This window comes from Sinohyriopsis cumingii, chromosome 1, assembly GCF_028554795.1.
Source record: "Sinohyriopsis cumingii isolate HCF-2022 chromosome 1, ASM2855479v2, whole genome shotgun sequence".
In the NCBI taxonomy this organism is placed as follows: domain Eukaryota; kingdom Metazoa; phylum Mollusca; class Bivalvia; order Unionida; family Unionidae; genus Sinohyriopsis; species Sinohyriopsis cumingii.
In genome coordinates this window covers 71,858,431-72,002,609 of record NC_142961.1, presented here as the reverse complement: position 1 = coordinate 72,002,609, position 144,179 = coordinate 71,858,431, and the positions used below count along the sequence as shown (strand labels likewise).

Sequence of the window (144,179 nt, the reverse complement as noted above, 5' to 3'; positions counted from 1 at the left end):
AAAATAAGTTCTACAAAAATGGCAAGCAATACTTCATTCATGAAAAGGAAGCACCTTGTATTCTGGGTTATCAATCTGAGGTGGTTCCCATTCACCATCCATGTCATCATCCCAATCGTCTGGCTTCTTGGCATCTGGATCAGGAATGTGCTCTGGTTTATCCCAGTCCTCTGGCTTTTTGTCATTGACATCATCAATCTTCTCACGCTCATCCCAGTCATCAGGCTTCTTGGCATTGGGGTCCTGTAAACCAATTTCATTTTTTTTAAATAACCATAAAGCGCAAAAAACTGTACAAAGTTTTAAGTACAAGTTCACTTTCTGGCTTTTTAACATTGCATGTCAAACAGTTGCAAAACAAAATGCTCCACATACTTTTGTCTGATTTTTACAGTCTTTACCTACTAATAACACGATTTCACCCACACCTGGATTACTATCCAGCTTCTCACAATTAACTGGCTACCAGCTAAATTGTCATCTATTTTTCTAGCCGAGTCATCAACTTTTACAACAGATTTTGGCTTCAAAAGATTATGAAAATGTCAATTATCTAATACAAAGTCATAACAAGTTTATATTTCAAGCAATTTATGCAATTTAACGGCCACATTTTGAAAACAATTTTCATCAATGTTGACTAAAATGGTACATTAAATGTGGTGACCTATTTAGCACTTTCATCAGAACTGCTGACAGTTGGACAAAAACTAACCTTGATTTTCTTTGGTGGAAGGAAGTCCCAATCTTCATCCAGGTTGCCACCCTCTACTTTTTTGTTGTCAATCTTTACTTCGTATGTGTTGTCTGGCCTGACAATTAGGGTGTACAAATGTGTGAACACATCATCCTAGAAAAGAGAACAATGAAAATTTAATAAACTGAAAAGGTAAGATCATTTTTCAAGGGACAGCTGATAGTTTAATACTATCTCACAACAGCATCCATCCAGCTATCTATCCAGGCCAGACTGACACCTTGAAATCTGTTAATACATATGCATCAAGTCTCATCTTAAGAGTATAAATTATTGCACAATTTGTAAAGAATCTATTAATTTGCAGGTCCACTTTTTGGTTAACCTTGTGAAGTGTCGTTAAGCAGTCTTTAGAAGGAGGGTACAAAGTTGTAGTACCAATGAATTTTGATTCAAGTCAATCATTTATACACCAATGAATAATCTCTTTTCATCGCATTATCTCAGTGTAATCAAAAACATGTGTATTGGGTTATTTTGTGCAAAGGCAATTAATTACTGTAGCGGCATTAAATTGCCAAGGACAATATATGACCTGAGCATTCAAACCCAAACCCCTTTGGTTGCAAATCCAGCATGCTTACCACATTGCAAACAATCTTGCGTCTGTGCTCCTTAAAACCAAGGGTTAGTAGTAAATTATGATTTATAACCAAATTTGAAAACTTGAACAAACGAATACCTATGCATAAAGCCAAACTTCATACTTTACAGTTTGCTACAAGTTCTGTCAACCTTATCATGACTAACTATAAAGCTTACCTTGCACCTGATGTCTTTCTTGGTCAGTAAGTTCTTTCCTTTGTAGTTGAAAATGACATGTACCTTTTTAGTTCCTGGACCACAGATATCTGGACCTAAAAATCAAAGGTAAGTTAGTTGTTAACGAACTTGTGAGTAATCAGATAATCAAAATCCAACATGATTAATAAGATGATCCCTTTTGAAGCCAGTCAATTATGTTGCAATCATAACCTTTTCTAGGTCTTACTGTAATGTGGGGGTAAGGGTAGTAAATCTAGACTCTAAATTAGTGCTTGTCATACCCGCTACTGAATAGATTTAATCACATCTTACAAGTTTATTAAAATTTGCATTGAGACACTATTAATTGGAGCTTATCAGCATGTATACAAGCTTTAAGCAAATGCCACCCTACACTGTCCTCTTTTCGAGCTTGAATTGAGCAATTTGTGTTGTTTAGATTTAAGGGCCACTACTCAACATTATGAGCATTTATGATGTGGAATGCCCTAAATTCAACTCATTCAATACCAGCACTTTTCCATGTAAAGACTAAACTGAGAAATGCCAGAACTGGAGCAAAAATGAAACTTGAGTGACATGTAGTTCTAGGTCTATAAAACAATCTAAAATGCATAAACATTCAGATCTATGAAACACCAATGTTAAAACAATGTCAGAATATGGTGGATGGTTATTTTTAGCTATGCTATCTACAAGCAACAGCCAAGGAAATTGTATGAAGTCTACTAACATGGGCCATACACGTTAACAAAAATTGTGAGGAGGAGACAAAAACCCATAAAAAGCACATCAAGGTCTATGAGATGTTCTTACCAAACTCAGTTTTGATGTGAAGACAATTTATTTGACAAGGGGCACAACTATCCAAACTGAAGTTGACAAAACCAATAAAAGACCCATCTGTGTATCAGATGTAGGGCAGTACCAAATAAATTATATGGCCAAACATGAATAGAGATCCACAACTATATGGCTGAATACAAACAACTGAATGCTCCAAAGTAAAATGTTTCCAGCAGGTCTAATGAGATTTTAAGTAACTAACAATGAACATGTGAAGGTTCAAACAGATTAAGGCATTACCAAAATATCAGAGTGCTACAGTTAAACAGTCTGATAATGCTTTATATGTTAACTAATGAATAGCAAAGATTCAAATTTTCAAATGCAGTCCAACATTTACTGCTCAGCAATGTCTGCCAGTAGACATCTGTTACCTGACAACGTGTTGCCGGAAGCACTGAATATAAATTCGCTTCGATACTTGTTGGAGGTTCTGCTAGATAACATTGGACAAGAACAGCAAAGGAAACCTGTCAGCATTGGTCTGCCACCATGACGCTGGATCAATATCCCTCATGATACAAGGCTTATTCAGAAATTTGTTCAATTGGTTGTCGTTACGAATTGAGGTACTCTTTTCTGATTACAATGAGTCACCTGTTCAAGAATTTTTGACCTAACTATACTATTTGTATTTGGCTCCAACATACTTTTCAGAATACAAATACCTCATTAAATAAACTATTTGGGGACGAAGAGAATATTCGGTACAGTCCTACTCAGATGCACACACCAAATTTCATAAGGAAATGCGTAATGATTCTGGGCTATACTGGTTGCAAGGGTCTTCTCTGTGGAGATTTAAAATGGAAGAAGGACGGAGACCCCATAAAAAATGAACCCTAATAGATGTTTAAAATGTACGATAAATGGGAATGGACAAACAAAAGGTGACTAAAGAGATATTAACTTTCCTTTGGGAGAACTCTTGGGGAGCAAGTCTAGTAATGAACTTAAAGTTGACAATTTCCTTCACCAACAGTAAGTTTCAGTTTTAATCCCAATGTATACTAAAAAGTATCAAAAACATTCTGATGGTAGTTTTTCAAGTGAACTTAAATCCGTCTCCAGCTTGGTGATCCAGACATACCTGGCATAACTTGATGTGTCACAAGAGCTGAAGCCCATCAAACTAATCTTAAAACTCCTGGTTAATCAAATGATACAGCAGCAAGGGGAAGACATTTTTCCTATCCAATTCGTTAAAAAATATAACCTTCCAATCTGTTGAAAAATAGAACCTATGAAATCCAGTTTAATAGTCGAAATATCTTAAGGTTACAAAAATGCCTCATTTGAAAGACAATTCCTTGTCTGAAATACAATTCCCCCAAAATTACATGGTTGCTCCTTAAGTCTACCAATTAAGTTTTAAAGAGATTTTTGGGTCATTAGATATAGTCATTTATAATAAGCTTTACAAAACAAGCTCTCCAACAGTCTTCAAGGCCATTAAAGTCTTAAAGACAATTATATAATGGCAATTACAAAAGCTATACAAGATCTTTCCAAAAGGCTTAAGGACCATTGTCTAATGGCAATTACAAGCCTCAACTTTCCAAACAGCTTAAAAGTGCCATTATACACAACCAACTGCTGCTTAGAAAACAAATGAAATGGCATGCATCAGAAGCATGTACCTTTGGCTAATATCAACAAACTACATATGGAACAATTTTCCAATGATCTGCATATTGACACCTCCCTGGCTAACTGAACCATTGTAATATACAAGACAAATTCATTATTGCACTGGTGCAGCAATCTGCCACTTTTACTCAACAGAAGTACTTGCATGGATTTCAAGTGCATTTTCATTAATATAGCTGAAATACCTTCCAAAACTAATATACCCCATGCCTTTGTTTAAAGGGATAATTATTATGCATCTCGATACAACAGCTGTATTCAAATTCATGAGGAATTCTTAATTTCACATACAAAACATTACAAACAAATATGCAAATTAAAATCTAAACAGGCATCAAGACCAATTCAAATCTTGACCTACAGAAACAATCTTAGCTTGTGAGCTTTTAGTCTTGGCACAAGTACAATATGGATCACATATACCTACCAAACATGATGTAGTATGGCGAATCTCCATGAAGATTCTTTTGATCAACATCTTTTGGGTATACTTTGACGTAACCACCACCACAGTCAATATTCTGTTCATGTTTGACAGTGAACTGGATTACCAATGTTTTCCCCTCATTTGAAAAGGATTCAAATTTGGCAGATGCTCCATAAAATCTGGCATCCTGAGAGGTTCTTAAACCTGAAAAAGAATAGTAAACTTTCTGATGAAATCTAGGGAAGAAAAACTATGCTACTTATGTCCAAAAATTTTCTGTACTAATGCAATTTACTAATTTGTAAAATGCACTGGAAAATGAAAGGGGTCTAGATACCAAGATTAATCACATCTTTTCAGTCCAGTTAGAAATTAACAAATTTTGCACACAGTTTACAACATGCGAGACCCCTCTTGTAAGCGAGTTGCCTATTGGATCTGACAAAATTCTAAAGTATTGAGCAGTTTGCCAGAAGAAATCTAAAGCCCGCTAATGAAGGCTCTGTTTTTATTTTCAAGTTCTTAAAAGACATTGGTAAACTTAACACTAGGTTAACCAACAATCATCTGTTTAATTGTAAACAAATCTATCTCTGCATGAACAAATTAAAATAGTATGACTGAAATACAAATGAAGTGTACTATTTCTATTCTTTGTATTTCATTGGTTGCCTATCATTAGCATTTAATTAGAAAAGCTGTCCCTTGTCCACAATGACTTGGCAATGCATTGCCAGTTATCAGTATTAAGCAGTAGTTGATTGTACATATATATGAAGTTTTGTTTTTGTAATTGTAATATATCCACAGCACTATCATATCTAAGAATTAACTTGAAGCTACTGTTTTGACAATTTAGAATTAACCACCCGAGCATCCAGAAACTGAAATTGTTGAAGACTCAGCTTTGGACCCCTCATGAGCAGAAAGTGAACATTTATTGACCAATACCATCTCATAAGGAAATGATCATTTTCTGGAAAGGGGGAGTGTCAAAATAGTAAAAAGTATGGACTTTCTGTGCTGGTGAACTTCAAGTTTAAAAAAAAAAGATTTGCCCTTGGCCTGTGTCTTAAATATCTATCACTGAAGCAACTGAACAATGGTTGACATCAGGACAAGTGTTTCAAGTATTTTAACAGGCAAAAAAACAGTTTAATGATCTGGGTGTTTTTCATGCTTAAAATACTGTTTATGACACTATAAAAACCATAACCAAAAAGGTGGATCTTTTCTGAGACACAGAAATGGCAGTCGTGGCCTTAATATTGTTTTAAAGTAACTGACCCTGGGAAAGATATAAAAAAAATATGAGCACTGGCAAAGTAATGTATTCACTTGAACATTCTATATTGCAATACTGCAAAAACAATACCAATAATATATGGGTATGTAAGCAAATTCTGCAAGTTTAAAGTATTACCTTTATCCTTTTCAGCATCACCATAAAATTTTCCTGCAGAGATCTCAAATTTTCCCTGTTCATCTTTTTTAAATGTAGAGTCTACCCATCTGTCCCTCCATCCATCTGTAAACGATAATGAAAACAATTTCAACAATTAGAATACATTATTATTGCAGGATTTGATTAAGAAACTTGTTTCTCAAGACAAATAAATGGACACACAAATCTGGCTTTCTCAGTCCGATTTTCACTTTAAATACTCCCTTTCATCTAAGCAAGGAACCACTACTGCACTGTCACGACAACAGTCTGTCCTTTGGCAGCACAATTAACGGACAGAACGGATAATACTAGTCCTATAGGTAAGACCTTAAAGCTGATATTTATGTTTTGGGCGTCACAACAAAACCAACATGTGCTATGTCTTACATTGTAAGACTAGGATAATGCTAACAATTTTGGGATAATTTAAATGATCCACAACAACCTATCTGTACGGAAGATTTACCATAACGGGTGATTCCGACTGAAAAACAAGAGGAAGGGTAGCCCTACAAGTTGCTTTTTATGTCCGTTTATGACCTTTCAAAATTTAAGCTCGACTTAAGAGCAATGACTGTCCCCAACAAATTTTCTTTACACATAACGAGATACCCACCCTTCCATCCATGTTCACTCCCTCGACCCGCAGCTATTCCTTACTAGTATGTTATGGTTCGTCAAAACCAGGAAAATCTTTTTCTCTACATAGTCATACTAATTTTTTTTTAACTGTCCGTATGAAGAGTATGGAAAATGGATCAGAAAATCGTAGAAAATAAGTTACGGTCAATCATGCACAGTACCAGCTTCGGAGATCTTGACAGAAAAATGTCACGTTGCAAGGCACGGCTTAATACTTAAAACACAAGAATAAAATACTTACCACTAAAGTCTTCTTCAAAATATACTTTAGGGTCGGCCAAAGCACCCACTGTTAATGCTAAAATGCACAAAAGCATCTTCATGGTTTCGTCCCGAGTATCACAGTGAACTCGATGTTCTCTCAATCCACGAATATGCCGGTGTATGTGTACACGTGATGAGACAGATGGAGGCAGACGATTGGACAAAGTGGACCAATCAATGCACACCACGCGCTGAGGTTGGAAACACCGTCAGCTTGGGAAACCCCTACATCCGTTAACGTAATATTGCGCGCATGAGCACTCTTGTATTAGGTCCACGTGTATTACACCTCAGGGCAGACACGAGTTTTCAAAGCCTAATATTAGTGTCTTTTCCCATAATGCAGTTTGTAGGTTAAAGATATGCATCTCAGTCAAAACACACGAGTCTGGCGTTTTATCAATAAAGTACGGGGGAAATCTCTGACAACATGAAATCACCTTATCGGTAATATAAATGATTTCATGTTGTCAGAGATTTCGCCGTACTTTATTGATAAAACTTAAGACTTGTAGTCAAAATCAAATATATTCATTCAGTGTATATACAACAATGAAAAACAAAAGCATGTAATACTATCTCAAATACAAAGTAGACTACAGATTATTATACAGCTTTCTATCTAACGTGCAAACCCTTCTTAAAACAAGATCACACCTATCTACTTATGCTGACAATAAGTAAGGAAGTAAACACTAGTCTTTAAGTCTGTTCTTGTACTAGTAGAAATAGATGAGTTTTACGAGCACTCTTAAATGAGAGATTACCGTGTCCTTGCCCCTTGCGTCAAAGATCAATGGGCAATTCGTTCCATGCTACTGGATCGTGGAACGCAAAAGAACGTCGTTTTAATAGTGGTGTCAATAAAAACAAATAAAACTAAAAATTATAAAATAATAATAATAATAATAGTGTTGTAGGCGTAGTACAGCGCCTAATGTTTAGAATACCTAATCGTCTTACCACGGAAGCCCATTGGTACCAAATCGTGTCAGTAAAAATAAAAATATTCCGTATCTTACAGTATTAGACAATAAATAAAAACATATACAACGAAAAGATTGCAAAAACAAGCGCTATGAAATTAAAAAACAAAATGAAGAAGTTGGGTTTGCTTTAATGTCATGTATTAGTTGGGTTCTATTTATCTTACGTAGGTTTCTCTTAGTAGCAAACAGAGATGATGGGTTATGGGACTGGCATTTGACGCAGAAGTGATCTGATGCAAGTTCGTGAGACATGAATGAAGACGTTGGAATATTATCAGGTCAATGAAGAATCCAGTCTAAAATGTGGCCACGTTTATGGGTGGGTTAGCTAACTGACTGTTTACGGTTGCGAATGTGAATAGCGTATAGGAGTTTGCATGTGTATGGATTTCCAGAACAAAGTGAAGTTGAAATCTCTAAGAATAATCAGGCTGCCACCAATTCCAGGAGGTTAGGTAACTGCTTAAAAAGGTGAGATTCAGTCAGCTTGTTTTCATTTTTTCGACTAGGAGGATGGTGGTTGAGGCAGAAAAGTTATACTAAACTTGTTCCATTTGAGTGAAGTTTGGACAAGTTCAAACGATGTGTGGTCAAAACTGAAAGTTCTAAAAGCGTAGTTGCGACGGTGAATTATGGAGTTTTTTTCAATGACAGCAATTCCGCCTCCGCAGGAGTGGTGCAGAACCGACTTGACGGAGTAATCGGAGGGTGTTAGATTCACATACTTTGGCTCACCACCGCACGGTTCTTTTTCCACTACTGTTTATATTTAAGTAAAGATACACCTAGTCCCAGGTGGTTAAGTCTAGTGCACGATATAATATCCGGGGCCACGGAGTTGTTATTTAATGCAGTTAACGAGGGTCCATCGTTGCATAAACGGATCGAACAGCGAGTATAACGTAATTATACCATGTTCTAAACAAAAGACGGTTGTAGTATAATTAGGGCGAAAAGAATGAGAAAAAGTCTAACAGTACCTCCCCCCTCAAAAAAAAACCCACAAAAAAACCCACCAATGTAGATGAACAGTCAAGAAACACATATAACATCAGAAAAGGCACAACAATCCATATCAGCCGCCACAAGCCTGTTTAGCAATGGAGGCCGTTTTGAATGCGAGTGTCAGAAGAGGAGCGTAAGTTTCTATATGGCTTGTACACATGAGTGAGGCCAGATAGGTATATTTGAATGAAGCCAGTAAAAAAAATGTAGCATAATTAACAAATTTTGTGTTTGATAGAACGGGTAGCCAGCTGATGTTACAGAGCAGGGTGGGTAGGAGGTATGCTCAGTTCTTCCTACTCTATTATCCGAGCGGCTGTACTTTGAGCTTTTTGAAGTTTTTGTAATAGATACTAAGACGAACTAGACAGAAGTGATTTACAGTAGTCTAATCTTGAAAATATGAAACAACACACAAGTGTTTGGTGGTATAAACCGGAAGAAAATTGCTAACAGAGCTGACGCGTCTCAGCCCCAGATATGCAGCCTTGCGTATGTATGCACGTTGTTATTAATAACGTTTTGACAGTATTATACAAGTCAAACACCAAGAAAGCTTTACTTACTTTTAGGATTTATTACGTCTCGTCACTATTATAAATACTGCTAAAACATTCGAGTGAGTCGTTTGTTTGCCGAGCAATTCCATGTGCTTATATACACTGACTGGACAACTATTTCTTTAGGGGCTATTGGTATTGTATAATTCAGAACAGGTGGGTGGGGGACGGTACTCTGATTGTGAAGAAATCAGGGCAAGATGGGGAAGGGTTTCCAGGGTTTCCGAACCCACCCACCCGGTCTAAAAAGAAAACTTACATACACACAAACGTGCAGTTACGTGTCACTTGAAATTGGACTGTCGTTTAATTCTTGAGCACGTTTATTGGGTATTAGGCACACCTTGAGTAAATAGGCACAGATTTTTGCTTTAGTGCCCTTTCGAAGAATGTTAGGGACCTTTTGACATTTTGGAACACCCCCACCCTCAAAACCTGACCTAATCCGGCCCTCTAAAAAGGCTAAAAGTCATTGTAATAGTGATGCCCAGTTTCTTTCAGTTAAGTATCCTGCAAGATTTAGCAGTGAGTGCGTGAAAAAATTATAATTAGCAAATTCCATACCTTTCTTTTCTTAAGACTTTGATGCAGTGTGCAGCAATATGGAGTCTATTTGTGGTGAAAATGAACTGTCACTGACACTTATAAATAATCCATTTAGTGTCACTTAGAAGAGGATTTTGTATAAAACACGGAGAAATTAAACAGGAGCTTGTTTTCAGTTTTTCTGCGCCATCTGTTTTCAAATAATATGGATTCAAGTCATTCCTGAACAACCTGGACAGTAATTCATATTTTAAAAAAGCATATAATGGCCATAAACACCATTTTATGATAAAGAGAATTCGCCATGTATTTTGGTAATAATAATAATGACACAATATTTAGTCCCAAACATTATAATTATTCCCAAAATTAACAGTCTGAATATTTCCATATTCTCTGCTTACGTGTCTTTCTGTACGTACTTTTGTTTACATCTCTCTGTACTACCACTACTGGTAACTTAGTTTTCTGTATTTTATTAATTAATGAATCTTGAATTTTAACCTCAAACGATTTTCGTGGTATCCTAATAATGGGTTCAAGGAAAAATGTACAAAATGTAAGACTTTAGTAGAGTAGTCCTCCTTTATGTAAACCACAAGCTACATTAAACTGCTTTCTTTTTTCCTGCTTTTTGAAGCAACCCTTGTCTTTGCAATGACTATGCTGTAGATTTGTAGAACAAGAAAAACTAACTTACCCAGTGTTCCAAAATCACACACACACACACACACGTGTGTGTGTATATATATATATATATATATATATATATATATATATATATATATATATATATATATATATATATATATATACTGTACATGAATAGGTGTAAATTCTTTCCCTATGATTGGCCTATTCGACATACGGTAGAATCCACTGTAGAAAAGAACATTGATATATGCATGTATAAAAGTCATATCCACCGTTGCGATAAACTTACTTTAACATTCGCGATTAGTGACACTCTTACGATCCGACCAATCTGAACTAAGCACCTTCTTCTATAGTATGCAACTGCTCATGTATCTTACCTTATCAGTTTGTCATTTTGCTAAAAATGTCTCTTTTTCTTCATTTGAATCACGCTCTTACATTGCGGGAAATGGCTTCTCACACACACATTAGAGGTAATGCATACCACAAGTACCATAGTTCTCGTACTTAAAAGCAAAATCAATATATATTCCATTTTTGCATATACGGAAGATTTATTTAGGATAGGTGGCTAATGGGAAGCACTTTAATTATCTTTAGACAGGTATTGAGAACGAAGGACTTATTATACCTGAAGATATAAACGTTGACGGATTCATGTTTAGATAACTACATGCGGTGAAAGAATAGAGGAAGAGAAGTAAAATGTAAAGAAGCTAATAAATCATTTGAAAGTTTGTATTTTACGAAAATTTCGTAATTGTGTTATGTTATCAGTACCTACCAGAACTTTACTTTCAATACAGAAAGTTTGATAGTCATTGGTTACAGGTATGTGCGTAATATGACTGTCAGTCAAGGGACCGGGTCGACTGGAAAAAGACAAATATGGCAGCCCCCATTACATGGTATCATATTGTTTGTAACGTGCATTGTCATTGAAGTCAAGGCCCACTATATATTAATTGTTTTTAGTTAGTTGTATAAGTGTTTGTGACTGTATGTTGTATGTTGTATGTGTTATATAAATCTAAGTCCCACTCTTTATTCCCGATTGACGTCAGCCCGGTACACACCTGCATACGCGCTCTTTGCTCCCTATTGACGTCACCTCACATTGTTACCGATCTTCAGTACTGTGATGTCACCTCACCTGTTCCTAAATTGTTGCATCATTGTTACCAATCTCCCGTACCGTACCGTTAGACGCTATACAGACCCAACTTTCCCTTATCCGTAAACAGGCCCAATATACATAATATATAGATTCCATGTTAAATTCCCATTGTCCGTAATCGTGCCCAGGGTGATTTTTAAAACCTAGCCCGTAATCGTCCGTAATGTATTTTTCCATTGTCCGTAAGCAGCCCCCATTACTACTCACACCCACCCACCCTGTTAGGCCTTTGCTTTACCAATAGGCTTTAAGTCACGGGTGGGCAAAATAAGGCTCGCGGGCCGTCTGGCATTTTTATCCAGCCAAAAGAAAACACAAACGAAAAGGGTTTACAATATGAATTGCCTCATAAGATAAACTATGGATAAATGTGCATTCAGTTCATTTCTATTAAAGTTTATTTACTTTGTTGTGGAAAGTACACAATTGTGTCTTCGTACATTAGATTGTGAGGTAATTTTAATAATATATTAGACGACTTACCATATTCGTGGATTGGCTCCCAGCATTTCACATCTCATGTGACTTTCTGAAAGCCCTGAATGGACTGGAGATTTGAAAAAGATCTGTGAATGTTTAATAGAAATAAAAAAGCAAGTTCCGACATGAACAAAATATAAAAGAATACTTGCATACACGTGTTTCTCTAAAGGGAATGACAATGATATTAAAGTGGAACTAATGCTTTTTTGCGTATCTGAAAAAGTTATTGCATCCATGAAAAAAAATATACCAAATTATATATTTATTTTATTTTAAATTAAAACTGTCCATATCTAGATAACTGTCCGACTCACATCCATGTTTCTGAAAATGGTTTTATGTAGACATTTTCAGGATTTGAAACTAACTTTAGTCCGTTAGTCAGAGACAGTTTTCACTATAGACTAAAATATGTGCACAGGTGTTACTCCAGTGTGACTAGTACAATTCTGGAGTGTACAAATAGTTGTCATAATGGGTGGGGGGGCAATTTTTACTCAAATATTTTACTCCTATGTGATTTCTATGGGATTTAAGTAAAATTTTACATTCGACATAAAAAATGGGGGTGGGGAGGCTACTGCCTTTTGAGTCTGCGTGGATATTGATTGTTTTCTCACTATCTAGAGTTTATTTAAACTATACCTCGAGACATTATTGGATAGCTAAACTTGATATAAGTCTGGTTTGATAGCTATTTTTACAACTGTATATACGACTAAATTTGATTTAACAAATATTGTTAAAGCTTAAAAAAAATTTGGTTTAGAGGAAACGAAGATAAAAAAAAACATTCTCAACAAACTTTTATTATCTTTTAGTATAAAACATTTCGAACATATTTTTAATTTGTTTTGCTGTATGCTAGTCATAAATTAAATACGATGAAAGCGGTGAATGTCAAGATCGGATTAATTTGAAGTATGTTTCTTTCAATAAAAGAATAAAAATTTGCTAATATTGAAGAAAATGTTTGGATAGCTTCGTTTCGACCAAGATCGACCAAGATACTTCCCATCTACTCGACCGATTTTTGGCTTTCCCGGCTTCCATCGCATTCCAGACAAAGGTTAATGGAACTTGAAAACAAGTCGATTTGCTTCAATCAGAATTTGAAATTATTATCAAAAAAGACATCAGAGTAAGTATAAATTCCGACTAAAGCAATATGACTTTAATATGTGGAAAAGCGTCGATGTTGGCTATCATGTATGAGATATTCTTGAAAATTTGGCCTCTGTTCCACTGTCAGACGACCTGGAAAAACGCCATACACTTTATCCCTTCAACAACTGTTTCAGTCTTTTATCTAACAGTAATTTTTCTTTAACTTTTTAATCAATATTATTACTATCTTCTCTAAAGTTATTCTTTTTTAATTTGTTAAATGTCCAACTATTTGTCACCATTTATTTCCTTAACTTTGGCAATGTGTCTTGCAATTTAGCTTTGCTTTTGCATCCTTTACATTACTGATTACCTTTTATTCCTAAGTATCGCCCATTTCAAAATCTCTTTTTCTTTTATAAATTTTAAAACTCGAGGTTTGATTTTCCTTTCTAAACTTATTTAATTCGTTTGTGTCGCTTTCAGTTTCATCCGATTTTGTTTCAATAATTTGCCTTAATTTCCTATTTATAAATGTCGGCTCGATTGGTTCATTTGTTTTACATGTTTGTATTTCTATATTTTCAGCAATTTATTTACTTTGTCGATTCCAAATCATCCTTCTCTTGTCCAAACGGAAGGTTTTAGAAAATCGCTTCTGTCCCTTTTTGTACTTATTGAGTTTAGTCCTAATATTTAAAAAAAAAATAATATATAATCCGTTTAAAAAAAAATAATATATAATCCGTTTTAGAAAGGTGTAGTATATGTATATAAAACTCCATTTGTTACAACTTAAGTGGACAACTTGCTAGGAGTGACGATGTCACTCAGCAGGATGGCGTTTATTTGTAAGCAGGTTACATGTGATAACATCAATCAACATGGCGTTAATTTACAAGCAAAAATAAGCCACGTGCTTGTAATGATGACGCCATTCAAGATGGCGTTTGCTGACAAGTAAAATGATCGTTACACAACAATAGCATCAATTATATTCAAACAAAAGTCTTGAAGAGCCAAGTGATCAAAACCACTGAAAGTTAAAACTAAAGATGAATGATTGTATCAACCATATCTTAGAAAAGGAAATGCAAAATAAATCTATCAAAACCATCAGCTGTAGTAATTCAAGACCAATGATGTCACTCAAGACCAATGATGTCACATGTATCTTTCTTTTAAAAATGATGAAGGGATAAATTATCAAATCCATCGAAGTCTAGTAATTTAAGATCAATGATGTCAACAACTATATTTTAAAAACAAAATAAAGGTATGTGGCAAACTGTCATAAACTTCAAACGCTAGTAGCTGCAGACCAATGATGTTGATCTCATAATCTCAGTTATTACTATTGGAAATGAAGCAAACATAATCCTGGTAAAAATTATGTCAAACGATTTATAAGTGATGGGGATTGAACACTTTTTTTCTTCTGAGCTCTCTGTATCGGTTGAACATTGCTATAAGAATGCATAAATTTTTATTCTACTTTATATATGAGATACTTTAAGATACTTTCGTCTTTCAATGTTGTTGATACATTGAATGAAGATATTTGATTTTGATTGAGACGCATACGCTCTGACCAAATAATTGCCCTAGAAGAAAGGCACTAATGTTAAGATTCAAAAACTCGTGTACGATATATGTGTCCTGAGGTACAAATACACTTGGACTTTTACCCGAGCACCTGTGTGGTAATATTACGTTAACGAATAAAAGTGTTCCCAAGCAGATGGGATAACCAACCTCAGCGCGTGGTACGCATTGATTTGTCCACTTTGTCCAATCGTCTGCTTCCAAATGTCGCATCATGTGTACGGGAACAAAAGCAGATCCATTATTGTTCTGTAAGGATTCGGGTCAGAAATATTACTTCCAGTTTAGTTCAAATGCAGTCCCAGTCTATTGTGGTAGAGTTATGCATTCCTCGCATTGATTTGAAGGTATTTTATATAATGAGTTATGATTTATTATGATATGGGACACAGTGAAAAGTTAAGTACTGAGAAACAAATTTAGAGACTATATGGTATCACGGTACCAATTGTTTTTCCATATACCTCAATGCTAATGTTTTGTGAAATAAATATACTTTCTGTCCTACTTGGGCATGCATGTCACACACTGTCATATAGAACAATGCTAGATTGTCAATTTGACAATGACATAACCAGGTACTCCATTGCATTTAAGAGAGATAACTCTACTGGAACTAGACAGGGGTAAGAGTTATCTAGTCACAACAAGCACATTTTCAGCCATGTGTACCATATTTTAAAAAAATCATAAAAAATACAAAATATGATCTAGATAGAAATTAACACAAACTCACATGTTGCCAAGAGGCTCAACATTTTTTTAAGCCAAACAGAAAGTACAACTCTTACATAATGCACCAATCACAGCTAGTGTTGTTCTTTAATTCTGAATACAATGTTCCATACACCTTAAGCGCCGCCCACCTGGACTTGCGCAATTGGTACCGTTATACCATATAGGAAAAATAATGTGACCCGAGTCCTGTCGGTGGGACCGTTCCGGTGGCCTAAGTGGTTAGAGCATCTGCCTCAGATGCTGGCGGTCGCGGGTTTGAACGCAGGCCGAGTCGTAACAAAGACTTATACAGATGGTACAAACAGCTGCCTCGCTTGCTGCTCAGCATTAAGAGGTAAGTATTAGGACTGGTCAGCCTTGTGTCAGGATAATGTGACTGGGTGGGACATCATGCTAAATGTCTGCGGCATGATGACCCAGTTCAAGACATCACTATAAACTGCCACACAGCATACATCGTAGCGATATGACTGAAAAATTGTTAAAGCTACGTTAAAATCCAAATCACACACACACACACACACACACACACACACACACACACACACACCTTTCTGCCGGTGGTATACCCGGTGGTATGGCTTTCAGTAATGGTTTATAAACAAAGTTGTATGGTACTTACTGAGAGGATGAAAACTCTACAGCGGAGCCATTTCCGGTTGGCTACTAAGTCATATAAAACTGTCAGAGAATGCAAAATGTCAAAAATATTGGTGAAAGGGATAAAATGTACTTTCACGATTGGAAGTAAGACAACAGCAAAATGAAGTAAGTTAAAAAAATGTGCATTTCTTTTTATTATTCAGTTTTGGTTAAAACTGTGAGAAACTGCGGAATCGTGGCATAATAAACTGATATCCACTTCTACTGTATGTAGTATTAATTGATAATAATAATAATAATAAATGACTGATATCCCATTCTACTTTATGCATTATTAATTGTTAATAATAACTGTTGCCTGACAAAAACTGTTCAAAGGTATCTAAATGTAACCTTGTACAAGTGATCTTAACATGGATACATATCCCACATGAGCAAATATCCATATATTTTAGAATCTTTGGGATCAGAAGTTAACATTCACTACATCATATAGGATCTCACTGCACCTATTGTTGATCTGCAGGGCATATTTCTATGGCAATATATTTTAATGTAATATTTTGTTGGAATGCTTTATTGTAACATTAGCTGAAATCTCATTCAAATGAACCATTCAACTTAATAATTGTTAATAACACTCATATAAATACATTAGAAATGTTCAAACGGATCATTTGAATTATGTTGGCACTGTTGATTTTAATAGGTACATGGCAAATATTCCACTTATGCAAAGGTCCATCCTTGTTTACAAGTTTTGGGGATCAGATTTTCACAGTTGATGATTTAGGATCTATTGGTACCTATAGCTGATCTGTGATGCACATAATTTGCTGTATTCAGTTGCAATATCCAAAATTGTTATTTCTATGACGAATAAGCTTACTTATCTGTAAAATTTAGTACATTGTCACCTAACTTCCCTGTAATGCCTTAACTTTTTTGATAGCTAGTGTACCTTACTAGTTATTTCGCCTGTAAATGGCTAAATATACTGCTTGAAACCTCATGCATGTGTTTGATAAACTTGTCACTTCAATACATGCCCATTGCTTCACGTTACTGAGTGTCAGTATGTGAAGTTTAATATAAAAAATTCTGTGCTTGCATCCTTAATGACTTTATTAGACCTCTATATCTAGCACATTTAAATTTCATTTACATACATCGAAACATGTTATATCTTTTCAGGTCTAGCCTGGTATCTGGAACAAACTGGAAGAGTTGGATTAATTTGGAAGCTTCCCAGTAATCAGGTGGTGATACCAAAGTTTCATTGAGACATATACAATGCACCTGCTTATAAATAACCAGGATTAAGTCATATTACCACACTGATATATATATTACCTCAAAGGCATGGCTTAGGTCTTCAAGTTAGAGAGAGAGAGGGATCAGCACCATTGTTCAGTGAGGTAGACCCTCTCTGAAGCTATTACATGTTTGACTTTTGTGGTTATTTACACTGAAGCTATTACATGTTTGACTTTTGTGGTTATTTACATTGAAACGCCAAGCATTTTTGCTTTAAAACATGGTATCTGTCCAACAAAATGGGAAATTTGACTGCACTATTATTTATATAAGTGGTTCCCAAATTGGGCGGTGGGATTACCGAGGGGGCGCTAATGCTGAATAATGCTTCTTACGGGATGCTGAGGATAACCAAGCGGGCGGTCGCCCGAAAGAGTTTGGGAAACACTGATTTATACTGACAACTGGCTGAGTACCATTTTGACATTCCAGTAAATAAGCGGGATCCCCATTACTAGTATCAACGCGTTGCAAAATGAAGGACAGGGGAGGTACGTCATGTACCCCAAAGGCGATGAACTCCTTTTAGAGGAAAGGTGGAATGAGCTAAATGGGAAGAAAGTTTTGATAAAAAAATGCTCCTCCTATACAGGAGTGATCGATGCCAAAAAATGGAGATGGAGACCGAGGTCCTGAAGAACAAATGCAAAATGCCTACAAAGTAAAGGTCATACATCACAGACTAGCTACAATATAGGGGTTCCCACCAGTAAGGTCAGGGCTGAGGATATTGGTTCTTGAGCGAGAGTCAGCTCGGAAGGTGTCTGGTACAAAAGGATGCGAGTTAGGTAGGAAATGTAATCGATGCCAAAAATGAGCCATGCTCCCAGAGATTGCCCTAACCCCGTGGGCAAAACACCAGACCCCCAAAAGTAGGAGGAGCTACTGGAGCGGCGAAGGCAGGAACGAAGGGGATGAAAGGGATAATCAGATACATGCAAAATTGAAGCCCCAGAAATGGAGTGGGAAAACTTCAGAAGGGGAGGGCAGTTATTACATAAAGAAGAAAAAAGCCCGGAAAGGAATCCATAGAAAATAGGCTACCTAATCTGATAGAGAAAAGTCGATATTATTTACTGGATGCGATGTCTGAGGAAAATTCCTCGGAAGATGGTTTTGTGGGGGATGAGAAAGATGGGGAATCAGGTGATAACCAGGGAGGTACTGAGAACCAGTAAAAACCAAAATAACCTAAAACATCTAGACCCATGCCCATAAAAGAATATTCATACAGATGAAAGGATCCAAGATTTGAAAAAAAAAAGACCCCACACCCATCAGAAAGAACTCCGTTAACGGAGATTACTAGACAAAGAATTATCATTTATGAATCCAAGTCTAGAAGAAGACTGAATGTATCAGAGACGGAGACGGAGAAACCGAATACACAAAGAACAAAGACAGGACAGAAGAACAAGGACTCAAACATGAGACTGAGAAGAGGACAGAAGAAACAAGACAAGAGACTGAAGAAAAGGTCATGGGCGACGGTGATAGAAATGTGCGCGTGGACTACGACGAAGGGAGTATTGACGCTGAAAGTGAAAATGATACAACAAATGACAAAACAAAAGACATTCACGTTGTGGATACTGAACATTAGCATGAAAACGATGATACGTTTAAATGTTAATACCTTGGGTAGCTAATAAGAGAAACATAAGATTTTTTTAAGACAATAAATAGACATTTCGGATTAAAAGATTAAAATATACGCCATCATGGAGGCGAAAGAATAAACAAATAATTACGAAGAATATCCTAATGAATATTATAAACAATAATACGACAAGTGACGACATCAAACATAAACGTAGTAATGACATTGCGAATATACAAAACTATGGGGATAAAGATAAGGTCCGGCAAATTTTGGGGAATTGTATACAAGATCAAGGGGGCTGTATAAGAGGGAAGAGATAAGAAAGGGAGCGGAAAATATATTAATGAAATAAAAGTAAACAACATAATGTAGAAAGACAAAAAGGGTATATTAGAACAGACACAAATATATTGTAAGCAGTTATATACACCTCACAAAAATACCTAATAGGGAAAGTAATTACTATTTAGGGGGATGGATTTTAAACAAATATGTAAGGAAAGTAAAAATATGTGTGATGCAAGGATTAATAGGAAAGAAATAGAAGACGTTATTACAAATTTGAGGCTCGGGAAAGCGCCAGGATCGGATGGGATAACATCAGAATTTTACAAGACATTTAGTCAATTACTTGTACCGATCTTGGAATTATTATATAATAATAAAATACTGAAGGGAGAAATGTCGAGAACAATGAGGGAAGGGATTGTAACGTTGCCGTATAAAGGAAAAGGGGAGCAAACTGACCTTAAACATTGGATGCCAATTTCACTTTTGAATGTAGATTATAAAATACAAGTTATATACTAGCTTACTGTGGAGAAAAGGTACAAACATTCAGAGTATTTAGAGACAAGGGGAGATAACTGGGTTTTTGAGTTATTCGATCAAGAAAAAGCTTCTGGTACATCGGAAATTAACTATGAAGGAAAAGTGCTGGAAAAGTTTGGCTACGGACATGAATTTTATAATTGGGCAGAAATTGTATACAAGATAATATTCTCGAAAGTACAGATAAATGGAGCTATGACTAAAATATTTGATATAGAAAGATTGGTGAGGTGGCCATGCGTCGTCATATAATAAGAACTTCGCCTAATTACACTTTATGCAAGCGCGGAGAGTTTCCAAAAAACCATGTTATTTTAAAATGTGACAGCAATAGAGAAAAGAGGGAAAGTTTAAAATGGAAAATACAACGAGGAGGAAACTTCCACGATACGACTTTATTATATTTAGATAAATTAAAGGAAACAATATATATTTAGATAAATTAACTGATACAATCTAATCAATAACGTTGTTGACATTATAGTGAAAAATATGGTAAAATGTGGACAAGTCACCACTACTGAGCATAGAGTCAGAACAGAATATATTGTCCTGTGACGACATAATAGAATTAATTTATAGAATAAGGACAGATAAAGACATAGTTGAAAAGTTGACGTAAAATAATTGCTTTCTTAAAATTCACAATTCTTTATTAATAATGTCGACGATTCTGGAACGGCTTCTGGGAGTTGTTTTCTTTCTCAACACGCTGGGAACGGAAGCTAAAAAAATCAAAAAGAAGATAGACCAATAAGTTTTAAAAGTATTTTAAGTATGTCTTTAGAAAATTATTAAAAACATATCAGAAACCTTTATTGGCTACATGAAAGTAACAGAATATGGATAAAGACAAAGATTAAATAGTGTTATAAAATAATTGCTTTATTAAATATGGCGAATTTAATATCAGTAATTTCGACGATCAGGAAAAGCCCCTATGGAAGAAACTCTCTTTCTCTACATGCTTGGAGCGGGCAAGTGGACAGGTACTGAAACATAAAAAGAAAAATATATCAGTATGTTTGTTCTCCAAAAATATTTAACCATGTCGCTATAAGAAAGTATTTAGAATAGTTTACTATAATGCAGCGGAGTTTTCACCCCGGCAAAAAGACTAACGCTCTTTAATTGTAATATCACGGTAGGAACAAAACGAATTAATACCGGGACAGGGCTCCACATTTTGCGGGTTGGTCAATCTCGTGGGCTCCAAGCGAGGTAGACAGGTTTAAGAGGAATGCAACGAAAACCGCAGACGTGGAATCATGGACAAATAGAACTTAAACACAAGGGGAACATAAACACTCTATCTTCTGTCTGATAGGAAGATTAACTCCCTTTTCTTTTACCTTTCTATTTGACTCCTGATCCTTGACATAGTTTTCTCTTTGGTGATCTAAGCTATATGCAGCAGAGGCGCATTTGTATTAAACTGCAACACATGCAAAACAAAACACGAATATAATGTTGTATGTTACAAGTTATGTTTTGAATTTTTACACATACCCTAACAAATGCGGCCTATTTCTACATTAAAAATAATAGTCGGTGACCTGGCACAGAGAGAGAGAGAGAGAGAGAGAGAGGTTACCAGATATACATACTATTAAATAGAAATATATTTTTTAAGAAAAAAATAAACATAAAAAGTCGTACGGGAGACACTAATTTCCACGGAACACTGCTTTTCTTTCGTACCATAGCTTATATATATATATATATATATATATATATATATATATATATATATATATATATATATGCCAGTCTCAAAATTAAATTTTATTTTATTTATATGTTATGTACAATTATTTAAAATGTTGCGTACATGTACCTTGTTTCCAATGATTATGTTGCTTTGAGACGGTCCCTCGTTGAAAGTCGGCTTTGAATGAGATCGACCGTCACTCATTTCATCCATGCTGATGATTATTTCAACTCGTCATTATGTTTCTAGTAACTGTTAGATACTTAGGTATTACTAGATGACGAGACAGAGACAGAGCCAGCGACAGACAGAGAGAATTGTATGCCAGGGTGGCATAGTTTTTATTTTGCATGTAGATGATAATGCGTGTATAAACATGTTGTAGCATTAGAAGGATGTACATTGATATAAATAAACATCTGAACTTTTGAACTTTTGTTTTGACACGGAATCATACTACCGGACAGAAGTGCATTAAACCGATCTGGGCAGATAATAATAGAGTATACACTTATAATGTTGACAGTATAAATCTTACGTTTATATACAAATGTTTTTGTGCTGGCATGTTTATATAGGGGATTGACTTCTTCTGACTGAAGACACTTTTTAGACTGCAGTGTATATAGATATAGCCGAGAAACGATCATCGTTTACAATTATTTTAGCTTTCTAAAATTGTAGTCTAAAATTGTTATACTACAGAGGAACAACTCTTAAGGTAAAGCAAAATGATATATGTCTGTCTGTCTGTCTATCTATCCATCCATCCATATCTATCTATCTATCTATCTATCTATCAAAGTTTGGCCGTATAGTTCTGTATAGACTAGATGACTGGGTCATTATCTCAAATGAATAAGTTCATAATATTTATCACATAACAATTGCCAAGTCCAGATTGTTATCAAATTTGGTCGAGGATACACATTTGTTTTAGTCCCTGTTTCAATTTTCTCTGACCACGCCAGTATGAATCGCAAAGATGATGTGGTATCGGCCCCACACATCTGATCCATGCACAGGGGTGGGTCCAGGAATATTGTTTAAGGTGGCATAGACAAGAAGGAAAAGAGTACTATGGACGGAACCTCTGGTGGTCACTCGGATGGAGGGGGGGGGGGAGGGGGTGTTAGCCCCTTGAAGCTTGCATTTTAAGTGATTCCAGAAGGGATATTCCGGTTTAGTTTTGCGCCCCTGCTTTAAAAAAAATAATTTTTGAGGTTAGTGAGAGAGGTGGCTGATATAGTGAGGGAGGTGGCTGATAATTTCTTTACATCCGGTAAATTGTTTTCTTTCACCAACAGAAAATGATCTTTGCTTTCGAGTAATATGGTGGATATAAATAGTTCCTTTTTTCTTCTTCGATAAATCAGAGCAAGGATGTATTTTTTCCAGCTGTGCGTAGATTAGAAATTATTTTTAAAAACATTTGAGATCCTCTCCAGCGTGAAATGTTCGGTCACGTAGTCCTCCCTAGGCTTAACTGCATTCGAAAATTCGAGGGCATTCCTACAGATCACATTCGAACATTGATAGGCTATTTCCGTCGTCAGTTTTTGGAATACATATCTATTTTCCGTGTTGGTTGATTTCTCCTCATGCGGAGTGTAACACACACGTTACAACAGCAAAGGCCGAAAGTATTCCGATTGTGACTTTGTCTCCATTTGCCCCTTATTGTATAACGCTACCAATTTTAGAACCCCAGGTGGGCGGAGTTCATTCATCTTCGCTAGCCAAGGTTCCGATACGATAACACTATCTGCACCTTGGCGTATAGAGCAGATATTTCTGTGCTTCGGGTCCGTGAATTTCATTGGATGCGGCTGCAAACTACATCATCCAATGAAAATTACGTTATTCAAATTTGAACACTGTTCCTACATAAAATAGACGAGGGGAGCACACAACTTGAATGGATTGATAAAGAAGCAATTTTCCACTGTCTGTCCGTGTTTGTACAAGTACAATTCATTCAAATACACACCTGTAACGGCTTCCCTCTGGTATATAGTCATACTTTCGATATTAAACTTGCAAAGTATCCTTGTTAAGTCAATTGCCTCCACCATTTTTGGTCGATGTAATATGCACCACTGTTACATGCTGTTGGTTAGTTGGCATTACATACTATGGGAGGCAACTCATGAAATCCAACAGGTGTCATTAGGATAAAGCACTACAATATCTGTTCGATCCGCCAAGGTGGAGATAGGGATATCATATCGGCAGCTTGGCTAGCGAAGATGGAGTTCATTGTACTCAGAAAAGAAAAGAAAAAACTAGTTGTGATCGGTGCATTATGTAAGAGCTGTAGTTGCTGTCAGGCTTTGAAAAAAGTCGAGTCTCTTGGCAACATATGAGATGATGTTAATTTATAATTATATCATATTTTGTAATTATTTTTAATAAGTTTTAAAAATGTGACACACATCGTTGAAAATGCATTTTACCCCTGTCAAATTCCAGCAGAGTTATCTCTCTTAAATGCAATGGTTCTGTCCTTGTCAAAGTGTCTAACATTTTCTCTATGACAGCGTGAGTAGTGAATAGGGATAGTATAGGGTCTATGGGACTTATCATTAAAAACACCCCTGGGACAATATAGGGTCTATGTAAATTTAACATGGAGAAAAATCGTGGGACAATATAGGGTCTATGGGAATTAACATGGACAAAAACCCATGGGACTGTATAGGGTCTATGTAAATTTAACATGGCCAAAAACCCCTGGGACTGTATAGGGTCTATGTAAAATTGAAACAGGGAGGGTCTCTATTTTTTAAAAAAAATAAAAAACAAAATAAAAAAGGGGTAGGCAATGGAAAGGCTATCTCTTTTCGAGAAATATGGGGGCCCTGAAAAGGGCCTTTGGGTTTTCTTCTTCTTCTTCTAATTTCTTCTTTTTCTCCACCAAGTTCTTATTTTATCTCCTACACTCTTTTTCTTCTTTTTTCTCCTCCTCTTCTTTCTTCTCTTCCTCTTCTTTCTTCTCTTCCTCCTCCTCTTCTTTCTTCCTCTTCTCATTTTCTTCTTTTTCAATTTTTTCGTTCCATTTTGTGACGATCGTCGATAAATACCTATGTATCTATAATCAGCTGAAATTCCTATGAAGTCCCACTATCTATTTATAGCTCCAACTTGTGGGTTTTTCCTTTGGAAAATCCCACTATCTTTTTATAGCCTCAGCTTGAGTGATGTTCCTGTTTATGAATTCTAGTATATATGTATAGCTACAAAATGTGGAAATCCCCAAGTCGATATTTATAGTCTCGAAATTTCAAGCGTCAGTGACGTCACTGTACTGAACACTAGGGATAAAATATCAACAGTGTTGCAAGTGGCTGACCTGAATACGCGCTACTGTAGGTAGGTAGGTAGAGTGTATCTGATAGGGATAAAGTGAGTTTTATACGGACAAACAGAGACCAATAGACACACACAACGTACGCGCGCAGACACACACACACACACACACAAACACACAAACACACACACACACACAACGTACGCGCGCCGACATAATCACACACACACACATACTCACACACACACACACACACACACACACAACGTACGCGCGCAGACATACTCACACACACACACATAAACACACACACTATAAAATAGATAAAATTAGTAACTACTTACAATATCAACTTCTGTGACGATCGTCGATAAATACCTATGTATCTATAATCAGCTGAAATTCCTATGAAATCCCACTATCTATTTATAGCTCCAACTTGTGGGTTTTTCCTTTGGAAAATCCCACTATCTTTTTATGGCCTCAGCTTGAGTGACGTTCCTGTTTATGAATTCTAGTATATATGTATAGCTACAAAATGTGGATATCCCCAAGTCGATATTTATAGTCTCGAAATTTCCAGCGTCAGTGACGTCACTGTACTGAACACTAGGGATAAATATCAACAGTGTTGCAAGTAGCTGACCTGAATACGTGCTACTGTAGGTAGGTGGTAGAGTGTATCTGATAGGGATAAAGTGAGTTTTATACGGACAAACAGAGACCAATAGACACACACAACGTACGCGCGCAGACACACACACACACACACACACACAAACACACACACACACACACACACACAACGTACGCGCGCCGACATACTCACACACACAAACATACTCACACACACACACACACACACACAACGTACGCGCGCAGACATACTCACACACACACACATAAACACACACACTATAAAATAGATAAAATTAGTAACTACTTACAATATCAACTTCTGTGACGATCGTGGATAAATACCTATGTATCTATAATCAGCTGAAATTCCTATGAAATCCCACTATCTATTTATAGCTCCAACTTGTGGGTTTTTCCTTTGGAAAATCCCACTATCTTTTTATAGCCTCAGCTTGAGTGACGTTCCTGTTTATAAATTCTAGTATATATGTATAGCTACAAAATGTGGAAATCCCCAAGTCGATATTTATAGTCTCGAAATTTCCAGCGTCAGTGACGTCACTGTACTGAACACTAGGGATAAATATCAACAGTGTTGCAAGTGGCTGACCTGAATGCACGCTACTGCAGGTAGGTAGGTAGAGTGTATCTGATAGGGATAAAGTGAGTTTTATACGGACAAACAGAGACCAATACACACACCCACACAACGAACGCGCGCAGACACACACACACACACACACACACACACACACATACACACACACACACACATACAGAGGGAAGAGGAAAAAACAAACCCCAAATATACTATCAACACAGAAGGGAGATGATACAAACCCCAAATAAACTATCCACACAAACGTACGCGAACGCATACAAACCCCAAATATACTATCAACACAGAGTGAAGAAGTAAAAGTTTTTTGAAAGCACCTAAGCCCTCACCTGCAATGACCAACTCTGCCAAACACCTACACCCCACCCCACTCCACCACCCCCCACTCCCAACACTACAAAACCCATTTAACCCGTTATTTTATGGCATCAGTGTGTGATTTAGGAAACATCAAGACACAAAATAATGGAGGAATAGACTGACTATTGTTTACCGACTTGCATGCCTAAAGAGCGTGCGTGAAGGAAAACATCCTTCCATTTCAATTCTAACTAAAACATGATCCAGAGGGATAGAGATAGGTGAAAGGGCACAATTTCATAAAGTGTGAGTAGAAAACAAAACACGCCATCCTTATTATACAATGTCAAGACCAAGAGACACTTACGTGTTCTTTCTGGTCTATTCTCTTTTAGAAGGTAGTATGAAATTTCACATCAGGGCCAACGCATCGGCTCACATTGTCAATTTTTCCATTTCCATGTCTTTACTGGCACAAGTTCTTCATCATCTTCAATTTCTTCTTCTTCTGAATCCCTCTTCTCTGTTTCGTCTTGTTTTTGTTTATTCTCTTTTCTCGTAGGGCACTCTGAATTCCAGTGTCCTTTCTCCTGACAACGATATTAGGTATCTTGACTTTTGTCTCTCTTTCTTAGACGAAGCAGGTATTCTGGAGACAAATACCCATTTACTTTTGCAGATATAGCAAACTTCATTAGCACTTACACACTTTCGTATGACTCTCATCAAATCAACGACCAAAAGAGTAAGTTTTGTTGCCACTTTCGCATGTGAATTATGCTTTCGTATGACTTTTAGCAAATATTTGACCAGCAGGTCGATCTGTGCTGACTCTTCCATCTTTGATCGTTTGAGAGCGGAATGAATACTCTGACGCTAAGACACTCTCCTTATATACAGAGACCTGCTGCGTATGAAACCTAGTCAAATGTAATTTTGCAATGAGATGAAACGATTTCATTGAGGAAGTAAAAGGCAATGATGTACCGTATCGCCTCACACAAAACCTGAAGTGTTAGTTCAAATCCGTGTCAGCGATTTCGAAGACGACATAACTGGGCTTTAATCAATGCTCTCCATTTCTGCCACAAAACCACGAGTCCTGATTCACGCCAAAAGAAATTTCGTTCGGTCCATAAAAAATAGTATCACATCTGAGAAACGCAAAAACGAACTTCCAGAAAACTGAGAACGACGGCTTACACCTACAACGTAAATGTATGAGTTCAAGTAGTGCGTAAAACTTAGTCAAATTAAATTTTTATAGTCAAGACGAAACGATCTCTTTTCGAAGAAGAAAGCAGACACCAAACGACAATGGCGATCCGTGTCACACAACACTTTTCAAAATGTGTATGATCAGAGGTTTATTTAGCGATCTGCACGGTTAAATTAAATGTTGATGTATTTTGCAATAAGACGGACACAATTTCCATGGGATCGCCCATGGTACGATTGTTCGTGCATTAGTTTAATTTTTAAAAATATTTTTTTTATATAAATCGCCTATAGGATAGACCCAGTAAAGCATGGCCATTCTCGTCACTGTCTGAATAGCTACTCAAGTCAATTCGAAGCGAACGCGGTAAGAAAATAAGTATAGCCAATGAAATGGCTTACAACGGGTGATGCATTGTTTTGTTCTAGGACTGTGTGGCATAATAATCCCTATGTTCTTGCGTTGTTACCATTACAGTGCAGACACTGAAATGTGAACTTACAAGCCCTCTTTGTGTGTGTGTGTTGTACCATTTCCTCTTACCACATCAAAATACTGAGCGTCACAGTATTGGTTCGCGTTTTCAAGCTGACCATTTTTTTATATCTCACTTAAACATTTCGACATAAACACTCACACTCACATCGGTAGAATCAGAACAGACGTGTTACAGTATTGAGGGGCATGTTATCTTTTTTTTTCAAACCAATAAATTTGGGGTTTGTATGAAGTAAAGAACCGAAAGTACAGTGAAACTCAAGGATGATGACCCACTCTGTCTGTCTATTGATGCATGTATTTACTTAAGAAGAAATATGACCTCTAAAACACAAAGAGATACGGCAAGCATGATTAGATTAAACACAACGATGTTTTTCCTTCACGCCTGTGTAATTTAGAGTTTCAATCGTCTTTGAACACAAACTTGGTCTCCTTTTGTAGGGCTTGAAATAATAAAAAAAGCTGAAAAATCTTAAGCACTTTGCTATAGATAATTTCATCAACAGACTAAACAACATAAATACCGTTACAACAATAGAAAGCCTTAAATCTTCTATCAAAAAGAAATGCATGAAAAAAATTAAAGATTAACGATAACTAACCAATGAAACCGAATTTAACAAAGGCAATGACATGTGAAGAAATGCCTCTCACTTTGGAAAGGTAGGCGAATGTACTCTGTCATGCACCATCAACTTGAAAAAAATTATAAACAGAGAGAAACCTGAATTCAAAATTCAGTTGTTTTTTTTTTCTTCAAAATTATTTCGTTTCTTTTTTCTTTTTTTTGGAACAAATCTAAGCACTAATATAGAGTGGAAAAGGGAAAATGCACATACAAGCTTTGATATTTCTGAAAAAATGAGGGGATATTCCTAACGTTCATAACCACCTATATATGCTTGGACTTGTCTGTGACTTATCCACAAAACAAGATGTACATATTTCTGGTCAAGCTGCAAGTGTGTGCGTGTTTTTGAAAATGGTAAAAACTTGGATATACAATTTTCTCGTGACACTTATAAAGTGAAGAGTCTGTGCAAGTGTCAAAAGCCAAAGTCATATAAGTTTTGTATTTTGTACGGCTTGTAGTAAAGATTTCCACTTTAGGAAATGTGAAGTATCACAAGTTATTATCACAAACAGAAGTGGAACATAGGGGCTTGCAAGAAAGAAAATAACCCAGACAGTTGCTGTCATCAAGAGTGCTAGAGACGGTACCCGAACTTGCTTGCTTGCTTGCTTACTTGAATTAAAGTGATTTTCGCTCTAATGGAGCATGTATCACTGGTTTAATAACGCACCGCGTGATTTTTAATTACTCCTGGGGAAGGAAAGAGAGCCTCATCCCCCAGGCTTTTATGTACTCACAGACTATTTTTAAATTTAGCCACTCAGGTGTAGGACTAACTAGTCCTTAACAACCTGACTGAAAGGCTTTACACATGAGTGGGAATTGTCTCACCACACACTCATTTTTCTGTCCGAGCGTGGTAAAGGAGGAAAAAGGTGCTCAGCAAGACAGCCATGGATGTTAAGTACTCACCAAAACGCTAGCCCGTACTTATTTCAAATCAAGTCCTGTTTTTTGCTAATCGACAATAATAAGTACCAATAATGTGTTAACCACCTGTGCAATTAGTTCAAATCTAACGAGTCTGTTAAATTTCTTAACATATCTGTCTAATATTAGTTCTTAGTGTACATAAAAATAGCCATACTGATCTTATTTAAATTATTATGTCTAAGCGACATATACCAGTTTGGTCACTGTTAGGTTTAAAAAGTTAAGTTTGTTGCAGTGTTCCAATGGGTCAAGTTTGTTTCGAGAATAGTTTAGTCAAGGAGGGATACCAAGCCAAATATGGTTCCCTATTTAATAAAAAGCAATCTTTTGGAGCCCTAAAAAAGTCTGTTTTTTCTGTTAGAAGGTAACACGTCTCTCTTTTGCTTTCACGTTCTTTCCCGCACTCCTAGTCACATGATTCTTGATATCAGGAAATGCGTAGCCATGATGGGCGGTAATGTAAGCAGCGGCTTCTACCAGTTGACTGAGGGGGTATCCAGTGTAGGTTTGTCTGTAGAATTGGGGAAGAACTCTGACCCCTAATCCCATTGAGAAGGTCTTGGTTTAAAGGTGTCTAGAGATCTGTAGGCAACGTATTGTATGGCTCTAATAAACTGCCCTGCTATGTTGACGTCATACAATACTTGATCTAGCCCCATTTCGGTGTACTTTTCAACGAGGGTCAGCGTCCCCCTCCTCCTCCTCAACCGCCTCAATTTCTTTTTCTGGTTCTGATACTAATTCTTCAGATAGTTTCAAATCCGCCGCTATGGTGTCTGTCGCTGTTATTGTTGTTGTGGTTGTTATTTCAGCTGAGATTGCCTGTAGTATCGGAGTGAGAAAAGAACGTAGTGCCTCCGATAATTACATTTGAGTTTGCCATACCGTTTGTCTAAGATAATTGGACCTTTGTTTTGCCACCACTCTTTCCGGGACGGGTTGTTTGTTAGGTATAGTCGGCTGTTGACTAGATGTTATTTGTGTTCTCGAGGTGGGTGGAGTGCTAACTGGCAGAAACCGTAAAGTGGGCAAACGACGTCAAAGAAGTCAAAGTACGTTGGAAAGGATATCCGACCAGTTATCATTCTTGGATCGACGCTTCGCACGTCATCGACTATAAAAAGAAGTGACCATCATTCCCTTTCACACAGATTCAGCTACTGCGATCACTCCTTCACCCAATTCTTCTCTGCAAGATTTACAAAAACAACCCTTGTGGGTGTAGTGTGGAGAACGTGTGCCTAAAACGCAAATCGTCTTTTTCTGCCAAATCTTCGTGGTGTATTGTGTCATCGGGGCAGCCATCGCCAATTTGAGTTTGCAACAAGGAGACAAACAATTGTGGACCATTGTATTGAGCAGTTACATCGATTACCTGCTTCCCAATCCCTCCCTGAAATTCTCCTCGAACGGGAACCACGGGAACCTTGTGTCCAGTGTCAGTGCCAGCCACCACTCCAACAACAACTCCATTTTGGGCGGAGACACTCCTCTGACTTCCAGTATCGCCTCGGAGAGCCACAAAACTCTGGAATTATGAGCAATAACAGCCAATTTTACTTAACCTTACCCAGTGACAGTTCCATGGAGGTGTTTCCCAACAACACGTTGTGCTGTTACACGGTCAAATTACCTCAGACCATCCAGTTAGATCACGAAGCCCATTGGGAAGTGGCTTTAGTGGAAATCATTCACCCAACACAAATCAAAAACATCACCGAAAAGCAAAACACTTTCGAGGTGGAAATCCTGAATGCCCAATTGGAGGAAGAAATCAACAAAATCGGGTTTTTAGGGGACACAAGAGCAGCCAGCAATCCAGCCTTCATTATCTACACCTTGAAAATTCCTTCAGGTTATTATTTTAGTGGTGAACATTTGGTGGACACTATTGCGGACAGGTTCAACTTAGCCTTTGGCAAAGCACTGAACAGAGCCAAAAAAAGCGTGAAGATTGAGTACCATAAAGTGGCTCATCGTCTCGTGATCAAATTTCAAGATACGGACACATTGTCCCTCAGGTTCAATGGTAGTTTGTTTGAAATTTTGGGTGGACATGCAGAAATGGTCGCAAACAATATGAGCCCCAAGATCAAAAGTAATATGGATTTTTACAGAGCTTTTGGAAACCCGGTAGAACTGAACCAAGGACTTAATTTGATCTTTGTGTATTCCGATGTGGTGGAGTACAACGTGGTGGGACACACCTCTGTGCCGTTACTGCGTGTCATTCCTTTCAAAGTGGATAGTACCACAAACAATGACCAGGAAGGTGCAAACACCTATCACGTACACCGTGAATTTGTACATCCTCACTATTTACCCGTCAGTAAGTCGTATTTAGACACTGTCAACATTGCTATAAAAGGAGATCTGGGACAAAATATTCCCTTCTCCAAAGGGAAAGTTACAGTGAAACTCCATTTTCGAAAACGGTTCTCTAACGAATTGTAAGTCAAGACAGCGACGAGTGACATTTTCACCCTATAAAATCCGGCCAGATCCGTGTGGAATTTCAGTTTGCAGAAAATCTACGCGCAGATAATACGGTGAACGTCATCCTGTATGCTGAATTGGACAATACGATATAAGCCAACAGTTTGAGAGAAGTCATTCTACACTATTAGAAGTCATGGAAGACTTTTATCAATGTTTGTATAGTAGGGATTCTTTGGACATGGAATGTGAAGATCCTGAGGAAGGAGAACCCCAAGACAAAGACGAAGAAGTCATCATGATGAAGTCTAGATGGCCAGAACAAGAATCACATATAGTATCCTGTTATGCTATAGTCTTGACAGAAAAAAAATTAAGGAATTGATCAAGAAAGATTGCTATGGATGTCATAACGATCATCCCAGTCAAATTCAACACGATAAATGCTAATGCTGAGTCAAGAAGAAAAATTGGACGAATATCTGGACGAAGCTTGGAGTCTCATCTCGGAAGAAGACGTGTTACAACAGTGGTATAAAGGCTTGCGTGAACATTATTGTCCTCCATTAACAACTCAAGAGATCCATCGCATCGAAGCTCTGTTGGATCAGAGTTGGGAGACAAGGCGAAGAAAACGATTACTTGTCAGACATTTTCAAGCAGAAAGTCAGGATCGAATTGATGACTTAAGAAAAAAAACAAAAAATGGATACCTGAGAACTTTATTACCTTTTGAACCACAGTTCGTATACGGCTTCTTGGAATCCTGTCGTCTGTGCTAAAGATGAACTCCCTCATCGCAAACCTAAAGACCATCACGCTTACGTGATCAACACGGACGACAGTCATCTCCCAGGAACCCACTGGGTAGCTGTCTACTTTCCTCAAGAAGGATGTGTGGAATATTTCGATTCGTACGGATTGCCCCCTTTGGAAGACGATATCATCGACTTTATGAGAAGAAATGCTCAAACCACCCGATTCAATAATGTGAAATTACAAGGCACAAATTCCTTGGTGTGTGGACAGTACTGTGTGTATTTTCTGCATCATCGCAGCCTGGGCTATTCCTTAGAACATTTAGTGACTCATTTTGATCCTCGTTCTTCTGCTAGAAACGATGTGAAAGTAAATCGATGGTTTTGTGACCATTATGCTTATCTTTTGTCTCAAGCTAGGAAACGTAGTGTCCATCAATGGCCTAATGATTTCCAACAGTGGAAATCACAATTTCATTCACAACGTTGTCAGCCCTGTTTAAAGTAGAGTGTGAATTAAAAAAACGTTTGGTATTTGAAAAAAATGTTTGATGTTATAGTGTTAGATTATTGTTAAAAAATGTTAGAGTTGTTTGTTAGTATGAATAAAAAAATGTTGTGTTTTGAAGAAAAAAAAATGCCTTTGTGGTTTGTTTGGCTATAGGAATGTTGAATTGATGCTCTTTGACTTCTTTCTATCCCTCCCATAACACTATTTGAACGTTCCGGCTCGAAAACCGTGTAGCAATGTTTTCCTTCACGTCCGCGCTTTGACAATACAAACGGGGAAGTCTCCAGTCTGCCCATCCATTGTTAACTTATCTTCCTACGAAGATGTGCTCAAGATTAGCCAAGTTGAACGAAGCCTATGTGAATTTGCATAGGGTCATGACAAGTCTGATACCGAGACCTGAAGAGATAGACAATATCATAATGTTGAAAGTCACTGAAGACCTGAAAGAAGAGCTCTTCAAGGAGGAATTCAAGAAGGAGTAAGAAGAATGGATGGAGAAGTACAGACTTCATAAACGGCAGAGAGAGAGCAGCAACAGCAGCAGCATGAACCTGACAGAGGCTTTGTCGATTGTCGTATCGACACCAAAGAGTTCTTCTTCTCTTTTCCGAAGAAGCAGACCTTATCCTGTGAGAAAGCCTGTCGTCAGAGGAGGCCGCCATCTTATAACCTAAGCGATCGCCATAGCTTCAAGTTCCCAAAAAATTTCAGGGCTACCCCATACTCTCGAAAAGAAATAACATTCCATTGCCTATGATATGTTAGTCAGTTAGAAGAAATATACAGAAGTGAGTCTATCAGCACATGATTTCTTTATCTTGGTTAGAAAGTGTGACTCTAAGTTGTTCGTTTCCGTCGATTATCAAAATTTTAAAAATAGTAATATTCTGTAAAAAAGTGAGTGAATGTTTCTTTTAGGTCTGTGCGTTTTTTTTTTTGTTTTTTTTTTGTTGGTGATAATATGGATAATGTAAGTTCGGGTACAACGAAATTAAAATAATTAGGCCCAGAACTCGGTGTGGAGGGAAGAAATATACGCAACAGCAGCGGGAGCAAGAAATGCAGACCTAGCCAGTTAGCATTGAGGCATTCTGCGTTTGACAATGCCTTTGATGTCGTACACGTCGTCTTTTTTGGTGACACGACTTGATTTGAAATAAGTACGGGCTAGCGTTTTGGTGAGTACTTAACATCCATGGCTGTCTTGCTGAGCACCTTTTTCCTCCTTTACCACGCTCGGACAGAAAAATGAGTGTGTGGTGAGACAATTCCCACTCATGTGTAAAGCCTTTCAGTCAGGTTGTTAAGGACTAGTTAGTCCTACACCTGAGTGGCTAAATTTAAAAATAGTCTGTGAGTACATAAAAGCCTGGGGGATGAGGCTCTCTTTCCTTCCCCAGGAGTAATAAAAAATCACGCGGTGCGTTATTAAACCAGTGATACATGCTCCATTAGAGCGAAAATCACTTTAATTCAAGTAAGCAAGCAAGCAAGCAAGTTCGGGTACCGTCTCTAGCACTCTTGATGACAGCAACTGTCTGGGTTATTTTCTTTCTTGCAAGCCCCTATGTTCCACTTCTGTTTGTGATAATAACTTGTGATACTTCACATTTCCTAAAGTGGAAATCTTTACTACAAGCCGTACAAAATACAAAACTTATATGACTTTGGCTTTTGACACTTGCACAGACTCTTCACTTTATAAGTGTCACGAGAAAATTGTATATCCAAGTTTTTACCATTTTCAAAAACACGCACACACTTGCAGCTTGACCAGAAATATGTACATCTTGTTTTGTGGATAAGTCACAGACAAGTCCAAGCATATATAGGTGGTTATGAACGTTAGGAATATCCCCTCATTTTTTCAGAAATATCAAAGCTTGTATGTGCATTTTCCCTTTTCCACTCTATATTAGTGCTTAGATTTGTTCCAAAAAAAAGAAAAAAGAAACGAAATAATTTTGAAGAAAAAAAAAACAACTGAATTTTGAATTCAGGTTTCTCTCTGTTTATAATTTTTTTCAAGTTGATGGTGCATGACAGAGTACATTCGCCTACCTTTCCAAAGTGAGAGGCATTTCTTCACATGTCATTGCCTTTGTTAAATTCGGTTTCATTGGTTAGTTATCGTTAATCTTTAATTTTTTTCATGCATTTCTTTTTGATAGAAGATTTAAGGCTTTCTATTGTTGTAACGGTATTTATGTTGTTTAGTCTGTTGATGAAATTATCTATAGCAAAGTGCTTAAGATTTTTCAGCTTTTTTTATTATTTCAAGCCCTACAAAAGGAGACCAAGTTTGTGTTCAAAGACGATTGAAACTCTAAATTACACAGGCGTGAAGGAAAAACATCGTTGTGTTTAATCTAATCATGCTTGCCGTATCTCTTTGTGTTTTAGAGGTCATATTTCTTCTTAAGTAAATACATGCATCAATAGACAGACAGATTGGGTCATCATCCTTGAGTTTCACTGTACTTTCGGTTCTTTACTTCATACAAACCCCAAATTTATTGGTTTGAAAAAAAAAGATAACATGCCCCTCAATACTGTAACACGTCTGTTCTGATTCTACCGATGTGAGTGTGAGTGTTTATGTCGAAATGTTTAAGTGAGATATAAAAAAATGGTCAGCTTGAAAACGCGAACCAATACTGTGACGCTCAGTATTTTGATGTGGTAAGAGGAAATGGTACAACACACACACACAAAGAGGGCTTGTAAGTTCACATTTCAGTGTCTGCACTGTAATGGTAACAACGCAAGAACATAGGGATTATTATGCCACACAGTCCTAGAACAAAACAATGCATCACCCGTTGTAAGCCATTTCATTGGCTATACTTATTTTCTTACCGCGTTCGCTTCGAATTGACTTGAGTAGCTATTCAGACAGTGACGAGAATGGCCATGCTTTACTGGGTCTATCCTATAGGCGATTTATATAAAAAAAATATTTTTAAAAATTAAACTAATGCACGAACAATCGTACCATGGGCGATCCCATGGAAATTGTGTCCGTCTTATTGCAAAATACATCAACATTTAATTTAACCGTGCAGATCGCTAAATAAACCTCTGATCATACACATTTTGAAAAGTGTTGTGTGACACGGATCGCCATTGTCGTTTGGTGTCTGCTTTCTTCTTCGAAAAGAGATCGTTTCGTCTTGACTATAAAAATTTAATTTGACTAAGTTTTACGCACTACTTGAACTCATACATTTACGTTGTAGGTGTAAGCCGTCGTTCTCAGTTTTCTGGAAGTTCGTTTTTGCGTTTCTCAGATGTGATACTATTTTTTATGGACCGAACGAAATTTCTTTTGGCGTGAATCAGGACTCGTGGTTTTGTGGCAGAAATGGAGAGCATTGATTAAAGCCCAGTTATGTCGTCTTCGAAATCGCTGACACGGATTTGAACTAACACTTCAGGTTTTGTGTGAGGCGATACGGTACATCATTGCCTTTTACTTCCTCAATGAAATCGTTTCATCTTATTGCAAAATTACATTTGACTAGGTTTCATACGCAGCAGGTCTCTGTATATAAGGAGAGTGTCTTAGCGTCAGAGTATTCATTCCGCTCTCAAACGATCAAAGATGGAAGAGTCAGCACAGATCGACCTGCTGGTCAAATATTTGCTAAAAGTCATACGAAAGCATAATTCACATGCGAAAGTGGCAACAAAACTTACTCTTTTGGTCGTTGATTTGATGAGAGTCATACGAAAGTGTGTAAGTGCTAATGAAGTTTGCTATATCTGCAAAGGTAAATGGGTATTTGTCTCCAGAATACCTGCTTCGTCTAAAAAAGAGAGACAAAAGTCAAGATACCTAATATCGTTGTCAGGAGAAAGGACACTGGAATTCAGAGTGCCCTACGAGAAAAGAGAATAAACAAAAACAAGACGAAACAGAGAAGAGGGATTCAGAAGAAGAAGAAATTGAAGATGATGAAGAACTTGTGCCAGTAAAGACATGGAAATGGAAAAATTGACAATGTGAGCCGATGCGTTGGCCCTGATGTGAAATTTCATACTACCTTCTAAAAGAGAATAGACCAGAAAGAACACGTAAGTGTCTCTTGGTCTTGACATTGTATAATAAGGATGGCGTGTTTTGTTTTCTACTCACACTTTATGAAATTGTGCCCTTTCACCTATCTCTATCCCTCTGGATCATGTTTTAGTTAGAATTGAAATGGAAGGATGTTTTCCTTCACGCACGCTCTTTAGGCATGCAAGTCGGTAAACAATAGTCAGTCTATTCATCCATTATTTTGTGTCTTGATGTTTCCTAAATCACACACTGATGCCATAAAATAACGGGTTAAATGGGTTTTGTAGTGTTGGGAGTGGGGGGGGGGGTGCAGTGGGGGGGTGTGTAGGTGTTTGGCAGAGTTGGTCATTGCAGGTGAGGGCTTAGGTGCTTTCAAAAAACTTTTACTTCTTCACTCTGTGTTGATAGTATATTTGGGGTTTGTATGCGTTCGCGTACGTTTGTGTGGATAGTTTATTTGGGGTTTGTATCATCTCCCTTCTGTGTTGATAGTATATTTGGGGTTTGTTTTTTCCTCTTCCCTCTGTATGTGTGTGTGTGTGTGTGTATGTGTGTATGTGTGTGTGTGTGTGTGTGTGTGTCTGCGCGCGTTCGTTGTGTGGGTGTGTGTATTGGTCTCTGTTTGTCCGTATAAAACTCACTTTATCCCTATCAGATACACTCTACCTACCTACCTACAGTAGCGTGCATTCAGGTCAGCCACTTGCAACACTGTTGATATTTATCCCTAGTGTTCAGTACAGTGACGTCACTGACGCCGGAAATTTCGAGACTATAAATATCGACTTGGGGATTTCCACATTTTGTAGCTATACATATATACTAGAATTCATAAACAGGAACGTCACTCAAGCTGAGGCCATAAAAAGATAGTGGGATTTTCCAAAGGAAAAACCCACAAGTTGGAGCTATAAATAGATAGTGGGATTTCATAGGAATTTCAGCTGATTATAGATACATAGGTATTTATCCACGATCGTCACAGAAGTTGATATTGTAAGTAGTTACTAATTTTACCTATTTTATAGTGTGTGTGTTTATGTGTGTGTGTGTGAGTATGTCTGCGCGCGTACGTTGTGTGTGTGTGTGTGTGTGTGTGTGTGAGTATGTGTGTGTGTGAGTATGTCGGCGCGCGTACGTTGTGTGTGTGTGTGTCTGCGCGCGTACGTTGTGTTGTCTATTGGTCTCTGTTTGTCCGTATAAAACTCACTTTATCCCTATCAGATACACTCTACCTACCTACCTACAGTAGCGCGTATTCAGGTCAGCCACTTGCAACACTGTTGATATTTTATCCCTAGTGTTCAGTACAGTGACGTCACTGACGCTGGAAATTTCGAGACCATAAATATCGACTTGGGGATTTCCACATTTTGTAGCTATACATATATACTAGAATTCATAAACAGGAACGTCACTCAAGCTGAGGCTATAAAAAGATAGTGGGATTTTCCAAAGGAAAAACCCACAAGTTGGAGCTATAAATAGATAGTGGGATTTCATAGGAATTTCAGCTGATTATAGATACATAGATATTTATCGACGATCGTCACAAAATGGAACGAAAAAATTGAAAAAGAAGAAAATGAGAAGAGGAAGAAAGAAGAGGAGGAGGAAGAGAAGAAAGAAGAGGAAGAGAAGAAAGAAGAGGAGGAGAAAAAAAGAAGAAAAAGAGTGTAGGAGATAAAATAAGAACTTGGTGGAGAAAAAGAAGAAATTAGAAGAAGAATAAGAAAACCCAAAGGCCCTTTTCAGGGCCCCCATATTTCTCGAAAAGAGATAGCCTTTCCATTGCCTACCCCTTTTTTATTTTGTTTTTTATTTTTTTTTAAAAATAGAGACCCTCCCTGTTTCAATTTTACATAGACCCTATACAGTCCCAGGGGTTTTTGGCCATGTTAAATTTACATAGACCCTATACAGTCCCATGGGTTTTTGTCCATGTTAATTCCCATAGACCCTATATTGTCCCACGATTTTTCTCCATGTTAAATTTACATAGACCCTATATTGTCCCAGGGGTGTTTTTAATGATAAGTCCCATAGACCCTATACTATCCCTATTCACTACTAGCGTGAGACACGCATGCTGAAGTAGGATAAAAATTATATTTAGTTCATGAAACATTTATACTTTGGTCTATGGAATAACAATTGGTACCTTGATAATTTATTATTCTAAGTGAAAGAGGTAATTTAGAATATATCAATGGCGACAAATTACATCTGCGATTTCTCTCTTAACTTGACTGAAAGGCCAAGAATATTACGATCGACTTCGAAGATAAGCCGCACTCGGCACCAAAGACGCTTTGTATTAAGCACCTCTGTTATCTTGCGATTTACTATCCAATTTGGATATTATCCCTGCACCGACCAACTCTGAGGTTACGAACGAATATTAAGATAAAACAAATAGTTCCAAGGACTTGGCCCCCATTCCTTTATTATTTTTACTTGCTGAGATCATTGCAATATATCTATTGATTGTAATTTAAACATAATTTTAATTCTTCGCAACAATTTGTTTTCACAAGTGTTTTTTTTTTCAAAACATAAACTTGCCCAGGCTTATTGGAACATTTCCGTTGTCAGATCTTCATTTAAAGGAATGCATTTCGATATTGCACGATGTTAAGTTCTTTAATTTCGGAGGTAACTAAATCTTGTATGTAGTCGTCCTGTTTAAATACAAGTAATCAGTTTAGAAAAACTAGAAAAGAAAGAAAAAACACAGGAACTTGTGAAGTTTGGTAAGCTAGCTGTATTCTGACAACCTCGGATATTTGGGAATCAACTTGTGGTGTGACGGAATGCTATACTGCTACTGTGATAGGTAGGTATGGTTGGGGTGGGGCGCTATCAATATTTTTAAAAAATTATTATAGAAGTTCCACCCGGGATCGATTTGGGTTGGAAGTTAAATTAGTGAAAGATAGATGTAAAGCTCCGAGCCCCCAGTCAGCAATGCTGACGGTTAAATGATTGAATATACCAAAAAAGTGCAATTCAACGAATAACAATTTAATGACAATTCAATAGTCAAATGATTAAAATTTCCCAAGTACTCTCCTAACGCTCGACCCTGTCATAGCCTATTGCATCATTTGATTAGTAGTGTGAGATAGCTTTCCACCAGTCCTTGTATTCTATTCATCTGTGTATTCTTCTCTCCTATTCCTTCTCTTCTTCCTCCCGACTTTCTCCAGACTCCATCTCCTTCTCGACTTCTCTATACTACTCGTTCTCCACTTTCTCCTCATCGACTCCTTTTCCTCCTCCTCCTAGACTCTCTCCACCGACTAGACTTGACTCAACTGAACCAGAAGTTCTGTTCCCCAAAAAGCTTCCTGTGAAAACACAAAAATGGTACAAGATTTTCCTTAGCCCTCTTTTTTTCACACTACACACAGCCTACCATGATATAACGGCTATTAAATTTCTTCGGTCACACCTTCATTCCCATCGAAATACTCATACGTTCTTGTATCGTAAAACAACCTCGTAATAAAAGCACGGTATCAATTACTTTTCATACATACATCAATAAATTTCGTCACATCAGTAATATTCCTAATCCCATTATACTAAACAATATCACAGCAATCAGACGCATTTCTTTACATTACAACTCATACAAAGTGCACATATATTCACATATCCATGCTCTGATATATTCATACATCCAATATAAACCAATCTTACACACTTCAACCATTTTCATAATTCACAATTCAAGCATGTGTAAGTTCTAACATATCACGTGAATAAATGCGCTAGTTTATTACGAAGTAACCTATTAGCGAATGCAAAAATTAAATCTGACCACAAGCTAACAATATACATAATTCTCTAATAATACTCGAACTCATTTGTCAAATACCCATGTAAATTAAAGACGACAAAGGTAATTCTACGTACTAAACGATCCTAGTAATTAAGTATACATACTACACATCATTACAATTACAATGCGGTAATATTCTGCAAAAATCGAGCAAATAATTTAGTAACCTGTACGAAGCTTTGACTTTACTTAGAATCTCCTCTCTAAGTTTTACCGCCAAATTACGAGTAGCTTCCTCGGGGTAACCCTATATTGCTCAGCAATCTTCTTAAGCGAGACTAAATTTTCGCTTGCTAGTTAGAAGTTATAATTCGGATCGAAATTGTTATAAAAATTCCGACTGGGTGTCGCTTTGACCCGATCCAGTCAAACTTAGTGGACAATGTACTTCTCGCTGTCTGTCCACGTGGAGAAGGATTTAAAACACGCCTCGGTCCCTCGCGGGTTCCTCTGATCTTAGGACTAAGCTGTAACACATAGGTGGGAAGTCGCGCGATCCAACGCCTGTGTGGATTCATGATGTCGGGTCTTCTCTCTGGTCACGGTAAACTTGCGTAAGAAATTAACTCGTGCCTGCGGAAATCTTTAGCATCAAACCATGGCCTGTACTAATACCTTTGTTTATACACGACCTACGAACTGGGACCTGAGCAAACGTGACACCACTATTGACAAATAAGGTGTCACTACACGATGTGCATGTTGTAAATGTAACTTCACCTTAAATGTATCACTTGTTTTAGACGTACTTAAAATCTGCAGAGCGGAATTTATTCCAATCGTTGAAGAAGTTGACGATTGTGCAAATTGGTTAGTTTCTTTTTCTTTTTCTTTGTCTTGGCGGAGAAATTTATGGTGAACAAAATGTTTGATTAGTTTTCTGTAAATTACATTTTCTCCTATAGTTTCGTATTTTGCATAGATGTTTTGATTTTTAGAGAAAAATAATTTCTCTGGTTTTCTTCACTAGTTATACTAGATATTTAAAAGAAACTTGTATCATCTTAATGTTAAATTAATTTTTAATGCCCATACTTTTGTGTAGGAGTGATGGGTCATTGAGCATACACCGTGCCCTTACTTCAGATGTGCATCTATAAAAAGAACTGCCAGCTCCGCTTGGACATTGTCACTTCCTGGGTTTATGAGGTTTAAAAGCCCCCCGCCCCCTTTTTATATAAAAATATCTGATACATTTTGCATTACATTCATTACGTTTTCAGAGGGTGGTATTGTCTAAACCGGTACAATTCGTTTTCCCTATTTTAATAACTGATAAAGATAATGTAGTGTACTTTAGACTAATTCAGGCTGATTTTTGAGCACATGGAAGTAACATATAATGTTTGCATTCTCTCCATTCTTCATGCTGCAAAAGCAAACCATTTAACTTTACACCAATCACTTTCTCACAAGTTCAACCACTGGTGGCCTAAGTGGTCAGATCATACGAACGCTGGCTGAGTCATACCGAAGATTTTAAAAAAATCGTACAAAGCAACGGCCTAGTTAGGTGCTCAGCATTACGAGGTTAGTGTTACGACTGGTCGGCCTCGTGTCAGAATAATGCGACTGGATAGGATGCTTCATGTTTGCGGCATGATGTCCCAGTGCTAAACTGTCACACTGCAGACATCATTGTGATGTGATGGAGAAACAAAATCACCGTTCTGGTGGCCTATTGGTTTGAGCGTCCGCCTCGGATGCGGGAGGTCGTGGGTTCGATCCCCGGCCGAGTCATACCAGACTTACAAAAATGGTAATAACAGCTGCCTCGCTTGGCGCTTACCATTAATAAGTTTGTGTTAGGACTGGACGTCCTGGTGTCAGGATAATGTGACTGTATGGGGACATGGTGCCCCAGTGCTAGGCATCACTATAAACTGCCACACTGCAGACATCGTAGCGATATGACTTAAACGTTGTTGTTATTGTTGTTAAACGCCATTTATCAGCACAAGATAGGCTATACATGGCGGTCAGTATAAATGGTGGACAAATAACCCAGGAAAACACCGAAAAGAACAACCGACCCACGAGAAGCTACCGGCAAGCTTTCCCGCATAGCCCGAGACTCGAACACACGCAGACAGAGGTCAGACGGCAGTGATCCGTTACGGTGAGCGCTTTAGACCACTCGGCTACTCGGGGCCATTTGAAAAATTGTTAAAGCTATGTTAAAAATCCAAATCACACACACACACACACACACACACACGTTAAAAATCCAAATCACAAACACGCTCTCACAAGTTTATAATATTTGTTGAGCGTCTCCTATATCATTACAGTTTTCATACGAAAAGCTCATTTTTTGACGGCTGAAGTCAGATTGCGAGGGATGTTGTGGATATTAAAGTAGTAAATCCGGAAACAAGTCAGTATTTTATAGGGATATGAATTAAATTTAAGCGCTTTCATTATAAGTGTTAAAATTTGTAAGAAAAAATTATCGGTTAATGAAAGTTCGCTTTATAATTCAACTAGACCTGTGTTATAATATTTTTTAGTGCGATTGACCTTGGGCACATGTACTGATTTTTGATCGCTAGTCGCTACATACACTGGTAGATTAGAGTAGCCTCCCGTGTCAACTGTCAAAATTGAACGCCATCTTCGTAGAAGTCATGCTGTCGAGCAGTTGGTTACTATTTCATTTGTATGTTTCGCACAATAGTATTGCCTAGTTTTTTAATTTATTTTGTTTTAAGGACTAACATTTTTATGTACGATCACTCGCTGACTCGTAAATTGTTGATTAGTACAGCTAACTCAAATTCACTAGCGAAAGGTATAGTCCTACATGTAAGACCTCGACACAGATATTTATGTTTATGTAGCACTAAAACATAAATAACATGTGATTCGTCTTACATTGTAGGACTTGGGAAATGTACTGTTACGGTACTGCAGAATAACTGGAAGATATAGGGCAACATTCTTTGCTTAAACAACTCGCAGTGTATTTTAAAGATAGGTAACATACACACATAACCTCCTACTTGGGTTGACAGTATTTTAATTCCTTTTTAGTGCTCTGTTTGGTTTTGCTTTTTTCTCACTTTACATGGTGCTGTCTGCAGCAGACAGATTTTTGAAAATGATAAACTCTGAAATTGAGCTTGTAGAGAACAAACCCCACATTAATTAGCAATAATGAGCCAATTTTTAAATATACCACCATGTCGGTTAATTTTGCGCATCGGGTAATTCTGGGCAATGATACGACATTCCAGTAAATATTGGATCATGTGTTGTTTTTGGTTGAATATCCAGTTTGGATCGACAAAGAACGATCGTCCTTTTATTAAGGAAGTGGTATTCATGAAGTTTACAAACATATCCCACATTTCTACCCAAATTGAATATGAAAATGTGATTTCTAAATGTCAGCATGAAAGCCCACTACATGACCTTCTTGAACTTGTAACCCAGAAAATCCTATTTACTATGTATCTTTTAGAATCGTAAAATAAATACATTATATGAAAGATGGAAATGTATACCTTAAAACAATACTGCATTTTAATCCAAGTTTCCAATTTTGCAAGAAGTTGTCCCACATGTACAAAATCGTCTGCTATCCAAAATATGAACTTGTCACCCAAACAGGATGCTCAAGAAATTCCCTGGCATATAGTCTATTTCTCAGTTCTTCGGTAAAAAAAATTCTTCCATAAATGAGAATTTGTAAACACATTACATCCTATTCATTGTTGGTTTTCTTCAACATAATAGTTTATGCGAGCAGTTTAGTTTGCTTAATATCTCTTGTCATTTATTGGCATTGTTACACTGAATATTGTAAAACCATCTATAAACCTGACCTAATTACTCAAACAAAATGCTGACAGAGAAAGTCTAAAGACATGTATTTCATTTCCATAGTCTGATTAATAAACATGGGTGGTATCCAGTATGTCCAAAATTAATATTATTTTGAACAGAATATTTTGCTGACAATGGCCTCTTTGAAATGTTAAGCATTGCAGTATTTTATTTTCATCCATTGGTCAAATTTTGTATGTGTTTTGCTTCAGTATTGGTGACGGAAACCTCAGGTGTGCAGATATGCCTGACAGCATTGTAAATAAAGATGGAAAATATTGTATACCACTGAAAATGTCTGTTTAATACACAATCATGCAGGTTTCATATTAATAGCTTAAGCCATAAAAAGTTATTGGAGAATGAACATGCTTGCTATCTTTGAATCAGACTCAGAATTTGATATATGGTACCTATATTTGTCTCATTAATGGAAATCTAGAATTTTAAAGACAGCATAATCACCTCATTTGTCAAGTTATTAAGATTACAAAATTATGTATTGCTATGTCTGAAAGATAAATATTCCACTTACCAATGTTAAGCAGTTTTTAATCTTGCTTAATTTTGTCAGGTCATTTAAAGCAAATACTCCATGCTGGTACCATATGATTTCAACAAATTTATTGTTTTCATTTGAGAATCTACCTCACATCCTAACAAAAAATGTCCAGATACAGAATCCAAAAATGGGCTGGGTATGTTGAGAGCAGAAACTTATAGCAGGAACACAAGAAATGAGGATGATTCCAGAATCGAAATGAATCCACTCAGTTCCTTCCTTATATACACCTTCTGTTGTGACAAAATTTCACAATATACCCCCCCATGTCAGACCTAACTATTCGTTTTGTCTCAAATTTGCATATTCATGTGACCAAGCTGTGCCAGTGGGAATTTACTGAATTATTTTAGAAATGTCAGAACCCCATTAGCCAATGAGAAATTAATCCAAAGGCTGCATTAAGTCTTATTATTAAGATTGTTATTAATAATTGTCAACACATATGTAAACAGCTATTTATAGATCCTATGTAATTTTTGCTCTTAACAGACTTGGGTCATGTAGGCAAAATCGACTAAAGATAATCTGAACAATTTACAGCCATTTAAGATTAAAAAATTAGATAAAACCAAGTACCAGGAGTTGCATAAAATATAGATATATAGAAGAAATTGCTGGGGTTGCATATAGACCTCTAAGAAGTCATGCGTAGCTTTATTAGAAGCAGGTTGTGTGATAGTGGTTGTAAGAATGTTCTGTGTTAGCCACTCTTCTCTTATAATATGGATTTGGCAATAGACATGAATTGGTGATGTGCTAAAAAGAGATTGCATGGCTGTCTTGAGGAGGCTGTTGGATAAGTTTTAGAGGCTTGGTCACAGATTTGCATGGGGAAATCTTTCATGAAGGCAAGTTCCAAGTTTTCATGCTTATACACATTTGATTCCTGTGGGTAATATGCACAGTCAGGTATAACACATATGTCCATTCCATTAGCCTAAAAGCCATTCCTAATATTTTTATTGGTACACGATGCTGGCATAATGTACCATATACATTTATTTATTGTCAGATGTTGATTTTCTCTCAAGATTTCAGTGTAAGCATGTTTATATGCTTTATTGAAAGGATTGGGCACTGTCCAATCAAGAAGTAATTTTTTTTAAATTGTAGACAATGGTAGAGATAGAATGAGACAGTTTTCCTTTTTGGCCTCTTCTGGAAGACCAAAAACTTCATGATTGGCTATTGACAAACAGAAACTGTATCACATGGATTAAGAGATAATCCATGTTACCGGTCTTCCACCCACATCACAGTACAACCTGTAGTAATAACATGGGCAAGTGACATTTTCTCTGCTGTCTCATCTCAGACATTTTTTGTACCCTGATTGGCACCTAAAGATACTGGTTTATGTTCCATTTGTTTACCAATCTTATTGCATTTCCAAACACCATGCAGTTGTGCAGGTTGAGCATATAAATGATTTTGTCTAGATCTTCTAAGAGGTGCAAAGTTTTCAGGCTATTTTCTTTGTACCTCAGGGCCTCTTGATTTAACACCCATCCACAAGTCTTTCAGTTGAATACCGTTTTTGAAATGGGTGTTAATTAATTATGATTTGTGCAGTTTAGTAGTTGTCAAACAAGTTGAGTAATGCCAAAACCTATGGTGGAGTTATCTATGACTTTGTCAACAACAGATTTTTCCTTTGCCATTGCAGTTGACAGCATTTTGCTTCATATTGTTTATGCTTTTCTGCAAGAGATTTTGTCAGAGAAATGCTATGATTTGGGTGTGAGAGATGGAAACAACTAACAAAATGTGAGACCGTTTATTTAACAAATTTCAAAATTAAATCGTAATTCCAAGAAAGGACCTTCACAACAATTCATAAAATTTGTTGATATCTTTTTGCACTCTTTTGAAACCAGTATATCACATCTCAGAAGAGGCCCTGTTAATTTTTTTCAGGATTCTGCATCCGCTTTCACTTTTGTATATTGTTTGGTATAAGATTATGAGAGAAGTTATTGAATTTATGCAGTATATTTCCAGTGGAGTTGGTGGCACACTTACATTCTTTACTGTGGTATACACACATCATTTCTATCAAAAGGATTAGCTTCATCATTCTTCAAATAGTCAGTTACCAATCTCAGGTTGTCAGGAAAACCCTATGGTGCTTCCAACCACCTACAAGCACACAACTTAAACTTTCTCATATGTAAAACACGAGTTTTCAAAAATCATTTCAGACCAGATAGCTTTTCTGATTTTATGTTTTGACTTTGTTGTAGTGTTACAACTCAGTGGTCACAAACTTAAGTAACAGAAAAGAAGCAAACCAACACATTTTGTAAAACTTTACAGAAAGTTTAATTATGAAAGTAGTAAATAAAAAATGTGAAAGGAACTTAAGTATACTGAAGTGAATCCAATCTAGTCCTTATACAGGTCTATGAAAGTCCTAAATGAGTGGAAATTCCCTTATAAATTTCAATTCTGGAAATGTAATGGTCCTCCAAGAACTGTGAGTTTGTCAAGATTGCATTGTCCAGAATTCCTTCGAATAATTTATAACAGTTCCAGAGTAATATTGTCCAAATAATGAGCACTTTCTGTCGCCACAGAACAGTTCAAACAAATGTTTTTCCTCTCATAAAATATCTAAGTACAACATAAAACGTCTTCAGACTTATATTAGGAACATAAAAAGTTTGAAAGACTCCAGAAATCGGAATGACACTGAATGCTTAAATTTCTCCTCATATACATCATATATTGTGGCTGTAGTTTGCAGTAGACCCCATGTGACAACATACCTAAGACAAACTAAGTACAGTCACATGACTTCATGCAACCAATGGGAATCCACAGAATTCTTCTCAAAATTTTCATATCCCATCACTTACTGAGAAACTATGCCATAGCATTTTAAGTCTTATTATTAAGATTATTGTTAATAATTGTCAACACATATGTAAACATGTATTTATTGATCCTATTCAATTTGTGTTCTTAACAAATTCAAATTACATACACAATTTATAACAAAAAATGTACTATACAGTTTACAACCATGAATAAAAATTACAAAAATTAAATAAAATCATGTGCTAGGAGTTACAAAATATATAGATACATAACAGTAGATATATAGTTAAATGGCTAGCTGGATGAAGAGAATGAGATTGTTATATTTTAAGTGAGTTGGGACTCGCCAATTTTCCTGAAAGAAACCTTAAGCATGCCAATGAAATGCAGTATGTTCATTTTAAGCCCCATTTGTTGGTGTCTCCGCACATTTCAGAGTATCTGCTTAATTAGTTTCCTGTAATTAGCACTTTTGTCTTTCTTGGATAATAATGACTTGTCCTATGCTCACACTGACTGGTATATTGAGCAGTAATTATGCAGTTACTTGACAAGGTAAGCTTGCGGTTTGCGGCTTATAAAAACCTCCAATACTGTACAATGTTTTTCACCCTATGAAAGGAATAGAGATAGGTTTCTGCATTCTGGATTTAGGGTTTCTTCAGTTTGAACAGCAAATAAATTTGTGAGAAAAGTACAGAATAAATGTGATTGGGCCAGTGGTAAATGAGGGTCAGTTCTCATGTAAATTGTTTCATTCAATATTTAAACATAAGTCATGATTTTGAGATGTAATTCATTACCTTGTTTTGAGCATAATAAATTGACTTTTTGTTACAGTTTAAGAACATCTGATTAATTCTACAGTTTGCATAGTGGGAATGAGTGCAGTTTTACCCCATCCACAAATTTCAAGGTTTTGGCAGAGGAGTTTGTGATCTTCAACAGTGAAAGCCAGCTGAGATCTCAAGAAAATAATGTTATTGACATTCTCAACATGGATCTGTAACCAGACTAAAAAGGGTGTGAATGATTTAGCTTGGACTATGTATCACTGGTTCTTCAGAATTTGATTTCAGTCAGCTTGGTCAGTGGATAAGAAAGAAATTGGTCAGTAGTTTGTTGCAGTAAATTTAAATTCATTCTTATGTAAGTGTATAGCTTTAGCATTTTCAATATCTATGTAAATTTCAACACTCATTTATTAAGTCAGAGAAAACACTATGGCTGGTGCTTTAGCATCAAAGATTTTTGGTTCATTATTATCAAGATCTGTGGGAGAGACAATATCATCATTGGTACATGGAACGTTAGAATACTAAGGGCTGTGTGAAAGTTGAAAGAACTTACATATGAGTTGGAGAGGTACAACTGGAACATTATTGGTCTTTGTGAAGTGCGCTGGAATAACTTTGGCAAAATAACAACAGATGAAGGGCATAAACTCTACTCCAGCGGAAGAGGGGACAAACACAATCATGGCGTTGGATTTCTTGTCCACAAGAGCATTGTGAACAGCATTATGGGTTGCTGCCTAGTATCAAGCAGGCTCATTACCATCTGCCTGAGGGTGACTCCCTTCAACATCACAATCATACAGGCCTATGCATCCACATCTAACTATGACAACAAACTGGAGAATTTTTATAACCAACTGCAAGAGGAAGAATAACTGAGCAAATCTCACATTCAGAGTAGAATGTTCTATCCTCACAAAAGGGAGAAATATTGAATGCCTCACATGTTGAGTAGCTTGTCACACATTCCCATGAGGAGAGGATCTGCACTTTACCCATCACTTCTGGGGTAGTATGGCATTCTCCCCCCCCCCAAGTGGGAGGAACAGCCCTCTACCCTGACAAACAAGGATACAACATATCTGTGTTTCATTACTGACCAGTCACCAGTCAGTTATTCCAGGTTACTGATTGCTAGGCACCAGGCAGTATATCCTAGGGACCAGTCAGATCATACTGGTCACTGTTCACCAGTCACTGGTAATCTCGTGCTGATTGCCTATCACCATTTATCAGTCATCACTCAGATGCCTCACATTCTTGAGAAAGGGATCAGAGTTCCTCCCTGTCCTATGAGCTCCCTGTCAGGTGCTTCTGTGCCCACCCCCACCCCCATAGTGTGAGGCACAGACATTCCTCTACCGAGAGTACTAGGTGAAGATGCTCTATCCTCATTAAATCCAGTGAGTTCAGTGTGGAAGCAGTCACGTTGATGACTCCTATCACTCCCACTACCTCTCGGTTGAGAATGGGAAGATCCGGTTATTTGATAAGTTGGTAAACTTGTTTAACCCTTTACATGCAGACTTGTGTTAGAAACCATCAAATGCACAGTCCAATAAGATTTTACCAAGTTTGGAACAGATCTCAGTAACTCTATCCCAACCAGGACTCCTGTTTCTTCCTCATTCATCTATGATTGAAGAAATATTTTATGCAGGCTAAGACTATGCTCAGCGATGTAAAGGGTGGTCTGTTCCTCGCTCTACATTGAGATCTTTGCCTTGCACTAGCAGGTACGTTCTCCAGAATGGCCTTTTAACATCTCATATTGAATGCAGGGTCGTCTCGAGTAGATATTTCCACTGGAGCCTGGGCATGCCTTCCTATAAAAATGATTGAAGCTATTGAACAGAGAGCTTGTTTGTTAGTTACCTTATTTTCTCATGCCAACCTCATCTCAGCTACTGTGGCTAACACCTCGCAGCTGGTGCATTTTATTTCAGTGGCTTTATTTGTTAGATTTATGCTTGTCCACAATGATGTTGCATTGGATTCCTCACAGGTCTTCCTTAGCTGTAGTAAAGACCATCTCATGGCTTCTCCTTCTGGAAAGCAAAAAAATCTCTTTGGAGGACTTGTTACTACTGTGGTTTCTCAAGATCTGAATGGTCATCAGCCCAGATCCCATACAATTGCTCCTGGTCCATCAGAATCGGTCAGGAAGCATAGTAATGTAACATGCCAACAGAGGCACTCCCCCACCCCTTCAACCAGCAACCTCAATTTATAATTCAACCATCTGATTTGAGACATTGTCACTGAAGACCCAACAGTAACTCTGTTGGGTCTTTTACCCAGTTTAGAGAAGTAAGAGCTCGCATCATCTCAGGATTTCATTTATATGGGGATAAACTTCCTCATGAACCAGAATTTTGTCGAGGTCCCATGGGATAGAATGAATCCTGACATTTTTGGAGGCACTGTGAGCAAAGACATCATTGTATGCTCATCTTTACATCTCTGTTGGAAAGCTTGAATGCCACTGCAGATCTGGTTCCTTTGGGTCATCTCCATCTGCACACTCCCTAGTTTTTGCAAAGTATAAATAACTTATGTATATTTAATTTGCATTGTTTGATAGTTTGATTTCATTACATGCTATTATAATGTAACATTATATGTTGGACTTGTCCAGAATTGAGTTCGTTTTCTGCTGTACCTAATTGACTTTTCTATTTTATTCAGTAAACAACTAATACATATCTAAATCATTAACTGTGTGTATGGGTTTAAAGTAGAATTATTATTAATAGAAGTCAATATGTTTATTTGGGTCTAGGTCTAGGTTTTGGAATTTCACATAATCCAGGTTCTGGTTTCTAATAATAATTAACATTTTTAATTTTGTAAACATCAGGATCATTCTGGAGGTTATTTTTACTAGGTAATAGTTTTTTTTATTTAGAAAATCCTAATCGTGACCTTAGGTCAAGTGGAGATCTATGTAATCTGGTAACTGAGAGGATTTTTCATTCATGCTTTATGTTCTAGCACAGTCAAGTTGTATTATATGTTTTGTTCAGTATTATTTCAGCTGGAATCTATTTTCATAAAACAACTGAATTGAAGTGATTATTTTTTCTGGAAATACAAAAGTGCTCTGATAAAATTCTTGGACAGTGACATTCATTGGAATTTATAGTGAATTCAGACCTGGAATGGTATTACTGTGATTCAACAAAAGACTGTTGACACATTAACACCTTCAGCTTAGGATTTATTTTGGACTTCTACTGAATTTTATTCAGGACTTTAAATTATTAGGACTTCTGTCAGTAATTCTGGGATTATTTTGGGATTTAAATTCGAAATAACTTATTTTTTCTCATTTTTAACCTTGTATTCTAGGGAAGTAAATTATTTCTTGAATTTTACAAAGCTTGTTGCTTTTCACTCTTTTTTGTTTCTTATTTTTGAGAGCATAGACTCATAACACCACACACACATATTCTCTCAGCCTTGATTCCACCATGGCTAAAATTTCATCATCGTATGCATTGGCAGTAAATCAAGACAGATTCCAGAGGAAGCTGTTCATATTCAACAGCTTTTGAAGCAAATTGACACTGTGAATATTAGTTGGCTGTATAAATTCATAAACTGTCATGTTAGCTTGTTGACAAAGCTAGTTGCATATATGTATATATGGAACATGTCATATCAGTATACAAGAACCAATACCAGTAGGCTGGGTGCAGAGCATGATTGGAAACTGCAAGAGTTAAATTCATTTAAAATAATGAGCATTATATATTAGTGCAAGAAGAAGAATTATTATACCCAAATGTTAGTGGGGATTTTGTGATATTTCTATTAATCCATCCATCTGTCTCCCCTTTACCACACATCCTAAACTGTTGGTGGAAATTGTTTAAACTTTGAAACATTGTAGTTTTGTTACACATTGTTGAAGGGTTCAAGATAAGATAATAAAAAAATTAATTACTAAGATAATTTCAAATAATCTCCAATATATATATATACATGTATATATATATATATATATATATATATATATATATATATATATATATATATATATATAGTCAAAATTTGAAAGTATATCATTATGATACATGAGTTGCTGGTAGGAGTGGGGATGACTATTGAGGTGGGTTTGATGTTCATTTTTGTGGGGTTTAGTTCAGCACATTATAAGCTATGCATGGCAGCCAGTATATTTGGTGTAGAAAGACCCTTAGAAGAACCACCAAGCCATAGGAAGCTACAGATAAGCTTTCTCATGTGCCCACAGTGGTTAGTCCATAACTCAATCCCACATGGACAGAGATGTAAGGGCAAGTGACTTTGACCACTCGACCATCATGGAACCCATATTGGGGTGGAGGACAGACTATTATTTTGTCGTAAATAGGATGGAGATTTGCAGTGTCAAGTCATTTGGTTGCTTTGATATGTGTAAGTTGTGGAAAATGAGATGAAAAAATGATAGAAGCTAGTTACAAAGCATTTCCATTTTACTAATATTGATTATTGATGTGTGTTTGTCAGTATATGTATCTGCTGTCAATACTTTGGTTAGTGTCTGCATTTAGCTTCCTTTATTGGATATGTTTGCCTGCTGGGTACAGTAAATACTTGCTTAAAAGTCAAGTCAAACTGCAAAGAGCCATGGTCCTGATCTTCCATAGCATAATGCATTTGCAGACCAGGGTCTGTGTTGTTTCTTCTACTGATTGCTCCTAACAAACAACACAGACCCAGATCTGCCAGTGCATTATGCAGCAGTAGATCTGGGTCTGTGCAGTTTGTGCTTGGATTCATCTTATCAGTGAGTAAATATAGTAATGTAACTTGAACTGCATTATGAGTTGCAGAGTTCATTCTTGAATTCAGCCTGATGGAGCCATGGGCCCATTACAGTTTTCAAAAAGTGCCACCAAGAATTTGACATCAGCCACAACTTTTTCTTTATGACTCAAATGAAGATTAGTTAATAAATATACCCCAGAATTGTGTTTAAAATATTAATAATTCTTCCAGTATCAGAAATATAGAATAAGAATGAATCTAAGTTAAAAATGCTAGACTTCCATTTAAACAGTGATGTTCACTATAAACTGCCACACTGCAGACATCGTAGCGATATGACTGAAAGATTGTTAAAAGCTACGTTAAAAATCCTAATCACATGCACACACAAACAGTGATGTTAATCTTTACAGGCTGTAGAGTGTGTAATTGGTGTATCCAATGGAGTTCTCTATCTTTCCAATAAATTGTGCTAATAGTGAGCTCCGGATCCCATTTTATGATTTCTTTTATCTGAACAAACACAATCTATGGTGTGGTCAGGTAGGTTAAAGTGGATACTGGGGAATCCTTTTGAGTATGGATATCTCTAAAGCCTTTTTTATTCTCACTTGGAAATTCCCATTAGATTTGCCTACATATCATTTGTCACATAGATGGCAACTAAGTAGATGACATTTCATGTGGTATAATGTCCTCTTAATTTTGATTTATATTTGAGGTTAGTGAATGTACTTCTAAATATTTTAGATTTATCCATTTTTATGCAGAAGCAGCAATTAACGTCTCACAATCCACTACTTTGGGAATGTATTACTTGTCTGTCCTGGATGCTTGTTTGAGAACTTGGTTTTTATTAGTTGATTGATTAATTTAGAACCATTTCTCTGTGCAAGAATTTGTTGATTTTGAAATATCTCTGGAAGAATTAAATTGACAATTGGCCAGAGAAATCTAATTGCACATTGGAGAAGCTAAGTATCTTTGTCATATGTAAGGATACTAGTATCACACTGCTAGTTTGATATCCTTCTGAAATGGCTTCAGTTGTAATGAACACAATTATCCAGCTTGCTTTGGAACAAGCTTCTGTTAAGTCAGGTCTTTCATAGAAAAGGATGAGATTGGAGGCATATTTCTCAAAATCCTACTGTTTAGTTGATATTAGTCCAATGCATATTAGTTGAATATATGGATCTGACATTTTACACTGGTACGAATGGTAGGAAATATAATGTAAATAACAATGCTTCTCTATAGGTTTACAGTATATATCCAATGATATATTATTTTCATGAATAATTATAGTATCAAGGAATATGATTTTTTTCCTTTGAATATTCCATTGCAAACTTATAATGATATAGAAGCTGTTACAGAATTTGTTGATTTTATTTAATTCCAACTCAGAACCGGCCCATATCTTAAACATTTCATCTATAAACCGTAGAAAAATGAAAGGTTTCTATGATGCTGAATTAAGCATTTTCCATTCTAGATCACCCATAAAAAATATTGGAATAAAATGGTCTAGTTGGTTCCCATGATGGTTGTAACAATTAGCAGATAATAGGAGCCATCGAAGGTAAAATTATTACAATGTAATATGAATTTTAATAAAGCTAAAATACTCAGATTGGAGAGACAATACTTTGGTTTATTTAAAGCTAGAGTTCTGGCTATTGAAGTTAAACCTTCATGGCTAGGTATGTTAGTGTGGAGGGAATTGAAGTCCATTGTGACTAAAAAGAAATCATCAAATAAATTGTGGACAGCTTGAATTTTATTTATGAAATCTGTGATGTATGAAGATATAATTTTGACAACTGGTTTAATATGTTAGTCTATTAGACTACTGATTTTTTCACTGAATTGTTTCCGCTAGTAATTGGTCTTCCAGGAATTTTTCCCAGAGTATAGCTTTTATATATTTTTGAAAGCGAATATAATCTAGGAGTACAGATTTTGTCATTGATAAAGTTTAGAAAAGCCTTATCATCTAATTCTGCTTTGTCTTGAATTGGGGCCCCGAGTGGTCTAAAGCGCTCACCGTTACGGATCACTGCCATCTCACCTCTGTCTGCGTGGGTTCGAGTCTCCGATTTGGCCAATGTGGGTATGTGAGAAAGCTTGCCAGTAGCTTCTCGTGGGTCAGTGGTTCTTTCCGGGATTTTCACGGGTTCTTCCTCCACCATTAATACTGGCCGCCATGTATAGCCTATCGTGTGCTGAAAAATGGCGTTAAACCCTACAACAACAACAACAACTTTGTCTAAAATTTGTATTACACAATTTTTTTCCATATTGTGGATTATTTCCGAAAGGTCTTTCCTTACTTTGGTGTAATAATTCTTTTCATTTAATTGTCTTGGGGCTTTGTTGATGTAATCATCAGTGTTAATGATTACAATAGCGTACCCTTTATTGGCTTTTTAATAAATATATTTTTATTATTACATAGTTCTCTGAGGTCGTGGTTTTCATTTTTTTGTGATATATAGGCTGTATTTCCTTTTTTGTTGAAGTTCAATATTGATAATTTTACAGAAAGCTTCAATATATTCATGGAGGTTAGGTGGTATTCATGTGCTTTTTTGTCTGAGTCACTGAACAATTTTGTTTTCCAAAGAGTCAGTCTCATCATAGGTTTTTGGTGTGCGATGAAAGAAGTTTTCAGCTTAAATCGTCATAATATGCTTTCTAAGTCCTTATGAACTTTAACAATGTCAATTTCCCAAACAGGAGGGCTAAATGATAACCCTTGTTTAAGATTGTGATGTGTGAATTATTTAAGAGGAAAAAATAGAGAGATTTATGACAAAATAAGAAACCTAACGATGATTATCTTTATTACTAGAATTATTTTTAAATTTGATAGATTAGCAAACAGTCTCAAAGTTTTGATTTTCTAGCCAAATACTGGCTGAATGACAATTGTATCATTTGGTACCTGGTTGCATCATTTGAGCTTGCAGCTTAATATACTGGCAGACAGTAATAATAGGTCCTAACAATAGGAATATAAGGCACATGAACAAAATTGCAGCATCAGTTCCCAGGAGTGTATGAATCTCTTACTGTCAGGTGATTAGCTGATTAAATGAATCAACCTGTTCAATTCCCTCTGATGAGTTATAAAGTTATAAAGAAAACGAAATCGGTCAGGGGCTGGGGGTGACTAAGACCACTCCAGCGTATGGGAGGGAATGCCTCCATGTCCCACCAGGCATCATCTTCCTTAACAATGAATCTAAAGTATTCTTATAATCCACACTGAAAGTCTTACTAATGATGGGAATGAACTACAACTAATGTTGATATATCCAATATTAATCATTAACCATAGATGTGTTTCATTTGATGAAATACTGGTAAATTTGTCTCTTGTTTCTTGGTTGTGAGCAATAATTTGTATTAGTACTTAGTGTGACTGGGTACATTGATATATATATATATATATATAATTGCAACATTTCACTGTTCAGGAAGACTTTTCCCAACTGAACACTACTCACAGTACAACTAAAATCACTTTGCTGGCAGATAAAATATCTGATGTAACTACATGTATATGATCAGCACAGGCTGCATGCCTTTCAGTTGTAATGTTAACAGGTTATTAGTAACTCAAGCCTAAGAATTGTCTTTGATTTGCTTTAATACAGAGTGATTGCTGTAGTGCTTCTTCCTGGATCATAAGCCAGCTATTATCTTGCAGGTTTGTTAACCATTTATATAGGTATTTTTATTGTAAGAGTTTGACTGACTGTGGCATTCAGCAGATTCAACACAGATTGCATCATTACCAGTGTCCAGGGTCTTTCATGTTCAGGCATTTTGATAGATAATCTTGCAAACTTAAGCTCAAAAAGAAGGATCTATGTGAGTTAGCATTTCTTCATTTTGGATTGATGGTCATACATATAATGGATTCACTTGGTATGTAAAGTGATTGTAAATGATGTAGTATCTTTTAATCACACTGTCTTAACTGGACAACTCATGTCATATTGACATGCTTTTGATGCAGTATCTCTGAATCAGACTGTCATAATTAGGCAACTCAACAGGGCTGGTGGCCTAAGTGGTTAGAGCATCCAGCAAAGTTCTCAGACTTGATTGCTTGTAAAGACGTATAGCTTAAAATTAGGTACATCATAAAGACTATTGCAAGGGTCAGAAGAAAATAGAGTTACTATGATGTACTTTTCATGATCCAGTGTGTTTAGGCTTTAGCTGAATTTCTCAGATTGCCTTGCAAATCTGCCATTTGGGCTTACACACACTGGCTGATCTGTTTAACCATTCATTGAAATATTTATAAGGGCTAGAGCCCATATTCAAAAACTTGTTAACTTGAGTGCTCAAATTCAGAAATACTTTTGTTAAAGTTCCATTATTTTATAAATTGTTACAAAATAACCTACGATTTAAATATTTTACAGATGTGTACCTTGGATTGTTACTTTTAAATCATATTTAGTCTTGTATTTCAGTTAGTTGTACTCCAGCTTCTGTAGCGATGGGGAACATAGTATATTCAAACAAAGGTGTGTTTCCAGTCAGCAGACCCTCCATGTTTTTTGGTGCCAAACATAGCACTGTTTTTCCCCCAGTTAAAAAAAATAAAATAAAAAAATTCCTAAATTGGTTTGTGCATCAAAATTGAGCCAGTTTTGCCCAGTAATTGAAAATACTAGTACATTATATCTACTTATCTTAGTAGATAATGTTTTTATAAAAAAGACATATTCTAAAAAATTATGCATCTAATTGAGCCTGTGTAGCCCAGTACTTGAAGTGCTTAGTATATTATATATAGTAATCATTATAATAAATATGTTTAAAACAAACCCACATTACCTACCATAATTTTAAAACCAGTGCGATAGGAAACACATATTTTTTGGCCTAACCATATATGTCAATCTGTCTGGCACATATTCTCATTAGCACAAACAATTCTGCAGTTTTTAATCGATTGCCATGGAACTTTAAAAATATTATGATCATCACGCTGAAGATGCATTTGATGATGTGCATGTAGAAAACTCACTTTGTTCTTGCATATTTTAGCTATACTGATTATAATCCAGAATAGCTTATGAGACTGTCCATTGTCCTTCATCTGGCCTTCCTTTGGCACAGGTTTATTACCTATCCAAAGCTACTTGGAGGAGTACTACAAAACGTTATGCATCAAAAGGTCTGGTTGTCTAAGTGAAAATGGTCTGATTAGATACCCAGTATGGTTGCCATGACAGACTTGTTAAAAATAAATCTTATTGCTACTCCTACTGGTTGGCAATTCATATCAATATGGGGGCAGTTGGGTTAGAAATTATAAATTGATGAATGAAATGACTATGTTTTGTGCTTTTGTTATATCCTTGATGTTTTGGGGTTTTATAATCAGTAGAGGTTACAAAGGAAGGTGTGTGAAGGTGTGTGAATACAATGTTAATAAAAGGCCAAATATACTTGTCGTTTGGCTTGTTACACCTTTGGCTGTTTTTTTGTTTGTTTTTCTTGTTCCTTTTACAAGTAGAGGCGGAAGGAAATTTATGAGTTTACATCTGCTATTATGCAGAAGTTAAATTGATATCTGTTGCATCATCAGATAATTTAACTGTTCACCAATCAGGATGAAGACAATGCGTCAGCAAATATCAAATCAACATACCACAGAAAATAAAGGAATGAAAAAAGTTTGGCAGAAAGTATTGTCATATATCAGTGTACAGCGAGACCGCTTTTCATTACGAAACCAACAATACATTTTGCCATCATCAGGAAATGAGAATTAAATACAAGATCAGTTTATTTCCTGTTGAATCTTTAAAAAGGAGTATATTTCATATTTCTTATGTCATTTAAACAAAAGTATCCATTGGTTGTGATTATTTTGTTGTTGTTGTGGGGTTTAATGCCATTTTTCAGCACACAATAGGCTATGCATGGCGGCCAGTATTAATGGTGGGGGAAGAAACCGGGAAAACCCCAGGAAGAACCACCGACCCACGAGAAGTTACTGGCAAGCTTTCTCACATACCCACATAGGTCGAATCCTAGACTCAAACCCATGCAGACAGAGGTGAATTATTATTCGTAAGAATGAAATTCTGCTAATAAAGCTATGGTTTGCAGAATAACCTTGTTTTCAAAATCAAGGTATGTTACTCAGAGTAAATGGTTTCTATGTTACTTTACCATCAAAATTTCAATTAAAATTCACCATGTAATTGAATGCTCTTGGCTTCATGTACCTCAACCATACACTCTGTCTTATCTTCTTTCAATTGCAGATTTATTTGGGAAATTATTTTTTTATGTTGTGTATCTTGCCAATAAGTACATTTATTAGGATTTTTCTTTTCAGGCATACCCATTTAAGGTTTTAGACTGGATTCCAGTGTAGTCAATATGCCAGAGAGAATGGAAGAAGAATTCTCTCTAGACAGTGAACCAGTTCAGTTGCAGCCTTTCATTCATCAGGTTGGAGGACATACATGTGTTCTTCGATTCAACGAGACCACCCTATGCAAGCCCTTAATACCTCGAGAACTGTATTTTTATGAAACTGTCCCACAAGAACTTCAGGAATTTTTACCTGAGTATAGAGGTAATTTTTATTTTCTTAGGAGCTCTTGTACATTTTGAATGTTGTTAAGTCTTTTCAGAGAGCATCCTTGGGCCCCAAAATGGAAATGGTCACTTCTCCTACCAGGTAGAAAAAGGAGAATTGAATGATAATCTGCTTCCAGATAAGATCTAAGTTTTTAACTCTACTGGTTGTATGGCAGGATAACTTATGGGATGGTCTTTTGTGATCCATTGTCAGTTCATTGCCTGTTGTCTGTTAGCACAAGTTTGTTATCACTGATCCTCCTGAACCAATTGGAGAGTTGACATGAAACTTTACACACACATTGATCCTATGGGGTGTAGTTAGTCCTAGTGAAATAAGTGCTGCTTGCATATCCATTATGGCCATCATAGTGGCCATCTTGAAAATAATGTTACTGCTACTCCTTCTATAAGGAAAATCATATTGGCATGCAATTTACACGAGATAGCTTCAAAAGATATCTTGCTGGTCATAATGGTGCCAATCTAATACCCAATATGGCTGCCTCAGTGGCCATCTTGAAATTTTTTATCACTCCTTCTCTGGAATGGACAGTCATATCAACATGTGGTTTTCACTAAAAGACTTGATGGTGATTAGTTTATCCTAAATGAAAATGGTCCTGGTTTAATGTCCAATATGGCCACCAAAAATGGCCATCTTGAAAATCTTATCATTGCTGATCCTGAACAGAAAGTCATTGCAATGGGTTTTTTACCAAAGACTTTTTGCAATGTCTAGTTGGTCTTCAATTAAAATGGTTCCAATCTTACAATCTGTCACAGTGGCCATCTTGAAAATCATCTTGCTCCTCCTGAATGGTGTAATGTTGCTGTGGGGTTTTCGCCTGATGCAGAGTTGGTCTAAAATGAAACGTGTTAATGAGATGTCCAGTGTGGCCACCACATCTGCTTGTTGAAAGTATTATCACTGCTTCTGTGAATGGATGGTCATATCAACATGGTTTTATTTCTAAACAATTTAGTATGATGTCTGGTAAGTCCTAATGGTGTCATTCAATTGTTCAGGATGCCTGTCACAGTGGTAGTCTTGAAAATTTCGTCATCTTGAATGATTGATCTTCTGAATGAATGGTCATCTCAGATTGGAATTTTCTCTGAAAAACTTATTGTGATGTCTAGCTGGTCATCAGTGACAGTGGTGCTGATCTGACTGCTAGTACGACTGGCACAATACCTTTGTTGAAAATCTTGTTATGACTGCTTCTCTTAGATTGCTTGTCATGTCAACATTGTGCTTTGAGCAAAGGACTTTTGTCAAGTTGGTACTAAATAGAAATGGTGCCAATCTCGTATTGAATGTGGCAATCATGGCATCCATCTTTAAAATCTTATTATTAATCCTCAAACTAGAAAGTCTTATCAGCATCTTATTATGCCTTGTTTGTCCTAAACGAAAATGGTGCCAAGCTGACATCCAATATGGCCATACCAGCAGCTAATTGAAATTTTGTAGTAGCTTTACAGTATCAGTGGTTTCAACAGCTGGCTGTTAAAATGAAGAAATTGACATGTTTTGAATTCCTGGAAATTCTTTCATCCAGTAGGTTGTCAGTCCTTCACTGATATACTGAGGGTGCATAATTGTGATTCACACAAAATTTATATCAATTTGCACATTTGGAAAGTGGTGATGCACAAGAACTCCTGCAAATTAGTTTGGAGTCGCATATATTAATATATACCCTGTGTAGCAGTATACAAATTTTATTTCTATTATGATAAAATGAACAAATAAGGATCTAAAATTAAATTCAAAAGTAAGGATATTTTTTTCATTACCATACCTCTTCATTTCCAAAGTCTGCAGATGTATGTTAATACTAAAGGATACTTGGATATCCCACTAATTGTTTATAAGCCAAAACATGTGTATCCTAGATGGGTTCTGTACTTGATAACCATTCCTTTAATATGCACATGCACAAACTTTGGTCTGTTTCTTTAAAGTGACCTCAACCTTGGTGGGATGTAAAATTACTGATGTTTTTCAACATAAGTTAGTGGTGGCAGGAATGTTGTAAGTGGACTTCTGGTCATTGTTGAAAAGTGAATGGGAGAATGAAGAAAGAAGTGAAGTTTCTTGTGAAATGGAGTACAATATTTCAACAACCATGTCAGATGTGAAGTTAGATGTACCACCCAAAAAGAAATCAAAATGTGCAGCAAAGTTTCAGAATTCTTTATTGTATTGTATGAGTAAAAATGGTTACCATGCAACTCTAAGACATGAAGTATGTACTGTGATATTCTGAAAAGTTCTGGGAAAAGTACCCCTTTTATATCAGAGATTGGCCGTTTGAATTCTAGGACGTTAACTCTTACACAACAGTCACTTGATCATATGCAGGCACTAAAGGCTAATGTGCTCAAGTCTGACTTCAAAGACACTGCCAGCCTGCCACCAATGTTTTAAAAAGTGAAAAATCAAGTGCAGTTGTATGTGCAATGAGGACAGCATATTTTACTGCTTTGAAAACATTCCTATTTCAAAGTACACTTCTCTGTTATTGAAATTGCAGTGAGAAAATGGTGTGATGCACTTTGGTTTCTCAAAGTTGGTAATAATGCCACCTATGAGTTATGAAGGTCTGGAGAAGAATTTGTACAAGTGTGTGCTGAGGTTATACAGGCTGACATATACGAAAAAAAAAGAAAGTGAGACTTTGGGAGAGTGCCTGTTGGTGATAAATCTTATCTTTGGAACAGAAATATCCAAGAGACAGTACCTTTGATCTGTGGAAAATAATAAATAATAATGTAAAGAACAATTTCCCAACTTTTTTAAACTGGCTAAGCTAACTGTGCTTAAACTCCTTCAGATGAGAATCGGATGTACTGCACCATATGCAACCAGGGACGATTCTGCTTTAAATTTGGAGAAAGATAGGAAATTAAATATCACCAGAGCTGTAGTGATGCGTACATTAACAAACCTGACTCTCCCTTTCGTCACTGATAACATAACGACAAGGATCATCAATACTCAGATGAGACTTTGACTTTTTATTATTACAGATTTGTACTCAATTCATTGGATGTGATGTCATGTTTATACCACACAAGATTAGAAATAACAGAAAAACCTATGCTCCACTTTATTCATGAAATTTAGCTAGGTTAGCTTATTTTAATTCCAGTATTGTTAAGGATTAGTCAACAAGCCAAGTTTATTCTGAGCTCTCTCATTAACAGCATTGTTATAATGTGTCATTCTTTAACAGCTGTGGGTGTTTTTCTCTGAGATTTTCTTGATTTGGTCATTGATTTCATTTTGTTTGAATTAAAATTGACTAACCATTGATTTGCTCATAAATTAATTTTAAGTAGTTTTTTTCTTCAAAAAATAAAAGGAGCCAGCATTGGGTCCTCAACAATAATTGACAACGATGTATCATCAACAAACAATCATATAGTGAATATCAGTGACTATATCATATACTGTAAATTAAATTTAACATCAGTCCAAGTATCAGTGACAATATCATATAATGTAAATTAAATTTAACATTGCTCCAAGTATCAGTGACAATATCATATACTGTAAATTAAATTTAACATTGGTCCAAGTATGAGTGATAATATCATATACTGTAAATTAAATTTAACATTGGTCCAAGTATCAGTGGCAATATCATATAATGTAAATTAAATTTAACATCGGTTCAAGTATAGACATGTTGGCCTGAAGTGCAGCCTTCTATTACTACTTCTTGCATCCTGTTTGAGAGGTAATTTTCAAACCAAGAGTTTGTCACCAATTCCAATAATACTTAGTTTCTTTTCCTTTACCAGTCCCCTTACAGAAAGTATTGTACATATCCACACAGTTATAAAGGAGCCGAGTCTTTTGGAGTAAAGCCAGATTGAAGATAACTAATTAGGTTATTGGGTGTAAGAACATTGTGCAAGCATTTCAAGACATGTTTTTAAAATGTTTTGCCCAAGCATAGCAGTGAAGTCGATCTGTAATTTGAAACATTTTCGTCTCCTTTTTTTATGAATAGTAGTAATTTATCCACTTTCCATGCTATTGATTGTAGAGAATTGTTGAACATTTCTGATAAATACCATGTTTAATGTGAGTGCCTTCTTTGAGTAACCTACAGTGGATCTTATCAGGACCCAGCAGCCTGACTGACAAGATTCGAATCACGCTAGTGTGATTATTGATATGACCAATGTCAGGATGAGGTAAATAAGGCAGGGTAGTGGAGGTGTCATCTACTAAGGTGTCATCTACTAAGATATGTCAGAAAAATCTTAAATAAACATATGAAATATAACTAAATTCTGCTGAGCATTACACATACAGTTGAGCTATATGATGATATATGCCACATAAAAAATACACCAGCACACAAAAGCAACTTGTTTTGTGTAATATAGACATTGAGTGATGTTATGATGTTAACATGGATTATGTTGTAGTGGACAGTACTTGCTGAACAAGTGCTGAGCATTTAAAAAGTGCAGATACTGGATATGTTGAAGGTTATGTATAAGGTCAGGTGTAAGTAGTTGTTCATTTTCTAAGCCAGTCTTGCTAGGATGCTTTGACTACACATGAACAAACATACATGCATACAAAAACATCATACACATTTTTACGGATATTATATATTAGTTTATAATAGTTTTGTTGATGACGTTTATATTTTTTATTTCTTTAAATTCAGTAGCTGTTTTGTGTTGCAGTAAAAGTACATGGACAATATGTGTAGAATGTCCATCATAAATCAAGGCATATTACCAAGGTCAAGGCAGCAACTATTTCTGTCAAGTATGCCACACATTAATTTAATGGAGGTCATGAAAACATTACATGATACTAGGAGTGCATTTGTACTGTAGAGACATAATACATGACCTTGTTGACTGACTCAATAATGTGAGAAGGTCAGACCATGACTTTGTTAAGTGTTTCACAATTTAAAGTTTTAAATGTTTGAGAATCTTTTTAGTGATAACATTTTGTTGATTTTGATGAGCACATAGACTGTAAATACACACCATTTCATTCTTCAGTTCATATGCCAGTTTTGTAAGAAAGAGAGGAAATAGTGATTTATTTATAATTGTTTTGTTGGACTGGCAGCATGGAAAATATTTATTCTAAACAGACAGTACTTTTATGGATTAGATGAAATTATTCAAGAGCTTGAACATTGAAATAATTTGTTCAGATTATGTGAAACATTCAAGAATTTTTTTTATATTCTATTTCCATGGAATTTACATTGAAGTAAAACCTTTTGGATTTAGAACTGTGATTATTCCATGGTGCTTGCATGTTAGTACATAAGCACATTAGAACCATAATTTGGAATACCATTGGATAGTTTACAAATTAATGTGAAATTGATAGCATAATTTAAAATAATATTCTAGGAATTCATACGCTGTAAGTTATTTTTAAGTTTTCACTTTGTCTGATTTTATATTTTAGTGAAATTTATTTGTTTTTATATTTTCGTGAAATTTATATTTTGGAAAATTGAATGTTTGTTGGGTTTTACCTTGTCTCTTTAAAAGTTTAAGCCTAAAGATTTAACAACACGTACATACATATTTACATCCATAAATACACATACTACTAACACTGTTACAGTTGAAAGGCAGTGACAGATACAGCATATCACAGTGGCATCATTGTGATACATCATTTTGACATAGTAATGGCTAGGTCAGTGCCGTTCAGCCCGTGGGCTGATTTTAAATGGCCTACCTGAACTCGAGCAGCAATATAGTCAATGCTTTTAAGTTTTCTGCTGCAGCCCTCGGCTTCAAGAAAAACATTTTTCAATGGCCCATGGTGTCAAAAAGGTTGAACAGCACTGGGCTAGATTAATAAATAATGCTCTCTTGTGGCTGACATAGTACACAAGTTTAATGGTTACTGTATCTTTTAGTATCTTGGTTTTTGACCAGTCATAAATGGAGCATATATTAAATATAAATCAAGCTTAGTAGTCGTGGTTCTTTAGTCACATGTAGAGAAAATCCTGTCTTGTATAGACAGTACTATTAATGCATTATCAAAATGTCATTAGCAAGTGACACCAATTTTTCAAGAGTTTTAAAAACTGGCATTATATATTTTGACCAGACTTGACCTTTGAAATTTGTACTCATGATTCAGAATTGCCATTCACGATAACCATTGTTACTCAAAGAATTCTCTTCAAAAGTCTAATAATTGTTTCAAAAGTGAAATGTAACATTTATGCCAATAAAAAAATGACTGGTTCAGAAGTCAATCGACAGATTATTTGTAAATATTATTTTGTAATATATGTATATTGTAATTATTTGTCTGAAATCCTGGTTCTGTCACATGTATGCATTCTCACCATATGCCCACCCACCCCATGTGAAAGATAAAAAGAAGCTTTCATACAGAACATTTGTCCATCATATTGGAGTATTATATATAGTATATACAAATGGTGCTCATGTCCATCTATTTGAGGGTATTATATGTAGCATATTCAAACAGTGCTCATTTTCATGAGATTGGAATATTTTGCATAGCATATACAAACAGTAGTCATGTCCATTATTTTGAAGGTATTATATGTAGCATATACAGTGCTCATTTTCATTATATTGGGGTATTTTACATAGCATATACAAACAGTACTCAGACAAATGTCCATCAGATTGAGGGTATTATATGTAGCATATACAAATAGTGCTCATATCCATTAGATTGGGGTATTGTACATAGTATATGCCAACAGTGCTCATATCCATTAGATTGGGGTATTGTACATAGTATATAAAACCAGTGCTCATATCCATCAGATTGGGGTATTGTACATAGCATATACAAACAATACTCATGTCCATCAGATTGGGGTATTGTACATAGTATTTACAAACAGTACTCATGTCCATCAGATTGGGTTATTATACATATTATATACAGACAGTGCTCATGTCCATCAGATTACGGTATTGTACATATTAGATACAGACAGTGCTCATGTCCATCTGATTGAGTTATTGTTCATAGCATATACAAACAGTGCTCATATCCATCAGATTGGGGTATTGTACATGGCATATACAAACAGTACTCATATCCATTAGATTGGGGTATTGTACATAGTATATACAGACAGTGCTCATGTCCATCAGATTGGGTTATTGTACTGAGCATATACAAACAGTGCTCATGCCTGTCATATTGGGTTATTGTACATAGCATATACAAACAGTGCTCATATCCATCAGATTGGGATATTGTACATGGCATATACAAACAGTGCTCATATCCATTAGATTGGGGTATTGTACATAGTATATACAGACAGTGCTCATGTCCATCAGATTGGGTTATTGTACTAAGCATATACAAACAGTGCTCATGCCTATCATATTGGGTTATTGTACATAGCATATACAAACAGTACTCATGCCCATTAGATTGGGGTATTGTACTAAGCATATACAAACAGTGCTCATGTCCATCAGATTGGGGTATTGTACATAGTATATACGGATAGTGCTCATGTCCATCAGATTGGGTTATAGTACATAGCATATACAAACAGTACTCATATCCATCAGATTGGGGTATTGTACATAGCATATACAAACAGTACTCATGTCCGTTAGATTGGGTTATTGTACATAGCATATACAAACTGTACACATGTCCGTCAAATTGGGGTATTGTACATAGCATATACAAACAGTACTCATATCCTTCAGATTGGCATATTGTACATAGCATATATAAACAGTACTCGTGTCCATCAGATTGGGGTATTGTACATAGCATATACAAACAGTATTCATGTCCATCAGATTGGGGTATTGTACATAGCATATTCAAATAGTTCTTATGTCCATTAGATTGGGGTATTGTACATAGCATATACAAACAGTACTCCTGTCCATCAGATTGGGGTATTATATGTAGCATATACAAACAGTGTTCATGTCCATCAGTATGGGGTATTGTACATAGCATATACAGTGTTCATATCCATCACATTGGGGTATTTTACACAGGATATACAAACAGTACTCATGCCCTTCAGATTGGGGTATTGTACATATCGTATACAAACCATACTCATATCAGTCACATTGGGTATTGTACATAGCATACAAACAGTACTCATGTCCATCAGATTGGGGTATTGTACATAGTATATACAGTGTTCATATCCATCAGATTGAGGTATTTTACATAGCATATACAGACAGTGCTTATGTCCATCGGATTTTGTATTATGCAGAGCATATACAAAAAAAAAACAATTTTTTTTAGTAGTATAGAAAAGTTTTTAAAAAATCAGTTTGCACAAATGCATTTAGATTATATGATTATGAATAAAAACAGATAGTCATAATACTTACTAGATCTGTATTAAATATCACAATTTTTTTAGATAAATATCAGACCAATAAAGTGGCCTAGTGGTTAGAGAATCCTCCATGGATGCAAGAGGTCATAGGTTCAAACCCCAGCCGAGTCATACCCAAGAATTACAAATTGTTATTAGCAGCTGTCTCACTAGGTGCTCAGCATTAAGAGGTTAATGTTAGGACTGATAGGCCAGGTGTCAGGATAACATGACTGGGCTAGACATCACTATAAACTGCTATACTGTAGACATCATAGCGATGTCACGGAAAAATTCTTAAAGCTAGGTTAAAAATCCAGATCACACATCAGTATAAAAATATATTCTGGTATCCATAGAACTGTAATACTTAAAAGGTCACTGTCCACCTATATTGTACAAACGTGTGATATTATTATAGTTATAAACAAAATGCATTGGTTATGTATGCACACCACAAAAATGTTTAATTAGACTTAAAACTCCACTTTTTAAATGAAAACATTATTTGGCAGTCTCCGTAAACAATCACTAGTTTCCGCATGCCAGAACCAGATATGACATACATGTATCCCCTTCTATTAAATCTAGCCATTCAAGTGTTTAATTTCCCCACGTAAATGTCTATGTGATATATCGTACGATCGTGCTTTTGTACAGCAAATATGGTGCACTGTGTTGCATACAGATGTAACCTAAAGAGTGATGATGGGAAAAAGGGTTCTTTCTTTTTCCAAAAAACCATGTTTACCAGAAAAAAGTGGATTTAATCTGGGGGATTGAATAAGGGAGGGATGGGAAAGTTGTATAATTTACGCTGGATTATAGTGAATTTGGCCCAAAGACAATTGGGTCAAACTCGAAAGGAAATTTGGCCAAACTTAGCAATAGTTTGTAAGTTCTTTTTCTAAAAACAAACAAGTAGATGCTATGTAAGATAGGTTTTAGGAAAAAAAACTTTAAATTTAATCAAACTATTTTGATGTTCTTTGAAAGAAAATAATCATACTTCGTAACGTATATATTTATGAGAGAAAACACAAACTGACATTATCTTGTTTGTTCCAATTAAACTATATACATTTTTTATGCTAAAAAATATATGCATCTGCTTGACGACATTCTCAATTTAAGTCTTCCGGTCAAATTATCAATAATCATTTATAAAACAATACTAAACAGATGATATTCTACATAATACATACCCATTTTGCTAAGGGTAGTGTACATAAGATATTATAACAAACATACTTAATTTCAGGCTTCACGTTATAACACTGCTGCATACAATGCACACTCGATTACACAGAGAGTTTTTGTTGTTGTAGGGTTTAACGCCATTTTTGCAGCACACGATAGGCTATAGATGGCGGCCAGTATTAATGGTGGAGGAAGAACCCGGGAAAACCCCGGAAAGAACCACCGACCCACGAGAAGCTACTGGCAAGCTTTCTCACATACCCACATTAGCCGAATCCGAGACTCAAACCCACGCAGACAGAGGTGAGACGGCAGTGATCCATAACAGAGAGCGCTTTAGACCACTCGGCCCCCCCACCCACATGAGATAGAGAATAATGTTGAATATTTTGTCAGTATTTAGTTGCTGCAATATGAAGCTCTTACCAATTAATTTTATTGTATTCTGTACAAATTAGAAAGAAAATAATTTTATGTTGAATTTGTGCCCACCCACCCCATGGTACAAAAGAAATTGATAAACATACACTTGTTTGAAAATAAAATGAAAGAAATTAACCTTGCGTTGTTATCATATATTCGTTCTTTTTTCATCATGCAAAAATTATTTAAAAACTATATATCCATGAACTCCGTATATGTAGCAGATACCAGCTTGCGTATGCATCTTTAGTGTGTATCGCTCATGTCAAATAACAAAATCGCAAATGAGATGAAAATATCTCCTGATTGCTTGAAGGCACCTGCCATTTACGCATGATAAGTTACTTATTGCAAACTGAGCCAGGTTGTATTGTATCCCGGTTAACTATGAGACGGTATCTCACAAATAAAAAATCACTATTTTAAAATACATTCAATGTGAGTGCAAATGATAATCTTTTTGGTAGCATGGGTATTATTAAAGCAAGTTATTATTGTGTATACTGTTTGCCCTGCAAACATCAATTATGATTATTATGGCAAACAAATAGAAGCCCGGGTGATAAACACAACTGGCAAGGAGCAATAAACTCATTGTTTAACTTACCGACAGGATATCAGATACATAGGTTATTTTATTGCAAAGCAAACCAACCTCGGAAACTGACTTTGGTATCTTTTTAGTGTGCCGATATTTTCTTATGAAGTTGGCCGACAAAAAGAAGTCAAGTTTGGTTCCTTTCGGATTCTTTAAGTTTGTCAATTTCTTTTTTTTCATTTTTCATTAAAGTCGGCCAACATTGGGAAGCCAGCATTGATTCTTTTTACCTGTATTAATGGGAATTTGCTAAATAAATTGAAACAATGGAATATTTTTTAAAGTGACACAATCTAGTGTGTCATGCATGCATACCAATATAAGGCTGAACAGTAAATTAGTTTACATTAGTTTCATCTTAGTATTCCCTATCCATAGTTTATAGTGTTTTATTTTTCAACAAGAAGCATGTACTTCGTCTTGTAGGGATAAATGTACATCATTTCCGGATGGCGTCCTCTATAGGTGGTAAATCGTAACTAAGGGGAAGTAACTGCATTTTATACTTCTATTTCGAGTAATTAAATTATTTCTTCTTTACACTTGATAATTGTTTTGTTCTTTTTGTGTGAGTAGAACTATGTAATGCAAATTTGATGTCAAAAGGAAAATGTTGGAGCATGGCCGATGACCTAATACTTAACCTAGTCCCCGTAATCCAAGAAGAGATAATGCACAACATATGGGAACTATTCCAGTTAAGATGTTAGAAGTGTCAGATTTTCAGGTATAGCTATACCTAAAGTTTGGAGAACATAAAAGTGATGATGAAAACTGATACATACACTGCTGTCGGGCATTTCTGCGCACCTAAGGTTTTCGTTTCCAATATTGAAGCAAAATGCATACAGAATTCGAGCGATTGACAAAAATAAAATACAGCAATGCTTACTATTTGAAAAGATGCAATGGTCACCAGAATATTCTGTTCAAAAAAATATTAATTTTGGACACAGAGGATACCACCCCCGTTTTCCTTACTTGCGATATGTTGGCCTATTCTGCACATAGCTTTGAAAAGATGTCATGTTTATCCATTTGGGCTACAGAAATGAAATATATTACTTTGGACTATTTCTGTCAGCAGTTCAGTCAAATAATTAATTCAGGTTTATAGCTAGTTTTACAAAATCCAACGTAAAAATGCCAATAAATGGCAAGAGGTATTAAGCAAACTAAACTGATCTTGTAAAAAAGTTAGTAAAGTTCAACATTTTATAAAAAAATAAGCTATTACGTGGAAGAGAAACAACAGTGAATAGGATGCAATGTGATTATAACATCTTGATGGGGAAAAATTACTACAGAATTTAGAAACAGACTATGTGCCGTGGAATTTGTTGATAATTTATGTTTTAGCGACAAGTAGACACGTTGGGTAGCAGACGATTTTATACATGTGGGACAACTTCTTGCAAAATTGGAAACTTGGATTAAAATGCAGTTTTGTTTTAAAGTACACATTTCCATCTTTTATATAATGTATTTATTTGTATGATTCTAAAAGATGCATAGTAAATCAAATTTGCTGGGTTACCGGTTCAAGAAGGTCATGGAGTGGGTCTTCACGTTGCCATTTAGAAATCACATTTTTATGTGTATTTCAAGTCTATATTTGGGATATTTTTGTACACTTTATGAATATCACTTTTCTTAATTAATGTGCGATTGTTCTTTCTGGATACAAAATGGATTTTTGACCCAAAATAGCACGTGATACAATGTTTACAGAAATGACATATCGTTGTGCAGAATTACCTGACACGCAGAATTGGCCAACATTTCAGAATTTGATTACATAGTGGGGACATGAGCTTGAAAACAATCAGCTTAAAACGTGTCAAAGAATTTGGCCTAGGTCTTTTACTTATGGGGAAGCCGCCCCAAAGTTTCAACCCATATTTTTGTGTGTATAATGCACACCAGTGTATTACCCTGTTTTTTGATCCAGCACGAGGTGAAACACTTTGTTTTTATGTGTAACACTTATATAATGTACTGCATTTCAGGATCTTGATTGCACTCCATTTTATTGTGAAACTACATTCCACCATTTAGGAGAGTGCACTGATTATTTGGTACATGAATCTGATTGGTTTGCAATGAAACAGTTCTTTGTTTAAACATATTTTATTTATAAATTTGTTGTTGTTGTTGTAGAGTTTAACGCCATTTTCCAGCACACGATAGGCTATACATGGCGGCCAGTATTAATGGTGGAGGAAGAATCCGGGAAATTCCCGGAAAGAACCACCGACCCTCGAGAAGCTACTGGCAAGCTTTCTCACATACCCACTATAAGTGTAATTTAGAATGTAAAGGAATAGAACAAAAGCCAGTGGCTTTACATTGTTCTTTTCCTTTTGTTATACAAAAATTGTAAATATATATGAATATATGGCAGATGTATTCAGTTTTAATGACAGAAAATTAAATTGTTAATAGTTAAAGTGAAGAGTCTTTTGCTTAAACATTAGCATTTATCCAAGGTATATAAAACTGGAGGATGAACAAGGGATTAGGTCAAAGATAAGGATAAAGAAAAGAAAGAAGTTATAAATGTTTAGAAAGTTGAGAAAATAGGGAGAAAAGAAAAGGGAGGGACAAAAACAAATAAATGAAAAGGAATAATTGGCAAGATTAAAAGTTAACACTGCACACTGCTTCCTTCTATATCAAGTCATTGCAGGGCAATGGCAAATCATTTGGAAAAATTGGGAAAGTTACTGTTCGCAGTTGTTGTGCATGCAGAATAGTAACGTGCACTTACATAAATCAATTTGACTTCCAATGAATTTATGAACAGCATAGAAAATATGAATGTGATTTGTTCCAAGTTGGGCACATTTGAAATTTCCAATTTCCATCTACCCCAATAAGTGTCTGGGAAAAGTTATAGAGAGAGAGAGACAGACAGACAGACAGACAGAGACAGACACAGAGAGAGACAGACAGACAGACAATTTGTACTTAAATTTTGCCCAGACAATGTGTGCTTAAATTTTGTCCATGATTAACATGTAGAATTATTGCCTACCTGATTTGTGTGATCCCTATTAAGTAAACAAAATCTTTACTTGAATTTGAGTTCAAGACCTGATCTTGTTTGTGAGTTAAACTTGGTTTTTCCATAGGAAATCTATTCCATTGCAGTTTAAGTGGGGTTTTAATATAAAGATCTTTGGTGAACAATTATACATTGGAGTTCATTAAAAAAATTCTATACTTTTGGACTTGTTAGTAGCAGTTGATCTCAATTTATTAGGTCTAATGGAAATTCAGCTTGGAAGGACACTGTGGGGTCATAATGGGAATTTTTGGGGGTACGGGTATATTGTAACAATGTTAGAAGTGGTTGACCTCAAATGGCTTACTTGTTGAAAGTGGCTGACCTCAGATGGCACACATAGTATCCAATATGCCTTGTGTACATACTGCCTAGTATCTTTGTGCATATGAGATTTATATATAAAGCATTACCTACATCTCAAATTATTTTGGTGGTGTTGGTAATTTTCATGTATTGTACTAATGCTATAGATGGTTATAATCAAGGAAACCAACTCAATATAACACTAAAATAGATGTGACTAAAGTTTTGATAAAATCATGAAACTATCCTAGAATTTTACAAAACTAGGTCCTGGAACATTAAGATTAAATTGGCTTAAAGTAGAAGTTGTACTAAAATTACAAAACTCAGGCAGAGACAGAGAAAAATCCAGAACATTACATTTAAATGGCAGGGATGAGTGTAATGCTAAACGTGTGAAATTGTACTGGACTTAGCAGAGACTGAAAAGTCAGGGAAAATATTTTAAAAATATTGACATGGGCTAGAACTACATAAATTCATAAGATTGTTCAGATTTGAGCAGGCTTTAGTGGGGACTGAAAAAAATGTTGGGGAAAGAATTTAAAATATGTCAAGGGGAAAATTAATACCAAAATTTCTTAATACAGATATTATTGGAGATTATAAAGCAATTTCCTCCACTATGTAAAACAATTTTAATAATTTTAGTTCTTTTTCACACAAAAAGGAAATTACTATATTTAGGAAGAATGAAAGATTTCCAGACAAATATAAAAATTGCGACAGATTTTTACATATTGTGAAAATATTTTATCTTCCTAAAATTGTTACAAAAAGTCATGAAATGTATTGGTACAAAATTAACAAGCTTCATGCTATTTGAAGCGACCAACACCCCTCACTTAATAACTAATGAAAAAGTAGTGACCAGTACCTAGTTATATTGTATCCAATATTCTAAATTTACTATTTAACACTGCATACTTACTATCCAGAATGCAATTTTTTGGTCTGCAAAATTGTTGGGAATACCTTATCCATATGAAAATTAGAAAGACAAAGATACATTTACATTTTCTTTGGTATTTTCTTGTGAAAAAAGAATAACAATTCAATTTAATAAAACACCATAAAGGTCAACTGTTTTGTATTCTGAATTTCTGTTATGGTATAGATTCTTCCTCTTCACTGTTTTTTTTTTTTCTGCTTGTCTCATCTTCTTTACTGGAATGAGTCTTTACCGGAATGAGTCAATCTTCCATTCTACTTCTGGATGCTGCTTCTCTCCTTCCTTGTTACCTTTGAAGGCAAATGTTTTTTCCTGACATTGATAGGTTAGAGCTCTATGGTCTTGAACTAAACACACGTATTAGAAAAGAGTGAAAACCAACAAGTTTTGTAAAATTAAACAAATAATTTATTTTATAAGAATACAAGGTGTAAATTTAAAAAGAACTTATTGTCTTGTGAATTAAATCTGTTAGTTCTAAAAGTTATATCTCAAGCCCAGCGGTGTTCCAAATGAATTCCAATTTAGAATTTGCTGATGTACCAATAGCAATGAATGTGCCAATGCACCAACAGTTGTGATGTATCACAATATAATCCAAAATGTCTTTGAATGAATTCAAAATAATCTAAAAAAAAGGTGTTTTAGTCCAAAAATCTAGAGTAATTTGCAAATCAAGTGAATAATTTAAATAAATCCTCTCAACTGAATGTAACTAAAATTGATTAATTTTAATACTGATTCCACATGGGATGTTAAGGTAGGAATGAGCAATTCCAGTATAATGAACTTTAATATGAAAACATGGAACACAATTTGGGAACCAGAATGAGGGTCAAAAGTTCATTTCCAGAAAATTCAGTGTTATAGACAATCTTGTATAAATCCCCACTACTCTGTCTTCTTAATGGAAATTTCCATCAGACTAAACAAAATGTGTTGCTAGAAAATTATAATGTCAGAATCAAGACTTTATATAGTCAACATGTTTATTCTACTATATTATACATGAAGGCCCAACTCCTACCCTCATTTGTGGATTAAAGGGAATCACACAATACAATTTATTATAACATATAGCCATGAGCAAATCCAACACAATACAAATTAAATATACATAACAGATAACAGATCTTTGCTGCCTATATTTTTGTTTACCTTAGAGGTTCATTTTCCTTGAGGAGGACATTCTAGAATTCAGATTCCTTTTTTTTAACAGATAAAGCAGGTACTTAATTTTATGTTGAGTAGTTAAACACACATACACACACACACACATAAATGCAACCACACACACATTACATTAAATATGGAAAGTTTCTGGCTTTAAAATCCATTACAGAGTGGAATACAGTATTAACCAGTTGCTTAATTTGTTTCAGTAGTTTATTGAGGGTGGTGGAGTCAATGTGATGTAGATATCATTAGTATTCATTTCTGAACAGTGAATAATTGATCTGATTTGAAATATATTTGTGGCAAAAAAGAAGAAAAAATTATTTTTCTGTTCTTGGATTTAAAAAAATTAATATGAAAATTTCTCAAAAAGGCAAGTTTTAAAACTACAATAATGAAAAGAATTTTTGTTATTGCTCTTTGTTTTATTTTCTAAATGTCTCTACAAATATTGTCAAGATCTCTGAATATTGATGTGATCTTTTGTCCTGCCTTTGAGCATTGAAAATTTAATCCACTGAAGTTGATGCAAACTATACAAGGAATATTTTGAATTGAAAATTTTCTCTGATATTCAAATTTCAGTATTTGTATTCCTCACTTTAGCATTCTTTATGATCTTCTTTTTAAATGATCTTCAGTCTTTTTTATGATTATTTCTTTATATTCTGATGTATTTTCACATTCTGATATATTTTCATGATGAAAAATACTATTTCTTTCCAGTATTATTTTTATAATAATTTGTCAAATAAAGTTACAACATTTCAGCTTCTGTAATAGATGTTCAAACTTTGCTTTAAAAACGAAATATTGATTTCAATTTTTTTTCTCTTATCAGGTGTGATTGAAGTACAGTTGCATGAGGACAGTGATGGTTATATCACGCTAATGGGCTATCCACCATCAGTGGATGCTTCAGAGAACTCGTCCGACAGCCAGCATTCCTCACCTAAAGACTTCATTTGGGCTCGATCCCCAGCCTCAAGTGGAAGTGAAACAGACAACACTGCTAGTCCATTGCTGAAAACAAGGAAAAAGTACCGAACATCTTCACCAGAATGTTGCAGGTATAGTTGAGTGTGGGACATTATCATTTTATTGGTATAAATTATAGAGTAACAGCAGATAAATTTTTTATTTGATAGAATAGTTCCATGGACAAATTTTGATCAGGATGACCACTTCCAACTTATCTAACAGGCTTCCTTAATAATATAATTAAAACATTTGTTAATGGTCTGATGATAATTGTTGCAAATTTGATGAACTGAATAAGACCTAAAGATTGTTAATCCACACCTAATACTAATGTCATGTAAGACAGTGACAAAATTTTGCGTTTAGATTCAGTTATCTTACTTATGATTGGGCCGAGTGGTCTAAAGCGCCCTTCGTTATGGATCACTGCCATCTCACCTCTGTCTGCGGCGGTTCGAGTCTAGGATTCAGCCAATGTGGGTATGTGAGAAAGCTTGCCAGTAGCTTCTCGTGGGTCGGTGGTTCTTTCTGGGGTTTTCTCGGGTTCTTCCTCCACCATTAATACTGGCCGCCATGTATAGCCTATCGTGTGCTGAAAAATGGCGTTAAACCCCACAACAACAACAACAACTTATGATTGGATTGCACTTGACGACATTTCATTGCAATTTGTGTCCATAAAAGAAAAACATTCCAGCCCAGTTTATCTATGTTTTGGTGTTCCACAAGGATCTATTCTCAGTCCCTTTCCCTTTCATTCTAATCACTCAGATGTGTGTGTGTGTGTGATTTGGGATTTTTATTATAGCTTTAACAATTTTTCAGTCATATCACTACAATGTCTGCAGTGTGGCAGTTTGTAGTGATGTCTAGCACTGGGGCATCATGCCACAGACATGCATGATGTCCCACCTAGTCACATTATCCTGACACCAGGCCTACCAGTCATAACACCAACCTTTTAATGCTGAGCGCCTAGCGAGGCAGCTGTTTGTTCATTTTTTTAAGTCTTTGGTATCTCATTTTTAAATGCAATGGTTTTATGCATATTTTATTTAATATGAAAGCATACAAATGGATTTTCACAACTAATTCAATGCACATTTTGCAATCTGAATACATATTTTGATCTGTTAACATTCTAGAACTTTCATCTTTGACCTGAAGAGTCTTCAAGATGTTGAATAAGGTAATATATGTACATACAACTGAGTCATTCAATCAACATTTGGAGCAAGACTTCATATTCTTATGAAGAAAAACCATTCCGTCCCCATTTTCTGTTTTAATACGAGACCACTTTTTATTTATAAGATTGTCCACAAGGCTAAAAATCCTCTTGGAACAAACACTAGGTGCTGGCACTGCAGTGAATTGATGCAAATCATCTGAATCCCATCTAAAACCATAAATGAATATAAAACATGTCAAAACTCCCCATTACATTTTATGTTTGTTTGAACAGTTGTTACAGAATCTTTTATTAAAATGGAAGTAAATGTAGTATATTATAATGCAAAATCATATTTATTTATCTGTGTTGTTGTTTTATAAATATTATGGCAAGACTTGCCAAATAAAGATTATAAAATCAAAACAAAAATGCCTTCATTCAGGATCATGTACTTCTTTTACTAACCACTGAATGTGTATTCCATTTTGCACAAATTGCACATGAATCAAACAATTTGCATAATATCACAAATTTAGCATGGTATGTACTATCATTTCTATACCTGTATTATTAAAACGTATATTTTGGGTTTATTCCAACTCGATTTTAATAATAATTTAATAAATGTATTGGTACCATAAGAAAACTCAATCATAAATGGGAATAATTGCATAAAAATGTAAAAAGATTTGAATTCACAGTATTTTTGTGTATTGCAGGCATCATGAGTTAAGAACATTACCCACAGATTGTCAAAATTTTTTGTATGTTGCATTTATAAGATGACCCCTATCCTGCATGAATAAACTTTTCAGTAAAATAGATCAACTTATAAGCGAGTTTATTTGGTAATTTTTCACATAGGATACTTATAAATTAAATAACTTCTTGGGCAAATTATAGGTCTAAGTTTTGAAATAATATTTATGCACAATTTTCTTAATGAGGAATGAGATGCATGTGCATGCACACATGAGATGTGCACAACAAGCTACAGTATAAAACAGAACAGTGGTGCAAATTGAATGTTATTTCTTCATTATAAATGGCATTAATAAGGCACATTAGTTGAATTAGTGTATAGGTAGCATCACCTGTATATTCTGTTTCAAGTGTTACTATCTGAAATTGGGCCATAATTTTGTTTTTCTTAGGGTTGGGATTATAAATCTTGGTAATGTTTTTGTTACGATAAGCAGTGTACCGCTTATCACAAGTCTGTGCTGTCCAGTATAGGAGTACTGCTCCCATCATAAAGTCGTTGTTGCTGTCCTGTATAAGAGTACTGCTTCCGACATAAAGTCCTTGTTGCTGTCCAGTATAGGAGTACTGCTCCCATCATAAAGTCCTTGTTGCTGTCCAGTATAGGAGTACTGCTGCCATCATAAAGTCCTTGTTGCTGTCCAGTATAAGAGTACTGCTCCCATCATAAAGTCCTTTTTGCTATCCATTGTAGGGGTACTGCTCCCATCATCAAGTCATTGTTGCTGTCTACTATAGGAGTACTGCTCCCATCATCAAGTCATTGTTGCTGTCCAGTATTCTGGGTTATTTAACAAGTTCTAAATAATAATTTCTTCTTAATCTGATTATCCAGTTGTTAAATGTCATTTTGTAGTCACTTTTTTGGTATGTTCGTACACTGAAAAACTGTACTGGCTTTCAAATCATCAGCCTCTCAGCAAATCTTTGATAACATGATTCTGCTAAAAATCACTTGAAGCTAAATCTTGGGCTGTATGGAGGATTTGGCAACCTTTGAATGCTGTACTTACTCAACAGGAAGCTGGTGAAGATGGCAGATTTATGTGCTGGTGTGTTGTCATGTAGTAAGTGGATGCCATGGGTAAATGTGCTGGGACTGGTGGTTCAGTAAGAAATACCGACCCTTGGGAAGCTACTGGCAGCTTTTTCTCATACCCTTATTAGTCGATCCTGAGATGGCAGCGATTGGTAATGATGAGCACTTTAGACCACTCAGCTACCCAAGACCCCTTTGGGAAAAATTGTGTCGTCATACTTTCCCATCATTGTTAAAAGGGGTTAGGAGTCAACTGATCAGTTGAAAACAACAGATTCCTCAGGGAATCCCTGTTCTGCAGCTCAAAATTTGATGTGATATAACCATTAGAAGATATTTCCTCAGCCAGTTGCAAATTGCCCCCATTAACGAATGAATTGCTGCCTACACTATGTAAATAAAAAGAACAGGTAATTACTGGTAAATAAAAGAGGCACTTGTATAAACACCACTCAAACAAAATGGAGCTACTGTCAAGTTGCAAGCTACAGTTTACATGCCCTTAGACAAATAACCTTGCAAAAGTTGCTTGCCTTAAGAATGAATTTCTGATTTGGACCACATGGACAGGGGATTACTGTACCCTTGATATTGGGTTAGATAGCTTGAAGAACAGGCTACAGTAGCCCAAATAACAGCAGTTAGTTTATTTTACTTTGTTTTCTTCCAACAAAATTGACAAATGATTTGTCATTTGGGAAGAAAGAAACCATTTTCTTTGTGATAAAAGTTCTAAATCATAGTAAGAGTGGCAAGTCAGCCAAGCTCTACTTATACCCACATGCATGAGTACTGAATACGATGGTGGGCCTATTATGGCATCCACAGTGCTCTTCTTTGAACTCTTGCACTGTTTGTAGTTAAAAAGTACTAATAATTATGGTCAAAATGAGGTTAAAAAAGTTGGCATGAAAAACATGAGGGTCCTATGATTCTTAAATATCTGTGAAAGTTGATGCTTTTCTGTAGCCTCCAGACATAATCCTTCTTGCTTGTTTTCCAGTATTCGTCTTTTGAGGAGTGGAAGTATTGAGGTTAGCACACAGACAGACAAAGTATTCCACAGTCCTGATCCAAAGTCTGGCTTTAAGTCAGCCGAGGGTTTGAATCCATGGAGTCTAAAATGTCAGAAGAAACAGCTGGCCAAAATGAGGAAAAACAACCAGGACTCTGACCACTATAGTATCCTTTAGGCATTTCTGAACTTTAATTCTTACAATAATTGTAACATCTTTTGCATCATTGGAAATGGTAGAAAGACATTACAGAACACAAATGGTACATGAAAATTCAAAACATTTCGAAGCAGGACAAGATAAGGTGGCACAATTTGAGTACTGTTTAGAATGGAGTGAAACTTTATGCTGACCTGGTATAACAGAAAGAATCAGTATGATTGTCAGCAGTTTTTAGGACTCTTTTTTAAAAAGATGATTGTTGGCTGATTATAAATGGTACAAATATTAATGTTATGATGGGCAATCCAAATGATTGCAAACTTTACCCAAAATGATTGCAAAAGATGTTCTATGTACTGTATTTACAACTTTTAAGTGTCATAATCATGGTAGAATTATTTGCTTTAGTTCACCAGTCCATCATCCATCTTTCTTTTTAATTTAGTAATTTCCAATCATTTCACAACAATCTCCTTGAATTATGAACTAATATATAGTGGAAAATGAACATTAACTTGGCCCTTGAAAATTTGGACAACTTTCACAAATAATATATCGCTGAAACATTTTAAAATCGGTGCATGCATATTAGACCCTTCTAAAAGAAATTGGGTGGGGATTTGGCATGGATAGCACATTGGTTACACTCCATGTCCATCAAAATATTACACCAGTTAAACCTCAACTCCTGTCTAGAATTTATATTATTGGAAAATGTTGCAGCAAAGTTTAGCTTTCCATGTATACTGGATCTCAAAATGGGGACTCGGCAGCATGGAGACGATGCCCCAGAGACCAAGAAGATGAGCCAGACGAGGAAATGTAAAAACACAACTTCAGTTGCTATAGGTCTACGGTTGTGTGGAATGCAGGTAAAGAAAGGACATAAGGAAAACAGTTAAAACTTACAAAACATGGATATCAGATGTTGCAATATTTTGTTTGCTGTCTTAAATGAGTTTCATTATACCTATATCTGTATCATCCCTTGTCTAGTGTGTGTCATCATGACAAGGGCATTGGACATGTAGCCAGATGGTAGTTTTTCAGTTCCCATAATCAGATCAGCAAGGATCAGCTAGCTACCATTGTGTAATTGAGCAAGACACTTTACTCAATATACCTCAAGACCTTAAAAAAGACAAACATGAGAAACCAAAACCCAAGTTTTTATAGAGCATTTGTCATAGATCAGCACTGCAATTTTGGACTTTTCAAAAACCACAGAGCCAAATTTAATCAAACTTGGTAAGAATGTTTCTCAGGGCATTGTCTGCCAGAATTATGATCTTGATGGTTTCTCTAGCAACAGTGTGGCCGCCACTGTAACCAACTGAAAAATTTTGTTTTGACATCTAGAGATGTTTTTATCAGACTTGGTTGGGGTGCTTTTCAGGACATGCTCCGTCAGATTTTTTTATAAATAGTGGTTCCACAAGCTTCCATAGCAACCAGGTGGAAAACCTATGTTTTGGATTTTTCTCTTGAACAGTTGAGCTTACCTATCAATTATTTAGTTTCATTAGCAGTCAGATTTGTTTTTCTACCTTTAGAGTAGCTGAGCCAATTTTCTGAAATGTGGTTGGAAAGTTTCTTGGGATATGCTGCGCAAGAATTGAGTTATGGATTGTTTCCCTAGTAATGAAGTAGATTCTATGTAAATATTTTTCCAACTTGCCCCAAAAGGCTTGAGTTTATTTTGATTAAACTTGAAACATTTGTAGCTAAAATGGTCTTAGACCATGAGAGCTTAAAGAATGACCTGTTGAATGTTATTTGTCCATCTGACCATTAACACAAGTTTGTATTGCTACTCCTAAACTACTTGGAAAATAGCTGTGAAACGTTTACACGCATTCATCCCATGGGCTAATTGGTCCTAAATGAAATTTGTACTGTTAAGATTTCCAGTAAATCTTGTTATTGCTACTTTTGAATGGATTGTTATATAAACATGGGATTTTCACTAAAATACTTATGTCTAGCAGGGTTTATGCTATCTTGAAAAGTGCTTTAAGTTTGGTGGCTAACATGAAAAGTGACTGAATTTGAGGTTGGGTCAAAAAGTACTGGTAAAGTGCCTGAAAATGCTCTTGAATTTCAAGACAAACAAATTTCACTGAAAACCATTAATTTACTAACATAAATATCAAGATAAAATGAAACCTCCATTTAAGAAACTTCTGTATCTGAACTTCGTAGAATTTTACTTCTGCTGAAAATGTCAATTCATTAGCGTTTAACTCTGAAGCACTTATCATTAGTATAAGTAAAGACTTGCAGTAATATCACTAGATCAGTGAGAGAATGTGCTCTGAAGTCCTATGGCAAGAGTGAAAAGCATAATAAGAATGAAATGTTGACATTAGAAATGAATTTAGAACGTTTTTTGCTTTAAACTTGCAAACTCTAGGAGGATGATACTTTTAAATAAGACTGCTAATTTCCAAACTAATGTAGATGAGATGACTGCACATTTACTCCCATGTCCCAAAGTCCATTGAACTTCAGTATCTTCTATTAGGCCTAGTTTAACAAGAAAATGTTCCTAAATTGTTTTAGAATCAAATGCCTAATTTGAAAATTCTGTAGGCCCTACATGCCTTAATTAACACTATTCCTAAGCTTATATGCAGTCATTTATAGGAGCTTGAATTTTATTTTTTTTGTCTTTGACAAGTCTGTGTGTGTGTGTGTGTGTGATTTGGATTTTTAATGCAGCTTTAACATTTTTTCAGTCTTATCACTACAATGTCTGTATTGTGGCAGTTTATAGTGATGTCTAGCACTGGGGCATCATACCGCAGACATGTAGCTTGATGTCCCACCAAGTCACATTATCCTGACACCAAGCCAACCAGTCCTAACACTAACTTCTTAATGCTGAGCACCAAGCACAGCAGCTGTTTATACAATTATTGTAAGTCTTTGGTATGACTCGGCCGGGGTTTCAAACCCACAACCTCCCGCATCACTAGGCCACAGGAGCTGTCCCTTGACATGTCTTTTAAAAGTGCTTGAATTTTTTTATAGTATCTGTATGAACTATCTTAAGTTGGTTCTAATTGTAAATGGTGCCAGTCTCGTATCCATATTGTCCACCACAGCAGCTAATATGAAAATCTTTCTATCACTCAAGAATATCAGAGATGATTTCAGCACTTTGCAGGTAAAAGGAAGAAATAGTCCTATCTTGAATTCCTGGAAATTCTTCTCAGCTAGTAGAGCATCAGGCCCTATGAGGCACATGTTAAGTACATTTTCTGATTTATGTGCAGGGCAGTTCCTCGAAAAGGTGTGGCTTCTATAGCAGCCATGTTGAAAAGCTAATTTTAACTTCTTCCATAGAATGCCTGACCCAATATTTTTATTACATTTGTTAAGAACATTTCTTAGAATATGTTGTCAAATTTTTTTTCTGAAGTTGCTTCTCTAACAGTAATGTGGCTTAATAAGTAGGTGGAAAACTATTTGCAGCTTCTTCTACAGAATGTTTGAAAGTTTTGAGTCAACTTTATTTTTTAAATACATTACCCAATCATAATACCTTAGGAGAATCACAAATACAGCGCTTCCAGATACTACTTTCAGCTAATGGAAGCTAAAGGTTGTCTGCCAACCTAGATGGCAGTCAGGCAGAATGATCTTCCCTTAGTTATAAGGATTGGCAGCAAAATATATAAATCTGTCATTAACTACTTCTGCTTGTGCTAAGAAGCATGCTGTCATCACCAGAGACCTTGCAAAAGCGAGAATCTATGACTAAGATATATCATTACAAGTTGGAGTAGTTTTTCACTTCTTAGGAAAGTATACTCTATCTATATTTCCAACTTATTCTATTCATATGTTGATAAAGCTTTGCCTTTCCATTTTGCTATAACTTTGTCATCATCACACCTTTGGTATTTGCTTGGGGAGCCTGAGCGAATTCTCATTGAAGTTTGGGCTATAATTATTTTCTCTACATGCAAGTCTCTAGCAGAGTTCTAAAACTCCTAAGATAACGTGTAATTCTTTTATAAACTGGTACATATCAGGGAGTTCCTATTCCAAGACATTTGTAGTGTCTGGGCGGCAACGTCATTGATATTACCTGTACAGGTGGTCTGTGGGCCATTTTCCCTACTGAGAACTGCCTCATAATGGATATTGTCGCACCTTTTTTGCAAGTATCTATAACAGTGCCACAGTTCCCTTTTAGGTGAAGGTTTTTGTGTGTAACATAGACACTTGTGTACATTTCTGTATTTGTTCTGCTCTGGTCAGACAAATACAGGCAGTCTTTCAATACACAGTTTACTCAGTCACGTCTTGCTCATGCATGTCTCTATAGGTGACACTTGAGTGCTGTTTACTGGCATAACCATTCCATTGGAGATCACTTAGTCACTCGCAAAGGTAGCCTATGCAATTGATTCAGGCTACAATATATATATATAAGCATGCATGTTTTATGCCCTTAACAAAGTTCTTATATATGTATAAATCGTCATTTCTGGTACATACAGTTGAGATTCATTTACCATGGCATCCTTGACCTTCCCTAAAGGTAGCAATGTAATTAAGATTGTCTGCTCTCACTATTTTCCAGGTAACCATCATATGGTATAGCTCTGCACCCACTCTGTTCAAGCACAGGTCGAGGCCTATTATCAGTTTGTTTTGTCATTATATTTCACCTGTATGCTTCATTGCTTTATTAAACTGTTATCAGATTTCTAGGTCAACGTTTTCAGATTTGTCTTGGCACCAAAATTATATTCAAAGGACAGGTGCTGGGCTACAGTTTAAACAAATTTGCTTTATTTATCCTAGAACTATGAGCAAAGCCACAAGGGAGATAATTCAGCCCTTACCCTTCAACCATGAAGTGTCTGAATTCTGCCCTCCTCTTTCCACACCATCAAAAACCTGGTCCAGACCCCCTACATCTGTTTATCTTATGACAAAATGGAAGAGTCCAACTTCAGTAACTTCTTGAAGAGTTACGGACATTCTGACCTGCTTTCATCACCAGTTTGTCAGGAGTTGTACCTTGGCCAAACACCAGTATTTCATTTAGAAACCCCAGCAGTCGACAGTGTTACCACCACTCGGGGAATGACAAAGCCACTGTCCAAATGTATGGACTGGATGGGAGTCGGTCCCTAGAATAGCCCAAGTACTGAACGGAGCTGCTCAACACACTTTGGCCAGTACTGCAGGTACAAATTTACTGTTGTGGCATGCAACTCAGTGATCTCTGCTTGCACTTTCCTGAAGGACCACCAGAAGCTAAGCTAAGAGCACATCCTATATCCTCTAACCTTCTGTTTAATGACCTGACTGAAGTCTGCAAACAAGCCACCAAGGAGACCAATCTCCCTCTCTCACAACTATTTCATCGATACAGGGATGGTACGGTAAATCAGCAAAAGGATCTAAATGCCACACATAAGATTGCTTCTGAAAACCGTCTTATCAAAGCCACAGTTCTTGCAAACTGAAGTAGATAAAGCACAGAGAGGGTCCAATCATTTGGCTGAACATTTCTCAGGGGTTTTGTTTCAGACTTTTCTCTGTCCTAAATGCAAAGAGCACATGCACTTGATCATTGACCTAAATGCACTCAATGGAAACACCATGGCGTATTTTGAATGCTGTCCAAGAGGGAGACTTTGCCATCTGTGTGTAATTAAAAGACGCATATCTTCATGTCCTTATTCACAAGGCTTCCAGGATGTTCCTGTGATTTTCCTATATTGTATACCAATTAAGGGCACTCCATTTGGGAATCGATACCGGCCCCTGGGTCTTCATTCATCGAGTAATGACACATGTCCAGACCCTTTCTACAGCATCATCATCAAGTTACCTTGACGACATCTGCAGAAACATAAGATGAGTTACATCTAAAACACTGCTTACCAACATGGGCTTCTTGTCAACAAGTAAAAATCTGACCTGGTACCATCTGAAGAATTTGTTCACCTAGGCATGGAGTATACTACACAGGATCGGGCATTGGAATCTTAACCATATTAGCTTCTTTACTTTTGAGGAAATTCTATCCACATGGGAATTCCTTTGCCTACTAGGCTTGCCCAACATTGGCAGCAAATCTGATTGTCCTACGTCGCCTTTTATGTTCCCATTGCACATGATTTTTATGTCCCAGTGGAGGCCAATCATTTGCCCACTGGACCAACTTCACTCTCTGCACACAATTGAGGCACCATCTGCAGAATCAGAGCATCCTGACTTGACTCCCGGCAGGTGTATTTCTGCGAGTTCAAAAGCCTGAGATTACAGTTTGTACTGATGCAAGTACAGAAGGCTGGGGAACCCACCTAACACCATCCTTTTGGGGAACCAGCAGTGCATGGTCTCCCCAGGAAAGACATCTGCATATCAATTTTAAAAAGTATTTCTGGAGATTACAGCTGTTCTGAAAGCCTTTCACTGGTGGCAAGAATATTTAAATGGCAGGAAATTCTCATTCTGTCCAACAACTATACAGTAATGACTTTTCTCAAATGACAGGGAGGAATCAAGTCCCCAGACTCTTGCATCCGGGCATGGGACTTCCTAAAATGGCATAACAACAACAAATCTGTGTTCCAGTTTGCCCTATCCCAGGATACCTAACATAGTAACCGAATCTTTTTCCTGGAACAGTCAACTAATACAGATGGAATGGTCTCCATATCCCTCAGTTTTCAATCAGATATGTAACTGATGGGATCAACCATTGATGGACCTGTTTGCAACAAGGTGGAATACCAAACTTCCAACCTTTGTATCTCCAGTCCCAGACTCAAAAGCTTGGGCAGTCAACACTTTATCGTTTGGAATAGCCTGGATGCATACATCTACCCTCCAACATCTCTGATTCAAAGTGATACAGAAAGCAGTAGTGGGAGTGTTGCCTTGACATCATTTCACTACTCAGATGGGAGAAGTCGTGGATAAACAACCTCATCAATCTTGCAAAGGAAACTTCTGGGAAAATTAGGATTTTCCTGTCATTTACTCAAACAACCACAACAGCAATTGTTTCATTCCTACCCAGAGCTGCTGAACCTGCACGTCTATCATATTAAACAGGCCCTCAGAAATTAAGTTTTCACAACCAGTTGTGGAGAGGATTACTCTGGCAAGAAGGCCCTCCATTCTGAAGGCATATGAAGGCAAATTGCACATTTTCACCCAGTGGTGAATACATGAACACATCTTACCTATCCAGGCATCTGTAGTGCAAATAGCTTACCTTCTTCTGCTCTTCAAAGAGAGATAGTTTGCACTGAGTATGATAAAAGATTAGTGCTCCACAATCGCAGACACCTTTCATCACTATGGAATAAAGGATCCTAGACAAAACTAGGGCTTACTCGACCTTCTCTCCATTTTAAGTATACACTGCCAAAATGTTAGGTTCTGCTTTGGCTATCTTTGATATTAACCTGGTTCAAGAAGACACTTTTTTTTAAGCATTCTCAATAGCATCTCTGGCACACCTTTCCTGCAAGACCTGCTCCCTCATGGCATTAGTGACAGTGGGCAGAATTAACGAATACATACCCTATCGGCAGACCTGACTTACATGCAGGTCCAACAATATGGGTCAGTCTTACTTATAGCATCATCCTCTTCCATTGCCAAGAACAGGCTGTCTTCCATGAGCAATCAGACTCTCATTGTGAAACCTCTGTCTTGTCAGGACACATCAACTGAAGACCCCCTTACAAGACCCAGTTCGGGCTTCGAAGTACCATAATAGAACAGAGCCACTGCATTGAGGGAGATAGCACCTATTTTTATCTCATGAAGAACAGGAGGAAATATCAACACAGATCATCTTTGCCTGGATAAAGTGGCTTATATGCTCTGCATATCAAGAACTAACCCCAGCACAAATGAGCTTGTTACGCATTTTGGCTCATGAGGTTAGAGCAGTTGCCACCAGCATAACATTCAGCCGGAACTTTATATCTGGTCAACATCTTTCAGGTGTTTTGATGGAGATCGGAGTCCACATTTTCTAGCATTTATCCCTGAGATCTGTCATCCCAAAGGGTCCAATGGGACCTTTATCCACAGCTCAGCAGATTTCCCTTCCAGGTCATCGGCAGCTTCTTGAGACACTGCTTCATGAGTTCAGCTGGATTTGCAAGGGAAAAAGTTTTCTCTATTCAAAGCTGCACACTGACAGATGGAGTTCACTTAAGTCAGGCTACCTAGAAGCTGTCTCACATACCTTAAGGCACTGGAGATGGTATCTTCAGGACATAGCTCTTCCCACCTGTTACCTATTCTCCTAAAGTATTATGATAGGGTAATGTATATAAAGAACAAACCACTTTTTCCTAGTAAAGTGTTTCTTCAAGAACGCTTTCCCAATCATAATACACATACACCCACACAGCCTCCCTGCAGTTACTTCCATAGATAGCATGCCTTTCACTTCAGTAGTTACTGACAGGTTTATGTATTTTGCCACCACTCCTTATACCTAAGGCAAGATCACTCTGCCTGACTAACATCTAGGTCGACAGACAACTTTTAGCTCTTTAGCTATAACTAGTATCAGGGAGGATTGGATTTGCGAACTAGAAGTAGATCTAAGGTATTTTGATTTGGTAAGTATTATCAAAGAAACCTATTTTGCTAGGAAAATTAGGTTTCTAGGATGAATTCTTGGAAAATTCTCTACCAGAAAATTTATATGGTTCGTTCCGCAAACCAGAATGTGCCTTCCATAGCAATTTGATAAAAAGCCTGTTTTTTTAAGTACTTCTTCAGCCAACTGTTTCCAGTATGGTGCTGTCAACTTTGATCACACCTTATAGCAGCCACAAATGTATGAATATTGTTACTTATATATCTCCTGTGGCCTAGTGGTTAGAGCATCTGCCTCGGATGCAGGAGGTTGTGGGTTTGATCCCCAGCCGAGTCGTACCAAAGACTTACAAAAATGGTACTGACAGTTGCCTCGCTTGGCACTCAGCATTAAAAGATTAGTGTTAGGACTGGTCGGCATGGTGTCAGGATAATGTGACGGGTGGGACATCATGCTACATGTCTGCGGCATGTTGCCCCAGTGCTAGACATCACTATAAACTGCCACACTGCAGACATCATAGCGATATGACTGAAAAATTGTTAAAGCTACGTTAAAAATCCAAATCACATCACATTTATATATCATAGAATGACTTTTGGTCCAAAATTGGCCTTAACATACGTGTATCAGAGCAAATGTAACAGATCAATCAACATGATCACCTTTCACATTCATACAAGGGATGCCAATGCACTATCAAGCCCAGATGAGGTTACTCAAAGTAGAACAGTTAATCATGTTAGCTACTATCAATTTTAACATACTAGGTCCAAATTATCCTGACTTTTGTGCCCTGGCCCACTTGGAATCTTGTTTAGGAATCTTATTCGATTCCAGCTTTATAATTTGTCATGAAACAATGGGTCCTGCTTGTTGTGCACTCACCCCCCATTAGTTAACAATGGAAAGAAAAAATATGAATAGAAAATATTCATCTCTGCATGTTCTTTTTAATGTTTTAGCCAAGTCCAGTAATTGGAAAATTGACAAATAACTTTGCTCTGCAATTTTTCTACAAGTTATTTCCCTTTTTGACTTGCTGAATTCACTATGACAAAATCTTTTGAACACAACTAGTCTCAAATTATTTAATGGGTTACCATGAAACTTGGTAAGTGTCATGTTCATTGTAAGAAGATGCAACTATTACAAAATAATTTACTACTGCAATTGTTTTGTAGAGTTATTGTGCAATTTGTTGTATAGCCTAATGTAGTGTCTGATTATCTTATTAGAGTGCATTGTCCCCAGTTTTTGATGCATTGCCATGATATCGGGTAAATATTATGGTTATCTGCAGAAGATGCGCATGTTGACCAATCACTAAGCCTTCATAATTCTGACGAGTTATTGCTCTGCCTTAGTTTATTGATATGTGAGAAAGCTGCCAGTAGCTTCCCACAGATTGGTGGTTCTTATTGGGGTTTTCCCTAGATTCTCCCTCCACCAATGATGGCCACTATATATAGCCAGCCATGCACTGAGAAATGGCATTAAACCCCAAGACATCAACAATAGTTATTGACTCTTTTGGCTTGCAGCGCAAGGCATTGTATATAATCTTGTGAAACAACTAGTACTACAAATGTGATTGGATTGCCATGAAACTTTAGAAATGTTGTACTCAATGTGTGGAAATAAGTATGTCAATAAACAACCATGTTCCTGGTAATTTTATTAAACTTATTGCCTATGTGTATATGAACAAATCATTGTGCTCTCAAAATGTTTAGATTTTCTGGTCTTGTGAACTTATGGTATGGCCCTGTATCCCTCGTCCATCTGTTAACATTTGCTTGCTACCACTTTGAAGGCAATTGTTTTGACCCAATTTAATCACACTTTGAAGATATATTTATATCATGATCTTGGATATTTATGAATATGAGTGAAATCTGCACATAATAATGTGTTAATCTTTTGTCTGAATGACTGAGCTTGTTATCACTCGAGACCATATTCTGGTCTGATTCTGATCAAACTTGAAATATTGGCTTACACTATGAAGTACATGGACTAGTTCAGTAATGAACAAGATTGTATGCATATTAATAAGGTGATCTTGCATCTGATTGGCTGAAATTAACACTCTGGGAACCATATTTTTCATCCAATTTTGATTAAGCTTGAAATGTGGGCTTGAGTCAAGTTCTTAGAGGAATTCAGTACTGAGTCAGATTCATGCATATTATTGAAGCAATCTTGCGTGGCTGAATTTGTTGTGTGGAGGCTGTATTTCAAATCTAGTTTTGATGATACAAGGAGTATAAGCTTAAATGATCAGGATCTTGTACGAGTTTCATAGGACCACCTACACATACAAATGAGATGATCTTGCATCTGTTTGGATTAAAACTTGATCAAGGTACTCAGCTCATCAGGATCACATGGGTACAATTATGAACAAGATGTGTGAGATGATCTTGCATCTGTTTGAATTAAAACTTGATCAAGGTACTCAGCTCATCAGGATCACATGGGTACAATTATGAACAAGATGTGTGAGATGATCTTGCATCTGACTGAGTTTGTCATCAATTTACACAGATTCTTCTCAAACTTGGTAAGAATATCCATTATGGTTCATTATGAGCAAGACCTGTATTTTAATATGGTGATCTTGCCACTGATTGATTTCATACTATGTAAGAGATGGTTTTTCTGGCCCTATTTGAATCATTCTTAAGGTAAATACAGTATTATTGTTCAAGATTTGCATCAGTATTGTGAGCTTGAAATCACGCATCTGTTTGAGAAGGAACTCTATTTTTCATAGGATTTTGTTTAAACTTGGCAATAGGCTTGTACCAAGATGTTGGATGACTTTGATCATGAGCAAAATCTAATCATATTTGAGGTAAACTTGTATGTCATTGTCTGAGCTTGTTAACAGTCTGAGACTGAATTTCTTAAAGTTGGTAAATAAGCTTTCATTATTGTCTTAGGTCGTATAATTCTTTGAGATCTGTGCACATTTAAAAGATGATCTTATTGGCTGAGCTTGTTACCTTTCTAGATCTTAGATGCCATGTTTTTTTTATCAAAATTTGGCAAATAGGTTGGTATTATTACAAACTTGGATTAGTTAAGTTATGAGCAAGAGAGTAGGAATTCAGTTCTTCTTGCAGTTTTATTATCATTATTATTATTATCATTATTATTATTATTATTATTATTATTATTAAAAGATACTCATATTTGCAAATCATTGTACAAACAATATTTGGGAAGGATTATGCCCTTTTTTGTTTGATCTCCACTAGTCATGTTGTGATAGGGTGAGGGATAGGCAGATATGTATTTATGTACAAAAAATTGATCACTATTCCTCTAGTTATTATCATTATTATTCTTCTTACTATTATTATTATTATTATTATTGCAGGTGTATCAACTAAATACTGGAAGATTTGTATGTCACAACAAATACTTTGGGCGCAGTCTTTCTGTGGAAGGATTTAAGGATTCTCTCTACCAGTTTCTAAACAATGGTCAAGAACTGAGAGTTGACTTAATTGGAACAATTGTGCAACAACTGAAATGTCTTGGGAGCATTATTCATAAACAGGATTCATTTAGGTTCTATTCCAGTTCTCTTCTTATTATGTATGATGGACAGAACAAGTCCATGAAAGATGCATTAAATCAGGACCAGAATCGAAAACATTCAGAGAACAATTTACATGTTAGTGATATTATGAGAACACAGACTGAAGGTGTCTTGGCACCAGAGAACTTTCCAGCAAGCAGAAGCACTCTTCCATCTTCTGAGAAGAGTGAAAATCAAGGGGAAAAGCCTCATGTATTGTCCTCCTCACATACTGAATATACGGAGGAGAGAACCAATGACTTTGCCTCCTCAAAAAATGAGTTTTCGGGGGAAATTACAAGTATCGTTTCTTCACAAACAGAATTTGTAGGGCAGGGAAATCGTACAACCTCTCAGACTGGACTTCTTAGGGAGTCAGCTCAAGTAGAAATAAGAATGATCGATTTTGCACACTCCACTCACCTGGGATTTAGAGAGGATACTGCCATTCACACTGGGCCTGATCAAGGCTATTTATTTGGCCTAGAGAATCTTATCAAAATGTTCCAAGAAATAGGAGATAAATATACATATAATTCTCATACCAATCTGTGATGCACTATGCACTGCTTTACTTGTGATATATAAAGTTTTCAGTCATATTTCCATGCAAAAGGGAGTTTTTTTTTTTTTAATAATTAGATGGAACATGAATGATGAAATATTTTTTGATGGGCCTTAAGTTCAGAAACAGTCATGCAGATCTTTTGCCCAAAGCTCAAGGGACTAACATAATGCTGGATCAGGGCTAATATATATTGAATTTGGATAGTTGACTACCACATATGCCTGTTCTACACTTTATTCAGATATAACTATTAATATAATTTACCATGGAGAATATTTTTCCATGACTTGTTGAATGAAACGGGGAAAGTCTATTTCATAATGAAGTGCCTTCTTTGGGATACTACATTTAAGTTGGGCTACCAGGTTTTTAGCTCATCTGGCAATAAGGCCAAGTGAGCTTATGTTGAGGCCCTGAATCCAGCATGTGCTGTCCCTTGTCTTTTGTTAGCTGTCGATATTATAAACTTCTCAAAAATCACTAGACCAAATTTGGCACATTATTATGGCAGAGCTAATGACATCTTATACATAAACAAAGAACAGAACTTTTAACAAATTTGACAAAAAACATCCTGACAGGAAGATTTTCAAGTTTATAAAACTTATGCCAATCCCCATTCAAATGTGGCCACCATTACTAACAATATATGTAACTGTAACAGTTACAGAATTAGACAACTTTAGTAACAACTTCTCCAAAACTACATACTTGAATCTGACCCAACTTGACAGAAAGCACTGTGGCATGAAACGCTTTGAAATTTGTATAAGTGAGGCCACTCAGCCATCAAATATGGCCACTGTTGCTAAAAATATGAGAAACTTTAAATGACTTCTCAAAACCACTCATTTGAATAATACCAAATTTGACAGGAAACATTCTGATCTGCTATCAAATAGAGCTACCATTACTTAAACAGAACAATGACATTCTCACCAGTCTTCCTGTCAGTGCTAGGGAAGCTACCAGTGAGGACTACTGAGAATTTCTGATTTTAGGTAATTGCAGCAAACTAGGACCTTTCTGCCAGTAATTGGAAAAGCACTTCAAAAACACTAGCTACCATTACAATACCTTGTTCACCAAATGACATGTGCATGTCAATGCATTATTTAGGATTCAGTTGAAATAATGTATTTTTGACTAAAGCATTACCCAAGTTGCTTTTTTTTCTAGCACCATTATTAAATAAATTTCTTCTTTGAACTTGTGAAGGTATTTCCATAAAGGTATCATAATGCTTTATAAAATGGTTCTATTTTACCCAGTGTACTTGAGAGTTTGAATGAACTCTCCTCCATTTTTCTTCTGTTTCCATTTTAGTTTTCTTTTTGCTGTATCACTCCACTGTTTTTATATCCATGATGAAATTTTGTAGAAAATCCACAAGACGTAATTGATGTTTGGTGTTTATGCAAAGTTCTCCTCAAACAAGAAAAAATGTAAAACTGATTTTCTTAATTTAATTTTACAATACAGGATTAAAATTTTTCAATAAAACAAGTTTTCCAAGTAGAGAAATAATAAAACCTTATGGATTAAACTGAATAATATGTGACTTTTAAACTGAATAAAAATTGAAAATAAAAATAATGAAATAAATAGTAATAAGATTATAAAACTATGTAATGTATGCAATCTTGTGAATGAATTTGCGATATTGTCTCATTGCTGAACAGAGTAACAAGAATTCCTTAAAATAGTACTGCAGTATTAAAATGTCTGAAACATATTTTTATTATTCTTTGACATTTCATTTATTAAGTGTCATTAATCATTAATTATTTTAAATTTATATTTTGTATTTTTAGTTCCTGATTTAAAAAGAAATATCTACATATAACCCAATATGCTTTATTTCTGAAACTCTTTCAAGTTTTATTTCCATCAATATTTTAGATATCTAAATCTAGAACTTTTCTGTCCATAAAAAATGGAATTTTAAAAAAAAGGGCAAACCAACGGAATTCAGATTTTCTGAATGTTTTAATCAGATTGCATTTCATTTCATACATAGGTAACACTATTAGATTTAAGGTACATTAAGATATTTGCTGTTTCTCCCAATATTTTTCAGAACTATGTTTATTTAGTTTGAGGAAGTTATAGTTTCATGAATGCCTGCAAGATATATTTTGGAAAGGACAAATATAGCAAAAATGCTTCTTCGCAGGCAGCTACTATGCATTTTTAGAGAAGTTTTCATCTGCTCAGGCAATAGAAGGTAAGATTAAAAAACTGCTATCACTTTTCCAATTTTGATTTCCTTTGTTGAGTAAAAAAGACCTTTGTATTAATGCATCCAATTATTTATGAAATTTTTTTCATGTTGAAGCATGTTTGATTTTTTATTTAGTCAGTAGATTTGCTAGGAATTATTGATAGCATCATGGTTCAGGCATGGTAGCATTACAAATGGTGTTTTTAAAATCTGTACTCTCATCACAAAAGTTAAAAAGAAATCCATGAAATATATATGTTTACATGGTGTTATTTATTTCCCAGATTTATATGTACATCCTTTTATCAAGCCATAATTTTGTTACTGTCTTTGAATGTAAGAAATTCCAGGTTTATTCTTCAGAACACTTATCTTTTCACAGTTGACAAATGTCATTTCGCAATCTTAAAGAAGGTGATACACAATATTTATTCTTGGATGTATAAAATACTGAAAAACTACCCAAATAATTATATAAGGCATTCATTAGAACAAATTGCCCATAGAATGCACTGGTAATATTTATTCAGATTGCAAAGGAGTTGCTTACTGTTAGAAAATATATGTAAATGAAAACACATTCCATTTTTTTAATATTTGTAAAACTAGTAAAATCTAAAGATAAAAGTTGCCCCTTTTCTTACTTTGGATAGACCAAAATTCCTCTGGTATTATCTGCATTAGGTTGATCAGAATATGTTACTGTAGTGTCATTTATTTTCATATGTTTCAATTTTGGTGGGTTTTTTTTTTCAATTTAAAACATTTTTTGGTGGGCACAATTCATGGTTTTGCCTGTCAAAGTTTTCATATTCATGTGTACATTTATTTCATGGAATAAACTCTACAAGTACCCTAAGAAAGGAGTACAACTGAATGAAACTGTGCCATCAACAAACGAGTCATTTCAGTTGTTAAAATCATAGTAGTACCTACATGAGCACAAGTCAAACACCCTTCTAGATCAATCACTTACACTCAGCATCAAAGGCAGTTGATGAAATCAACAACACCTAGCTGACTGGTTATTAAAGTACATGTGTTTGTTCTGTGCATTAGAACACCGTTCATAAAGTTGCATCATCAATTACTTTTTGACCGTTTTGTCATTGTCACAGTGGCTTAAGAGTGGTAAGATTCAACTTAGATGCCTGTTGGTTCGGATAGTCATCATTTTATATATGAACAAATGTGACCAGCTGTCCCCATGCTCAATGAAATTGGCAGGCAGTGTCAACATTTAATGAATTTAGAGCCAGTCAAATTGTGAAAATCCTAACTAATGTGAACAACAATGTCATCACGCCTTTATTTGAACCTGCCTCATGTATGAACCAACTTCATCCTTTGACTTGTAACTTCATCAATCAAGCTGATTCATACCTGGTGTTGCATTATTTGAAACTTCATCAGTCAAGTTGATTCCTACCTGGTGTTGCATTAGTTGAAACTTCATCAGTCAAGCTGATTCATATCTGGTGTTGCATTAGTTGAAACTTCATCAGTCAAGAAAATTTTCATTCATAAAATCTTTCTGAGCACATACCTATTCCAGAAAATGCAACAATAACAGTAACAGCAACTCAGTAAAAAGTAAAATAATGGAAGATTTGAAAATCTGATCACACCGTAGTTTCCAATTTAGTCCTACCCTATCCACACCCCAACCCCTCCCATTGCTAAGTAAACCAGAAGAGAACAATATGGAAGTCATAATCACACAGTGTGACAATTTCCATACAAGGAGAACAGGTCTTCCGTTCATTGCTAAAACTAGAACTTTTTTTCTTCAGTTCAGTATCAGATCCTGAATTGGCAAACTCTCAGAATGGGGGTAACTTGCTGCTGGGTAACATTCTTTTTTCTTCTTCATAATCATACATTAGGATGTAACAGACTTGAACAATAATGCATTTTACAGATTTCAATCTGATAGTGAAAATGAGAAATTAATAAGATTTTTAAAGATTTCAGTCTGATGGTGAAAATGAGATAATAAGATTTTTACAGCTCTCACTCTAAGTGAAAATGAGAAATTAATAAAACTGCAGATGACATCACTCAATGATCACAGGATAGTATAACTAAAAACTCTGAACCTGCATTGTGTACTGAGCCATGTGAAATACAGTAAATAGATGTTTGAGCAGTGTGTACTTATCCCAGATTATCCAAATAACATGAATAGAAACCGTAAGAAAAGATGTCTTTCAATGGCTTAGGTTAGGGTTCAGGTTAGTAACTATTTATTTAACAGAATTATGTTGAAAGGATAGTGTTAAACATTGTAGCACATCGGCACTGGTGCAAAGCATACTGCCAGGTTCAAAAGATACTCAGGTTGACATTATACTGTATCAGGACTACGACTTTGTGGCCCTATGAGAACTTTCACATATATTAAATCACAATGTCCTTGCTTAAACATATCAGATATTGATATATTTTTCTTATCATTTCATCTCATTACTTTATCACAAATATGCAGGGCATTTTATGGGTGGTAAGAGTCAAAATATACCTGTCTTTACATGAATAGTTTAATACCTGCACAATTCAGAATTTTAGCGGTTTACATTTGAAACGTTTTTTCTTCAATTTAATCTGTTTTCCTCCACAAAAACGATGGGCCTCAGCTCTATTACCAATCACTGAATCCAAAATTTCAGCCAAGTCAGTAATTTACCTGCATATTTGTTGAGAAAAAATGGAGATCCTTTTGGGACTCCATTTTGTTCAGATGAGTTTTCTAATTCAAGGATCTTAAGTTTGAATCTCTGTAAAGTCTGGGTTGGAATAGGTGGAGAACCCTATATACACACAACAGCAGATGCATGGTGAACAATAATATCACATTGATTTTTAATGATTCTTTTTTGTTTTACTTGCAGTGTTAAATAAATATTCTTGCAAAAGTAATTACCAATGGCTCAACATAAAAGCTTTACATTCCCTCATAAATGTCATTCTTACAGCATCAAAGGTTTTAAACACATTTTTGACCAGTGGAAACGTAGTAATTACAATTGGATTTTGATATCTCTGGCTTTGAAGAAAAGATATGGAGGTTAAAAAGCAATAGGCCAATATGTTGCCAACAGGGCTATACTTAAATGTTGAGTGTCCTTTGCAAGAATGTTACTGTAAATCATTATATTTCAGTGTCATTAAACATTCACAAGATTTTTTTAAATACATTATGTTCACAATAGGAAATTGTCATAAATTAATGACACTAGATGTATTAGTATGCATAATTGTTTATGCAAAGAAAAATACTTTTGACAGTTTAGTTTCCTCACCTGATGTAATGACAATTTCTTGACATTGCAAATTGTGATTTTAAGGTATATGGATTGACAGTTGCTTCACTGCTATGTAATAGTATTGTGCTCAAAGATTTGCAGAGGGCATTGTGGTGACATAAATAATCCAGCTTTTTATTATCAATGCATCTTGTAATTATTTTTTTTAAGCAGAGAAAATGATTTCCCCTTTCCTCCTCTGTAACAATTTTTATTTTCATGAAACCCAAACTCCTGGACTGAGTTACAAATTATAGTGTGTGTCTGTGAATTTTCTATCACCCTTTCTCATTAATTGAATAAGAAAAATTATGGCAGTATAATGTGTGATAAACTGTTGAATATTATTACCTGTACGATGTCACAATGCTTTGACATGGTATCATGAAGCATTTTATATGCTAATGGCAACTCTTGAATGACCTCTTGTATCAATCTGGAAAATTTACCATTTCCTATCATAGCTAGGTCTCCTTCATGATGCTAGTAGACCTAGAATGATGGGTAATGGTGAGTTTTCCATGTGTATGCAAGAGGTTATTCAAGAGCTGTCATTTAAAAAAGAGAATTGACTCAGTTGATTTTAGTCTCTTCTGAAAAATGAGATCAGATCCAGTAGAATCAAAATTAGAAATCAAAGTCAGACATTTTACCAAATTTGAAAAAAGTACTAACACATGTCCTTTATTTAGCTTTCTTGTGTTCACATCTAATCAAATTGAGCCTACATTGAACATATGATATAATAAATTACTGTACCTGTGGACCCTCAAAATCCATATTTGGCAAGTGAAAATGTCATATCAAAATCAGCTTTGGGCATGATGCCCTGACTCCATTCTCTTAGTTGAACACAAACAAATGGCAAATGCAGAATGTCACCAGATTACATCATCTGGAGCTACACCTACATCAGCTTCATTGGCTCAAAGTGACTGCTTCGCTCTAAGCAGTACCAACATCAAACATGAATGATGTGTGCTAAAAAGTCAATACTGCAAGAAATATGTTGCTGTAGCTCTTGCTGCCATTTTGATCTAATCTGTATCTAACATCACTTTATTATAATACTAAATTGTTTAATAGAAATGACCTATAGTGTCCTCCATGTCTACAAACATAATAGTACAAGATGCAGTTGATTTTTAAAGCCAGCAAAATGCACTGGTCTGTATTGCTTGCTTCATTCAGAATAACAGAAGAGATTAAGTCAAATGGAACAACAGTAGGAGCCCTATTTTTTCAGAAGTGAAAATCAAACCATCTATATGATTAGTTTTTGTATAATACAGATAAAATTGCATGTTGCTAACAAAAAGATGTACACTTTTAACTTACATTTTTATACATTTTTATTATATGTAAAAATGCTGAAAAATCATGTAATTATGTCAATTTCTGCATCATTTCTAGCTTATTAATCTGCTATGATTCTGTTGAGATAGCATTTTGACTTCAAGGAATCTAAATTGCAGCTTAAATGTGTTCTTGAGCCACAAACTGTTTTAAAAATGTCTTTTTTTTAATGAAAGCAGTAAATCTTATATATTTATCCATATGTACAATTAAAACATTGGAAGGAAGAAGCCTTTACCAAATCAATTGTTTTTTAAACTTTCTTATGTCTGTGTTCCTAAAATGGCTTTGGACATCAAGTATGTAATTGTATCTTCATTCCAGCTATGTTACGTGAAAAGTCACACCTACATATCAATAAATTAATGTTTGTATATAAAGTTCAGTGTCTCACATTTCTACCTCTCTAGGCGTAACATTTCATGTAAACTAAGGAAGACATTCCTTGCTTTGTTCTGAAACATTCTAGAGAATTAGGTCACATTGACTTTAGTTCCAGCATGGAATATGTACAGTTTTGTATACAGTGTGTAAGCAGTGATCAGGGCAACCAGCTATTGTTTTCTGTTATTAAATATTTTTTGTTTATTGAATGGCAGATATGATTGTAAACCACTAGTAACACCCCTGCAGCACCAGTGACAAACAAGTTACCAATAAAATCCAAAGAACATACTGCACTGGTCACAACTGTATATTTTCTCTCCATCTCTCCACAGGTTTATTACCTGCTTGTGTTGCATTTGCATGCTCTTGCTGTTTTATTGGTGGCTTACGTGATATTGATGTTACACTAGTGTTATGCATTCTTAAAACCAGTCAGGACAATCCACATATACTGCCTGGCATTCAGTAAGGATAGAAAAGCCTTCATAATAATATAAAAAAGATTAGCTCCCATCTATTTGTTTGGGACTGCAGTACCTGAAATTGTAACAGTAAGTGACAGGTAATATGTATGAGACTAGTAGTGACATTTGGTACCCCTTCATTAATGACATAAATCTACATTGACTTTTGATATTTTTTTTTCCGTATTATTCCTATTAAATGTTGAGCAGTATATATCAGTAGAGTTCCTTGTGTGTGCTTGAAGAGGGACCATTACAACTTGTATGTTTGCTTCACATGGCCATTAGCATTGTATCATTTACTGTATTTAGCAAAACTTAACACTGTATTGTGGGTTATTTTCTTAGGGTTTTTATCTAAGCAATAAATCACTCTTCAGCAAAACATTTATGAAAATTGTAATAAATGTTAAAGACTTTTGTCTTTTATTTTAAAGGGACTTGTATGTATTTTTTAAATTTAATTTGGAATTTAAATGAAAATAGACAACATGAAGCTCATAGCATTTTTTGATGTTGTGAAATGTAATTAGACAGTTGTGAAGTGAATAAAAAAATGCTATGAGCTTCATGTTATTAGACAGTTGTGAAGTGAATTGCAGCAAAAATCTAGTGTTAATTACACAATTGGGAAGTTTATTGTAGCAAAGATCTTGTGTTAATTACACTGTCAGGTGGTCTACAGCAAAGATATGTTAATGCCACAGTTAAGTGGACTGTAGCAAAGATATAGTGTTAATGCCATTTGTCAGGTAGACTGTAGCAAACATCTAATGTTAATGACACAATTCTGATATGGTAGCAAAGATCTACTGTTAATTACACAGTTGTGAAGTGGATGGTAGCACAGATATAGTGTTAATTACACAGTTGTGAAGTGGATGGTAGCAAGGATCATGTGTTAATTACAGTTGTGAAGTGAATTGTTGTAGAAGCTCTTGTTTTAATTACATAACTATGATGTGAATTGGGGCAAATACCTAGTGCTAATAAGATGAGACAGATTTAACCTACTTTTGTACCAACTTAGGCAATATGTAAATGCAGGTGCATTCAAAGTTATTCAGTGTGTGCAGTCAGAAACAAAGCAACTGGTACATGTTTCCTACAAGAAATAATATTGGCATCTACCTGTAAAAAGAAGCTTATGAATGACTTGTACCTAGAAGAGAATTGCAGAGGATATTGAGCCATATATATACAGAAAAGTAATTGTAATTTCACTACCTGGGAGTGTAGATAATACATCTTGTGCACTGTATTGGTAAATGCTCAACCTCAGTTATTCTCAAGACTGTGCTAGAGTTCAGTCTGGTTCATTTCATTCAGAATGCCCCTGGAGGTAATATACATGTGTGAACATTTACATTCATCTGAACTCATATGTGTGGCGCCATATATTATATTTGCATTCGAGTCCAGCTGCAAACAACATGGACCTTAATCTACCATTTCATAATGCACCAGCAGATCTGTTATACTAATTATTCCCAACAAACTGTTTACTGTGCCAGCCAATCTGGGTCTCTGTAGTTTGTAGTTGGACTAGACTTATAAGTGAGTATATATGGTAGGTTGCATTTTTATGGTCTAAATTTGTACATTTGTAATCTTAATACCAGGTTTCTGTTACTATGCTCTTAACACTTGTGTAATTAACAAAACAGTCATAACTTTATCAGACCTATCTAACCCTACTTTGTTTTTGACTAAATAAATAGGCCTTATAGTTATAAATTTGAATTTGGAGAATAATGTTCAAAAGGCAGCCACACAAAATTAAAACAAGAAAATTTTATACAATTGAGCAAGAAATTTCAGCCCTGTGGAAATAACTTGTTATACAGTAAATTGTTTAGCTTGATTTCTCACATCAGGATCAAATATATTGTATCATTTTGATTGTTTTAACTAGTCATCAAATTCTCAAACTGTTATTCATGTGCAGGGAGTTGTGTTGTCTTTTACTTGTATCACTTTAGTATGCAGATTGAGAAAGTTAATTACCTGTATGCAGAGTATGATGTTGTAGTGTTTACTTATAAGTAAGATTCTGTTTACCTAAATTGGAGTGCTCTGTTCATTGAGTCTTGTGAATGCGGAGTATTTCCACATTAGGATACAGTTGAGTCAGCAAGTTTGTCAAGTATAAGATGCTACAATTATATAATACTTGTGAATATTTTAATGGGAATAAAATTTACATCCTTAAGTCATGCTTTAATCACTACTGTCCAAGTATTTTTTTGACAGTAGAATTGTACAGCATATTGTCATTGTATTCTGCAGACACTCAAGAACAGATTGTTATATCCAGTACTTTTGTAAATTTTAGTATTTAAACAGTTCCTCTGGGATATTTCATATTTGTGTTTTGGTCTCATTTGATCTCTTAAATATGGACATGTTTTAAAAACCTGACAACTGTGTCACCTTCTAAAGAAAAAAAAAACACCTCATTAGTTGATGGACTTCAGCACATTGCATTACTGGCCTTCTGCATACCACATGTAGGCAGATTGCTACATAATGCAACTTTTTGCATCATAGCTGTAATTTTGCAATAATTATTTATATTGGAAGATAATTAATGCAGAATTTAATTCATCTTTTCGATGTCAATTTTTTTTTCAATTCTAGATCAGATCAGTAGTTACAGAAAAAAAGAACCATTCAGAAGTTTCACAACATACATTGTTGTGTATGCAGATTTAGCCAGCAATTCATTTAGATTTAGCCAACAATTTGATTTTACATTTATTGTGAGCAGAGGATGCCTAAATCTGGTCACACAAAGGCTTAAGCTCACCATCATTGTATGGTCTGAAAATGCCTGTTTGATGTTCTGGCACTGGTTTCTAAATTTTCCAAACTGTCTAAAACAGGTTGAATTCTCTTGATTTCTTTCTCTAATTGCTGATTTTTAAGTATTTTATTTTTCACTGAGCATTAACCATTAATGAGATAAATTCAATCATGAGTAGAAGTGTAATGCTGAGAAATTTAGTGAAATGACCACCTAATCAAGTATCAAATACAATGTACTAAGTCATTTCAACATGACAATGTAATCTCCCCTAGAGGGAGTCTGCTGTCATACATGATTATTCATTACAAATTGAATCAATTCACTGGATTGCAAAGTCATATGGTATCATGAATGTGATAAAAAATTTGCAATAGCAAGAATATAATAAAGTTTTTTTAGAGCACCTGGACATAAAGTTAAGTGAACGTATAGTATGGCCTGCATCCATCGCACATCTATCAGCATGTACTGTTTTGAACTACTTGTATAAAACCACTAGTCCAATTTTGACCCAATGTGGCAGAGAACAACCTGGCATGAAGAGTTTTTAGTCTGTACAGATGACGCCAATCTGCCTTCAGACATGGCCACCATTACTACAAATGACCAAAACTGCTGAATAGAATTTGAATAAACTTGACAGCATCCTGGCCTGATGCTGACCCATTCAAATATGATCACTTTGAATAAAAGCAGAAAAACTTGACAGATAGCTGTCAATAGATTGTTTTAGCTTCTCACCACAAGACCAATTTCAACCAAACTCAACACAGAGCGCCTTCACATAAAAGGCTTTCAGTTATATACAAATTATGCCAGTAAGCCATCAAATATGGTTGCCATTACTAAAAATATAAAATCTCTAATCAACTTTTCTCTGTTGAATAGAATTTGACCACAGATGATGCCAGTCTGCTTTCAAATGAGCTGCAGTTACTAAAGATGAAAGAAGAATAAACTTCAGTGATTGCTTTGAAATAACCATTTGACACAATTTTACCAGATTTGACAGAAAACATCCTGGCATAAATGGCTTTTTGTACAAAATGATATGGATCCATGTACAAATGTAGCCACTCTTTCCACACAAAACAGAAAACCATTTAAAAGGTAAAACAACTCAATAGAATAGGATCAAACTTCACTGAAACTGCTCATCAGAAATTGACCAAAGATAGAAAGCATTCCGGAATTTAGGGCTTTCAGATTGGTAAAAATGTTTATTCACTATCAAGTATGGCTGCTGTTACTCTGAATGGAAAATCAGTATTAAGGGCTTTAATTCTGTACAAATCAATCTGCCATTATACACGGCTGCTGTGAATGTAAAAAGAAAGAAAAAATTCAAAATAACCATTTAAACTCGGTCAAATTTGACAGAAAGTGTTCTAATTTAAACAACTTTCAGATTGATACAACTGCTTTTCCACAATTAGATATGAGCAATGTTACCTAAAGTAGAAAAATGTTTATACAGCTCATACAGCTTTGTCTAAAACAAAACACTGAATATAATTTGACCTACTTTGTGACAAAGTATCCTGGCATAGGGACTTTCAGTAATGGACAAATGATGCTGATATTCCATTAAATATGGATGAAGATGCTGAAATTAGAGCAGTTTTCAAACTATATGCAATCAGCAGCATTGGAGATAATTTCAACAGAAAACTTTTTTTTGGACCCAGAGTTATCTGAAAAATCCTTTATTATGCTGTTAAAGCAGAGGTCAGGAAGGTGAGCAGTGTCAGACCCACTTGGTCTTCTGTTTTCACCTACTATTTCCACCTTATTCTGACCATTTTGTCAATTTCACATTTTAGCATATTCACATTTGCTTGTATAATTGTATTATTGGACTATTTACTGTACATCTTTCTTGTAAGTAAGCTTTCATCTGTGTGTGTGTGTGCACATGCATATATATATATATATATATATATATATATATATATATATATATATATATATATATATATATATATTGCAAAAATGATTATAATTTTATGTATTTTACTCATGTGTTAAAAGATATTAAACGGTATGACCTTTGATTCGTAACGTTTTTGAGTTATGAATAGCACTCTGTATAATCATACATATATCCATGCATGCCAACATGCAGACACGCATATATGCACACACACATACATTCATACATACATGCATACATACATGCATAGATGCAAACATAATATGAAATACACAGTGACAAAATTAATGCTTTGGTTTATTTTCCTTGTAGAGGGATACAAAAAGTTTTTCACTTTTGTTTTCTTTGGGTTTTTTTAAATTGTTATGGATGTAACAAATATTGACAGATAAAAGAAAATTTGGGTTAAAGGAGCTTCAAAATATGAAGATTTTAGTATTTGTTTTGTGTTTACTATTTTGTAGTTTATAAAAGTAGGAATATTTTCTCACATCGAATTTGTCGTTTAAACTGACATTTAAAAGAAAGAAAGGAAAATAAGCATCCACAAAAAGACAGTCCTGCATGTAGAATTTGGGGGAATCTATTCTCTATTAGATCATCGTAGCTACTTCCACGTCGTGTAGCATGCTAAAAAGAATCACATGGGATTTATCCAGCAACATAAGTGGCACGGTTTCGTAAATTAAGACTATATGACTTTATCAGCTATTATTGATTGACAATTAAAGATATGATATATTTCTGAATTTGGTGTTTCAGACTTTTATTCTTGAAATTGATGTGAGGCATGTACCATACCATACCATAGTTTGTACAATCAATACCACGAGCCAGTTAATATGCCTCCTAGCCACGATGTTGTAGCCTCAACTTGATTTGTTGTGGGTGACAAGGTAGGAGTAGGGGTACTAATATTAGTACTATATAATAATAATAATAATAATGAGGACTTTGTATAGCGCCTAAACTTTAGAAGCTCTAAGCGCTTTACAACATTAGACAACACCTATAAGATAAAAAACATATAATGATATGATTACAAACACAAACACCATGAAATTAGAAAACAGAGAAAAAACATGCTGAGAATATTTAAGGTAGGAAACATTATTAGGTCTTTAAGTTTGTTCTTGCAATCGAAATAAGTGAGTTTTAAGAGCACTCTTGAATGGGATCACTGTGTCTTTGTGTCTTAAGTTATGTGGGCAATTCATTCCACGTTGCTGGGCCCTGGTATGCAAAAGAACGCTGTCCATATGACTTAGTTTTCATAGTGGGAATAATGAGTATATGATTGTCAGAAGAGGAGCGTAAGTATATTGCTGGTGTGTACACATGGGTGAGGTCGGATAGGTATGTTGGACTACAGTCCATCAGTGAAACGTAGCACAGAGAACAAATTTTGTGTTTGATTCTGGATCGAATGGATAGTCAGTGTAGGGTACAGAGCAGCGAGGAGGTGTGCTCTGATCATGGTACTCTAAGTATGATCCGAGCAGCTGTGTTTTGAAGTTTTTGGAGTAGATGAACCAGACAGAATTGAGTTACAATAGTCCAGTCTTGATTTTTGTAGTTCTAGAGTTTAACGCCATTTTTCAGCACAAGATAGGCTATACATGGCGGCCAGTATAACTGGTGGAGGAAGAACCCTGGAAAACCCAGGGAAGTACCAACCAATGAGAAGCTACTGGCAGGTTTTCCCACGTACCCACGCTAGCCGAGCCTTGGACTCGAACCAACGCAGACAGAGGTGAGATGGCAGTGATCTGGAACGGTGAGTGCTTGAGACCACGCAGCCACTCGGGACCCCGACTCCAGTCTTGAAAGTACTAATGAACACACGTGTTTTAGTGGCATCAACTGAAAGATATTTGCGAATGGAGCTGATGCGTCTCAGCTCAAGATATGCGCCCTTGCATATGTTCATGACGTGTTGGTGCAATGTGAGAGAACTGTCCAGAGTAACACCAAGGTTTCGTACTGATTGTGTGAATTTAATGTTGGTGTTGCTGCTATTTATTGTTTGAGGTAAAGGATGTGAATGAGAAAGTCTTTGTGTTGTAATCAGAATGGCCTCAGTTTTATCATCATTCATCTGCAGCTTGTTACATGTCAGGGTCTCACTAAACACCCCAAGACACCCCAAGAACACCTTAAACTTTACATAATACCTACTTTAAATTTCAACAGCAGCACAAAAAAAACCCCCAAAACAAACGAACAAACAAAAAACTGCGAATATTTAGCGATATTTTGTGTAACAGGAAAAGTAGTGAGGTCAGGAGTTGCCAAGGGAAATAACTCCCGTTTTGACGAAGAGTGTTCCGGTACAGTAACGTGAATATTTTTCAACATTTATAAATAATTAGCAATACCACAAAAAGTCGTTAAATAAGTTAAACAAAATAGCAAATGTATTGTATATAAAATTATTTGTTTATCTCAACAGCAATTTAATTATTCCTCTATTCCTTTATTTTGACAATTATTAACATCTTCTTCTTGGCATCCGTCCGTCTACGAGAGACGATGGCATAGCTCCAAAGTACGCTTTTGCTTATCCTTCTTTTTAGCTCTCTTTTCAGCTTGCTTTATTCTTCTCTTTTCCTCTGCGTTTTGAACTCCCTGCCTGACAGCTAGACGCCAGCTGGAACGGTTGTTTGCACAGCTCTCCCAGTCGTTGACATTAATGTTTGCTGTCTTCATATCCTTCTTGCAAACATCTTTGTAGCGCAGATGTGGTCGTCCAGTTGGTCGTGCACCTTCTGCTAACTCCCCATATAACAGGTCCTTGGGAATGCGACCTGGGTTCATTCTCTTGACATGGCCGAGCCAGCGAAGGCGCCTCTCGCTGAGTATGGAGAACATGCTGTTCATGTTGGTGCGTTCTAGAACCTCTGTGTTGGGTACTTTGTCCTGCCACTGGATGTGCAGAATGCGCCGCAGACATCTCAGGTGGAAGCTGTTGAGTTTCCTCTCGTGTCTTGCATAGGTGGTCCATGTTTCGCTGCTGTAGAGAAGTGAGCTGAGCACGCACGCTTGGTAGACACGCAGTTTGGTCTTCTCTGTGAGGTTGGGGTTGTTCCAGACCCTCTGGTTAAGTCTGGCCATCACTGCTGCTGCCTTGGCAATCCTGCCGCCCACCTCAGAATCAATGGAGAGTGAGCTGGAGATGTTAGACCCGAGGTATGTGAAGTTCTCGACAACTTCCAAATTGTACCCATCGATGGAGACAGAGGGAGGGGAGTCTGTGTCCTGTGCCATGACATTTGTTTTCTTCAAACTGATGGTCAGTCCAAATTCCTTACATGCATGGGAGAGGCAGCATACCAGCTGCTGAAGTCCATCTTCCGTGTGTGATGTCAAGGCTGCATCGTCGGCAAAGAGCAATTCACGGATGAGTACCTCTGTGACTTTAGTCTTAGCACGGAGACGGGCGATGTTGAACAGCTTGCCGTCAGCCCTGGTATGGATGTACACTCCCTCGCTGCAGTCCTTGAATGCGTACTGGAGAAGCATGGAGAAGAAGATGGCAAAGAGCGTCGGTGCAAGGACACAGCCTTGTTTGACTCCGCTAACGACTGGGAATGCTTCAGATGTTGCGCCATTGAAGCACACTGTGCTGTGCATGTTCTCGTGGAACGACATAATGACAGCAAGCAGACGTGGGGGGCAGCCGATCTTCTGCAGGAGTCTGAAGAGTCCACTCCGACTAACCATGTCAAACGCCTTCGTCAGGTCTATGAAGGCAATGTAGAGGGGCATCCGCTGCTCGCGACACTTCTCCTGCAGCTGACGTAGTGAGAAGATCATGTCTACAGTTGACCTGCCGGCTCGAAATCCACACTGGGATTCTGGGTAGACGCGAGAGGCTAGGATCTGCAAGCGTGCCAAGGCAACACGGGCGAAGGCCTTTCCGACGATGCTGAGGAGGGAGATGCCCCGATAGTTGTTGCAGTCGCTACGGTCTCCTTTGTTTTTGTACAAAGTGACGATGTTGGCATCACGCATGTCCTGTGGGATGTATCCCTGTTCCCAGCAAAGGCAGAGGAGTGTGTGTAGGGGCTGGAGCAGTGCTGGTTTTCCGCTCTTGAGGACTTCAGGCGGAATGCCGTCGCTTCCAGGAGCCTTCCCACAGGCAAGGCAATCGATGGCTTTTCCGAGCTCTTCCAAGGTGGGCTGTGTGTCTAGCTCCTCCATGACAGGCAGGTCTGGAATGGCGTCCAGGGCAGTTCCAGTGACATTGTTTTGGGTTGCATATAGCTCGAGATAGTACTCAACCCATCGCTGCAGGTTGTTTCCCCTGGTCTGTGATGACTTCGCCCGTCTTGGACTTGAGGGGGGCGGTCTTGTAGCTGGGGGGGCCTGTCGCCTTTTTGATACCCTCATACATTCCTCTTGTATCCCCGGTGTCAGCAGCTGTCTGTATACTGTTGCAAAGGTTCAGCCAGTAGGTGTTGACACAGCGGCGGGCGGTTTTCTGCGCGTTATTCCTTGCAATCCTGAGGGCTTGTAGTGTTCTGGGGCTAGGTGCAGCCTTGTATGCCAGGAGGGCTTTCCTCTTTGCATCAGTCACGGGCTCCATCTCCTCCCAGTTTGCCTCATACCAGTCGACATTCTTTCGCTCCCTCTTCCCGTAAGCTGTGATGGCTGAATTGTACACAGAGTCACGGATATGGGACCACTTGGAATCAATGGTGTCATCAGGTGTCACTTTGGTGAGGGCTTCCTTCAATTTGCTGATGAACTGCTGTGTTTTCTCTGGGTTGCTTGCACAGCAGGTGTTGATACGTGGGTGACCCTTCTTCTTGGCGTGGTGCAGCTTCTTGGGTAATATTTGCACCTTGCTGGCCACGAGGGAATGGTCCGTGTCACAATCGGCACTGTGGTAGCTGCGGGTAAGGAGGACACTGGCCAGTTCTGCACGCCTGGTGATGACGAGGTCTAGCTGGTGCCAGTGGCGTGAACGTGGGTGTCTCCACGACACCTGGTGGATCTCCTTGCATTTGAAGAAAGTGTTTGTCACACATAGGCTGTGGGAGCAGCACATCTCCAGCAGTCGCTGACCATTCTCGTTGATCTTGCCCCTTCCGTAAAAGCCGAGACAGGTGGACCAGGCCTCATGGTCAGCTCCCACTCTAGCATTGAAGTCTCCTAGTAAGTAAAGGCTTTCATTGTTGGGGATACTGGATATTGCCTGATCCAGAGCCTCATAAAACTTGTCTTTCTCCTCGTAGGTGGAGTAGAGGGTTGGGGCGTACACACTGAAGATGTTGACCGGGCCTAAGGATGTTGACAGCCGGAGGGCAAGGATTCTCTCAGTACCTGATGATGGAGGTTCAATGAAGGCGATTAGCGTGTTCTTGACGGCAAAGCCTACACCATGCTGCCTAGGTTCATCCAAGGGCTTCCCCTGCCAAAAGAATGTGTAATTGGCTTCCCTGATGGTGCCGCTGTCAGCCAGTCGGGTCTCCTGGAGGCAGGCAATGTCGATGTTCAGTCGGGAGAGTTCTCTGTCAATGACGGCAGTCTTCCGTGCATCGTCGATCTGCTGTAGGTCAGTGGTCAATCCAGGACACATGGTCCTGATGTTCCAGGTTGCAAAACGAAGAGTTGGAGTCTTTTTATTTCTTCTTTTAGTCTTTCCTGGTGCAGAGTTTTATGGCCCACTTGTCGAGATGGTTCTCTAAGCTCCACGCACCCAGTGAAGCAGGCAGGCCATGGCGGGCAGCACCTTACTGACTGGGGGCTGCCCAGCTTGAGGCGGGCGGTAGCTGTCCAGTGAGACCTGATGATCTCTCCCACCGTCAGAAGTAACCCCTGGCGCCAAGCTCTACGCCAATCGAGGTTTGACTTAGAACCGGTAAACTGCTACTTCTCGTGTTGTGCCGACGCCGTACGACGACGCTGAAGTGTCCTCTCCAGTGGAGCTATGAAGCCTGGGCAGGGTGGTATGGAGAATCAGCTGTTGCCCATGCAGCAGATCCCCCCTCTCCACGCAGCTGGTGTGCCCAAGGGAACGACGAATGCCGATACAGCTTGGCACCAACGGCGTCGCAGGAGTTGCCGGAATGACGTTGAAGTCAATGTCATACCGCCTTAGGGACTCCATCTCCGGATTTTCTGTCGGGGTTTACTCCCTTAGCCTTTCCCATGAGTGGGTATAGCCACAAGGCAGCAGAGGTTTGGAATCGGAGTTTTCCTTCTCCTAGATGAGCTACCATCCAAGGTTTACGAGTCCCATCTACCCGAAGCAACTGCTTTTAAGGCGCCAGTGGGCCGCCTTCACCCCTTCTCCTGTTAGTAGAAAACATGGTCTGCCGGGCTTCAAATCTAAGCCACTCGCGAAGGCCAGGAGCTGGATTTTAGTTGACAGAGGCAGTAAGAGACGCAGGTCGTATGGGGCATTTTGGAGGATTGGGGCGCTTGTCTCCCACTCCCACCCCAGGCAATGTCAACCTTAGACCACAATTATTAACATAGAGCTAAACAATTCAATTCTTCATTTGTTAGTACTTGTTTAGCGTTTCTTGGTCCTCTCGTTGACAGGCCTTCTTCGCTGACCAGGTTTTCGTGCAGTTCCTCTAGCCTTATTAATTAGGGTATATTTTCCATGTAATGATTTTATGTACTTCGATTTCTGCGTACGTTTAACGTCCTTGAGGAACTTTGCGAAAATCTCTGTCTTATGATTTTCTGATTTGCACCTCCAGACGCTGTCGTGTATATGGTAAATGTTTTCTTCTTTTGTTAACTGATAATTCCCGCTGTCATGAAGAGCGCTTCTATAATCCATGAAATGGAGCTGTGTCACGCTGAAAAGCTTATGTATTAGATCTTGCGTGTGTTTTGGTTTCCAGTCCACAGAGAGTTTTAGAATGTTATCGATGGACTCTTATTAGTCCAATTCACGCGTTCAGTATTTTTGCGGCTAGGTTCGAAAACGTATTTCTGAAGTCTCGGTTTCAAGTTGCTGGTCAAGTATGGTGCAAATGTCGGATGCTGTTCGTTTATGATTGTTTCCAGATGTTCTGATCGGCTTTCAAAATCGATTGTAGTATTTGCGTCTGTGATGCCACCGTTACCAAATATTTTGGCCATTATTATGTCACGTTCACCCTTTTCAGTCCCAATTTTATTTTGAAGGTAGTGCCTCACATTATCCTTCAGATGCTTAGTGCAAAGATAACGTGTAGCTGAGGGGACTACATGTTCTATTGCCTTTGTTATGCCCTTCTCGTCATCACTTCCAAATTCCATTTTTTCCGACACTCGTACTTCCACGGATTCAATATCTCTGTCTAGCTCTGTAGCAATATGTTCCACAAAACTCTTGTAAGTTCTGTAAGATGCGTCTTTGTGCAGAAGGACAGGACCAATAAAAATCGGATGTTCGTTTATACTGTTTCGAACAACTCATTGATTTTTATATACCAACGTGGTTACGTAAAAGTTTCCTAGACTAAATGTTCTGTCTATACCTACTGGTTGTTTATTACCATACGTCAAGAAGTGTTGTAGGTCAGTAATTTGGTCTGGTGTATAGCAAATTACGGATGGTACCTGCTCTTTGTTGTGTATTATTGTTTGCACAAACGGATGTTCATTTATCATTCCAAGGACCTCTAACATATCGTCGGCGATGTTAGCTTGGTTACGTCGTTTGTTTGTGGACTTCATCTTTTCATTGTACTTGAAGTTGTTTATTACTCTAGTGTCACGAGCGCCAGTCAATTAGTCGTCTTTCTTCAATTCACGATATATATCTCTCGGTATCTGTTCCTTCATCCTTTCCTTTATTTTGTCAAAAGTCCTCGGATGAGTTCTTGCGAAATGTTTTTCTCCTCGCCTATTACCATGTGATGCTGACTGGTTGATGATTGCCTTGGTATTCATAAAGAGCGACGCTGCTGATGCTAGAGTCGTTCTTTTTGACAAAATAAGATACCCTTTTCTTAAAATCAGAGTCACTTTTAAGTGTAGCATAATATCTGCTCAAAATAACTACATTTTCTTCATCTGGTTGAGGACTCAGTTCTTCCCAAGTTACATGGCCCTTTAGTATACGCTTAATGCAGCATTTGTTATTCTTAACTTCTACATTTCTAAGGTATCCATTTTCAATTACAAAAGTTGATTTGATGGTATTACCTTTGGTGAAGTCCCAAATCCCACAGTCATCGAAAAATTCACATTTTTTCCCTGCCTTTATCCTGTCAATGTTCATGCTGTTCTCAACCAATACGAAGCAGTTGGATTTGTCTCCTGCAGAAACATCTGTATGTACGTGTTCTTTTTTAACGATTAAATGGTAAGCTTCATCAGATGATTGCCATTTGCCTGAAGGTAATGATCGGACATTGTCGGGACAAGGTAAAATGTTTTCGTATGTAGTATCATCTAAAACCATATGTGTATCGCTTCCATTTTCTTCAATCACGAATTTGTGCCAACCAGAGTTTTCAGATTTTCTTGTTGGTTGCTTGACTACAGTTTTGATGCCTGATGTGTGCAAAAATGATTCAGTGTTGTTATGATCATCTAGATTGGATTTGCTGATATTTGTGACCATGAATTCGAGGCCCATGCTATCTTTTATTAGGAATGTCGCGTTCGTTTTCCGATCGGTAACTGGCGTGCTTATATTATTTGGCATGAAGTGTTCAGTATTTTGAACCAGATCTTCAGTGATACCATGCCTGAACACTGGGACAAAATGGTTAGCTGTCCATGTGGGCCTTTGGCCGGGCCCCATTCTACTCCATAATATTGTAAGGGGTTCTTTGTTAGCATCGGGCGAGAAGAGTTTCGTTAGTACCTCAGGAGCCTTGTCAATCGGTCCATTCATTGAAGGATATAGTGTCTGTATTGGCAACCCAATTAGTGTTGATTGGGTCATAACTGTCCATATAGAGGAATGTTCGCCGTCATTGCAGCACGACCTGAGTGACTCTTCAAATGAAGGTGAGTAGTCCATAAGTTGGTCGAAATCAGGTCTTGACGTGTATGTATCGCAATTGAGTGACATTTCTATGGACGTTCTTAGCCGAAGTTCCGTCGATGAATTTTCACCACCAGTAAGCGCGATCGACGCAGCATTGAACAGACAATTGCCATTTCCTGTGGTCATTAATGGGATGCCGATCGAGCCTAATTTGCCTTTTTCCATGATGTCTTGTGCATTCCTGTCGATTTCTACAAACGCAGGCTGGATTAACGATTGGGCATAGAAACTGAGGGGATTTATCCTGACTGACTCACGTTTTGCAGCATACTGAAGATTCATTAAGCCGTGAAGCGATGTCCACTATATAAAAGAGAAACAGATTAGACATATCAGCATAAATATGATAAATAATGCATTTGTCATTTAATTATGATCTTTTGACTATAGTCACTATAGGCGAATGCTAGCTGATTTGGACCATGGCTGACTCTAGCCAGTTTGTTTATACTTGTTTAAAATATTATATTTCTCATTATTTCCGAGATGCGTTGATGCATGTCTGATAAGCATTTAAGGAAACGAAACACCAATTATATGCATCATAATGGTGTTGCTATTGTACAATTATAAGGTCTTAAAATTATTATTCAATCATCCATGATCCGAATTAGCATGATATATATAGCGGCAATAACACATAAAAGATATTTGCGGAAAAGAAATCGAGGCTAATTCAATTGTAAGAGATGAATTTATTTAATGTACTGCTGCATTTTGTTATAAAATTATAATAAGGATGTAGTAAGCATCAGGGAGGCTAGGTATTTGTACGGCAGAATCGCAATAACCATGACCCAGACGCTAAGATATGTTTACTTATATTGATAATGAGAACAAGCTATCACATATTTCCCTTGAATCTAAATGTTGGATTTTAAACATATTTCGAGGTACGTGTTTTATACAAGAGATACACAACTTACAGATTTATGTAGTTTTGCTTTATCTTCCAGATATAGAGGTATGATTTATGACATAATCGCTAGAAACATAAATGTAATATATATCAAACAGTTGCTTGAATCAGTAGAAACTCTTGACATAGCACGAACAAAACAGACAGCCAGAATGTCAACAAGAGGAAAGGCTACACGAAAAAGGTGCGCAACCGCCAGTGAGCTCCTGGAGCCCTCACCACAGCCCTCGACTCGGACATACGTTTTCAAGTCCGTTTGAACATAACAAATGTGTTTTGCCGTCTTTACATACAGACTATATAACATACAAACACTATATCATGGTACACATAGCATACACGGGGCATAGGAGATTACTATTCGTTAGAAAACACTAGGACATAATAAATATTTTGATCCAAATTAATTTCTAAACTTTAAACAAGCATGCATATATTGGGGGATACAAAAATAAATGAAAACACTATAATTTTTTTTGTTAATGGGGGGGGGGTCTGTCTGGTGCCCCTCCCCCCCCCAAAAAAAAAAGAATCAGTAGTCAAAGCATGCAATACTATCATTTCAATTAACATAAATGCAAAACAAAATAAGCAAAATATTGAACAAGCAAAAAAATACCAAAAAAATTGATAAACCCGTACTAGTTGGTGCTTCCTACACGCGTTATTATTGAGAAAATAAAAGACTTAAATTCATAATTTCATGCATATACAGATACATTTTAAAATAGTACTAAATACAAATTGATTAAAGTTACCTGTGCCAAGCGATTTAATCCTTCGTTGTAGTTGTAAGTAGATGTTCTGCTTTATAAGGCGAAACATTTGTTGCACATATATGGGACGTCAAAATGTTCAGTAAAAAAGGCAAATTCCTCCACAGACAACTGTTCACAGTTTGAATGATTCCATTGACGGCAAGAGTCACAATGAATGCAGTTAGACGTACAGTTTAAACGACAGGAACCGCACGGGAAAAACGCAGCTCTTCCAGTAGTAGTAATTTTACGCTTTTTTGGAAACATTTTGAAACTTGTTTGTCAAAGGACAACGATTCTGCAATACCTAAACAATCTGGATGTAAACTTACACAAATAACTCACGATATATATATACCCACATGTCGGCCAATTATGCGCGTCGGGTAATTCTTGAAGCACTAATGAAAGTACCGCATGGTCGGCAAATGTCCTTTAGTGTTGCTTACTGTATCTGTAAGATCAAAAGCTCAAGCCTAATTACTACTCAAAACACCTTGATGTAAACAAATTTTAATCACGAGTATTTGGGGCTGCAAACATCTGTTTATTCCGGAACTTAGTTCAGTACCGTAACTCTTTAAGCGCATTCATGCCCGTACTCGTATACAATTAGTTATGCTAACATATGCTGTTGCTTTAAGAGGTGGAGTTCTAATATATTTATGGCAGATTCTAAGGCAATAGGCGACAAAATAATCCAGTTGATGTTTTATGTAAGAGTTCTTGTGACTAAGTCAAATACTTTAGTAAGTTTTAGGTTCATTAAAAAAAGTCGATAAATACATTTGATGTTAAGTGGGCCTTATTATTGTTTTTTTTTAATATTTATTTTCTTGAGCACATTGATTTAAAGATTTTAATACACGTCGAAGGAGGCTACTTTTAAATATGTTCGCTGTCAACAAAACCACCCGCACCCCCAAGGGCTAAAAGTCCCAGTCAAGTATATATATATATATATATATATATATATATATATATATATATATATATATATATATATATATATATATATGGTGGTTGAAACATTTTGGTAGCCGTGGCCTAATATATTATTATTTATTCCACAATAATTTTGGTCTTTAGCACGTCAACTTTGATTAATGGAATGAGCACTTAGTATGTACTTTCAGCTAGATCTGTAACAATATGCTCCATAAAGCTCTTTGTAAGTTATGTAAGAAGCGTGTGTGTACAGATGGGCAGGATGAACACATATCAGATGTACTTTTGTACTGTTTCCGAAAACTATTTGATACATTATATCGTTTTACTCATCAATAACTGATACGTTATACTTTCATTTTACTCGTCAATAACTCGTTATGCAATTTGTTTTGTAAATATAATGCGAAGAAAATAAGTCTTGCTAGAGAATTCAGTAATAAATAAATATGCATTATTGTTTGATAGTGTTGTTAATGGCCTAATTTGTGAAAAAGTTAACTTTATATTTTCTATATTGAAACATTGGAAAGTTATTTTGGTAAAAATAAACGTAAATGCGATAGCTCATATCTCGTTTCTGATTTAAGCTATAACCTTGATATATTAAATAAATGTAAAACGATGAAAATCGACCTTTTATATGCTCTTACTATGCTTACGAAAACTATAATTAGCACACTGCTAATGGCCATTCCCACTAATCACATGGTTATTCATTGATGTCTGCAATTAAAAAAAAAGATAGAAAACAGTCAATTATAATTAAAGTCACTTTTATTAAGTTAATCAATGCACTCTAATTTGAATGAAAAGAAAAAGGTTTGAAAATTAAACGCACCCCACGCTTTAAATTTGTACAAACGAGCCACACATGTGTGTAAATTTTGGATTAATTTATAGTAATTACAGTTTATATTGTGACATTTCGATCGGATATATTTTGGTACAATATGAACTAAATTGTGTTAATTGTGACAATGGCGTTTTATCCTTGTGTACAATATCATAATCATGTCAGTCCTCGTTAGTTTGTTTTGTCTTGTAATATATGCGGGAAATGACACCATCGCATTTGCGATACGGGTTAGTGTAATGATTCATTATCCTTTTTCATTCTGTCAGTCTTCCTCTCTTAAATATTTATTTATTTATCTATTTCTGAATTGAACATACCAAGTAGCATAGATCATGCTTGTATATTCATACATTTTAGATATAAAAGTATATATATAATTTTTGTCCCCTTCAAGCTTACCAACTTCAAACAGTTATAGAATTTCTTCTTTTTTAGAACATAATGTAAATAATTAAATATTGAATCAATTAACGATTAGTAAAAACATCTTACTAATTTCAATAGTTCAGGCTGACTCCAACATTGTTTTGCAGTAATTGCGAAGTCTTAAATGTTTGACTTTAAATACCAATATATCATGTTCTGTAGTTTCCAAGGTATTTTATTTCTAAATTAATTATTAATGATCATGAAGTTAGTAGCGAAATCTTCTTTACAATAAATCAATACTACGATTACAGATACATGTAAATTCTTAATAACATTTAGCTTTCCAAAACACAATATATATTTTATAATTAGTAGTATATAATAATAATAGCTTTATTAATTACGGTGTATTTTCCTTTTTGTGATTTCATGTACTTTGATTTCTATATACGTTCAATCTCCTAGAGGACGTTTGCGAAAATCTCTGTGTTTTGCTTTTCTGATTTGTACATCCAGACGCTGTCATGTATGTGGCAAATGTGTTATTTTTTAGTTAACTGATAATTCCCACTGTCGTAAAGAGCGCTTCTATCAACCATGAAATGGAGCTGTGTCACGCTCAAAAGTTTATATATTAGATCTTGCGCGTGTTGTGGTTTCCAGTCAAACGGAAAGTTGTAGAAAGTTATTGATGGATGCATTGTCATTAGTCAAATCACGCTTTCAGTATTTTTGCAGCTATCTTTTTGAAAAATATTTATGTAGTCTTGGTTTCAAGTTATTTATAAAGTATGGTGCAAATGTCGGATGCTGTTCATTGATGACTGTTTCCAAAAGTTCCGATCGACTTTCAAAATCTATTGTAGTATTTGCGTCTGTGATGACACAGGTATCAGATATTTGGGTCATTATTATATAACGTTCACCCTTTTCCATCCCTATTTTATTTTGAAGGAAGTGCCTGACATTATCCTTCAGATGTTTAGTGCAAAGATAGCGTGCAGTCGATGTGAATACAGCCTCTATTGGCTTGGTTATACTCTTCTCATCATCACTTCCAAATTTCATAATTTCAGACACTCTTAGTTCCACGGACTCAACACCTCTATCTAGCTCTATAGCAATATGTTCCAGAAAGCTCTCGTAAGTTCTGTAAGAAGCGTTTGTGTACGACATTGATGTAAAATCGAAAGGAATTACAGAGCGACTTTCATTCATGGCTACACAAAATCAAGGGAAATCACTCGCGTGGAGCTTGTAACACTCTTTGGTCATGTATTCTAAACGTCTATGTCAAAAATGTTGATGCACGATTAAAAATGAAAATTTGTATATAAACAGTTTATTACAAAATAAATGAGAGAAGTATGGTACATAGCCATTAAAAAAGGAAATTGTTTAATAATAGTATTTAATTAAAGATATTTGATGCATAAGAGTTAGTTTCCGTAGGTTATTGGAAATAGGGACATCAACCAATACTATTCATCACTGATGGTAACAATGTATGTATGTGTGTTTGCTTTTCTTTTCGCTTCTTAGTACGTCTTTGAGAGCTTTGGTACCAATATATGTAATATTGGGGTGTTCTTGGAGAGTCTTGGGGTGTCTTGGGGTGTCCTGGGGTGTCTTGGGGTGTTTAGAGAGACCGTAAATGTCATCCATGATTTCACATCAGAAATGCACCTCTCAACACCTTGGATGGTAGCATCAACTTCAGTTGGGTGGCTAGATTTGTATTTTTGGGTGTCATCAGCATACAATTGGTGAGACTCTGGATGATGATCTATGACACTTAAGAGCGGCTGACTGTATAGAAAAGACAGCAAGTCCAAGAACAGACCCCTGTGGAACACCACAACATAGATCAACTGGGCTGGAGTGTATTCCATTTGCAGACACAATTTGTGTCCTGTTGACCAAGTAGGACATGAACCACAGTAAGGCTGTATCATGAATGCCAAATACATGCTGGAGACGGTGAAGTAATATACATGTATCATGATCTATTGTGTCAAATGCTGCAGACAAATCAAGGAGGGTGAGGACTGTAATCTTTCTGCTATCCAAAGAAGAGAGAATGTCATTAACTACTTTTAGAAAAGTAGTTTCAGTACTTTGGCAAGGGCGATATGCAGATTGTACATTGCTAAAAAGACTGTTTGAATTCATATGAGATACAAGCTGGTATAGAACAACCTTTTCTAAGATTTTTTATATGAATGGGAGATTAGAAACTGGGCTGTAGTTCTTTAAATCGTTATGGTCTAGTGTTGGTTTCTTCAGCAGAGGCTTTACAATGGCATTTTTTAAAAATGATGGGAATTCCCCTGATGAGAGAGAGGTATTAATAACATCAGTTAGTGAAGGCAACACTGGATCTACCTCCCCGTTTGTTTGTACCTCACCCCGACTGATTTCAAAGACGAAAAGCACAACTGAGATAAAAGAGACACAGAACTTAGTTCTTTTATTGATTTATAATTTCAAACCTAGGTTTACCCAGGTGGGACCCTAATAGGAATCAGGTCACAATTAGTACTTCCAGTTCAGTACCAACGAATGTAGTTCTAGTCTATTTTTAGAACATTTTTTCCTCTCATTTTGGTGGTGACAGAAGATTTTTATTTATGCATTTTTGGTAGGGATTTAAAGGTAATTGTTTATTCTTAATAATATGAGCTCAGGGTGTTGTTGTCTGTGTGTATTTCGGCGACAGTGCACAGAGAGTAACAAGGCCTTGGTGATGATCCGGAAGTGAAATATGTTTTGTTTACATGCTGCTCTGTTGACAGTCCAGCATCTCAAAAAAAGAGCAGGTCAACCTTTGACAAGAACTTCACTCTGAAGTCATCTTTGAAGGTATTTTAGATTAACATATGATTTGCATTGATTGTCACACAGTGGAAAGGTCAGTACTGAAAAACAAATGTAGAGAACATATAGTAAAATTAATTGTGTTCTGTGTCCAATACTGTTATCGTCTGCGCGTTTCATTTCAAACGGAAGTTTCAGTGTAAAAGACGACATGTTCCACAGTCATTTCCAGTTCATGGACAAGTTCATTTTCAGCGAGGGTGTGTGTGTATGACACACATGCATGTACATAGAAGGAAAATACTATGTCATCTGCTCCCGATATTTACAATATCGAATCAAGCAAAGGAAAAGAATGACAATTACCAATTTGCCTTTCAGATGGATTTAACAAGCTGTGTCATTTCTATGTACATGTGTGCAAAGCATATAACTGTAAACTCTCAACATTATGGTAATTTATGGAATTATCCGGCAGTTTCCGAATAGGGTAAACTACGTCACAATGTTGTCTGACGAAATCTGCTTGCCTTAAGTGTACGCAGCATGGTGCCGTGTTAGTATGGAAAGTCCGTTAAGCATTTAAGGCTCAAAGAATGCCAGTGTTATGGCCAATGTGGTCACATTCAGGTTATACATTTTTGAATCAATGAATGAACTGACAAAGTTATGAACATTATTATGACATTAAACATTTCCGTTATTGAAATCGGTAGGGGATACAAACAAATGTCAGATTACTGTATAGGAAGATCGAGCCACCCAAAGCAGCTTACGCGATTGGTTGGTTTAAGGCAAGTAAAATATCTCAAAAATAGCCAGGCTGGCAACTATTTTGAAATGTTTAATATACGAAGTATTTTAGAATTATCACCCAGATAAAGGGCTTGCATTTGCGCTAAGAGCATCACTTGCTGTCAGAAATGACCTTTGGGACGTGGAAAATGCTAGTATGAATTCCGGGTTGGGATGCATACAATTATTTTTTCAGCTAACTACTATTGAATAATCAACTCAAAGGAATACTATTCATATGCTTTGTTTTATAATAGCTATACAGAAATAAGGGACATTTTTGACCTATCTTGTGTAAATTTTTAATGAAATTTTATATTATGCAGGTGGATGTGGCATTAAATTTGTGTATTAAAAATTCCCTTGCATCCTTAGTAGCTTGAAGGATAATTAGCACGCCAATGGAGCAGTTAACCACATATATAACCAGGGGTCGTCTCAACAATTGTACTGATTGTACAGTGTGTAATATTCGCCGCACTCCCTGCAGTTTGTACACTTCTAGCAAATTTAAAAGAGAATAGCAACAAGGATATAAAAAGTGCATAAACACTTGGTCATTTCTAAATGTAATGTCGCCGTTGTTCGAGGCTGGGGGCCCCTAACATTTTCACCATGTTCGCTTTTCAAACCAAACAAAAGCTGTCGATTATAGAACAGTCCGTTTGCCAGTAAAAACCGTCGTCTGATCTAGTTTGCTAGTTTTACTATTTATATTTAAAAATAATGTGAACAAAATAAAAAGGTGCAAGTCTTATGTGCATTTGTGCAAACGGATGTAACTCATGAAGGTACGGAAATTTACAGGATTACCAAAGCATATATTAGCCTGGTACTCTGGTCTCTCATGATAATATGCATAGACAAATTTAATTACAGTCGGAATTGCATTACATAATAAGAAACATTAGCTCATTAGAACAGTAATATAAGAAATTAATTAAACATTCAGACATGTAGTACTTAATCATAATGGGTTTATTTGAATTGTTTGTTTGTTGTTGTTTTTTTTTTGTGTTGTTTGTTTTATGCATAAATTGATTCTACTCGCTTTATCTACATGCAGTGTTAAAATAAACATGCATAATGGCTGGTCAGTACACACTTTAAGATATTTTCCTCCCTCCATGTGTACTGTGATTAAAATTCAATGCAGAAAAAGTTAATTTACACGAACATAATTTAATCTATGCTTACACGCAATGTTATAAAATTCAGGCTTGCCGATACATTAGTAAGAGACCATTTACATGCATACCCATTATACTTATTCAAGAACAAGGACAAAGTATGCAAAACATACTAAGCACACACATACAATACGTGTTAATGCATCAAAAGCGTATAATTAATAAACGCATTTTCTACGTATCTTAAATGTCTATCCATAACCATGTCTAAGCGGCGCAAGCCAACATTTACTACACAAGCCATAACAATGTCGTGCTAAAAGCACGATCTCTCTCTCTCTCTCTCTCTCTCTCTTTCTCTCTCCACCTGATCTTGTTTGGAAAACTAGATTTTTAGAGAGAAAATAAATCGCTTTAGTATATGCGCGTTATATGCATCATGTATAAATGGTAAACAGTTCAGATTAAAACTATCTCTGGGGCAGTTTGATTAGCGGTAATTAAAAGAAAAGGAGGCCGGTATGAAATATATTTCACATATTGGCTTACAATAGCTAGTGTTACGTGGTTGAAGACTGCTGTAGATGTGAAAATTTGCATTGGTACAGATCATAAAGTAGAACAACCCAATATAGTTAACCCAAAAAGAAGCTGGATGCCTGTAGGAGGACAAGTTATTACGTATTATTGCTTTGAATGAAAATGTTTAAGCCATCTGAATTAACTATTATTAACAAGCCTGTGGTCAGCGGCAACATTTCTTTGAAGTCGGATTTTACCCATATATAAAACGCAAAGTATGATTATTTCAGTTGTCGGAATAATGTTCAAGTGTTTTCGTTTTTGAAGGCGATTTAGGAAGCATTTAGCTATGAGCAAACCCAGCAAAATTAATGTTTCAGAACTCGTGGTTGGCGGAGGTTTACTTTGTGAAGCACGCCAGAAAAAGTTATTACAATGCGTACTCACTGGCAAGGCTAGTGATATTTACAATTCACTGTCAGTTCACCAAAGTGGTAACTATGATGTGGTTAAAGAATGCATCCTAAAGGTTTACGAGTTAGTCCCTGAAACTTGTCGGCAAAAATTCAGAAACTACAGAAAAGAACCTGGAAAATCTCGCGTCGAATTTGCTAGAGGAAAAGAGCTGTTATTTGATATACGGTGCTTAGTCAAGAAAGTTGAACAAGATTATGAAAGTCTTAAACAACTTATATTACTTTAAGAGTTCAAAAACTGTGTACATAGTGACATTAAGTCTTATCTTGATGAGCATCAGATTGAAACCTTGGAAAATGCTGCTCGTGCTGCTGATGAGTATTATTTAACTCATAAAATTCCTTTTGTTAATAAGACTTCTACTCAGCAGTCTTTTGGCAGAAAAGTATTTCAGCCTAATATAAACCCTTCTAAAACTGAAACTGGCACAGCTTCTAAAAATCAAACTTCGGAGAAGCTTGATTCAAGATCACTGTCTCTTCCTACGTTTACCTATTGCAAGAAAAAAGGACACGTTATTTCTGATTGCTACAAATTGAAAAATAGGCATCAGAATCAAGACAGACCTCTTCCAAATGCTCTTATTTCTAAGAGGTCAAGGTCACGGTCATGTATTGAAAACATTACATTTGTTGGGTCAAATAAACCCGTCTGATTTGATTATGAAGATTTATGAACCATTCATATCGAAAGGTTCTATATCACTCTTGGGTGATTCGGCAAATCATATCCCTATTAAAATTTTAAGGGACACAGGAGCTTCTCAGAGTCTTTTATTGTCAGGTACTTTGCCTTTTTCTGAGAAGTCTTCATCTAATGAGAGTGTTCTTATTCAGGGAGTAGAGTGCGGCTTTGTTAATGTTCCTCTCCATTGTGTAAATTTGTCATCAGACTTAGTCTCGGGACCCCTGACAGTCGGAACGGTCTCTGTTTTACCCGTTGAGGGCATTCATTTATTACTAGGCAAAGACTTAGCTGGAGACAAGATTGTGGTTAATCCACTTGTAACTGACAAGCCTTGCTTGGATCAGAAAATCGATCCAATTGAAAAGAATTCCCTGATGTTTTACCAGCTTGTGCAGTTACCAAAGCTATGGCAAAGAAAGCTCTTGAGAATGATATTGATAAGGAAAGTATTCCTTTAGCTGACACATGTATTGGTCAGGCTTTCGATGAAGTCACTTTCACTTCTTGTTTGGATTAATCAGAAGGTATTGATAACAGTGATCCTCTTTTAACGACTCATTCTCTTTATTCTAATCAGGGTGATAAACGACACACACTTGTCGTCGAACAGGAAAAAGATCCTGAGATCTCCTGTTTGTTTCAGAAGGTCATTAGTGAAACTGAAGCTACTGAAGTTCCTGTCTGTTATTTCATTAAAAATGGAATTCTTATGAGAAAATGGAGACATCCCGAGGTACCTGCTGATGACGAATGGTCAGTGAACTATCAAATTGTAGTTCCGAATCCTTACAGACAGGAAATACTTAGTCTGGCCCATGAATCTTCATTGGCTGGTCATTTAGGGATCAATACAAATTATCACAAGACTTTAACTCACTTCTATTGGCCAAAAATCAAGAGTGATGTTGGCAAATACTGTAGATCTTGTCTTACCTGTCACATGGTGGGAAAACCAAATCAGAAAATTCACAAGGCTCATCTACAACCTATTCCTGCCTTTGACGAACCATTCAGTAGAATTATGGTAGATCGTGTTGGTCCCTTACCTATGACCAAGTCAGGTAACCAATACCTGTTGACTATTATGTGTGCGTCAACAAGGTTTCCAGAGGCAATTCCCTTGAGGAATATAAAATCTAAAATAATTGTAAAAGATTTGATAAAGTCTTTTACTCACTTTGGCCTTTCTAACTTTAATCAATGGGGCCAAGGGTCGCATTTTAGGTCGGGAACTTTCCAGCCTATTTTGCTTGAATTTGGCATTCAGCAATTCAAGTCAGAAGTGAAGTTATGTTTTGACAGAACTATAATGGAGAGAACTTTTGAGTTTTGTAATAATAAAGTTCTGTCTCTCTTGCTCATTCATCAGATTTTTCTTCAGTTTATATATCACGGCCCTTACAAGGTTAAGAAGAAAATCAATGAGTTAAATTATAATATTAGAGCTCCTGGGATCTAAATAAACTATGGGGGTACCAGCATATTGAAAGAATAGCCAGGTTAAACATGCAATTAATTTAGTTGTACCAGCCCCACTCAATGAAGATTTAAGTGAAGGAATATCATCAGATTCTACTGACATTGGAGTGAATTCAGAAATTATGAAAGATCTGGACCAGAAACTTTCACATTTGCAAGAGCAAGAAAGAAATTAACTTAAACAGTTATTATTTGAATATGAGCACTTATTTCCAGATGTTCCTACAAGTACAAACAAAATTTTCCATGACGTTGAAATTGTAAATTCCAAACTTATCAAACAACACCCATACAGGATGAACCCTCTCAAACAGGAATACTTGGAAAAAGAAATTCAATATTTGCTGGAGAATGATTTTATAGAGCCCAGTAAAAGTGACTGGAGTTCACCATGCATACTTGTTCAAAACCAGATAAAACTTTCCGTATGTGTACTGATTATAGGAAGGTGAATATTGTGACAAAAACAGATTCATTCCCATTACCAAGAATCGATGAGTGTATTGATAAGATCGGGAATGCCAAATATGTCACCAAATTTGACCTTCTGAAAGAAGTCTGGCCGATTTCACTAACGGAAGGAGCAAAGGAAATTTCGGCATTCGTGACTCCAGATGGACTTTCCCAATATAAAGTAATGCCGTTTGGGATGAAAGGGTCGCCAAGTACATTTAAACGCCTCACAAACATGATTACCTCTGGTCTAGAAAATTGTGATGCTTACATCGATGATGTCGTCATCTACATTTAACAACAATTAGGAAATTCTTTGACAGACTCACAGATGCATATTTGACAATTAATTTATCTGAAAGTGAGTTCTGCCGTGCTAGTGTAACTTTTCTAGGACATTTTGTGGGACATGGACAAATTTAACCTATAAATGCTAAGGTCGAGGCTATTTCTGAATTCCCTGTGCCTGTAAATAAAAAGCAACTGATGCGATATTTGGGTATGGATTGATATTATCGAAAATTTTGTTACAATTTTTCTATAATTGCTGAATCCCTGACAAATTTACTTAGTAAGACAACAAGTTCATTTGGACTGAACAATGACAGGAGGCTTTTGACAAATTGAAATCCATACTTAAAAGTGCGGCGGTTCTTACAGCTCCACATTTCAGCCAACCATTTAAATTGTCTGTTGATGCAAGTGATGTTGGGGTTGGAGCGGTTTTGATTCAAGAAGAAAGTGGTATTCGAGAAGGAATGTTTGGCTTCGATATTGGCATTACAACATTTTGAAGTTTACCTTGGTTCAGCTCCGTTCTTGATTGATGTATTTAGTGACCACAACCCCCTTACTTTCATCGGCAAGATGGAAAATAAAAATCAAAGACTACTAATATGGAGTTTGTTGTTACAGGAATATAATCCTGACATTAAGCACATCAAAGGAAAAGATAACTGAATAGCAGACGCCTTTTCCCGTGTATAGAAATGTATTATTTCATGTACATTGTTTGTAATTCGGAAAGAGTACTTCTTATGTTTTTCTTAAAACTCATGTATAATTAATCTATGGTAAAAAGAAAGCTTTATCATTTAAATCTTTCTTTTTTATGGGGAAAGTTGTTACATATATCTGATTTGATTCATATTTATTTTAATTTAATTGTTTGACAGTTTTAAATTTTTTATTCTATTATATGCTATTATAAAGTAAATTTATTCACTGGAGATGATATTTTTCCAGAAAATCAGTTGACCTGAATCATTCTTTCGTAAACACCAGGTGTTGATCTAAATCTTGACTTTGTTTCAGAATTTGTAGCAACCTTCGTAAACAATTTCTATTTGATTTTTAAAATGATTGGGTTTTCGTCAGGGTAATTTTTGGTGTACGTGACATAAACCCGATCACGTGACCACCCCACCCCCACCCCCGTTTTTTCTTTCGATTTCACAATTCTGGTGTTTCTATTACTGCGCATTTGTTAGTTTTAATAGAGATGCATAGAGAGATATTTCTTAGTTTTTGTGCTTTTTACACTGATGTCAATTTATTTTGTTGTAGCCAGATTTTGAGTTATAATTTTCTTCAGATCAGTTGGATTTCAAAAGGATTAATTCTTTTTTCTCTGGAAATATCGTGAGGAGTCCTCACACAGAAAGTTTGGAAAGACATTGCCTACAAATTTAATTTGGATTTCCAACACCGGTGTGTCATTATTTGTATTTCTACAAGGAACTGTAGATAAGCACAGTACTGACTACAGCATAGGTCATCGTCATCCATCTTGGATTTTCCATCAGGACTCGAACTTGAAATTAGTATAACATTTGTTACTAGGACTTTTGCAATTTAATTTGTTGATTATTCTTGGTTTCTTTTTGGGATTTGATTCTTGAAAACGTAAGTTCTTCTCCTTTTTTCCTTTTTACAGAATTTTCTAGGCAAATAAATTATTTGTTAAATTTTTAAAGGCTTGTTGTTTTCAGTCTTTCTGTGTTACTGTTTATTTGAGCCTAAACACGTAACAGTCTAAAATGCAAGCTATCCACAATGGTTGGTTAAAGTATGTCTCGTAAGGAAACGATTTTGTTTTCCTCTCTTAAGAGTCGTTGTAGCCTCTACCTTTAACTTTACCTTTAACTCATGAGGTACCTTTCTTATCTCCAAGGCAACCTATTTGCTGAAGTTTGGTCATGGTATCTGGCAAGTCCAGTTGTTGTATGGAAACATTTTTCTTTCTGTCAGTTACTGTGATCTTGTTCATTGAAGATGTGAGCCCAAAATTGGCAGGTTTCTTCCTTGCCCCAACCGAATGTTACTTGCGAAGTTTAGTAGAGGTAGGTAGGGGATAACTAGAATTACTGTGCAGAACAAAATAGGAAACACCTTATGGCAGGCATGACCCAGGAACAAATAAACAGTATTGCTCGCTTTAGACATTGCAGTACCTCAGATCCTACTAATAACAGAATGAAGCCGGGGTAGGGTTGAATTTAGCGAAAACACTGAAAGCAGTTTCGCGACTGAGATGTTTATTTATAGTGTAATCGAATGATTGGATCTGAGGCCATAATCTTGCGTATAAAGTCCAACAAAGGATTTAAAAGAATGATACCCACCGGGTTTAAACAACTGATTTATGGAAATTATAATGTTCCTAACTGGCACTAATCAAAACAATTAATTTCAACAAGTTATCAACAATAATAAACATATGGAACTTATAAGCAAATAAATTTGATCTATAGACCTATTACCATATATCATCAATGTTTGAATTTAGACACAACATGAACACTGTTTCATCTATGTATATTATTTATCATATTTTGTTTGCAAAGAGACTCGTATATCTCAAGACATTCGGGTTCAAGCTTCTTTTGGAAAACTAGAAAATTAAATTACAAACCCTTGTGCCCAAGAAAAGAGATCACTTGAACTCCAAGAAACCAGATAATTTTAATTACACATTCTAGATAGATTGAAAGGAAGAAATGGTTCAGAATCGTGTGGCCGGTCTCTGCAAGCTGCTTCGTAAATAGTGCCTCATGCAAGTGTGTGTGTGTGTGTGTGTGTGTGCGCGTGCGTGCGCGTGTGCGTGTGTGTATGTATGTGATTTCTCCAATACATCAAAAATCGATATTCGGTTCAGCAGATCTTCTTACTATCCTACTTTTGAAGACAGGATGATTACAAAACATCGGATTTTCTTCAACGATAAGAACAAAATCCTCAGCCTGATACTCATAGAGTAAACTAACAAGGGAAAGAAATATTCAGAATTATTGGGTAACGTATTGGACCTCATTAGACCACTGTTGTCAGCCTGAGAAGCATTGGCGAGATATACTGATCATGATATTTTCTTTTGCATAGCCGTTGGCAAGAGTTTTAACTTTTTTGTGCATTTAATTAGATTTCTCTGACACTGTTATAGTGAATAGGGATGATTCGGGGTCTATGGAACTTTAATGTCAAAATAGTGAGTTTGCCCTTTGGGGTCTATGGGACTTTAATATGGGTGGGACTGTCTAGAGTCAGTGGGAATTTAATAGCGACACTAGATTGGGACTGTCTAGGGTCTATAGAAATTGAACAGGGGTGACGTCGCAGTACTGGACACTGAAGATCGTCAGCTTTTGTCAGGACTGTGCCGTTAACTTGTCCTCGCCTGCTCTGTCAGGTTTCCATACCACGCAAGCATCCAGATGAGTGTTTTTGGCATCTTTTCCGTACGTTAAGAGATTTTCGAGGTATACTCGGCAATGGTAAGTATCCATGCTGCTGCTGACTAGTTTGTTATTCAAGTACAAATCCACTTCGCTGAACAAGGAATGCACGAAATTGTTGACTGGAGTTACTCTAGTCTCGGCTCCCGGAGCGAAGTGGTCCGTTTTGATTACTTTGACTTTCAGGTACAAGTAACTGCTATTCAGATCGATGTAATATCTTCGGGCTGTCCTTTGATTTAAAATTTGATGGGGGCTGAGGTCAAAAGGGAGATGGAATTAAATACATGTACTACCCATTGGGATTCTTGCATCGTCATCATAGTGGGTGGCAAACAGATCCAGTTCCGGCTTAGAACATTCCCAAGACTCTCGGTGCATCATTTGTTCTCTCTGTTATTTAATAATCAAAAACGTATAATTGTCGGAGGTTCTTCTTTTCTTGGTCTTTTTAGCTCTGTGTGTGGGAAATCCTCTGGAGGGGTGTCTTCGTCGTGTCTTTCTACATTGTCCTTGCTGTGGTGTCAGAGAAGCAGGAATGCTTCATTGGGAAGAGTCTCGGTCAAATTATAGGAGTTTCTCGTAGGCACAAAACGTCGTTACCAATTTGAAGCAAGACATTTTTGCCTGCCCTCAAGAAGGCTTCTTTGGGATTTTCTTTGCCAATGATGACAGTTTCAATAAATTCTTTGCCTTGCGTAAATGCGACATCTTTCGAGGTGTGCAATCCTCGTGTCACCGTCGGTTTCAAAACTGGGGCCACCGAAAGAAACGCCGATTTCAATATATCTCAAAAACCATGTCCTCACTGTCGAGCGACTCCTCGGTACACAGGTTACATGACTTACAAGTCGTTAGAGAATCGTTTTCGAAAATGGAGTTTCACCGTGACTTTCCCTTTGGAGAATGTAATATTTTGTCCAAGATCTCCTTTTATACCAATGTTGACACTGTAGAAATACGACTTACTAAGACGAAAATAGTGAGGATATCCAAATTCGCGGTAAACTTGATAGGTCTTTCCACCTTCCTCGTCATTGGTCGTGGCAGAATTCACTTTGAAAGGAATGCCTCACAGTAACGGTGCGGATGTGTTTCCCACCCCACGTTGTACTCCACCACATCAGAGTACACAAAGATCAAATTTAATCCTTGGTTCAGTTCTACAGGGCAACGAAAAAACTTCGCAAAATGCAAGTTGTTTGTGATGGGTGGTATGAGTGGACCCTTGATCATCTTGAGGTCTCCACCCAAAATGTCAAACAATTCTAGACAAATTTAATGGACAACGTTTTGGCATCAGAAAATATCATAAGCAGGCGGCGAAACACTTTATGGTACTCGATGGTGACACTTCGTTTCGTTTTGTCCAAGGCTTTGCCAAACAGCGCATTGAATTTGTAAGCACTCTTGTCCACCAGAATTTGACTGCTAAATAATAGGATGCAGGGATTTTCAACATAACCATGTACCGTGGAGTATCGGGGGAAAATGGTCGTTTCACAGACGCATCTACAGTTAAGTTTTCATTCAATTATTGTTGAACTTGGTCGTTCAGAACTTCGACCTCAAAAGTGTTTTGATTTTCAGTGATGTTTCTGATTTGTGTAGGGTGAATCATTTAGACCAAAGCCACTTCCCAATGGGCTTCCTGATCCCATTGGATGGCCTGAGGTAATTTGGCCGTGAAGCAGCATAAAGTATTGTGGGGAAACACATCAACGGATCTATCATTGGGTAAAGTTAAGTAAAATTGGTTATTCATAAGTCCAGAATTCTGCTGTCCGAGGGGTCACTGCAGGTCAGAGGAGTGTCTAAAAGAGGATTGTTGTTGTGGTGACTGTTGGGAGGATGACTGACGTTATCCGCAAGACTCCCGTTGTTACCGTTAGAGTATTTCAACGAAGGTTTGGGGTGAAGGTAACCGATGCAACTACTCAGTAAAATGGTCCACAATTATTTGTCTCCTTGTTGCAAACTCAAATTGGCAATGTCAGCACCGATGACACACTACACCAATAAGATTTTGCAGAAAAAGGCGATTTGCGTTTTAGGCACACGTTCTCAACACCACACCAACAGGGGTTGTTTTTATAGATCTGACAAAGAAGAACTGGAAGAAGGAGTAGTCACTGTGGTTGTTGAGGCTGCGTTGAAGAGCATGATGGTCCCTTCTTTCTATTGTCGATGACTTGCGAAACGTTGATCCAAGAGTCAAAGTTCGGCGGATTTCCTTTCCAATGTACTTTGACTTCTTTGACAGACATTTTCCCACTTTTCGGGTTCTTTGATCGAGAATGCTTACAATGTCCTACACTTCGTGTTCTATTTTGGTCACGCGTTGTAACTCGGGCAAGTACAAGGTTCCTTTTAGCACTTCCCCGTTCATGTGTTCCAATTAATATAAGACAATTCCGTGGTCCAGTTGGGTAAGTAACTTTTGTCGAAAGTGCGTTTGGTTTTGCCAATGCGCACCCAATCTGCCGTCGTCAACACTCCACCTTTCTTGGGGACAGCCACAGTCGGGAACCTACCAATCAGGCGCCCAAAGACGGTCACTTCGTCGTCTGGAGTCACTTTTAGCGGGGCACATCCAATGCTGCGATGGTAAGATTGGTTGTACGCTTTGGCTATGTGCGGTAAGACGTTGATGTACTTGAGTGTGTTGATGCATAACATATTTTCACATGCGTTCCTTCAAGGTGCGTTGAAAACGTTCCACGATACTGGCTTTGGTTTCGGGATTCTCGGTGGTGAAAAAATTAATGTCTCGTTTCTTCAATTCTTTTTGGAAAGCTTGGTTCAGAAATTCGGTGTCTTTGTCGGTTTGCCATCGAAGAGGGTGACGACCGCTTTGTTTCAACACCGTATCTCGCAGGATGAGATGGAACGTAGTAAATGCTGACAAACAAATTCTCCATCAGGACCTTTTTTAGTAAATCACCTACACTTCACTGATGCTGCTTTGGATGGGGTGAGGTAGAGGTATGGAACGGCTTTACGTTTTCGACGTGCCACGGGAGTAGAAGTCGACGGTAGTGGTGGTGTTGGCGGTAATGGGATGGCTTTTGTCTCGCTTTCCTTTATATATATATAAGGTCAGTGTCTTCTCTATATAAAAGGTCGGTGTCTTCCCCTCGAAGTATTCATTTCACTCTCATTCCTTCCAGAAAGATGGAAGAGCCAACACAGATCGAACTTCTGATCAGAGCTTTGCGAGGTGTCAGTCGAAGGTTTTCTTCAGAGAAGCCGACGGACTACTCCCCCCCCCCCCCGAGATAAAAGTCAAGATAACTTGCTACATCTTTCAGAAGAAAGGCCATTGGTCTTCAGAATGTCCACAACATCAAAGCAACACAAGCGCCAAAAGAGGAAAAGGTAAGATACCTGTTATCATTGTCAACAGAAAGGAAATTGGTTTTTATACTACGCCCCCCAAAAAAAAACAGGAGCAGAAGGGAGAGAGTGTTTCTGAACAGGAAGAAGAAATACCCTCCGAAAAGAAAGAAACCAGACACGTCTAGAAAGTGAAGAAAAGAAGACGAGAAGAAAATGAGGAAAAAGAGGAAAAACCTGTGCCAGTGAAGAAATTCAAAACACGGAGAGAGTGAAAAGACAATGAAGAAGTCCATGAACTTGTTTTGTAAATTGGATTGTACTTTTTACAGAGATTATAACAGAAAGGAAAACGTGTCTCTTGCGTTTGATTTTTATAATCATAATAAGAACCTACACTCAATGCACTCACAAATGTACATCATGGGGAAATAAGGGATTTGAGTTTTATTTGATTTTGGCAAGCATTGAATAGTCTCTTATCGAGAGGGATGGGTGTCCATGAAAAGTACCGTTGTTTTTTTTTTTGCGTTGTTGTTGTTTTTTTTTTGTTTTGTTTGTTATATATATATATATATATATATATATATATATATATATATATATATATATATAACAACTCAGGAACGGGAAGTAATGAGCTTTAACTGCCTCATCCCTTTGCCGAGGCCTAGACCTACTTCTGGACCTGCTACTGTCGATGATTTGGTAGAGATCACTACTGTTGGTATCTCAGGCGTAGTGGGACTGTGGACGGGATTGGAATGTTTGGCCCATGAAGGTCTTTTCTCTTGGGTCGTATTAAAGAAGTCTGATACATTTGTTTCAGCCTCCTTAACTCTGCCAAAATGTCTAAGAGTATCGTCATCGTTTGACTTTCACCGTTCTCCTTCTATCCTAGACCCTGTTTCTTCTCTGCTTCTTCTTCCTGTCGTTTTCTTCTTGCCTCTTCTTCTTCTTCTTGCTGTCGAATATAAGAAAGGTTTGTTTTGCTTCTTTCTGCTGTTGCAAACATTTATTTAATTCTTCTTTCTGCCTCTGTTTAATGTCATCGACGTACGGTAAGGAAGGAGAAAGCTGCGAAGGTACTGGTACCAGGACAAATTCTTGTGAAGAGAGAAAATCCGCTAAATCCCAATTAAAATCCTTCTCTTCTGGGAGTAGAACTGTGGTTGTTTTAGTAGCCCTTGCTATGCCATCAATTCTCGTCTCCACGACCGGTCCACCCCAATTCATCGTTTTTGTAGTTTCCGTCATGTTCTCTGTCGCACTGATCCACTGCGCACAGACGCTAGCGCACCCATATAGGGAATGTTACGTCACATGTAGCTCTCTTCGGACTGGAAGACAAACTCTACACTGTGACTGAATTTTGTAAAGCGTGCTAGGATTGGTGAAAGAACTCAATTGTTTCGATCCGCTCTTCCGATATAAATAATCTCGGTTCACCTCATTCCATTTACCTGTTCTCTTCACAAAATGTAGACCAACGTAGAATTGTCTACCCTCATATCGTCGATGCTGTTCAATCAGGACTATACCATGTATGTCAAATCATCATGGGCTATCACCCAGATCACCGATACGGTCCTTTGGAAACGAAGGATCTATGTGGAGAGGCAAGGCTGTCTGAAGCGAGTCTTAATCTACAGTCCAGAGGTCAGACCAAGTTTGAGAAAGAAGAAGATCAATGAGATGCAATCTATGTTAACTGAATGATGTTAACAAAAGGGCTCCTCTTCTGTCTCGAAAAGATGAATATTCTCTCTTGCCTAAAAAAAATTTAGTCGAGTTTTTGTGTGATAGATTTGTGTCCATAAATCTATACATGTCTCTGTCTACGTCTCTAACACTGTCTCTAACCACGTCTCTATCTTTATATCTCTATTGTGTTTGTTCCTAGAGTAGCGCGTATTCAAGTCAACCTCTTGCCACACTGTTCCGCCCGATTGAGGTCAGCCACTTACAACATTGTTGTCATTGTTTCACCAGTGCCCAGTGCCGTGACTTCACCCATGTTCAATTCCTATAGACCCTAGACAGTCCCATTCCATTATCACTATACATTCCCTATGTTAAATTCCCATCGACCATAGACAGTCCCACCCATGTTAAAGCTCCATAGACCTCAAATGGCAAACTCACTATTTTAACATTAAAGTCCCATAGAACATGAATCATCCCATTCACTACTACTGTTGTATGTACAGTCATGACATTGGATGGATATATTGACCTTGGATGATTCTAATCGTCACAGGCAGATGTTGGTCAAAATGTCATAGTTTTCGCGCTCCATCAGTTATTTTGTTTTTGCATTTAGTTCTGTTCTGTGACAACGTTGTATATACAGTCATGAAACTTCATGTGTGTACTTTTATTAAAAATATTAATAAACAGTGGTCTACTTTCTTGGTTTTGTGACAATGCTTTAGGATTATGCCACAACGGAGCAAGCAAGATAACATTCTGCGGGATTCTTATCCGTTCTTTTTTTGTACTAATAAAGAATCTTGCGTACTTATTTTGTTTTAATTTCTGGTTGTTTTTGCGTCTTTTTTTTAAATCAAGTAACTATTGTAGACAGCAGGCCTCAACTGTCATCTAATAGCAGATCAGATCTCTCTGGAATGCAGATTGAACGACCAAATAATTAGCTCTTGGAAATCTAAGTGGTCAGTTCACAATGCTTTAACAATAATTGTTATCAAACCATTTAGAAGTTATTATAGAAAGTTACAAATATACTCCACAGAGAGTGGTAAATATTCTTCATTGATCTTACATGAGAATGCATGATACATGTATTGTGACATACCAAGGGATAGCACATTCTACTGTATTTGGTGCATATTTCTAGCTTTATATATTAATCAATTCACTTCTATATGACCTTGACTCGATTTTTTATATGGACTTCAATATACTGCCAGTAGATGAGTGTTGTATACTAGGGAACTCTGATAATAGACCCAACTAATCTTCACTAGCCGAGGTTCCGACGTGTTAACACTGCTTTGTCATAGAGACATTTATTGGATTTCATGATTTGTCTCCCATAGTATGTAATGCCAACTAACCAATAGTGTGCATTGTTACTTTGTACATCGGTCGAAAATGGTGGAGGCATTTGGCTTCAAAAGGGTACTTTGTACGTTTAACATCGAAAGTATGACTACGTACTAGAGAGAAGCCATTACAGGTGTATTTGAGGAAAGGATGTATTTTTACAAACACGGAACCACTGTAGAAAACTGCTTATTTATCAGTCCATTCCAGTTGTGTGCTCCTCTTGTATCGAGTATGTAAAAACAATGTTCAGATTTGAACAACTTGATTTTGATTGGATGTGGTGGCTTATACCCGGTTAAACTGAATATACTGCATGCAACTGAGAGTTGTAATATAAGGAAATCAGATGGTACACTAGACTGGACTCGATATACTGCCAGCAGCTAAGAGTCGTATAGTACGGAAATCGCACTAGATACAAAAGACTGCCAGCAGCTGAGTGTTTTATATTAGGGAAATATAATGTTAAACCCCACTAGACTCAATATACTGCCAGCAGCTGAGATTTTAATACAGGGAAATCTAATGCTATACCCCACTAGAACCACTATACTGCTCGGATAATAGAGCATTGCGGAGAAAGCGTGTTTACAGGTACACTGGACACCTATTTAAAGTATAAATGGATACAAAACTTCATAGACTCATAACGATTGTAAAAATGTAAATATTTTTAAAATTCGTAATTTTAGCTGTCTTTTTTTTAAAAAAAATCATCGTTTAACCTACGAAGTGTTAATAATTCATTTCACCATTGTCAAACCAAAATAATTGTTAGCCATGAACCATACTTTTAGGCTTGAGTGACTTTTATTGTTGAGTGACTATTAGGGCTGAGCGACCTTTAGGGTTGAGTGACAATTTGCTTATTTATTCTACAAGAATGAATGCCAACAAATCAAAATACATGACACTGAAAATCGGGTCTTAACCAGTAAAGATGGCTTAATTGCAAACCTGTAATGTGTTTTGGAATTTTTTTAAAAACACAATTTAACTGCGAATAAAGTAGAAATTTCCTTTAGAGAGCATTTTCACTTTGTCTTAGATAGTATTGCTCCTTTTGTGAAGATCAAACAAAAAGAGAATCTTGAATGTCTCCAGAAAGCATAGAAAAAATTAGACATAGGGTTCATTTACTATTATATGATAGAAAAAAGAATTACCCTGATCTGAACAAAAATGTCTGTAAATTAAAGAAAAATGTACAATGGGGGATTAAGTGAGCTAAATCCGAACATTTGAATACAAATAGTCCAAGAACTTCTGGCAACAATTAACAATTCTGGATTATAACAACAAAACCAAAGTGAACACACGTATAGTTTTGAATATTGAAAGGTTACAACTTTTAAACCGAAGATAAAAGCACCATAGTTCTGAATATTGATGGCAATACATACTGTGATTGCAAAAACAATCTCATGCTTTTTCAATGAATCGTTTGCCTCTGTATACTCATCCCAAATTCACACGCATTGCAAGTTTACTGCTAATAAGTAAAGCTTTAGCGGAGTTTTATAATGACTTAGACTGATCCACAGTCTGATTAAAATCAGACCTCCGCTGTTATATATGAAGATCTGACAAAGACCGCTTAGAGGTCATGTTCTGGTTACCTATGTTATTACCATAATCCCTAATTTTATCAACCAGTCATATGAAGACTAATATCTTTGCGTTTGGAGACAGAGCACTGTGGATGAAGAGCATGAAGTGTACCGAAGGGTCTGAGTCACTTTCAGATTTTTAAAGCTGCATTTGCATTGGCTAATTCAACATGAACATGACCCTTAAGCGGTCGTCGTCAGATCTTCACGTCGGACAGCGGACATCTGATTTTAATCAGATTGGTCTGATTCACTGATGTAGACGAATCCACAGACATAGCTTGACAAATTAAATCATATAAAACGCAAACAGAATGGCATAATATTATAAACAGAACTATCATAAACAGGTCGTGATTCTTGAAGTGTTTTGACGATGTGAAAATTGTTTTCATCTGGATGTCATGGCGACTAAGATACTTGCATTTGTTTATAGATTATGACATAATAAATATTTCATCCAATACTTTAATAAAAATTAATTTTAGGGGGAGATGTGAAAAAGACATGTATTTTGCACCTGCTGCAATGGAGTTTAAATGGTTGCTATGGAAGCTATCAAAAATAGAACTTGCCTAAAAATACTTATTCAATGTCCAAAAAAATATAGTTATATAGTTATTTCTTTAGATGTCAAAGTGTAATTACCATTCGATTGTTTTTGGGGGAACTAAATAATGTTGTCATTTCACAAGTTCATGCAGGACAGATTATACATATGTTGGCGAACAAACATTTTAAGATACTGAATTATAATCTATATTATGGTACTGTACGACAACAATTTAAAAAAATATTCATACAAAACATCATTTCGTCTTTTACTCGTTCAAAGAACACAAATTTAAATGTGTTTTGGACACAGAAACTGCACTCACTCTTTAGAAATACTTTAGCTAATTATAGATCGGAAGTATTATATATATATATATATATATATATATATATATACAATTTTTAGAAAAAACATATAGTTTAACCGTTATATTATTAAAGATGGAGAAGGTGTGTATTTTTTTTTTATTGTTTTAAGAAAGGCATTAGATTGGTGAATGATTTTGCTAATGAAGATGCTTCTTGGATGAAACACAGGTTAATGTAATTAACGTTCAAAGCATACTTACATAAGTCATATAAAAAGAAATTTTACAAAATGTATAGTTCTTATTTACAACAAACTGTTATAAATTTTATTTTGTATTGTTGTTAAATATATAATTTGTGGTTCACTTCAGTCTGTGATTGTATATTGTAAAGGTCATATGTAAGCAAGATTTTACGTAGTTAAACATTGTCTATCATTGTACATTTTACTTTAAGATAACGATCATTTGTAAACAATATGTTTATTTGGATCTGGGTTCAGGACACTGGTTTTCTCCTTGGAAATTAGATGGCCTACCTTATCTTGTTCAAGCTGTTTGGTAAAAGTTAAGTAAACAGACCAAACCTTGTTTACGAATTGAATTGAAATTTTCATTAGCAATGACCCACATCCTGGTAATCTGTTTGTGTCTTAGCATCTTATATAAAGTCCTGTAGTAAACAGAATTAATAATTTTTATATTAATGCCAGTCTTTGTGAAACCAATTTTAATTGTGTTCATTTGTAATTTGAGAGAAATTATTTATTTAAAGTATTCATTGAATTTACAAAATGTTCAAATATTTTGGATTGAATCACTATTTTGGGATTAGTGTGAATTCATTCAAAGATATTTTGGATTACATCATTGTGACATATGAAGATTGCTGGTACATCAGCTCATTCAAGATTGGAATTGATTCCGAACACTATACTTTTTGGACTTGTATTAAATTTCGGGGGATTTAATTCACAACACTGTAAGTTCCTCTTAACTTTTCATTTTTTTAACGTAGAAAATTAACGTATTTGCTGAATTTTACTGAAGTTATTGATTTTAGCTTTTTCCGTTTCTTAGTTTAAGGCCAAAGAGTCGTAACAGTTAAATATTATTTTAAAAAACTTATATAGAGGTATATATATATATATATATATATATATATATATATATATATATATATATATATATATATATATATATATATATATATATATATATATATATATATATATATATATATATACAAGTTATTGGAAACAATGAAATGCCAACTTCTCGAAATAAATAGAATTTTGAATTTGGTGAGATGTAAGGAAAAGACCGGCATCCATGGTTCTTGCTACCATGTCAAGCTACATAATATCCAAACGTTAGATGATTTCAATTTATAATATTACATAGAATTTTGTCTACGAGTTGGTTTCTCAAAAGAATTAGTTATTTCAATCGGGGTCAGTTGAAGTTTAAAATATTACAGATAATTTTGGCTACGAATATATTTTTTCGAAGAATTAATTTATTTTTTTTCGAACAGGATCTGTTTTCCTTCTCTATGTTCCTTGCAGATGTAATGTCTCGAATCTTTAGAGATTGTCAGGTAACAAAGATTTAAAAAAAAAAAAAATATATGATAAAGCCAATTTGTCTCAGTTTAAAAGGTTTATTTACTTTAAATTATAATTTGGGAAAATACAGTGCTTATAGCAGCTGTAAATGGGATAAGCGTGGCAAAAGATGGTTATCGTACAAATAGATAATAGAGCCATATGCCAGTTATTTACTCTCTGTTCAGGTCTTTGAATTGTTGCCAGAATTTGCAAATCGGCAAGCAAAGAAATACTTTCGAATGTGTGCTACGTAATAGAAACGGTGGAATCGGATACATATTGTTATGGATACTTTGGACGTCTGTCTTTGGTGGTGTATTTTGTGATTGAGTATAATTGCATTTTCATATATATATATGTGTGTGTGTGTGTGTGTGTATATATATATATATATGTATATATATATATATATATATATATATATATATATATATATATATATATATATATATATGTGTGTGTGTGTGTGTGTGTGTGTGTGTGTGTGTGTATATATATATATATATATATATATATATATATATATATATATGTGTGTGTGTGTGTGTGTGTGTGTGTGTGCTAGCTTTGACAATATCTATATAAAAAATACATGAATTTCTCTCCAATTCTTCCTTCTTTCCTCAGCTTTTATCTTTGATCACACTGTAACATAAATGATTATTTACAACTGCCTACCTTGTTTGTCTTACCGGAAATTGGTTGAAAAAATATTGTTACAACATTAATGTATACGTGTAATATTTTTCATGCCAATAAAACTTGTGAGAACAAAAAGAATATCATCATTAAACAATACTCCAATATTATATTTAGGAATATAATTGTATGACATGTTAAAGTTTAATTTAAAACTCAAATCATTAGTGCTCTTAAAAAGGTGTTGTCATTGATTTAATAAGAATAGGACAAATTAATTTGCTTTTGCCTGAGCGTAAGATATTCCTACTGTGCACGAGCTGATTTCCCTGAACTTAAGACATTATTCGTACTGTGCACGAACTAATATGCATGAGCGTAAAACATTCGTGCTATGTACGAGCTAATTTGTCTGAGCTTAAGAAATTTGTACTGTGCACGATCTAATTTGCTTGACACATTATGTAATTTGCCGTGAAATACGTTCTATTAAGTAGCGACTAACAGCGTCGAGTAGGAGTCGTTACAGTAATTCTTTGTATTTTAGGTTTTATGTCTCTAAAGTCCCAGCTTTGTTTCAGGGGCTGGGGTTTGCTTTCGAGTCATGATTTTTTTAAAATCTGATGACCATTTATTATTTTCAAGTAATACAATGGATACAGTAAGTTCTGTTAATTACTACAAGCAAGAGCGAGAAAATTT

The 144,179-nt window shown here is 36.3% G+C and overlaps 2 protein-coding genes and 1 long non-coding RNA gene across 3 annotated transcripts in view; 1 reads left to right on the top strand and 2 right to left on the bottom strand.

Moving 5' to 3' along the window:
- Positions 1-6,933, bottom strand: part of LOC149807104 (calreticulin-like) — a 16,360-nt gene extending 9,427 nt beyond the window's left edge. Inside the window, exons 1-6 of the mRNA XM_089962060.1 lie at positions 6,776-6,933; positions 5,869-5,973; positions 4,446-4,649; positions 1,520-1,614; positions 716-850; positions 55-243 (exon numbers count right to left, since the gene is read on the bottom strand). Coding sequence (XP_089818186.1) covers positions 55-243; positions 716-850; positions 1,520-1,614; positions 4,446-4,649; positions 5,869-5,973; positions 6,776-6,857 — 810 coding nt within the window. The 5' untranslated portion in view covers positions 6,858-6,933. The remainder of the gene's footprint in view (positions 1-54; positions 244-715; positions 851-1,519; positions 1,615-4,445; positions 4,650-5,868; positions 5,974-6,775) is intronic.
- Positions 6,934-20,883: 13,950 nt separating this feature from the next.
- LOC149807103 (uncharacterized) lies at positions 20,884-22,087 on the bottom strand. The gene is made up of 2 exons (XR_016414408.1): positions 21,857-22,087; positions 20,884-21,011 (listed from the first exon to the last, which is right to left on the bottom strand). It is a non-coding gene; the product is annotated as an uncharacterized LOC149807103 (long non-coding RNA).
- Positions 22,088-44,087: 22,000 nt separating this feature from the next.
- On the top strand, positions 44,088-107,514 carry LOC149807102 (inositol hexakisphosphate kinase 1-like). The gene is made up of 6 exons (XM_089961986.1): positions 44,088-44,162; positions 60,669-60,911; positions 77,861-78,089; positions 81,979-82,157; positions 82,850-83,025; positions 94,144-107,514. Exons 2-6 carry the CDS (start codon positions 60,713-60,715, stop codon positions 94,900-94,902), a joined length of 1,542 nt encoding a protein of 513 aa, XP_089818112.1. The 5' UTR covers positions 44,088-44,162; positions 60,669-60,712; the 3' UTR covers positions 94,903-107,514.
- The last annotated feature ends 36,665 nt before the right edge of the window (positions 107,515-144,179 follow it).

Bases quoted from the DNA above. Each gene is read 5' to 3' on its own strand.
- LOC149807102 (XM_089961986.1), top strand. From the start codon at position 60,713: ATGCCAGAGAGAATGGAAGAAGAATTCTCTCTAGACAGTGAACCAGTT. The intron at 60,912-77,860 runs GTAATTTTTATT...TTCTCTTATCAG, and splicing joins ATTTTTACCTGAGTATAGAG to GTGTGATTGAAGTACAGTTG. The intron at 83,026-94,143 runs GTAAAGAAAGGA...TTATTATTGCAG, and splicing joins TACGGTTGTGTGGAATGCAG to GTGTATCAACTAAATACTGG.